General features: G+C 40.6%; 1 protein-coding gene across 7 annotated transcripts; it reads left to right on the top strand.

Moving 5' to 3' along the window:
- The first annotated feature begins 9,979 nt into the window (after positions 1-9,979).
- On the top strand, positions 9,980-118,829 carry ALG14 (ALG14 UDP-N-acetylglucosaminyltransferase subunit). 7 transcript variants are annotated; one of them, XM_081225587.1, is made up of 5 exons: positions 9,980-10,224; positions 13,676-13,827; positions 51,986-52,117; positions 113,899-113,981; positions 118,618-118,829. In XM_081225587.1, the coding sequence occupies exons 1-5, from the start codon at positions 10,089-10,091 to the stop codon at positions 118,652-118,654; spliced, it is 540 nt and encodes a 179-aa protein (XP_081081713.1). In that variant the 5' UTR covers positions 9,980-10,088; the 3' UTR covers positions 118,655-118,829. The 7 variants fall into 7 exon arrangements, with proteins under 7 accessions (XP_081081713.1, XP_081081714.1, XP_081081708.1 ...); XM_081225588.1 differs by lacking the exon at positions 118,618-118,829 and adding an exon at positions 117,241-117,262; XM_081225582.1 differs by lacking the exon at positions 118,618-118,829 and adding an exon at positions 116,395-116,569.
- The last annotated feature ends 25,350 nt before the right edge of the window (positions 118,830-144,179 follow it).

Genomic DNA, 144,179 nt, shown 5'->3' on the forward strand with positions numbered 1-144,179 from the left:
AGATTTCAGTGAATTAAGGAGTGAAAATGGACAAAGAAAAACATGACAGCAAGCATGGACTAGTCTTTAAGAACACTGACTTTTTAGGAAAGAAGAGATAAGATGGCAACTAGTTATAACTAGTTCCACTGGCATGTGGACTAGGATGAGAACCAGCCTCCGGGAGCAGAGTTGGGGTATTGGGTCCTAGAGACTAGGGTGGTCCACAGTTCTAGCTGCCCAGCATATACATAATGTGCATCGTGAACAAGTGCTAATTCAACCAAGCTCTCAGAAACTCTTTGGGTCAGTATATTATAGAGGTAACCAGTATGCATAGGACAGTGTTATTCTAGGGCAAGGCCTGTGTTAATCCATACCTGACTTCTGTAGTGCTGGGAGGGCCATGCTTCTTCCATATGCTGAGAGGAGCCTACATATGCTTGGAGTTCACCAAAAACAGGCTGCCTGGCTACACGTTCAGGATGACTGCCCCTCAACATCAGAAAAATAACTTTGTTCTGTGCACACCAGAAGGTTTCAGTTCCACGAAATAGCCCAGTTGCTTAAAAATAGACTGGGAGTGGAAAAACACTCTGGCAAAGGGATGAAAGGTGTGGTTAAAGGCTGGAGTGCCATTTTAATGTGGTTGGGCTGTGTCTGACTGGTAGTTTAAAGGAGTTATGCTGAGCCAGGCTGACTGAGGGAGGGTTTTATTGATTGTGCTTTTATTTTTTAATGGGAGAGACTTGAACTTTATAGCCTAAGGACAAAGATACAATGAGAGTCAATAGTTAAAGATTCAGGAGAGAAGGCATAATTGATGGAGGAAACTGACCATAAAGTTTTTGTTTAGTTCATAGCATCTTTTCAGAAAGGGAAATTTCGAGATTCTTTTAAATTTCTAAGTTAAGACACAGTTATTCCACAGTTCCCTAGGTAAACATTAATAAAGTATTACAAAGTGTTAAGACTTTCTCAGGTTCATTTAAGTTATCTTTTAACTTATTCCAAAACAAATACAACCAGCAAAGATCCCACTGGAGCACTGGTGTGGAGAAGGGAATCTTAAGTTTGGGAAATAGCTAAGTAATTTGAAATTTCTCTCCAAAAAAGGTTTTTCAGTAAATTATCAACCCTGTTTGTAACAAATTCAGAAGGGATTCACAATGAATAGGGCACCTAATATAGATGAAAGATGAACAGTATATTAAATAAATCATGGAAAAGCAGAGAAGAAACCAGGTTAAAGGGCACAGCAAGAGCTACATATCCGCTGTTGTAAACTATATTCATATAATATTTAAACAAAATTTCCGAGAGAAAATAACACTAAGCTTTAGGTGGCACATCTGTAAATTTCATTCTTCTTATCCCCTTCTTCTTAATGTAACATATTTTCAGCATTAATTACCTTCCCTAAGTAACATCACTATATTCCCTGAAGCCACTAGCTGGCCACAGTACATCCATAGGAAGTCAAATCAGAGCACCAGCAGTGTAGACTTAGCATGGTTAAGGCCTTAATTTCCTCACCTACAAAATGGGGATAATAATAGTACTTAAGTTCATAGGATGGTTCTGAGAGGTAGTTGAGAAACTATATAAATGCCTACTAAATGGTAGACTGCATGTTTGATTATGTATATAAATTTTTTTTTCATATACAGTTAAGGAATAATGTATAGTCAGATAAGAGTGAAGACATAATTTGTGTGTTTCTATCAAGGACAAAAAGCTCTATGGAAGCAGAAAAGAACTTGAGAAAAACAGAGAAAAAAGGGCAGATGTACAATGAAAGAGAAAAGATGGACTTGATGGAGGTGTTGGGCAGAGGCTTTGGCGGGGAGGGAGGGTTGGGATGAGGAGAAAATTAATTCAACAGATTTCAAAGACAAGCAGTGTTATGTACAGAAATAGAACTGTTTATTTATAAGTCTAAAACTGAAAATATGATAACTTTGAAAATTAAAGAAGCTACTTTTATTGTGTTTGTCATTAGTAAATGGTATAAGTTGGTATGATACTTACCATGATAGTTTGGGAATGTAGATTTAAATAAGATTTTAATGTCTTGTTAAATTTGGAACTGATAAGGCATTTTGGGTGCACAAGGCTAGGGCGAGGGATTTATAAACATATCTGGAAAGGTTTATCTGAGATAAATGGACATAAAGTGAAAGAACAAAATTAGCATGTCTAGTAATTTCACTGTAAATTCATCTTAAACAAGGCTTGAATCAAGATATATATATATATTTATATGTATCAAGATATATATATATATTTATATGTATATGTATATATTTATATAAACTATATGGAGGGAGAGAAAGAGAGAGAGGCATACATATGTTTATCTATCTATCTATCTATCTATCTATCTAATCTAGTATCCTTTTTTTAATGTGCTTGGAGAAAAAGCTAGAAAACAGAAGAGCAATTCTTGACTGGCATGTGAAAAAGCCACTTTTCAAAATCCTCTCCCTCCTATTTAGTTCTAATTTCATAAATGAAAAGTTGGGCATAGTAAACGATACTATATTTCTATCTTTCTTTCTTTAATATATAGCACAAAAGCTGGTGTAAATATACAATAAATACATTTAATGATACTGTAGGGAGCTTTTCTGAATCCTGACTACCGAGTCCTAGCTTTGTGACTCAGAGCAAATGATGTGATCTCTCTGTCATTTGCAAAATGGGGATCATCATAATGCCTACCACATGGGGGTGTTGTGAGCATTAGATAAGTTAAATCATGTTCTCAGTGCTTAGCATATAGTAAGCACACAGTAAAATGCCAGTTAAGGATTATATAATGGCCTTCAAGGGTTAGCATTCAAGGAGTCCTAGGAAGTGGCTTCATCCAGGAAAAGGTCTTGACTTAAATATATATAAAGTATACTTGGGGATTCCCTGGGGGCGCAGTGGTTGAGAGTCCGCCTGCCGATGCAGGGGACATGGGTTCCTGCCCCAGTCCGGGAAGATCCCGCATGCCGCGGAGCGGCTGGGCCCGTGAACCATGGCCGCTGAGCCTGCGCGTCCGGAGCCTGTGCTCCGCAACGGGGGAGGCCACAACAGTGAGAGGCCCGCGTACTGCAACAAAACAAAACAAAACAAAAAGTATACTTGACAAGGAAAAAAATGTCTTGGCTATGATTCAGATATTTGGGTTCTACTGGCACAATTTCTGTCACCCATCCTACCCAACCTTCCAGAAGATCTTTAATGTTAAAGCATACAACCATCAGTCCTGGTGGCCACAGTTCTGTCTCTGGCCCAGACTAAGAACTCCCTTCCAGATTTATCCTACCTTATCATGGATGCTGATCAAAGTGGATCTCCCTGGCTCTTGCAGAAAAGCTTCATTTTTCTTTACCACCCTCATTAGGACTGAAGATTGTTGAACTCTGGTGGGAACAGCCTAGCTGCCAGGCTTCCTAGCAGCCCACCGTCCCAGGCAGCCCACGAGAGCGTGAGAAGGTGACTTTTCTTTAGGAGGCTCTGGTAAGAGGTACACAGTTCATATAGCCAGGATCACTGTTAAATCACTGCTTGGGTGTTAACTGTCAACTGCCTTACCACTGTCCCTGCCCTGACCCCGGGTGCAGCACATAACAGGTACTAGTAGAACTGAACTGAGAGCCTGCCCTCACCCCTGTTTACTTCAATCCCCAGAAGCCTCCCAGATGAGCCAGTATCATCCTGATTCTGGCCTCTGTAGTTACTTGTAAATCCCCAAATCTGGCCCAACTCGCATTCCTCACCACCTTTCACTTTCACTGCACCTCTGGACCTCCTGATCTGTATCTGCAAACTTCCTCTATATCTTCAACTTCTTTCTGAATGTCTTCTCCACTTTGCTGCATAAGCTGAACCCTTGCTCTCCCACATTTCCTCAATATGTTTCTCAAATAGTGGCCATTTGATTCCCACACCCACACGGGAGGTGGGGAAAGTACCCCTCTTGACCCCTATCACTGCTTCCAAGTCATTTGTAGCTTTCTCCTTCTTCCCAAAACTCTAGCTCCTTTGAAGTTCTGGTCATGCAGTTGTACCACCCTGTATCAGCGTCCCCAACAGGATACAGATGGCCCACGTGCAGTAGGTTAATTTGAGGATGGTTTAATAAAGGGACTGCAGCTGACCCTTGAACAACTCAGGGGTTAGAGGTGCCAACCTTCTGTGCAGTGGAAAATCCTAGCATCATTTATAGTCGGCCCTCCATATCCATGGTTCCTCCATATCTGTGGTTCCATCCACGGTTCCTGCATCCACAGATTCAACCAACCACAGATCATGTAGTCCTGAAATATTTACTATTGAAAAAACTTCATGTATAAGTGGATGCCCAGAGTTCAACCTCCTGGGATTCAAGGGTCAACTGTATTTACAAAGGTGTGAACGAGGTAGGGAAGGCACAAGGGATCATACAGTGACTCAGGGTTAGTAACAATGGAACTGTTACCACCCTTAGCCTGAGGGAACAAGGAAAGGGAGCTGTGGGACCCAGAAGGAGAGAGATGTGTAGAGAAGGCCACATTGAAAAGCAGAAATCTTCAGTTCAGGGGCACAGCCTCTCTCCATCCAATTTGCTGAGGAGCTCCCTTGGCCAGACCCAACCAGAACCAGAGAGCAAGGAAACCTGTTGATTTAATCCACGTTTGAGCTCCCATGGCACTGAGTGGGGTGGAGAAACGTGGATCTGGAAGGACAAACGGAACATATCTAGCTTATAATCAATGCTCTTTTTGGTTGCTGTCATCTTTCAACCTCTTACTCTTTGAAGACTTGAGTTCCTAGCTCATTTTCTTCCTCTCTACCCCTTAGTGACCCCCAATGATCTTTTTCATCCATTCCTATTGTCATACCCTAAATACTACCACCAGCAATAACACAATATTTACTTCAAGCATCCCACTCTCTGATCACCACCTCTTATATCTATAGTTCACTGACTCTAGTTTTTAATTGCAATTTTTCAACTTTCTTTAGGCCTCCAGTCCACTGGCCTTATACTCTTCCATGATTCATCCACTGTCCCACCTCCACTCCCCTGTCTTCACTTTCCACTATGTCAAGAGGAAATTCCATGGACCTCACTCCCTTGAAAAGAACCTTCTCTCTTATGTAGTCACCTGTCAAAAATCTAACTGTGGTTAAAGCCAACTGTCTGCCTTTTCCAGTGGGGGGAAAAGACATAAAATCATGCCGACTGGTTTCTCTCTATATTTGGGCATCCCAATCTGCCCAGAAATCCTAGGCTGATCCTGGTGAGTATGCCAATTACTCTTCAAGGTGATTATTTCATACATTCTTTCTTCTTGAGCTTCTAATACTCTTCTGCACCCCCAGTCTCCACACCCTTATCTATTCACTGCCAATTCTACAAACCTCCCAGGACCTGCATCCATATCCCTGCCCTCCATTCTGTTACCGTGGAATAAGGGTCCCTCCTATCAAAGCCCAACTGCTCCCCTTGTGCTCAAGATTCCAACCCTTTTCATTTTGAAGATAAATGTGCTGTCCTCACTCCTTTGCTCACCTAAATCAATTTCCCTTTATTGGATCTTTTTTTTTTTTTTTTTTTAATTTTGCGGTACGCGGGCCTCTCACTGCTGTGGCCTCTCCCATCGCGGAGCACAGGCTCTGGAACCGCAGCCTCAGCGGCCATGGCTCATGGGCCCAGCCGCTCCGCGGCATGTGGGATCCTCCCGGACCGGGGCACGAACCTGTGTCCCCTGCATCGGCAGGCGGACTCTCAACCACTGCGCCACCAGGGAAGCCCCTATTGGATCATTTTTAACATCATATAAATATGTCAGTTAACTGCCATCTTAAAAAAAAAAAACGTTTCCTTGATTACAAATTCTCCCATATTTCCCATCCAATTTTTCCATTCCCCTCCAAAGAAAAACTTGAAATGACTGTCTACAGACACTGCTTCTCTTCATCTCCCATTCTCTCCTCTGCCCATTTCTATCTGCCTTTCACAACCACCCTTCCATGGAAATGCTGCTCCTGTTTAGATCCCCAGTGACTAATTTGTTCCCAAGTCACCTAATGCCACCTATCAGCAGCACATGACATAGCTAACTGCACTCCCATTCTTGAATCATTTTCCTCCTGTGGTTTTTGTGGACACCATTATCTCCTGATTCTCCTCCTATCTTCCTGGCGTTTTCTTCTCCATCTTCTTTGCTGGCCCAGTCTTCTTGACTAGACCTCTAAATATTAATGACCCCAGACTCTTCTCTATCCTAAGCTATCCAATACATTAGCTATTGGCTAATGCCAGTGTGTTTAAATTTAAAATAATTTAAATGAAATAAAATTAAAATTCAGTTCCTCCACAGCACTAGCCACATTTCAAGTGCTCAGCAGGCCATGTGTCTAGTGGACAACATGGACACAAAACATTTCCATCATTGCAGAAACTTCTGCCAGACAGGACTGACCTAAATTCCCTCCCCAGGTGATCTCACCCAGTCCCATGGTTTTAAATACCATCTATATGCTGAATTCTAAATTTATACCTCTAGCTCTAACCCACACTTCAGATTTATACATAAACTGCCTATTTGACACAACTACTTGGATGTTTAACAGGTTATTCAAACTAACATCCAACACAAAACACTTCATTTTCATCATCTCCTCTCCTTTCTCTGCTCACAAAAACTTGTTTCTCTTCCTGTTTGTCTAGTGTGAGCAAATGACACCATCCAGCCAGTTTTGAAGCCAAAAATCTAAGAGCCACTTGATTCCCAATATCTAAGCCATCAACGCGTCTTAGTGACTCTATCCATAAAATATATCTCAAATCTGCCCTCTTCTACCTTCCACTGTCATCTTCCTTGTCCAAGGTTTTTGTCTGGACTACTACTGTCATACAAGATCCCCTGCACCTAAATCTAGCACATAGCAGGTGCTCATAAAATATGTTGACTAAATTAACAAGTACAATTCCATTCAATAGTGCAAAATAATCTTAATTTAAAAAATATTCATGAATAATACTTGTCACAGAAACTTTAGAAAATTGATTTAAGAAGATAATAAAAATCACTTCCCAGGCAGACTTTACTTATGATTGGTATGGCTCAATACTATTATTCAGTTTATCAATTATTAATACATTTTCATGCTTTTCACACAGTATAATTTACCTCTGTGCATTTGTTATCTGCATTGTCAGTGCAACTTACCTCCCCAAGAGAAATTTTAGTTGCTTCGTCCTGTTCAGTCCTGCCTTTTCTGATTAATCCAGTACATATTATTCACCTCTTAATTATATTCCGTGCCTGTCACAGCCCAGGACTCAGCTCACCCAGCAATTTGTGGGTGAATAAAACACTCCTGATTTACTGTGTTCAGGAGTTCCCAACTTTGTTCCTGTCTCCACCTGCCACCCAGCTCCTCCCTGCAGTCCTCAACTTCCTTGTCAGGAACACTGAACAGTTTGACCCTAGACTTAATTCAAAATAACTCAACCAATAACTCCAAACAATGTCTGCTATTCCACCCTCTTTGATTCTCTGCATTTACTGGCAGCCACTAAAATGCTTGATCCCTCCCCATTCATTCCATCTACAAGGAAGTGCGGTCAAACTGGTATTTCGTACAGACACAGGTAATGACAGTAGTGAGGGGATGGGTACTAGGGAATGCAGGGGTATCTTTGGGGGCCTAGAGACTAACATTATTAATATGCCAAACATCTGCATTGCCTGTGTCAGTTTACAACACCAGCTCAGATGCATTACCTTCGCAGCAATCCAAACACTATTATTTGCCTACCCAGCAATGACCTTTCCTCCACCCTCCTCCAACATCCTCCTCTCCAAGAGAATGCCTGTTTTGTTCAGTACCCACCCTCCACCAAACAGCCAGGTACCACAGGTGAGTTGTATGTCATCCTTCATCCTACCTCAGCCAGATTTGTGGTCTCCTTCCTTTTATGAAGGGGCAAGTGATATAAATTTGGCCAAAAGGAGTGAAAGTCTGCTGTGGGAGGTTCTGGAAAAGGTTTCCTCACTCTTAAAAATAAGACCCAAGGACAAGATAACCTCTTGAAATCTGGAGACTGCCCTGCCTGGATGTTAATTTCTGAGACAACTAATGTCTTCTTCTAAAAGTATGATGGGAGAGAGTCTTAGGCTGAAGCCATTGCTGGGAATGGCAGAGTGGGTAGATGAAATAAAACTACATCTTTTGTAATATTCTTAAGCTGTTTTTCATACTGCGCCAGAGGCCCTACCTCTGGACTTCCAACTACATATTTGTAAGCCCAGGGGATTCTGATTCCATCAAAATCTGAGAAGCATTGACTTCTAAGCCCACAATTATAAAATTTCTCCACCACTTACTAACACTATGCAGGATCTTAGTTCCCCGACCAGGGATGGAACCTGTGCCCCCTGCAGTGGAAGCGCAGAGTCCTAACCATTGGACTGCCAGGGAATTCCCCACTAGCTAAACGTAGGCAAATTATTTAACTTTTATAGAATCCTTTTCTTTACCTGTAAAGAGGGGAATAATATTCACCCTATAACCTTATTGTGAGGATATAGGGTTAAGAGGATTTGATAGAATACAGGAAGTATGTGAGGTCCATTAGCCAGAAAATGATGCTACGAAGTACCTAAATGTCTCTCAAACTTGCCTGCCGATAGAAATAGACACATTGGTTAGAGGAGCTGATCTCAGTCCTCTCCCCTGGAGATTCTGATTCAGGAGCTCCCTATTGTACCCTGAGAGGCTGCATTTTTAAAAAAAATAAATTTAGTTATTTTATTTTTGGCTGCATTGGGTCTTCATTGCTGTGTGCGGACTACTCTTCATTGCAGTGGGCGGGCTTCTCATTGCGGTGGCTTCTCTTGTTGCGGAGCACGGGCTCTAGGAGCCCGGGCTTCAGTAGTTGTGGCACGTGGGCTCAGTAGTTGTGGCTCGCGGGCTTAGTTGCTCCACGGCACGTGGGATCTTCCCGAACCAGGGCTCAAACCCATGTCCCCTGCATGGGCAGGCGGCTTCTTAACCACTGCACCAGCAGGGAAGCCCAAGGCTGCATTTTTAAAAACACATTCTAGGATCTAAGCAAGTTTGAAAATCAAGGAAGTTTGAATTTGGCAAAGGAATACATGGCGTAAACTGCTATGCAGCAGCAGTTAGGGTTTCCAGTTTCTAAATCTACATCTGCCACTGTTTCACTTGAGAAAGCTGTTTCACCTTTCTGGACTTGTTTACTCATCTGTATACTTGTCCTATCTAACCTACAGGTCCATTGGGGACTGAAGGCAAATTACACTTGGGGTGAAGAGGCTTCTCTAATCTCAGCCTTTTTATATTGCTACAATGTGGATTAAGTAAACATAAAAATAAGCAAAATTGGGACTGGGGGAGGTGTTGCCTTTGCGGTAAAATTAACTGAATAGGACGATTCTTTCTCTATCTCACTACCTTGAGCCACTGAACTTCCACTGCTCTCAGGAACATGGTGTAACTTGAGGTGATCACCCTCAGCTAGCTACTCTGGTCACAATGAGATCTGTGAAAAAGACTAGAAAAATTAAAAATATGAGTGCTGGGAAAGAGGAGATTTGGATGAGAACCCGAAATTCAATTTTTTGAACCAAGTTACCTTTCACTGGCAAGCACTTTCAGTAGCTGTGCATGTGCACCAGAAACACTTCCCTTGGCACCAAAAAAAAAAAAAAAAAAAAAAAAAGGCGACGTATGCCACTGGTCTCAGGTGGAATTCACAAAGTTGGTTAATTTGGAACACCTGCTAACTTGGGAGGTCCTTTTTAGGGCGCCCAGCTGGCCTCACCTCCTCACGAACCGAAACCAAAAGTCCTCCAGCGCTTTTATCCGCGAATTTCAGTTTACGCATGGGCTGTACGTGCGTAGAATCCCGCGCGGTACCCAGCGGGGTGGTCTGAGGCCAGGCTTCCGCCTCTGGCCCTGAACTCCTCCCACCGCCAACAAGCCCCGCCCACCAAGAGGCTCACACTTCGAGTTTGGGTCTCCGCAGCGCCCGTAGTTTTGAACTTTCACCGCTCCTGCGGCCGGCGCCGGGGGGTAGCACGCATGCGTCTTGTCTTCGAATGGGTGTCACCCTTATCCTCGCGGCGGCGGCAGGAGCCGTGGCCGTGCTGCTGGCAGTGCGGCTATGGGTAGTGCTGCGTCCCCGCGCCGCTGTGCCCCGGCGGTCTCTCAGCCTCTTGGTGGTGGCTGGGTCCGGTGAGTATCCGGGCGGTGACTGGCGGGCTCGGGTCGGGTACTACAAACCCCAGAGTCCACCGCGGCGCTGTTCGCAGGGCCCCTAGCACTTTGTGCAGCGTTGCATGCTGAGATTTGTAGTTTCTCTGCGGGACTGGAGCGGGTCAACCCAGGCTGGGCAAAATGCTGGTCTGTTGTTGATGTGGCCCAGGCCGCGTCTTTAATGACAAATGAGTTACTTACACTTGTCTGTAATTAAGCGTCTCTGTAGCGTATATTTTTCTAACAAATTATTAGTGAACAGAGAGGACACAGAAGCGCGTGATGCTAACATGCAATTTGCCTGAATAAAAACTTCTGTTTTGCATTATTAATCTAGGCATTTGGGATTTAATTTAGGAATTACGAATACTACATGATAAGCGAGACAAAGCGAATTGTCACATTTATAAATATACATGTACAAAATCCACGAGGATAGAAACAGTTACCTACTAACGGGAGAACAATACACACTTCAGGATATTGTGCCGGGGGGTGAACAACAACCTGTGCAATCAGGTAATACAATCCAAACGGAGTCGGCCAGCTCTGTAGGCGTACCTCTTTAAATGGACAGCTCTGACAGAGCGATACATATGCATGCTGTGTACATTCAGAAATGCCAGGAGATTGCATCCGGATAGCATAATATTTATAAGTATTAGCAAATGGTCTAAACTTATGTTCACGTGTAATTCATTACTTTATTCACTTAATGTATTTGGAGCCATAGGGGAGGTCAGGCACTAAGCTAAGCCCTGGAAATAACAAAACTGACGAATACGACTTGCCGTGGAGTGCTGACTATGTCCCAAGCAGTGTGAAAGCTGTGAGGACACAGCAGTGAATGAAATGGAGAATAGAAAACGAAAAGCAGAATGGGTACTTGCCACAATAAGTGCTATAACCTGGGAGGTTAAGACTGCTATGGAAGTTCATGCTGGGCGCCACTTTTTCTGAACTTGAGACATGAAGCTTCCTGGAAGTCGTGATGTCTAAACTGAGACTTGAAAGATGACCAAGAAGTAGCCAGACAAGGGGGAGCTGGGGCTTTGAGGGCTGGGAGGATGTGAAAAGAAGGCCATAGCACTTGGGATGACCAGAGGTGCGAGGGCACTATTGTACTGAGTTGGATATAGGGAGGCAAGCCCCATGCAGATCGCGGAAGGGTATTTTAAACCCTGCTCTACAGAGCTGTTGGCACTACTCCACTGCTTCCTACCATGCAGAGGTTAGGACCACGTGCCTCTAAATGAACATAACACCAGAGTTGAATCACATCTCTGCCACTTACTAATTTGGTGATCTTGTGCAAATTAGTTAACCTCACTGAGCCTTCTGTTTACGGTTTGAAAAAGGTGGGTTAGGAAGAGGCGAGGAGAAAGAAAGTTGCATTTTCGTCAGAACTGTCAGGTAAAGCCTCCCTGAGGAGATGACAGATACCCAACAGCAAGGAGGCCAGAGTGGCTGGAGTAGACTGAGTAAGGGGAGAAGAAGCAGATGAGGTCCAAGAGGTAACAATAAGGGTCAGATTACAAAAAGGCTTTTATTCCATATGAGAAGGGGAGCCCTTGGAGGGTTTTGAGCAGAGATAAATAATTTGATCAACTCTTTTTAAGAAGATCAGTCTAGAGGCTGTGTTGAGAGTAGACTCAAGTGGACACTTGAATGGACAAGTGCAGAGGGGGGAACAGACCAGGAAGCTTTGCTCATAATCCACGTGAGAGTGATGTGGTTTGGAGCAGGGTGCTAGCAAAAGAGGTGGTGAGAAATGATTGGATTCTGGATATACTTTAAGATAGAACTGAGAAGATTTCATTCCCAAAGGATAAGTCTTAATAAAAAAGTAAAATGCAAGACGAAGCTCTTATTATTTATTTATTCAGTAACAAAGTTAATTTTTCAAAGAATGTATTCAGTGAGGGTTTCCTTTTAAGGAAAAAAGAAAAGACTGTTAAAGCAGGTAAAATGAAGTTTTAATTGCAGTGGAAGATGTATATATTCGGATTTATCCGTAATTGTTTGCAAGTACCTACTTTGCAAACCACCACACTTTTTCAAAGTTAAAAACAAAAATGGTAAAATGAGTATAAGATGTGTAAATTACTTGCCCTACATAAGAAGATGGCTGATAAGTTATAAAGTTAAAGCATGATTCTAATTCCTGTTATACTTACTCTCTGATGACTTTATTTCTATATCTAATTCCTTCTGGGATCTAGAGAGTAATCTTTCCCTTTCTACTATAAGAAAATATGTGCATTTGGAGAAAACACATAATTTGTTTGATTATCCTGTATGTTCACTGTATCACGTTTGAAAGCTTTCTTGCAACAGTAAGGGAGGTAAGTGGGGGGAGCTTTGTAGTGTGACCAGAGATAAGGAAGAGGTAACAAATGAGATGAACACAGAGAATGTTAAAGACATCAACCTGGCTGAGGCCAGGGGCTTGTGCAGTTAAATTAAATAGGTATGATAGGGCCCATTCTTAAGGAGTTTGGTTGCTTTGCTTAATTGGTATATAGTTAATGTAATAGGTAAATGTTCTTTTGGGTTTTTACCCCGAAGGAAACCTCAGTGACCACAGTTGGTTTTTAAATTCATGGTTTTAAAGTTAAAGAATGAAAATTTTGGAGATTGTACGATTTCAGAAATTGAACACACAGTTGTTGGGTGAAGCTGGTAAATATTTGAGACCTCTGTTAGGTCTAAGACCTCTTCTGGGAGCTGTTGAACAGAAGTCTTCCTTAGGAAGATCTGAGCCCTGGGAGTCAGTGCTCATGACTCCCTGATGTTACTTCACAACACAGAAACCTTCAGCAACTGTCTTCCCATTTTCCAGCCTACTTTCCTGACCTTACTTCACTCTCCTCTTTCTTCCCAGTGTTCCCACCATGCCTTGATCACCCATCCCAGATCTTACCTTCTCCTGTTCTAATAATCCCACCCCCACCCAGTGGCCTCCCTACTCATATCTGTCCATTAGCTGCATGTTTCAAGTCATTTCAGCCTTTACCAGGGATCTCCCCTATGCTTAGGACATTGTTTTTCCATAACCTTTTGCTTGTTCCCTCCCCCAAACCCCATTTTAATTTTTCTTGCTGTCTTGCGCCACTCTTTGTATGTCTGTGTGTCTTGTCCCTTCCCCACCAGACTTCTTGATAACAGGATCTGTGTCTTATACTTCTTTGTACCTTCCTCAGGTAGTACAGTAGCACAACCTACTGCTGGTTCTGATTTTATTTTTATACATTTATTATCCTCTTCCCCCATATAAAGGTAGTATTTATACAAGGGCATAGATGATCATTTCCAAATATTCCTTCTGTGTTTTGAGAAATACACAAAACATAGTATTAGTATAATGTAGTCAGATGGATATGTCCATTACCGGTTTCTTACTCTCAAGCCTTCCAATATTTTTTTCCAGGTGGGCATACCACTGAGATGCTGAGGCTGCTTGAGAGCTTGTCCGATGCTTACTCTCCTAGACATTATATCATTGCTGACACTGATGAAATGAGTGCCCATAAAATAAATTCTTTTGAAGTAAATCGAGCTGATAGAAACCCCAGTGCTATGGTAAGTGGTAATTTCTATGTCTAAGAAAAGTTACAAGTTATGTATTGAATTTAATTTTCTCTAGAAACAATCTCATGACCCTTCAGTGCCCTGCTCACACAATGCAGTCAACTGTTTATTGCTGATGAAATATAGTTCTTTTACTACCCAAATATAAAAACTTCTTTAAAATAAATCTTCAAATAAAAATGGTTGCTTGATTTCTTATATTCTCTTCTATTATTTAAATAGAGAAAATTGTTTCTCTGTAATTCCAACTGTGAAAATTGTTTTATTTATTCTTACATAAAGCATCCAGTTCACGTGCTTATTGGTTCTTCGTTAAAGTTCTTTATCAACGTATTACGTGTATTGATAATTTGATTTATCTATTACTACTTCTTATTCTTCCAATCATATCTGTATTTGCCTTTAAAATTACTTCCCTGCTCCTGGTTGCTCACTTCATTTTAGCATTATAGCAGAATTTGGGGTAAATTGAAAAAAGTGGAACTACTTAATCAGGAAGGAAACTAGAGCTGTTTCTTGTTAGATCGTCTCCATCCATCCCTCTCTCTGGTACCTGCCCGGCCACAGGGCTCCAACAGGTAGTTCAGGAGTGGACAGGCGACCCAGCTCAGGCCACTCAAAGTGTTCCTCAAGGCTTTTTGGACTTGGGGGCCCAGAAAATGAAAGTAGTCTTTCTTCAGGGGTTCAACTCTGTAAAAGAGAAAACTTGGAAGCTGCCAGCAGTCATGTTTTCACCTGCTGGCTAAAGACAGACTGCAGCTAGAGAAAAGAATGAAGTTCATCCACAGGAAGAACAAGATGGGAAACCAGATGGTGACTCCTGCCTTCATTGACTCCAGAGCTGCTTCCATATGGGCCCTGTCTTGGTGGTTCTTACGTTTCTTGGAAATCAGGATCCACTAATATAACTCATCCTCCACTGACCTTTTTATAGTTAGTTAAAGCCTGCTTTAGTTACGTTTTGTTCGCTTGTAAACATGATCGCTCAATAACGCACTACTAAATTGTGTTCTTGGAAAATCCACATCAAACAATCTTGGAATGCGCCGATGACTATTCAGCCATAGTGAAATAAATGGTATGTTTTTTCTTTGTGGGAGATGAGCCAAAATGCTTCATTTCTGTTTCAGGAGTCAATACTGTTATTAGTTTCCTAGGGCTACTATAACAAAGTACTACACACAGGGTAGCTTGAAACAAGAGAAATTTATTCTTTAATGGTTCCAAAGGCTAGAAGTCCAAAATTAAGGTGTCAGCAGGGCCATGTTCTCTCTGGAGGCTCTGGGGTGAATCCTTCCTCACCTCTCCCTAGCTTCTGATGGTGGCCAGCAGTCCTTGGCATTTTCTGGCTTGTGTCAGCATTACTCTCGTCTCTCCCTCCATTGTCACAGGACCATTCCTGTGTCTGTCTTCACAGGCCCTTCTTTTTTTTTTTTTTTTTTTTTGCGGTACGCGGGCCTCTCACTGTTGTGGCCTCTCCCGTTGCGGAGCACAGGCTCCGGACGCGCAGGCCCAGCGGCCATAGCTCATGGGCCCAGCCGCTCCGCGGCATACGGGATCTTCCCGGACCGGGGCACGAACCCGTGTCCCCTGCATCGGCAGGCGGACTCTCAACCACTGCGCCACCAGGGAAGCCCCACAGGCCCTTCTTATAAGGACACCAGTCATTGGATTTAGGGCCCACCCTATTCCAGTACGACCTCATCTTAACTTGATTACATCTACAAGACCCTATTTCCAAATAAGGTCACTTTCATGGGTTCCAGGTGGACATGACTTTTTGGAGGACACTCTTCATCCCTATACAAATATACACTGGACTATTTCAGGAAAAGCCTCCTGTTTGACATAAAGCAAAACAAACTTTCCTTTTGGCAAATGTGAAAGGAGAAAATAGTAGAGACTATTGAGTATGCCAATAATTGATCCTTTCAGTAATGGGTGAAACAGATAATAGTAGCTTCATTTTACAAATGAGATAAATGAGGCTCAGAGACAAAAAAAAAACTCAGCCAAGGCCCTGGCAGATATGTGGGACTTACCTAAATGTGTCTTCTCCAAAGCCTGCGCTTTTGCTGCACAGCCCACTCTGCCTCTTGTGTATTCTTTTACAATTCAAAACACTCATTGTGAACAGAATGCCTTGAGAATTCTTATCCAAGGCATCAAAGACTTAAAGTGTCATTTAATCTCTTATCTTAGAGTATATATTAGAATTGGAGAGTTTATAGAAAATGATGGTAATTTTCTCACAAGAATAATGTAAAAAAGTCTTATAATTTAGCAGTGGCATACACTACTAGAAAAAAATATAAAGATCAAAGGATTACAAATTTCTTATTGTTTTTCAACATACAGAGTGGGTATCTTTGTTTTTACCTAATTATTAGTATGCACGTTCTTTTCCTCTTTCTGAAATTGTACCCAATTTGGAGGCTCCAGTTTTAATTATTTCCCTCCAGGTCCATCACTGTATGTACCGTTTATTTGCTGAATTGTGTCAGGATTTAGTGAAACATTTAGAAGATTGTTATGTACTGTGGATCATGATGCTTTAGAACCCAGTAAGTTGGGTTTGATGCACTTTAATAAGAAAGCCAAAGATTTCAATTTTATAAGTGCCATTATTTTTTTCTCGTTATCGAAGTAACATCACAGTATAGGACTAAGCATCTCTGTTCGACCTCCTTCCTTTGTCGGTTACTTTCCTGCTGGGGCAGTGCAACACCCCTGTTAGAGAAAAAACACTATCTCGTTCCTGAAATGGTCTGCTCATGCGTGAATATAAAGCTGGGGAGAGTTTCTGCAGAGATGCAGAAGAGAGCCATTGAGGGCAGTAGAAGCAACATGACTGTTGTCCTTTGTGTCAACCACCCCTATGAGCCACACTAGGCGGACAGGAGGCAGGGCAGAGAGACACCTTCTGACCAAGCCTTATAAAGGGAGGAATACACTTCTCGTCTCTCTCTACACTTCAGCTAAGGGGACTTGTACCCGCAGCCTCCCTGACAGCTATCTTTTGTACCTCTGTGGAGCTCACCAGATTGGGGAGAGGAAGGGTCTGACTGAAGAAATCAATAGCGATCAATACATTTCCTGCAGAGCCCATGTCAGCCAAGAATACTGAATGCTCTAGACCTGCAGTGTCTAGTAGAGGAGCCACCAGTACTGGCCCAGCACCATTTATTGAATAGTCCTTTGCCCACCGATCCGCGGTGCTTCCACTGTTAGTTCAAGTTTCCATGTATGTATAGGTCTGTATCTGAGTGGAAGCCCCCTCTTTGTGAACTTTTCAAAGCTAATTTAAAAACTTATGTGGAGGGCTTCCCTGGTGGCTCAGTGGTTGAGAGTCTGCCTGCCGAGGCAGGGGACGCGGGTTCGTGCCCCGGTCCGGGAGGATCCCACGTGCCGCGCAGCAACTGGGCCCGTGAGCCGTGGCCGCTGAGCCTGCGCGTCCGGAGCCTGTGCTCCGCAACGGGAGAGGCCACAACAGTGAGAGGCCCACGTACAACAGGAAAAAAAAAAATGTTCACAAAGAACTCTGTTGGGATTTTGGTTTGAATTGAATTGAATCTGTCCATCAGTTTCAGGAGAACTTACATCTCTTTGATGATGTCTTCCTATCTGGAAACATCACCTTTCTCTCCGTTACAGAATTTAGATCTCCTTTAATGCTTTTCAGTAACATTTCTAATTTTCTTCATAAGAGTCTGGCATATCTTTCGTTGTGTTTATTTCTAGGTACCTTGTATTCTTTTATTATTGTTGTAAGTGGTATAACTTTTAATAATATTTCCTGTGTTGCAATATATAGAAATACAATTGATTTTTATAAAGTGATCTTATAAGAACCACCTGGCTACACTCTAATCCTAATTTGTACACTTTTGTGTTATTAATGAAGATAATCTTATCATCTACAAGTAGTAATAATTGTGATTCTTTCTTTGTAATCCTTACATCTTTTAGTTCTTTTTTCTCATTTTGTTATTAGAACTTCCGGAACGGTAATGAATAGGAGCCGTGTAGTGGTCATCTTTGCATTCTTTTTGCTTTAAAAAATGTGTTGTGTTTTATTTTAAATAATATTTAGTTGTTGATTTTTATCAAATGTCTCTTCTGCATCTGAGATGATCTTCTAGTTTTTCCAACTTTTTCTGTTTATATGGACAATTACATGGTTATGAACTAGTCTTGAATTCCTGGAATAAACCCAGTTTGTTCATGGTGCACTGTATTTTAATGCATTGCTGGTTTTGATTTGCAAACATATCATTTAGGAATTTTTGGTTTATGTTCATGACGGAGATTGCCGTGTATTTTTCCTTTCTCATGCTGTTCTTTATTTAGTTTTGGTATCAAGGTTACACTAGTCTCATTATGTGAGTTGTAGGGTATACACAACTTTTTGCTCTTTGGGGGAATTTGTATAAGTACGGAATTAATTTTTTTAAGTTTCTTTTTCTTACAATATTATTAACTGCAGTCACCATGCTGTATTGCATCCCTATGACTTCTTTATTTTATAACTGCAAGCTCGCAGCTTTTGACCCCTTCACCTATTTCCCTCACCCCCAATGCCCCACCTCTGGTAACCACCAAATCTGTTCTCTATATCTGTGAGCTTGGGTTTTTTGTTTTCTGGTTTTTTAGATTCCACATATAAGTAAGATCATATTGTATTTATCTTTCTCTGTCTGACTTATTTCACTTAGCATAATGCCCTCAAGGTCCATCAAGGTAGTCACAAAGGGCAAGATTTCCTTCTTTTTTAAGGCTGAATAATATTCTATTGTGTGCATGTGTGTGTATGTATGTATCAATCACGTTACATTCAGTATTTATCCATTCATCCATTGGTAGACACTTAGGTTGTTTTCATGTCTTGCCTATTGTAAATAATGCTTCAATGAACTTGGGGTAGTGTATATCTTTTTGAGTTAGTGTTTTCATTTTCTTTGGATAAGCATCCAGAAGTGGAATTGCTGGATTATATAGTAGTTCTATTTTTAATTTTTTGAGGAACCTCCATACTGTTTTCCATAGTGACCACACCAACAGTGTACAAGGGTTCCCTTTTCTCCACATCCTTGTGTGTGTATGTGTACCACATCTTCTTTATCCATTCATCTGTTGATGGACACTTAGGTTGCCTCCATATCTTGGCAATTGTAAATAATGCTGCTATGAACATTGGGGTGCATGTATCTTTTTGACTTAGTGTTTTTGTTTTTTTCAGATATACACCTAGGAGTGGAATTGCTGGGTCATATAGTAGTTCTATTTTTAGGTTTTTGGGAAACCTCCTACTGTTTTCCACAGTAGCTGCACCAATGTACTTTTCCACCAACAGTGTAGGAGGGTTCTTTTTTCTCCACATCCTCACCAACAAATGTTATTTGTGTTCTTTTTGATGATAGCCATTCTGACAGGTGTGAGGGGATATCTCATTGTGGTTTTGATTTGCATTTCCCTCACGATTAATGATGTTGAGCATCTTTTGATGTGCCTGTTGGCCATCTGATGTCTTCTTTGGAAAAATGTCTATTCAGGCCTTCTGCCCATTTTTTAATCAGGTTGTTGGATTTTTTTTTTTTTGATGTTTTTTGTTGTTGGTAGCATGGTCATTTTAAGATTATGAGCTGTTTATATATTTTAGATATTAACCCCTTATTAATCATATCATTTGCAAATATTTTCTCCCATTCAGTAGGTTGTCTTTTCATTTTGTTGATGGTTTCTTTTGATGTGCAAAAGCTTTTAAGTTTAATTAGGTTCCATTAGTTTATTTTTGCTTTTGTTTCCATTGCTTTAGGAGACAGATCCAAAAAAATAGTGCTACAATTTATGTTGGAGTCTTCTGCCTATGTTTTCTTCCAGGAGTTTTATGGTTTCCGGTCTTACATTTAGGTTTTTAATCCGTTTTGAGTTTATTTTTTCTACATGGTGTTAGAGAATGTGCTAATTTCATTCTTTTACATGTAGCTGTCCAGTTTTCCCAGTGCCACTTACTTAAGATACTGTCTTTTCTCCATTGTGTGTTCTTGCCTCCTTTGTCCTAGATTAATTGACCATAAGTGCATGGGTTTATTTCTGGGACCTCTGTTCTGTTCCATGGATCTGTGTGTCTGTTTTTGTGCCAGTACCATACTCTTTTGATTACTGTAGCTTCGTGGTGTTGTCTGAAGTCAGGAAGCATGATTCCCCCAGCTGTGTTCTTTTTTCTCAAGATTTTTTTGGCTATTTGGAGTCTCTTGTGTTACCATACAAGTTTTAAAATTATTTGTTCTAGTTCTGTGAAAAATGCCTTTGGTATTTTGATAGATATTACATTGAACCTGTAGATTGCCTTGGGTAGCATGGTCATTTTAAGATTATTCTTCCAGTCTATGAACATGGTATATCTTTCCATCTGTTTGTGTCATCTTCAATTTCTTTCATCAGTGTCTTACAGTTTTCCAAGTACAGCTCTTTTACCTCCTTAGGTAGATTTATTCCTAGGTATTTTATTCTTTTTGTTGCAATTGTAAATGAGATTGTTTCCTTAATTTCTCTTTCTGATAGTTCATTGTTAGTGTATAGAAATGCAGCAGATTTTTGTATATTAATTTTGTATCCTGTAATTTTACCAGGTTCATTGATGAGCTCTAGTAGATTTTTGGTGGTGTCTTTAGGATTTTTTAATGTATCATGTCATCTACAAACAGTGACAGTTTTATGTCTTCCTTTCCTGCTTGGATTCCTTTTATTTCTTTTTCTTCTCTGGCTGTGGATAGGATTTCCAATACTATGTTGAATAAAAGTGGTGAGAGGGGACATTCTTGTCTTGTTCCTAATCTTAAAAGAAATGCTTTCAGCTTTTCACCATTGAGTATGATCTTAGCTGTGGACTTGTCATATATGGCCTTTATTATATTGAAGTATGTTCTCTCTGTGCCCACTTTCTGGAGAGTTTTTATTGTAAATGGATGTTGAAGTTGATGAAAAGGTTTTTTCTGCATCTGTTGAGATGATTGTATGGTTTTTTGTGTTTTTTTGTGTTTTTTTTTTTTTTTGCCGTATGCGGGCCTCTCACTGCTGTGGCCTCTCCCGTTGCGGAGCACAGGCTCCGGATGTGCAGTCTCAGCGGCCATGGCTCACGGGCCCAGCCTCTCCGCGGCATGCGGGATCTTCCCAGACCGGGGCACGAACCCGTGTCCCCTGAATCAGCAGGCAGACTCTTAACCACTGCGCCACCAGGGAAGCCCGATTGTATGGTTTTTATGCTTCAGTTTGTTAATGTGGTGTATCACATTTATTTATTTGCAGATATTGAAAAATCCTTTCATCCCTGGGATAAATTCCACTTGATTGTGGGGTATGATCCTTTTAATGTACTGTTGAAGTCGGTTTGCTAGTATTTTGTTGAGGATTTTTGCATCTATGTTCATCAGTGATATTGACCTGTAATTTTCTTTTTTGTAATATCTATGTCTGGTTTTGGTGTCAGGGTGACGCTGACTTCATAGAATGAGTTTGGATGTGTTCCTTTCTCTGCAGTTTTTTGGAATAGTTTGAGAAGGATAGGTGTTGACTCTTCTCTGAATGTTCAGTGGAATTCACCCGTGAAGGCTTCTGGTCCTGGACTTTTGTTTGTTGGGAGGTATTTTTGTTATTGATCCAATTTAATTACTGGTAATTGGTCTGTTCATATTTGTATTTCTTCCTGATTCAGTCTTGATAGATTATGTATTTTTAGGAATTTGTCCATTTCTTCTAGGTTGTCCATTTTACTGGTAGATAGTTGTTCATAGTAGTCTCTTATGATCCTTTGTATTTCTGTGGAGTCAGCTGTAACTTCTTTTTTGTTTCTGATTTTATTGATTTGGGCCCACTTTCTTTTTTTCTTCATGAGTCTGGCTAAAGGTTTATCAATTTTGTTTATCTTTTCAAAAAACCCCCTCTTAGTTTCATTGATCTTTTCTATTGTCTTTTAGTCTCTATTTCATTTACTTCTGCTCTGATCTTTATGATTTCCTTTTTCTACTATCTTTGGGTTTTGTTTTTCTTTTTCTAGCTCCCTTAGGTATAAGGTTAGATTTTTTTATTTGAAATTTTTCTTGTTTGCTGAGGTAAGCTTGTATTGCTGTAAATGTCCCTCTTAGAACTGTTTTTGCTGCATCCCATAGATTTTGGATCATTGTTTTCATTTTCATTTGTCTCCAGGTATTTTTTTAATTTCCTCTTTGATTTCTTCAGTGATCCATTGGTTGTTTCATAGCATAATGTTTAGCCTCCATGTGTCTGTGTGTTTTGCAGTTTTTTTCTTGTAGTTGATTTTTAGTCTCATAGCATTGTGGTCAGAAAAGATGCTTGATATGGTTCCAGTTTTCTTAAATTTACCAAGGCTTGTTTTGTAGTGAACCATGTAATACATCCTGGAAAATGTTTCATGTACACTTGAAAAGAATGTGTATTCTGCTCCTCTTGGATGGAATGTTCTATATATAACTATTAAGTCCATTAGGTCTGTTGTGTCATTTAAGGCTAGTGTTTCCTTATTGATCTTCTGTCTGGATGATCTGTTCATTGATGTGAATGAGGGGTTAAAGTCCCTTACTGTTATTGTTACTGTTGATTTCTCCCTTTGTGTCTGTTAATATTTGCTTTATGTATTTAGGTGTGCCTATGTTGGGTGCATATGTACTTACAATTATTATATCTTCTTTTTTTGGGTTGCTCCCTTGATCATTATGTCATGCCCTTCTTTGTCTCTTGTAACAGTCTGTATTTTAAAATCTATTTTGTCTGCTATAAGTATTGCTACCCCAGCTTTCTTTTGATTTCCATTTGCATGGAATACCTTTTTCCATCCCCTCAGTTTCAGTCTGTGTGTGTCTTTAGATCTGAAGTGAGTCTCTTGTAGGCAGCGTATATATGGGTCTTGTTTTTGTATCCATTTAGGCAGTCTGTGTCTTTGATTGGCGCATTTAGTCCATTTACATTTAAAGTAATTATTGATATGTATGTTCTTATTGCCATTTTGTTCATTGTTTTGGGGTTCTTTTTGTAGGTCTTTCTTGTTCCTTTCTTCTTCTTTTGTCCTCTTGTGATTTGATGATTATCTCTAGTATTAGTTTTGGATTCTTTTTTCTTTTGTATGTGATATATATGATTATGATTGTGATACGACTGTTTTAAGTTGCTGATCTCTTAATTTCAAATGCATTTTAACAACTCTGCATTTGTACTCTCCTCCCCTCATGATTACTGTTTTTGATATCGTATTTTACAAATAATTGTTTTGTGTATCCCTTAACTGCTTATTGTGGATATAGATGGTTTTACTACTTTTGTCTTTTAACCTTCCTGCTAGATTTGTGCATAGATAATTTCCTACCTTTACTGTATGTTTGTTTTTACTGATGAGCTTTTTCCATTCATATTTTCATGTTTCTAGTTGTGACCTTTTCTTTTTTGCCTAGAGAAGTTCCTTTAACATTTCTTGTATAGCTGGTTTGGTGGTGCATTTTAACAATATTAATTTTTCTAATCCATGAGCACAGAATATCTTTCCATTTATTAGTGTCTTCTATAATTTGTTTCATCAGTGTCTTATAGTTTTCAGTGTGCAAGTCTTTCACCTCCTTGGCTAAATTTATTCCTAGGTATTGAATTCTTTTTGATGCAGTTGTAAATGGTATTGTTTTCTTAATTTCTCTTTCTCATAATTTGTTTAAATTGTGTAGAAATGCAACAGGTTTTGCCTGTTGAATACAACAGGTTTTTGCCTGTTGATTTTGTATCCTCCAACTTTACTGAATGTGTCTGTTAGTTCTAACAGTTTTTTGGTGTAGTGTTTAGGGTTTTCTATGTATAATATCATGTCATTTACAAATAGTGACAATTTACTTCTTCCTTTACAATATTAAGTTCTGTATAACTTGTTTATAACACCACCTGGCCCTGATGTGTTCTTTTTGTTATGGTTATAGGACTTTGCAGGATTTCTGTTTCTTTTTAAAACAGTATAACTTAAGATATTTTTCTAGGAACATATTTAATTTTGGTAACCTTGCAAACATATCAGCATTAATATTTTCAAAATATTCTCTTGCTATTTTTTGTAATCTGTGCTGTAGTGTTTGTGTGGTGTGTCTTTTTCCATCTCTTTTGACTTTTGTTTGTCATTATGTTTTAACTGTGTCTTTTATAAATGACATAAAGCACAATTTTAAAATTCAAAACTGAGAATCATTGTCTTTTAACAAGCATGTTTGGTATCTGTACATTTATTTTGATTACTAATATATTAGATTTATTTCTACTATTTTATTTGATTATTTCTATTTACCATACTTTTCTTCTAATTTTTTTTCCTTTTCTGTCTTCTTTTTGGATTAATTGAGCTTTCATTGTCCTCCCTTTTCCCCTTCTCCTAGAATGGAAATTATTCTCTTAGCCATTTTCCTTAAACTGTTAACATGGATATCTACCTTAAAGTCAAAAACTTAATATCTCCAGCCTCCTTCTGAAAAAAAAAATGCTTTTAGAATGTTTTAATTGTGAGGACCTCCTCCCATCGTATTATTTTATTGTTTAGTGTTTTGGTTCTACCTTGTTTTTATTCCACTTAAATTACTTATTACTATTATTGTTTTATGCAGTTAGTAATTATTTAGATTTATGTAGTATTTTCTTTCCTTACCCTTACTACTTCTTTCTTTTGGATCCAATGTCTTTTTTCCAGAAATATATATTTTATTAGTTCTTTCATGGAAGGTCTGTAAGTGATTTATTCTTTCCATGTTTTTTGTTTGCCTGAAAGTATGTTTTTGTTTTGCCCTCCTTTGACTGCATTCTAGTTTAAATTTAGAATTCTAGTTTAGAATTCTAGTTTGAATTTTTTCCTTCGTAATTGTGAATTTAACATTTATTCATTTTTTTAAAACAAGTATTTATTGAATTCCCACTGGTTCTAGTGATACAGTAGTGAATAGAATACAAATATCTCTGCCCTTGTGGTGACTATATTCCAATGGGGGGATAATAAGCAAGATAATTAAGTAAAATGTATAATATGTTAATGATAAACGTTGAGAGGAATAGAGTAGGGAAAGAGAATGGAGAGTATTGGGGAGTTGAAGGGAGGTTTCAGTTTTGGGTAGAGTGGCTGGGAAAGGTGACATTTGAACAAAGACTTGAAGAAGGTGAGCTGTAAAGCAAACTGAGGGAAGAGAATTCTTGAAGAGGAAGCAATAACTGCAAGGAAGGGCCCTGAGGTGGGGCTGTGCCTGGCATGTTTATAGAATAGCAAGGAGATCAGTGTGGCCAAAGCAAAGTAAGAGAGAGAAAGCTGAGTAGGTTATGAGGCAATGGAGGTCAAAGTGAGGATAATGGGGTCAGATTTTTTAAGACCTTTTGGTCCATTTTTAGTCTTCGATTTTTTCCCCATGAGTGATGTGGGGAACCATTGGGAGGGTATAGGTAGGGGAGTGATAATGATCTGACTTATATTTTAATAGGATCATTTTGGCTGCTGAATAAACTCAAAGGGAGAAGGGCAGAGCAAGGAAAGGAGTTTGGGAGCTATTGCAGTAATTCAGGTGAGAGACCAACATGGCTTGGACCAGGATAGCAACAGTGGATGTGTTGGGAAGTAGTGAGATTCTGGACATATTTTGAAGGAAGAGCTAATAGGACTTCCTGACAGATAAGGTGTGAGGTGTAGGGGGAAAAATGAGGAGTGAAGAACGACATCCAGATTTTTGGCCTAAGCTACCAGGAGAATGGAGTTGCCATTCATTTACATGAGGAAGATTATATGAGGGAGCAGGCGGGCTAATGTGGGATGTCTGTAACCATATAAACAAGGATGTTGACTGTGCAGTTGGATATATGAGTCTGAAGTTGAGGAGGGAGGCTGGTCTGGAATATGAATTTTGGAGTCATCTGTGTTTAAATGGTAGTACTTAAAACAGGAAACTGTGAGATCACCCAGGGATTGAATGTAGTTAGGAAATAGAAGACGACTGAGAACTGATCCCAAAGCACTCTAGCTTTCAGGTATAGGGGAGCTGTTACTGTCATGGAAATATCGACTGCCAATTTATTGTTCCTCTGTATGCCTCTCCTCCAGAACTGGGGGCGGGGGGAGGGAGCACTCAAACTCCAGCTCTAGGTTTCTGGCATCATTGTCTTCCTCCCAAACCTCAGTGTTACAGGCTGTCTGCTGCCTTTTCATTTTCTTCTTGTTTCTGGCAAGTAGGGATTTCCCTTCTTTTCAGTTCAGTAAAATAGTATTTCCATATATATCTTACAGAATTTTAATCCATTTATAGAAGGAGGGTTTGGGTGTTGGTTTAAGTCAGAGTTTTATCATATCCTCTGTTTAGATGCCTATTCTGCACTATTTGTGTAAATAGCACCCCCCTACCCACCCAATTTTCCTCACTTATTTATTTATTTATTTATTAAAATTTTTAAAATTCATTTTTGGTTGTGTTGGGTCTTCATTGCTGCACGCGGACTTTCTCTAGTTGTGGTGAGTGGGCACTACTCTTCGTTGCAGCACGTGGGCTTCTCATTGCAGTGGCTTCTCTTGTTGCGGAGCATGGGCCCTAGAGTGCATGGGCTTCGGTAGTTGCAGCACGTGGGCTCAGTAGTTGTGGCTTGCGGGCTCTAGAGCAAAGCCTCAGTAGTTGTGGTGCACGGGCTTAGTTGCTCCATGGCATGTGGGATCTTCCTGGACCAGGGATTGAACCCATGTCCCCTGCATTAGCAGACAGATTCTTAACCACTGCACCACCACGGAAGTCCCACCTCACTTTTTAAAATCTGGTGTAACTGTACCAACTGCAGTTTCCTAGCTGTAGATAATACTCCTGTGGTTAAAGGCCTTGACCATCTCTTTATAGTTAGATTTTTTTTCAGACCTCTAAAGTAAACCCAGAAACTCTGTACCACTTTAAAGCATTATCAGTAATTGAACTCTGTGCCTGGGCAAGGTGTCTCATCCATATCTCTCAGAGCACTTTAGGAATAAAAGTACATCAGTTCCCATTTTGTTCTGTTAGAAAGCCAAAACCTACATTTTCAGCACAAGCCTGCTCTTCCAAAAACATAAAGAAGACCTTCCCAGAAGTCAGAAGATACAAATGACCCATTGTTAATCACTTGGAGTCGCCCAAGTAGCATAGGAATTTTCTACTGTTTGGTTAATAACTTATTCTGATATGGAATTAGTTAATTTCTAAATGTTTTTGCTAGTTTGTAGAAAAATATTTAAATGATCATATTTGTCTATTTGTGCTAGATATAAATATACAGCATATTTCAAAACTAAATATTAAATTAATGTAATCTTATTAATTGAATGGTAGAGATGACCTACTTTTGTAGCAGAAACTTCATTCACATTCCTCCTAATTCCTTTGATTCAGTGTATTCTTTTAATTATATTTAAAATCTTTAGGTACATAATTCATCTTATTTGTTACACAAGAGTGAAGAGAAATAGTTATTCCTGGTGCACTTTCTAACTCCTCTATCGTCTATGTGTCTCTAAGTAGTTTAACTAGTTTTTTAAGAGAAACAGGCATCTCTGGGGAGAAACATTTCCATCCCACTCAAATAAAGCAAGTGAGATTAGAAAGATGAGGGGCAGAAAGCTAAGCGAAACAAAAAACAAGCGAATGTTTAGCTGTGAAATTACCTATATGAAGAAAAATCTTGAAATGCTGTCTAAAGAAAATGTAATTTCCCCTGGGATTAGCTCTAAAGTAAAGAGTAGCTAAAGTAATATCTTTCAGAAAAATTGGATAGTAACCTTTCCAAATAGAACCAATTACCAGAGCTATATTAACTGACAGTAAGTGAAAAATCTCACCAGAGCTTTCTTCCTGGAAAGCAGTAGTCCGCTTGTTGGCCTGTGTTTCAGCAGGGACGTCCACCCCTTCGACACATGGGGGGAAATGAGGCTCAGGGCATTGCACTGTAGATTCTGGTTCATCCTTTATTTGCTTCTCTGTCTGCACCTCATTTGTTAACCACCTCACCTGACAACCCTTACTCCTGGTGACTTCTGTTAGAGCATGAGTTGGCATCTTCAGATCATATCACTAAAGAAAAGAGTTCAGTGACATTCAAATAAAACATTTTTAAAATGCACATAGGGCTTCCCTGGTGGCGCAGTGGTTGGGAGTCTGCCTGCCGATGCAGGGGAGGCGGGTTTGTGCCCCGGGCTGGGAAGATCCCACATGCCGCGGAGCGGCTGGGCCCGTGAGCCATGGCCGTTGAGCCTGCGCGTCCAGAGCCTGTGCTCCGCAATGGGAGAGGCCACAACAGTGAGAGGCCCATGTACCGCAAAAAAAAAAAAATGCACATAAAAATCAGAGTGGGCTTTTTTCATATATAAAACAATAGAAGTTGTGAAAACTGATTTAAAGGGTTAAAAATTAGAGCCAGCATTCTTTACTTCTGGGTCACTTAACTAGAGTTCTCACTCCTCTATAATTAAGCTTATAATGTTTCACCAAGAAAGATTATTTATTTGTTTATTTAGTAAAAAAATATTAAATGAGTACCAGTTCTGTACAGATACTACGTTTATGTGGATATTTCAGCAAATCTTTATTGAATATGCCCGAGAATATCTGCCTCAGGACAGTAAGTGATTATTTTTGTTTTGTTATGCTTTTCTTTCCAAAATTTTTTTATTTGTTTCTTAATTGAAAAACTGTAGACAGCAAAGAAGCATATAAAGTAAAAAATGGGAGTTTCCTATAACCACTCCAACCCTCTGTGGAGGGAAACACTGTACCAGCTTGAGTCATACCCTGCTGGTATCACTTTTTTTCTCCTGCCGTATATACATGTACTTATAACAAAATATTATGACATTACATGTACATATATACACATAACTACATAAACAGCATTGAGGGAGCAGAGTATGGCTAATTTATAAATCACACCCTATATATTGCTTTCAGCTTTTTTGCATTTAACTTTATACCTTCATAGTTTTCCATGTTGGTACTTGTAGGTCTACCTTGTACTTTTTTTTTTTTTTTTTTTTTTTTTGCAGTACACGGGCCTCTCACTGCCGTGGCCTCTCCCGTCGCAGAACACAGGCTCCGGACGTGCAGGCCCAGCGGCCATGGCTCACAGGCCCAGCCGCTCCACGGCATGTGGGATCCTCCCGGACCGGGGCGCGAACCCACGCCCCCTGCATCGGCAGGTGGACCCCCAACCACTGTGCCACCAGGGAATCCCTACCTTGTACTTTTTAATGATTGGATAGTAGACTGTAGTATTGATGTACCTTTTCCATATTGCTGTTTTCACTTTTTCACTGAATACTGCAGTAAACATTTTTGTACTTATGTTATATACAGTCTGCAAGTATTCTTACAACTTTACAAATTTTCTACAAATGTGGGTGTGACGTTGATTAGAAGAAAAATTAAAAACGAAAAGCCTAAATTAAGTACCTTGCTGACATGAAAGGGCATGTCACCCCATTGGCACAATAGCATTCTGGTAATATGTTGATTGAATTCCTGTTTTGAGGTAAATGCAATAAACGTGAAAAAGTATCACGTGGAGTAGACCCTAGTGTAATAGATATCCCAAACTCTTGTTGTTATGGTCACTAGATAAAACCTTCCATGTGCTCTATTCATATTTTTCAGTAATTTGCTTGGGCCAGCAATACTGAATGCATGTTATATGCAAACCCTACATGTGCTGCAGTTGCTTTGGTCTCTAGTCTTCTTCTGGGCATCACATTCATATTCATGACTGCCCTCATTTATCGTCCTAAAACACTGCATTGCACAAATAACCTGTTATTCTAACATTTTAAATGATTTCCTTAATATGAAAAAGTGTGTTTGGAGCCAAAAGCCAATCTCCATTTGAGGCATTCTCTCTCCCTAGAATCAGAACCAAAAACAAGAATACCTGGCATTAATCATCGATTTTTTGATTCGACCCTCCACCTAAGATGAAATAAGAGGTACAAATATTGAAAAAGAAGAAATAAAGTCACATATTCTATAAAGTATATCTCAAAACAAAAAATTCAACTTAAAAACCATCAAATAAGAAGAGTTCAGGAAGGTGTCGTGTGAACGGAATGTGCAAAGATTAGTAATGTTCTTATATGCCAGTAACTATAAGAAAAGATCATGAGAAAAGATCCCTTAAATATTAAACACTGGGAGAGAGGGCAGACAGCAGAAGCAAGAAGAACTACAGTACTGCAGGCTGTGGAACAAAAATCACATTCACAGAAAGATAGACAAGATGAAAAGGTAGAGGGCTATGTACCAGATGAAGGAACAAGGTAAAACCCAAGAAAAACAACTACATGAAACGGAGATAGGCAACATTCCAGAAAAAGAATTCAGAATAATGATAATGAAGATGATCCAGGACCTCAGAAAAAGATTGGAGGCAAAGATCGAGAAGGTGCAAGAAATATTTAAGAAAGATCTAGAAGAATTAAAGAACAAACAAACAGGGATGAACAATACAATAACTGAAATGAAAACTACACTAGAAGAAATCAATAGCAGAATAACTGAGGCAGAAGAACGGATAAGTGACCTGGAAGACAGAATGGTGGAATTCACTGCTGAGGAACAGAATAAAGAAAAAACAATGAAAAGAAATGAAGACAGCCTAAGAGACCTCTGGGACAACATTAAATGCAACAACATTCACATTATAGGGGCTCCAGAAGGAGAAGAAAGAGAGAAAGGATGCGAGAAAATATTTGAAGAGATTATAGTCAAAAACTTCCCTAACATGGGAAAGCAAATAGCTACCGAGGCCCAGGAAATGCAGAGAGTCCCATACAGGATAAATCCAAGGAGAACCACGCCGAGACACATAGTAATCAAATTGGCAAAAACTAAAGACAAAGAAAAATTATTGAAAGCAGCAAGGGAAAAACGACAAATAACATACAAGGGAACTCCCATAAGGTTAACAGCTGATTTCTCAACAGATACTCTACAAGCCAGAAGGGAGTGGCATGATATACTTAAAATGATGAAAGGGAAGAACCTACAACCAAGATTACTCTACCCAGCAAGGATCTCATTCAGATTCGATGGAGAAATCAAAAGCTTTACAAACAAGCAAAAGCTAAGAGAATTCAGCACCACCAAACCAGCTCTACAACAAAGACTGAAGGAACTTCTCTAAGTGGGAAACACAAGAGAAGAAAAGGACCTACAAAAACAAACCCAAACAATTAAGAAAATGATAATAGGAACATACATATTGATAATTACCTTAAACGTGAATGGATTAAATGCTCCAACCAAAAAACACAGGCTCGCTGAAGGAATACAAAAACAAGACACATATATATGGTATCTACAAGAGACCCACTTCAGACCTAGGGACACATACAGACTGAAAGTGAGGGGATGGAAAAAGATATTCCATGCAAATGGAAATCAAAAGAAAGCTGGGGTAGCAATACTCATCTGATAAAATAGACTTTAAAATAAAGAATGTTATAAGAGACAAGGAAGGATACTATGTAATGATCCAGGGATCAATCCAAGAAGATATAACAATTATAAATATATATGCACCCAACATAGGAGCACCTCAATACATAAGACAACTGCTAACAGCTCTAAAAGAGGAAATCGACAGTAACACAATAATAGTGGGGGAATTTAACACCTCACTTACAGCAATGGGTAGATCATCCAAACATAAAATTAATAAGGAAACAGAAGCTTTAAATGACACAATAGACCAGATAGATTTAATTGATATTTATAGGACATTCCATCCAAAATCAGCAGATTACACTTTCTTCTCAAGTGCGCATGGAACATTCTCCAGGATAGATCACATTTTGGGTCACAAATCAAGCCTCAGTAAATTTAAGAAAATTGAAATCATATCAGGCATCTTTTCTGACCACAAGGCTATGAGATTAAAAATGAATTACAGGGGAAAAAAACATAAAAAACACAAACACATGGAGGCTAAACAATACATTACTAAATAACCAAGAGATCACTGAAGAAATCAAAGAGGAAAAAAAAATACCTAGAGACAAATGACAATGAAAACACAATGATCCAAGACCAATGGGATGCAGCAAAAGCAGTTCTAAGAGGGAAGTTTATAGCTATACAAGCCTACCTCAAGAAACAAGAAAAATCTCAAATAAACAATCTAACGTTACACCTAAAGGAACTAGAGAAAGAAGAACAAACAAAACCCAAAGTTAGCAGAAGGAAAGAAATCATAAAGATCAGAGCAGAAATAAATGAAATAGAAAGAAAACAATAGCAAAGATCAATAACACTAAAATCTGGTTCTTTGAGAAGATAAACAAATTTGATAAACCTTTAACCAGACTCATCAAGAAAAAGCAGGAGGGCTTCCCTGGTGGCGCAGTGGTTGAGAGTCCGCCTGCCGATGCAGGGGACATGGGTTTGTGCCCCAGTCCGGGAAGATCCCACATGCTGCGGAGGGGCTGGGCCCGTGAGCCATGGCCGCTGAGCCTGCGCGTCCGGAGCCTGTGCTCCACACGGGAGAGGCCACAACAGTGAGAGGCCCACGTACCGCCAAAAAAAAAAAAAAAAGAAAAAGCAGGAGAGGACTCAAATCAATAAAATTAGAAATGAAAAAGGAGAAGTTACAACAGACACCACAGAAATACAAAGCATCCTAAGAGATTACTACAAGCAACTCTACGCCAATAAAATGGACAACCTGGAAGAAATAGACAAATTCTTAGAAAGTTATAACCTTCCAAGACTGAACCAGGAAGAAATAGAAAATATGAACAGACCAATCACAAGTAATGAAATTGAAACCTGTGACTAAAAATCTTCCAACAAACTAAAGTCCAAGACCAGATGGCTTCACAGGTGAATTCATCAAACATTTAGAGAAGAGCTAACACCCATCCTTCTCAAACTCTTCCAAAAAATTGCAGAGGAAGGAAAACTCCCAAACTCATTCTATGAGGCCAACATCATCCTGATACTTAAACCAGACAAAGATACCAGAAACAAAGAAAATTACAGACCCAAATCACTGATGAATATAGCTGCAAAAATCCTCAACAAAATACTAGCAAACAGAATCCAACGACACATTAAAAGGATCATACACCATGATCAAGTGGGATGTATGCCAGAGATGCAAGGATTCTCCAATATATGCAAATCAATAAATGCGATACACCATATTAACAAACTGAAGAATAAACACCATATGATCGTCTCAGTAGATGCAGAAGAAGCTTTTGACAAAATTCATCACCCATTTATGATAAAAACTCTCCAGAAAGTGGGCATAGAGGGAACCTACCTCAACATAACAAAGGCCATGTACGACAAACCCACAGCAAACATCATTCTCAATGGTGAAAAACTGAAAGGAAATCTCTAAGATCAGGAAGAAAACAAGGATGTCCACTGTCACCACTATTATTCAACATAGTTTTGGCAGTCCTAGCCACGGCAATCAGAGAAGAAAAAAAAATAAAAGGAACTCAAATTGGAAAAGAAGAAGTAAAACTGTCACTCTTTGCAGATGACATGATACTATACATAGAGAATCCTACAGATGCCACCAGAAAACTACTAGAGTGAATCAATGAATTTGGTAAAGTTGCAAGATACAAAATTAATGCACAGAAATCTCTTGCATTCCTATACACTAATGATGAAAAATCTGAAAGAGAAATTAAGGAAACATTCCCATTTACCATTGCAACAAAAAGAAAATACCTAGGAATGAACCTACCTAGGGAGATGAAAGACCTGTATGCAGAAAACTAAGACACTGCTGAAAGAAATTAAAGATGATACCAACAGATGGAGAGATATACCATGTTCTTGGATTGGAAGAATCAATATTGTGAAAATGACTATACTACCTAAAGCAATCTACAGATTCAGTGCAATCCCTATCAAATTACCAATGGCATTTTTTACAGAACTAGAACAAAAAATCTTAAAATTTGTATGGAGACACAAAAGACCCCAAATAGCCAAAGCAGTCTTGAGGGAAAAAAACAGAGCTGGAGGAACCAGGCTCCCTGACTTCAGACTATACTACAAAGCGACAGTAATCAAGACAATATGGTACTGGCACAAAAACAGAAATATACATCAATGGAACAGGATATAAAGCCCAGAGATAAACCCACGCACATATGGTCAACTAATCTATGACAAAGGAGGTGAAGATATACAGTGGAGAAAAGACAGTCTCTTCAATAAGCGGTGCTGGGAAAACTGGACAGGTACATATAAAAGAATGAAATTAGAACACTCCCTAACACCATACACAAAAATAAACTCAAAATGGATTAGAGACCTAAATGTAAGACCGGACACTATAAAGCTCTTAGAGGAAAACATAGGAAGAACACTCTTTGACATAAATCGCAGCAAGATCTTTTTTGATCCACCTCCTAGAGTAATGGAAGTAAAAATAAACAAATGGGACCTAATGAAACTTCAAAGCTTTTGCACAGCAAAGGAAACCATAAACAAGATGAAAAGACAGCCCTCAGAATGGGAGAAAATATTTGCAAATGAATCATCAGACAAAGGATTAATCTCCAAAATATATAAACAGCTCATGCAGCTCAATATTAAAAAAACAAACAACCCAATCCAAAAATGGGCAGAAGACCTAAATAGACATTTCTCCAAAGAAGACATACAGATGGCCAAGAAGCACATGAAAAGCTGCTCAACATCACTAATTAATAGAGAAATGCAAATCAAAAGTACAATGAGGTATCACCTCACACCAGTTAGAATGGGCTTCATCAGAAAATTTACAAACAACAAATGCTGGAGAGGGTTTGGAGAAAGGGGAACCATTTGGCACTGTTGGTGGGAATGTAAATTGATAGAGCCACTATGGAGAACAGTATGGAGGTTCCTTAAAAAACTAAAAATAGAATTACCATATGATCCAGCAATCCCAGTACTGGGCATATACCCAGAGAAAACCATAATTCAAAAAGACACATGTACCCCAATGTTCATTACAGCAGTATTTACAATAGCCAGGTCATGGAAGCAACCTAAATGTCCATCAACAGACTAATGGATAAAGAAGAAGTGGTACATATATACAATGGAATATTACTCAGCCATAAAAAGGAACTAAATTGGGTCATTTGTAGAGACGTGGATGCATCTCGAGATGGTCATACAGAGTGAAGTAAGTCAGAAAGAGAAAAGCAAATATCGTATATTAACGCATGTATGTGGAACCTAGAAAAATGGTACAGTTGAACTGGTTTGCCAAGCAGAAATTGAGATACAGATGCAGAGAACAAACGTGTGGACACCAAGGGGGTAAAGCGGCGGGGGTGGGGTGGGGGTGTGATGAATTGGGAGATTGGGATTGACACATATACACTTATGTGTATAAAATGGATGACTAATAAGAAAAAAAAATGAGGAAAAACAGGGAGCTGTTGGAAGGTTTTGCTCAGAGGAGCAGCCTGACTGCTCTTTTAAATGGATCACTCTGGTTGTTGTGTTTCAAATAGACTAGGGTTCGAGGGTGAAACCAAGGAGACCAGTTTGGAGCTGGTTGAAGCAATCCAAGCAAGAGGTAGTGTAGCTTACACCACTAGGGATAAGGAATAGGGGGAAATGGTTGGATTCTGGATTATTTTTGAAAGTAGAGTTAACAGAATTTCCTGACAGATTGGATATGAGATGCGAAGAAAAGAGAGAAATCAAGCAGAACTTTGGAGTTGCCATCATTGACCCTGGGAAATCTGTCAGTGGAGCATCCTACTCTCCAAGTGTCTTTACAAATAATATTTTATACCATCCAAGGGACTCAACAGCCTCTGCGTTGGCTGGAGGAACCTGGATCCAACCTGGGATTCAAAGGGTGTGCCCAGGCCCTCCCTTTGCTAGTTTAAAACCATTTCCTAAGTCCTGTGAACTTGTACTCTGTCTCCCTTTTTTCTCTCCCCTCTCTTGCTCTCCCTCTCTTCCCGTCTTCCAACCCCAAAAGGTCCTTCAAGCTCCAGAAACATCCTAGAAAATCCTTCCAGGTGTTGAAGGACTTCTGTTATTGGCCTCTGCTGCCTCCTCAGCGCATGTCGCTGTCATTCCCTCGTGCTGCCACCAGGTGGCAGTGCACTGCTAAACATTGCACTGTTGGGACCTGCATTACTTCTCAGTAGAGGGGTGGGGAGGGCTGAACTTCAGAATGGGCTGATACATCACAGACAAATCTGGCTTGGGGAAGATGAGGAGAGATTGTCTCCAATTCTTTTTTTAGAAACATCATATATCCTTGCTAGGGATGATTTTCCTTTCTTGAGTTTGAAAAGGCTCTATATGGCTTTCTAGCAGTCTTTCCATGTAGAGAGTGTTTTTATTTAAAGACTTTATTCATCAAACACCTTGCTGAGGTTGTAGTACTGGTGTATTTGTTTTATATGCTCTTCTTTGTTCGAGACAGGTAGAACAGCTCCCTAGAAGGCTTCCCAAAAGTAAAATCCTTCTTGAAAATCAAAAGTGGGTATTGATTGAGTAGTTTCTGTATGCAGAATTTGGACTATGTTTTATGAAGAAGTAAGGAAAGGAAGTGCCCTTTATCTGAAGTTTTTTGTTGCAATTGGAGAGACAAAAGCATGAACACTGGAAACCTTAGGAATTAATTAATAAAAGTGTTACTGGGCAGTGCTAGTGACTAAAAAATAATAAAGGCACCAGGTACCTCTGGAGCCTGGAGTGCATGGTGGGGCTGAAAAGAAGCCTTTTGGTTGAAGTCTGCCTATAGACCAGTTAGGTTCCCAGCCCCTCTGCCCTACGCTGATAGAAAACCCAAGATTTACCCACTGGAAAAGTTGAATAAAGAGGTTTTGGCTTTAGGAACAACAAGCCAAATTATGAATGGGATAAGACATTGCTCTGAAAACCCAGGGTTCAAGGAATGTAAATAACTACGCCTGTCTCCTCAACACACACCACTAAGGTCCCCTTTCCAATCACTTCATGTATTTCCCCCAGGTAGGAGATGAAAGATTAGCTTTGAAGAAGATGCTTTGCTCAGGAGAAGAGAACTATAGATTCCAACACTTGGGATTTCCCCCAATGAAGTGGTCAAGTCCTGACTACTTTTATCCTTTACTTGACAAGTTCTACCCAGCACACAGAGCTTCTGTCTTCCTTTTAGTGCCTCATTCTTTAATAGGAACCAGGGTTTCTCAGACTCGGTACTGTTGACTTTTTGGGCCAGATAAATCTGGTTGGAAAGCTGTCCTCTGCACTGTGGGATGTTTAGCAGCATCCCTGGCCTCTACCACTAGAGGCCAGTAGCACCCATCCCTTTCCCACCCCTCCCAAAAATGTGACGGGTGACCAAAAATGTCTCCCGTCCTTGCCAAATGTCCCTGGGGGGAGAAATCTCCCCCTCTTTCTTGAGAACTACTGGTTTGAACCGGCATCCACAGACCACCAGCCACTGGAGGAAAGTCCCATTCATAAGAGAAAGCAAAACAGGGAAAGGAACTTTGAGAAAAGGAATGTGGGGGGCTGGGGGGATGGGTATTAAAGGAAAGCAGTATCCTCAGAGAAATGAGAGGACGTTGTGTCTTAAAAAAAAAAAAATGAGATCTATTCCTTTTAAATCCTCACAGAATAAGAAAGACCTTTGGCTATTAAAATTGTAACTGTAGGAATAAAAAAAAACTGGAAGATTATATTCAAGAGCTCTGTTGTAAATCAGAACAAAAGATAAAAACAATAGAGGAAAGGTAAGAAAATTAAATAATTAAACTGGATGTTGGCGTTGCACTGTCTAAAAAGAACAAGGACATGGGAAAATTTTTTTAAAAACAAGTGAAGACCCAAGCAGAGTTCCCAGCACTGGAAGGACATAACCTTCAAACTAAAGGACTATCCCCAGCCTAGTTAAACTGTAGTCACAATAAGATATATCATCATACTATTTCAGAACTAGTGATAAAGAGAAAAATGCCAAAAACATCCAGAAAGAAAAAGGAAAGGAGTCACATTGGGGGTTCTAATGACATTCAGAATGACAGTGGAGAAATGTCCTCAAACAGATTCCCCATATACCCTTTCACAGAGGAAGTGCTCCACCAAAACAAGGGAAACCCAAGAAGGAGGAAGACTCCAGTCCCAGAATCTGGGCGCCGGCCCAAGAGAGCAAGGGGATTTCTCAGGATGGCAGTGAAGGGAGTTCCAGTGTGAAGACAACCATGTTTAACAGGCCTAGAGAGAGAAAAGACAGTGCTGCTTTGAATGCAGAGGAGGGAGCACTCTCTGGGCTGGAGAGTTCCAAAAGGGTAGCCGAATATGAAGAGCAAACATGGGAAAAAGGGCTTCCCTGGTGGCGCAGTGGTTGAGAGTCCGCCTGCCGATGCAGGGGACACGGGTTTGAGGCCCGGTCCGGGAGGATCCCACATCAGCTGGGCCTGTGAGCCATGGCCGCTGATCCTGTGCGTCCGGAGCCTGTGCTCCGCAACAGGAGAGGCCACAACAGTGAGAGGCCCGCGTACCGCAAAAAAAAAAAAAGGGAAAAAGTAAGGAAGGTGGAAAGTGCAGGACTTGCTCAGACAGATGGAGGGAGTGTTGGACAAGAACATGATAGGAGATTGGGAAAGCAGTTGTTTAAATTACAAGACGAGAAATTATTTCAATTGTAGAAACCTGAGACCATCTTAGAGTGTTTTCAGTTGCAGAAAGGATTTAAGTGATCTGACTGTTTTTTAAGAGAGGGTATAGGGATCATTTTGAGTTATGAATAATGGTTCATTTTTGGTTTTGTTTGAACATTTTCTGTGTTTTCTAAGTTATAATTAGAAAACAATGCAAGTTTTTTGGGGTTTTTTGTTTTGTTTTTTTGAAGACACAAAGCTGAGAAGAGATAAAAGCCCCAGTGGAAGTAATAATTTTCTAAATAACCCACATATCATCAGCACTAATATTTTGGGACTAGTATAATTGTATTTTGGAAGCATATTAGTTTTTCTTTTACTTTAATAAATAAGGATCTTTTGGTTTCATCTTTTAGCCCATATGTATGTATGATTCAGTGACAGTTTCGTGATTGCAGGATTTATCTATCAATACTTCTGAAATTAGCATGATGTGCTTCCATTTAACAACACCTGCTATTTTCCACCAGGTGGGCTGCTAACTTCACACAGTAAACTAAGACTGTGTTTAACTGCTGAGACTTCTACATCTAATGCTAATGCATTTGGTATCTCTCTTTCATAACTCCCAAGCAATTCTAAAAGAAATAAGTTTGTGAACTATGTAATTGCAGTTGTGGGGTTTTGTTTGTTTCTAAATTGTGTATTATAACTTATAGTTTAACATTTTTACCTTTTTAGAGTGTGACTAATGTATATATGCACTTTTCCTCTTTATAATGGACCTTAACTATATTCAGTTATAGGTAAAAGTAAAAAAAAAATCTCTAATTTGGAAGATGATCATTCTAGATGCGTGAAAAATAGAAAGTATTTGAAATTTATTGCACATAGAGATCCTGTGATGTGGCTGTTTCAGTGAATAAATGATTATTTTCAGATAGATGTTATATATGGTTCTAAAGTATTTTAAGTAGCTTAATCTCTTAAATTCCTTCTCAAATCTTAGTTTTCCCATCCTCCATCTCTACAACAAAGGCATGTTAGGTTAAACTTTATTTGAATCAGATCTGAATTGATGGTATTGAAATAACTGTGAATAATGTCTTGCAGTTATTTCAGCTTTAAGGTAATTTGACCATTTTCCCTGTGCCAGTGAAATTTGTATGGGATTCTTACAACATGCAGAGCTAGTAACATTTTACAATATGGTGCTATTGTTTCTCTTTTAAAGCTAATTAAAGACATTCTAATAACCAATGTTTGAATTTAAACATTTCCATAAATAACATATTTTAAAAATGCATACTTATATTATGGGCCCAAACATACAATAATTTCTTTTTTGTTGTTGTCACAAAATCAGGATGTGGCCTGTTTCCTTTTATCCTTCCTTTTGCACAAATGGAGATTTTTTTGGTCTCTTTTAGCCTTTAAGCTCCAGGAAATAATTCTGGAGCCAGTAGTTACAATCCTGCCAGGGACAACATAGTTCTGAGCGCTACAAGTAGTGGGGATGTTTGGTGGTGGTTTTAGTCAGGACTGACCAATGAGCTGAGCGCTAGAAGGAAGCAAAAGTGGAATAGCGGGTGCAGAGGGTGTTCACTTGTCCTTCAAGGATGTGAAAGATGCTCGAGTCATGGTAGAGGGTGAAGTGCCATGAAGTGACCTATGATGAAGGAACCATGGGTTCCAGGCTGGGTCCTGCTGATAACCAGCTCTATCACCTGGGCGAGTTAGCCTCTCTGGACCTAAGTTTCTCACTGTGAAACAAGGAGGCCTGGCTGAGATCAGGGATCCTCAACTAGCGTCCTTGATCCCACAACTGGCTGTCAAGTCTGACTTGTCAAAGACAAGTGAGGCCACTGCTCCAGGTCAGGCCATCCTGGGACCTGTCAGCGCCTGCCTGGAATCTAGATTTCCCAACACTGCCTTTTCTGAGGTTCCCAGTTGTCTTGCTCTGTCTGCCCACCTGCCAGGTGAATTCATTTCCCAAGTTCCCAGTACAAACCCCTGTCTATCCCATTTCAACCTGACAATTACCTGTACATATTCTCTAACACGGATATATCTTGTACTTAGAGAGTGTTTTACTGACTCACAAAATTATGCTCAAAACTGAACCACAATGAATAACGATACGCTCTCAGTCTGTTTCCCCTTTTACCATTCACTCCCCTAAAAACCTGAGAGACACCCCAAGCTCCCCAGCCCCCTTAATCCCTGCTCCCCGCTGTTTGCCCTCTCAAGTCCTTCAGCTTAGTGTTGTAAGTATCCTTTAGGCCAGCGGTCCCCAACCTTTCTGGCACCAGCTTCGTGGAAGACACTTTTTCCGCGGGGGGGGCGGGTGGGGGCAGATGGCTCAGGCGGTAATGCGAGCGACGGGGAGCAGCCCACTCACCTCCTGCTGTGCGGCCCGGTTCCTAACAGGCCACAGACCACAGACCAGCACCGGTCCGTGGCCCGGGGGTTGGGGACCCCTGCTTCAGGCCTTCAACGTCATTCTCTTGGCGTGTTTCAGTGACCTCTCAAATGATTTTCCTCCTCTGGTTGGGCTGCCACCCGTCTGTCCATGCTCTTCACAACCGCCAGAGTGGTATTTCTTTTTTCTTTCTTTTTTTTTTTTTTGTGGTACGCGGGCCTCTCACTGTTGTGGCCTCTCCCGTTGCGGAGCACAGGCTCCGGACGCGCAGGCTCAGCGGCCATGGCTCATGGGCCCAGCCGCTCCGCGGCATGTGGGATCTTCCCGGACCGGGGCACGAACCCGCGTTCTCTGCATCGGCAGGCGGACTCTCAACCACTGTGCCACCAGGGAAGCCCCAGAGTGGTATTTCTTGAAAGCAGATCTGATTACAGTACTCTCCTTTTTTAACATCCTTCAGTAACTCCTCTTTGCCTCTAGATTTGAGTACATACTCTTCAGCATGGCTTTGAAGGCCCTACCTCTCCAGCTCCATTTTCTGCTGCCCTGTCCTCTTTACACGCCAAAATATAGTTCCCCAGATATTCCATGCCATTTCATGTCTCTCTGCTGTGAACACGCCAGAAGAACCTTTTTTCCTCCTCTGCTATACCTGGTAAATGTCATATTCTTCCAAGTTAGATAAAGTATCTCTTCTATAAAGCCTGACTGGGTTTATCAAAGTGTAATTCATCATTTCTTACTTGGTGCTAACATTATATTTAATAATGATGTCTCTTATCGTATCAGTCTCTCTGATTGCAATTATTAGTTGTCCTGTGTTGTCCTACCAGACTGCAGTGAGTTCTTTATAAACGTCTTATTTATCCTTGTGCTCCTAGCCCAGTTCCTGTCACCTGGTAGGTGCTCTTGGGAGTATATCTGTGCTCACAAGGAAGAATACAGTTCTAATAGCCAGCGCTGTAAACACTTGTTGCATCTATGATTTTAATATCTTTTCCTTTTTAAGAAGAGGAAAGCAGTCTCTAAATTCATACCATTTTTAGGGACTTCCCTGGTGGTCCAGGGGTTAAGACTCCATGCTCCCAATTGCAGGGGGCCTGGGTTCAATCCCTGGTCCGGGAACTAGATCCCCATGCCGCAACTAAGAGCCCATGTGCCGCAACTAAAGATCCTGCACATGGCAATCCCACGTGCCACAACTAAGACCCGGTGCAGCCAGATAAGTAAATAATATTTTAAAAATAAATAAATAAATTCATACCATTTTAAAGCTAAGAGGAAGGGTATTTCAACTGCAAGTGACATAAAACTAAACTCAAAACTGGCTTGAACAATAAAGAGCATTTTTTTTTTGCGTGGTACGCGGGCCTCTCCTATTGCGGAGCACAGGCTCCGGACGTGCAGGCTCAGTGGCCATGGCTCACGGGCCCAGCCGCTCCGCGGCATGTGGGATCTTCCCGGACCGGGGCACGAACCTGTGTCCCCTGCATTGGCAGGCGGACTCTCAACCACTGTGCCACCAGGGAAGCCCAAGAGCATTTTTTGACTTAACGAAATGGGAAAAATTCAGTGTTGTTTCTGGCAAGACTTGGTCCAGCTGCCCAGGGAGGCCACCAAGGATAGTGGTGTGTCTGCTCTATCCTCTGCAGCATCCTCCCATCAGGCTCCCCAGTGCTGCCTCCAGCAGCTCCAGGCTCTTCCCTCAGGGCAGCAAAAAGCATTAGTGCCTCCTGGCTTCATATCTTTGCACTAAAGGTCTAAGGAAGAAGAAGCTCTCTTACAGCATGTAGAAGAGGGAGAGGTGAAGCTTCTTTTTTCCAGAAGTCCCAGAAAATGTCTCCTGCCTGATGGCCTCCAACTGGGTTATATTCACATCTTTCAGCTAATCATCGTAGCCAGAGATGAGTGTTGTTCCATGGTGCTTAAGCCATTCCAGGGCTACTCTTGGAGCTACAGGTTAGGGGTTAAGGAGACAGGGGCTGAAGTCCCACCCAAACCATCTGGCTGAGAATGTGAGCAAGAGTGAGTTACCCAAAGGAAAAATTGGATTATTTCTGGCAAAAGAAAGGGGCAAAAAAGGCTGGAAAGAGGAATACTAATATTCATTATGAAGGACTTTAGAAATCTTTTGCGCCAGACTCCCCTAAGTGTTTCAAGAACAAACTTCTTTTTTATTTCCCTGAAGCCTGAGACCTCCAGGCAAGGAAGAGCTTCTCAAGGTAAAGTGAGGAGTGGCCCCAAGTCGTGAGTCAGGCCTGGAACAGCGGTCTTTAAATTCATACCATTTTAAAGGTAAAAGGAAGCCTGTCTCTGACAAGACAGGCTTTGAGAACCAGTAGTGGGGTCATGATGGCTAGTTGAGGATCTCTGATCTCAGCCAGGCCTCCTTGCTTCACAGTGAGAGACTTGAGGTCCAGAGAGGCTAACTCGCCCAAGGTGACAGAGCTGGTTATCAGCAGGACCCAGCCTGGAACCCACGGCTCGTTCATCCCAAGACACTTCATGGTACCTCGTCATCACCTACCTTGAAGTGAGCAGCTACCAAGTTCTTGAAGGACATGCATATAAAAACCTTTTTTGGGTGGTAGATTATGGTCATCTTGATTTCAGAATGATTGGGTGAATCATCCAACATGCTTTTACTATATATTGTACTTTTCATTATTTTAAAAACGGTTATGAAGGAAAATTGAAACCATTTTTGGTTGAATGAAATTTTACCATTTTCATTTTGTCTTGTTTCCAAGATTCTGCAATAGCATGGCATTCAGTAAATAATAAATGTATTGTATGTTTCAGTGTGTGGTAACAGCAGAGAATGACTTCATAGACCACTTGACCTGCTCTGTTGTGGTTTATGATGCCATTTGGATTCCTTGGTGGAATTATTTCCATCTGAATCACTATAAACTTCTATTTAGTTTGTCACAAATCTAAGGCCAGATATGTTTGTGGTTTTCAGCAGTGATGTAATTCTGAAAGATACTGTGAAAGTTACAAGTTGTCATATACTATTAGCATTTAACTCAGTGTTTCACATAATTCCAGACAAACTAGAAGCCTGAAAAAAATCCATTTCTCCACATTATTTTTTTTTACTCTTAGGCAGTCTACCTTTGCTGTCTGTCTTGCCACTGTGGGTTTGGTTATGCATCAATCAAGTACGTGTGGGGAACACTGGGAGGCTCTGTGGGCATCCACAGTAATGTAGGACATGGTCCCTGCCACTTCTTAATTAGGAAGCTTGTATAGATGGATAGAAAGGATGTTTCATTAACTACATGGTGGAGAGAGAAAGAGTCTTTCTTCTCTTTTATATGACTGCCAATTGTGTGAAACAGACTGGATCACGTTGCAAGATACGCACATACTGCAGGGTATACACATTGACCTGCACAGAAAGCAAGGACTCAACTAAAGCATACTTTCCCAGTCGGCTGCCAGGCAGGAGCAACAGCAAAACAGCAGAACTTGGCAGAAGGGACTTGGGGGCCTAAGGTTCAACAGAAAAGTCTGAAGATTTCTAAGCCCCTGTATTTTTTTTTCTGATTTTTTTTTTCCCCAGAGAGCCTCGCGGGCAGAGGAGGGAGTCATTGGTGACAGTGGTAGGTGGGGGAGTGGTGCCAAATCTATAGCGCAGAGCAGGGCGCAAAGCACAGAGAGGTAGGAGGAGGCCAGCGGCCCAATTCCCATAAGGCAGGTAGAGACACAGCACACTCAGGGGCTTGAAGGCTGTAGATATATAGGGCTGGTGAGTTACAAAACAGAGAAGGGAGAGGAAATAGGTCAGGATGGGTGGTTGGCTATCACAGAAACCACAGGCGGCCGGGAGCACAGCTCCAGAGGAAGCTGGCTCAGCTCACTACTGTGTGTTGGAGGGGGCAGGCTTCTCAGCAGGGAGGCACAGGGACCAAGAACAGCCTTCATGAAGGTGAGTCAGCAGCCTATTTCAGGACGCGTGGAAAGCCTGGGTTCAGGTCCTGGCTCTACCACTTGCTGGCTCTGTCCCCGTGGGAAGGTTCAGATGCCTCACCTGTGAAGTGAGAAGGTTCGATTAATTGGTCTCTTACATTCCTGAGATGTTATGAGATAAGGAGTTAGTATCTTCCCCAGCACAGACCACAGACTGAGCTTCTAGAAACTGTAATGACAGTCATTTATCTATTCAGCGAGTAGTGATGAGCACCCATGATGTGTGAAACAGCATTCTGCGCATCAGGATCACAGCGGGCAGCGAGATGACGTCCTTTCCTCTCACGGAGCTTACGTTCTGGGGAGAGAGGCAGACAGCAGTCAGACAAACTATAAATGAGCAAGTTAATTTGAGTTACCAATAAATTGCTGTGAAGATGGTAAAATAAGACAGTGCGGTGGAGGGCAACCATGTTTTGGGGGTAGGGGATGGTCGGGGAGAACTGCATCCTCTCTGAGGAGATAATGGTCAAGCGAGACCTGACTTGCAGGAAGGAGCTTCCTATGAGACAGTCTGGGAGCAGGGCAGACAGCTCAGAATGAGCAGAAAAGGCCCTCAGGAAGGAATGAGTCTGACACATTCAAACAGCAGAAAGAAGACCCGTGTGGTTGGAGGGAGTGAGCAGGGAGCGGCTAGAGACATAAGCCAGCGCCAGACTACATGGGACCTTGAAGGCAGTTGTAAGAAACCTGGATCTTATCCCAAGTACAGTGGTGAGCCTTTGGAGGGTTTTAAACGGGAGAAAGAAAGATCTGCTGGACATTATAAAAAGATCGCTCTGGAGATTCTGTAAAGAATAAAATGAAGGGGAGCAAGAGAAGAAGCAGAGACGACTTGAGAGGCAGTTGTAATAGTCACAGTGAGAGGTGGTGATGGCTTGGACCATGAGAGTAGCGGGGATGTTGGGAATAGGTGGGTAGGTAGGAATGTGTGTAGAGGTTTTGGAAGAAGGAAACATGGGGGGAGTTTTTGTAGACATACTGTTTTTATTAGTCTGTACCTCTGCCTTGAGGAAACTGCCCCTGACCCTCTTTTATGTCCTATTAATGGGATGCAGGACACAAAGGATGCTTCATCCATCATTTTACCCCCTGACCCCCATCACCAGACCCAAAATTTGGTTTCAGAGTGGCCCCCACCAACCCTCGTCCCTGCCAGTCCCAACATAGGTCTTCATGATCATCACATCTATTCAGGAAACCTGTTTATGATAGGTTCTACTGTTCATTTGTCAATTTCTGGCTTGGGAACACAGGAATAGCATGTTTTGGTGGCAAATATGATAGTTCAGTTTTGAGTTGTTACAGAAAAGCCTAGTGAATAGAGGAATACCAAAACAAGTATGTTTTTCTTACCCCAGTAGAATGGATTATTGAGGGCCAGTTTAGCAGCCCACAGTATTTCTAAAAGGAAGAGCTTTCCCTGTGTCTCTATAAGAATCCAGGAAAAGACTGACCCTGCTTGGGTCATGTGGCCACTCTGAAACCAAATGTTGGGTCTGGAGATGGGGCTCGGGGGTAAAATGATGGATGAAGTATCCTTTGTGTCCTGCATCCCATTAACAGCACATAGAAGAGGATCAGGGACAGTTTCCTCAAGGCAGAGGTACAGACTAATAAAAACAGTATGTCTATAAAGGTGCCTTCACTTGGATGTCTCTAGATGCCACAACCCCTAGGAATGCCTGGTCATAGCCGAGCCTAAATTGTAGCTCTCTGAAACTCTCTCCCATTCCTTTGTCTTCAAAGGAACTTTAGTGAAGACCAAAATACAAGCATTCTATTGATAATTTTTCTTCATTGACTTCTTTATATATTTGATTATTTTCTAAAACTATATAAAGTAATAAAAACTCTCTTAAGATTTTGTCATGGCCTGGTTCTCAGTATTTCTTCTAGGTGATACAGGACATCAGATACCCCAGCACCAACTTCTGTGTATCAGGCATAGCTATTCTGAGGGCTCTGTCCCTATCAAGATGACCCCAGGTTTCCATCCACTTGACTGCACCCCTGCATAGCAGGTTTAATACAGAACCAGTGGGTATAGAATTTTTCAAGAAGTTTTAGGTGTACAGTGGAAGGCTCTGGTCGCTTTAACCTAGCAGACTCCCTTTCCCTTTGCGCTCAGACCTCAAAGCCTCAGGACAGTCTTCTCTCATGGACTTATTTTCTGGGGACAGGACCCACAAGGGCTGAGAAGTTCCTTGAGGCCCTCTAGGCTGTGTATCTAGGACACATTGATGGGGAGGGGGCGTTTGTCTTTGGTTCCTTCTCATCGCCTCTTAGGGTTTGGTGCCTCCTGACTCTGGCTGTTTATAAACTCTCAATACCCTGCTTTGCTCTGGCATTTTCCCTCTTGCCCCAGGAATTCCATCCATTCAGTTCAACCCATTTATTGAGTGGACCTTACAAATAAGGCCCCAGGTTAAGCACTGTGAAATTACCTCCTTTGTGTCCTTTCTGCATTCCCAGTCTAAGAACATCTCAGGTAGGTGACAGGAAGACTGAGTTATTTTATATTAATATGCAAAAACATATTGAATCATTTATTCAATAAATATGTATTGCACACCAACTGTAAACCAAATACTCTTACAAGCACTGAGATTGCAACGATCAGAGTTCCTGGCGTCCTCAGGTAAGTTATATTCTCGTGGAGGTATCAGTAAATAAACATATAATATGCCAGTAGAGGAAATAGAGTAATTTTAAAACAAAAAGCAAGCCTGGTGATGCAGGAGAGAGGAGTGTGCGTACAGGTGGGAAGAGCAGGGTTATTTAGAAAGGTCAGTCGGGAAAGGTGCCTCTGAGAACTGATCAGGTGGGGGGAATGGGTGGGAAGAGGCTTGGATTTGGAGAGAAATCTCTTTCTTGGTAGGATTTCCAGTTCCCTGAACTTATTATCAAAACGTCATAATGTGGCGAAGACTTAGATGGGGTTTGGAGGTATAGGCCTCTCTAGCGTAGAGCCATAAGCCAGAGAGGGGTAACATATGGACCCTGCCCCCCATCCCCGCTCTCCTGCCAGTCAGGGTCATGGTTCTGACCCCTTGCCTGGCTCGATCCTCACCACCTGCATTTCCCCACGCTGGTCACCAACTCTCTGTTTTCCTGTTTATCTCACTGGTAGGACTTCCAGCTTGGCTTTCTTCCCAGCTACCACTTAGACTCTTGTCCTTGATGGTAATGTAGATTCTTGCATCACCTTGCCTTGGGCTATTCTGAGTAAATTTCCTTCCCTATCACTAGGAAGAACCTACTCCTTGCCCACCCTGTGGGTAACCATATACTTTATCATTTAAATTGGGATACTTCTGAGAGCAGAAGGGAGTACTATTAATAATTATGCCAGGACTACAGGCATAAACTGGGACCATCCTGTGCAAACTGAGTGGTGGGTCACTGTATGCATGAGGTCATTGGCTCAGTTAGCTCCAGCCCACAAGTGGAACCAAGACTCCCCTCCCCAGCCTAGCATCTGATCTGAAGGCTGAGGTTGGGCTCCTTCCATGGTGCAGCCAGAAGTCAGAAGACAGGTCATCACTCTTCAGTCACTACCTTGTTTGCTCAACCTCAGGCCTGTTTTTCTAGTCTCCATCTAGGAGGACCCTCAGGTTGCAACCCAGAACATGCCTCCACTAGTTTCTGTCCTTCTGGGACTGGACTGGAGACTTCCAGAACCCACTTTCTCTGCTTCCTCAGGCTGCTCCCCGGGACGAGATGTAGTCTTTTCTTCCATGTCCAAGTCTAAGAGAGCTGTCTCCAGACCCTTGTGTAGGCCCTACCAGGCTTTTGTGTTTGCCTCTCTGGAGCTCAGATGGAGTCAGGGGAGCTGGGCTTCCAGAGCCAGAGTCAGGCTGACCACCCCTTCCAGCCCCTCAGGACACTAAAAATACCCAAAAATACAGTTCATTGCTTCTTTACATAGCTATAAGCAAAGAAGATGTGGTGTGTATATATATACAATGGAATGCTACTCAGCCATAAAAAAGAATGAAATAATGCCCTTTGCAGCAACATAGATGGACCTAGAGATTATTATACTAAGTGAAGTAAGTTAGAAAGAGACAAATACCATATGATATCACTTATATATGGAATCTAAAATATGACATAAATGAACGTATCTACGAAAAAGGCTCACAGATATAGAGAACAGACTTGTGGTTGCCAAGGGGGAGGGGGAGGGGAGAGGGATGGATTGGGAGTTTGGGATTAGCTGATTCAAACTGTTATATATAGAATGGATAAACAAGGCCCTACTGTATAGCACAGGGAGCTACATTCAGTATCCTGTGATAAACCGTAATGGAAAATTATATGAAAGAGAATATGTATAACTGAATCACTTTGCTCTACAGCAGAAATTAACACAACATTGTAAATCAACTAAACTTCAATAAAATAAAATTTTTAAAAAAGTTATATGCTCACAGCTTTAAAAGATTCAAGGGACATGGTAGACACCCATGGTTTTTTAAAGAAAATATTACAGATATTAAGATCAGGCCTCAAATTTTTGAAGTAACATTGAAAAAACCTTTATAATGAGACCCTACTGGGCTATTTTTACTATAATAATACTGACATCTTATTGGGTTCAAATGTATTTTGTAGTACAGGTCCACAATCTCTGATCTGAAATCCTAGAAAGCTAGGAAAACTGAGGGAGAAAAAAATGTTCCAAGTTTGTCACAAGTTTATTTGACAGTAAAACCTGGTTTGAGTTGGCATGAGGAGTATAGTCTTTATCCCACTTAGTGTGAATGGTCGTGTTTTGCTATAGAAATGTTAATATGTTTGGTTACTTCTCCAAACTTCAGCGGTGGATATTATGTAATATATGGTATATGTCCTGTATTACCTGTTCGAAACACTTCTGATCCAAAAGGTTTCTGATTAGGCATTTTGGCTCTATAGTGCTGAAACCAAGCAAGGCCTCATGTACCCACAGCGCAGAAAGCCAAACTCTGACAGCCCAGAGTTTGCAGCAAAGTAAGGGTTTATTGCAAGGGGCCAAGCAAGAGTGTGGGAGACAAGCCTCAGATCCATTCCCACTTGGTCTTTGAGTTAGGGATTTTTTTTTTTTAAAGGGATGAACAAAGGCTGGGATTAATTGTCTTGTGACATTTCTTAATCATAGTTTTGGGAGTCAGGATGTTCTGGTTTATGAGGCTCAGACCAGGTGGTCCGTGGCTCAGGGGTCTGTTAGCTCATCTTGCCCTGGAGAAACAACCTGGGTTTGTATGTTAATGATGATATATATAATAGCAATTTTAGTGCATTAATGATGTTATGGACAACAGCAATTTTAGTCAACTGACTCTGGTGGATAAGTGTTCAGTTAGCACAGGATAGAGGTCAGAGGGGACAAGAAAGGGAATAATGATTTGGATAGAGAGATTAATCATAAGCTCAGTAAGGAAACTCAGTTTTAGGGGGGCTCAGTTTCAGTACTGTTTTACCCATTACATGTTTTTAAATTAATAATCTCCACAAATTAGGCAAGCACAAACTTCCAACAAGATTCCTTACAAGTTTGCCCCCTTTTGGATACTGCCCCTTGTGTGGTCTATAGTTGGGAACTATTCAGTATTATTTTCTAGTTGAACATTTAATACCTTAATCCTTTGGAAGAAAAAAACCCATTGATATAATAAATAAATAAAAACCATTGATATAAATAAATTATTCATTTATTATAAATAAATAAAAATAATGAATAACATATTGAGTCCAGATCTTTCTTTCCCCACTGGTGTAGTATGGGAGGAAGAGGGACTATCCATCATATGTGAAACAGAGTGGTCACATGGGCAGCCCGTTTTAGTTTTTATAGGAGCTACACAGATGCCCTCCTGGAGCATAACAGAAGCCTCCACACACAATCTCACACCTTTTTCTAAATTTGAAAAAACTTAGGACCAGTAGTTTTGTGTCTTCCACTAGTTTAGGAAAAGGTTTTTCTGTTCTTTTCTCTAGGAGCATATTGTTCCTCAAGGCCAAAGGTGGGGGGATGGGGAGAGGAATGTATTAGGTATTTAGTCCTTTACTCTCTGACTTAACGTTTGTGGTAGCCAGGCTGCAAGAAACTCCCAGTGATTCTCACCTTCTGGTATTCAGTTCCCTGTGTAATCCCTTCCACATCATATAGTTTGTGGCAAACAGTTCCAGATTTTCTTCATGCAAATACTGATATGTGTACCAATGTGTATACAAACACACACAGCTGTGTGATTTGTTAATACACACTGGATCATATTAAACATACTGTCCTGCAATGTGTATATTCACTTTAACAACTTATCTGGCCACATCTTCCATATCTGTTCATATAAATCTATGTTATTTGTTCACGTGTCTCCATATATTTTATTGTATGGACTTCTCCAATCCCTGTTGGAGGATATTTGGGCTGTTTCCAATTTCCACAAATACAAACAGTGATAAAGTAGATAGCATGTGGGTAAGTCTGTGGGATGTATTTCTGGTAGCAGTAATGCTGGATCAAAAATAGACACACGTAAAATTCTGATAGGTATTCCTAAATTGCCCTCCCAAAAAGTTGTTCTAATGTATTTGCCCAGGGAATGTAAATGTCTATTTCCCTACATCCTCAAAGACGCTGAGTATCCACAATCTCTACCAATTAGATAGGTGAAAAATGACTCATTGCTTTCTTTTGTGTTTAATTGTTAACGATCTTTTCAAATGTTTATTGGCTGTTTGTGTTTCTTCTGTTTGGAATTGTCTGTCCATCTCCTTTGCCCATCTTGATACTTGGTTACTTATACTGATTTGTAAGGACTCTTTGTATATAAGTATGTTAAGGTCTTTGCCTGAAACATATTTTATAGAAAATTTCCCCCAGCTTATTGTCAACACTGACTTTAACATTTTGAATCATATTCAGGAACTTTTTGTCATAACCCAGTGATGTGTGTTGTATAAAGCACGAAAAAGGCTTTATAACTTAGTTTAAAAATATTTCCAATGAAAATTAAAATTGAGAGAGCATTTCCTGTTTGTACAAATGTTAACTGTTACTATGTTTAACTTCAGTATCACTGGCCCAGTTGATTTGCATTTTCACTATTTCCTTCTAGTTACCCGAATACTATATTCACCGCATTCCCAGAAGCCGGGAGGTCCAGCAGTCCTGGCTGTCCACGGTACTCACCACCTTGTATTCTATGTGGCTCTCCTTCCCCCTGACTCACCGAGTGAAGCCAGATGTGGTACGTATGTGAGAGAAGGCCACTCTCCTGTGGATCCTTCATTAGTAACAGGACATATTGTTTTCTTGAACAGCTACCATTCATCAGTGTGCCAGATACTATACCAGACCTTTTACTAACGTGTGCTAAAATTTATCTCAATGCACTTTGCTCAGAGAGGTGGGAAATTTGTCTTCCCTTTCTAGCTATAACTTGAACTCTAAATTTGCCCTTTTCTCCCCTCTGTCTCATGGCAATAAGGACTAACCGAGCACTATCTTTCACCAATTTGTGCTGCTAGCCACCTGTGGTTTCTGAGCCAACGTCATGTGCTTACTTGTCAGCCAGAGAAGAGCCAGGTTTTTTTATTCTTTTCAGTACTCTTCTTATTTTGTCAAAACTTTGTTACCAATACTCTGTAATGGCCTGTATGGGAAAAGAATCCAAAATAGAGTGGATATGTGTATTTGTATAGCTGATGCACTTTGCTATACACCTGAAACTAACACAACTAACACAACATTGTAAATCAATTATACCCCAATAAAATTTTTTTTACGTTAGCAATCTAGTAGGCACAAAAAAACAAAAACAAAAACAAAAAGCTCTGTTACCAGAAAATGATATGCAGTTGGCAGAATGTCATACACACTCAAGTTTTTATAGGAAAGTTATACAGAAAATAGAAATGTGAAGGCTTTAGTGCACTGTATTAAACCTTACCTTCCTTATCTATAAAAGTCTTAAGTTCTCTGTGGTCTTTAGGATGAAGCTCTATTACTAAATGCTAAATGCACTTCAGTAGGCAATGCAGATCAGCAGATATGTTATCACAATAGTGTACACAGTACTTAAATAATACTCTCTCATTCCTGTTTAAGGCAGAATCCATTAATCTGCATAGCCTTAAAGAAACTTTATTTGCTTTCCGTGTACATGAGTTCTGGCACAGTGGATGTTATTCTCATGAATAATTGAACGAAAATGCATTTAGCTACGATGATTTTGAAAGATCTCTATCAGTTTGGTCATTGCCTTTCACCAGCTGTATTGCAATTCAGGTCCCTGCCTTGGATGAGAGTTTTAAAATCTGAATTGTCTACGTGAGTACTTTAGATTTTTTTAAAAGCTATAATTTACAAACAGTGAAATGCATAGATCTTAAGTATATAGTTTGACCACATCTCTATCAAGATATAGAACATTTCCATCACCCCACCTGCCCCTTCCCAAGCAGCCACTTTCTGGTGATTTCTATCACCATAGATTAATTTTGCTTATATTTATTTTTAAATTTTTGACAGGATAAGTTTATCTCACAGTCTCCAACCACATTTTAAGAGTGTGGAACTCAGATGTTTTCCTAAAAGATCATTACCACTCTTAAAGATTTAATTATTTCTGAAACTTAAGAGACAAAATGGAAGGAAGAAAAAAGGTCTTCACATTTTAAGCTGGAAATTTGGGGTTTACATTTACTAAATCACTGGGGGCATGACTACTGTCAATGGCAGCAGCCAGGTTGAATGTGGTGACTTTAGGACTCTAAGGTGTGAAGGTGAGAAGGAAGTAGTGACATGATGGCTGATGTCTGCTGTGGACATGGAGGAGCTCTGGTGACTGCCTGGCCTAAGTATTTTGATACCCTTGTAGTAGGAAGAGTAACTGATGGGGCATTAGGACACTTGGTCCCAGGCTCACTTTGGCTCTTACTTTATTTTAGTTCCCTTCTGGGCATCATTCTCTACCTTAAAACAAAAGGATTGGACCAGATGTCCTCTCAGTTTCCTTCAAACTTAGTCTAAAATTTTATGAGTACCATAAATTTGCCTATAAAGAGTGAAAGGGAAAAAAAGACTATTATGTTTCTAAAGGAATAAAAAGGGAAAAGGGGGGAAATGTGAAATACTTATTTCTGTTTTAAACTGAGTTTTCAAAATTATTTCAAACCTGAACATTATCCAGTCAGTTGCTTTGATGTGGCTGGCTTCACAAAATGAACTCCCACTTAATGAAATTCCCTTGTACACACACACAAAGTTAATGGTTAAGAACAACATGCAGATCTCTCCTGTATTCATCCTTGGCTTTCTTTTTTTAAAATTGTAAATGGCACTAATTTTATTTTTCTTTTTGAATATTTTTGCCTTTTTAAAATTGAAGTATAGTTATTTATAGTGTTGTGTTAGTTTCAGGTATACAGCAAAGTGATTCAGTTATACATATATACATATATATATATATATATATATATATATATATATATATATATATTCTTTTTCAGATTCTTTTCCATTATAGGTTATTACAAGATATTGAATATAGTTCCCTGTGCTATACAGTAGGACCTTGTTGTTTATCTATTTTATATATAGTAGTTTGTATCTGTTAACCCCAAACTAATTTATCCTTCCCCCGCTTCCCCTTTGTAACCATAAGATTGTTTTCTATGTCTGTGAGTCTGCTTCTATTTTGTAAATAAATTCATTTGTATCATTTTTTTAGATTCCACAAATAAGTGATATCATGTGGTATTTGTCTTTCTCTGTCTGACTGACTTCACTTAGTATGTGATAATCTCTAGTGCTATTCATGATGCTGCAAATGGCATTATTTCATTCTTTTTTATGGCTGAGCAATATTCTGTTGTATATATATGCCACATCTTTATCCATTCATCTGTTGATGGACACTTACATTGCTTCCATGTCTTGGCTATCATATGTAGTACTGCTATGAACATTGGGGTGCATGTATCTTTTCAAATTAAAGTTTTCGTCTTTTCTGGATATATGCCCAGGAGTGGAATTGCTGGATCACATGCCAACTCTATTTTTAGGTTTTTAAGGAACCTCCATACTGTTTTCCCACCAACAGTGTAGGAGGGTTCCCTTTTCTCCACACCCTCTCCAGCATTTATTATTTGTAGACTTTTTGATGATGGCCATTCTGACTAGTGTGAGTTTTGATTTGCATTTCTCTAGTAATTAGCAGTGTTGAGCATCTTTTCATGTACCTGTTGGCCATCTGTATGTCTTCCTTGGAGGACTGTCTCTTTAGATCTGCCAATTTTTTTTGACTGGGTTGTTTGTTTTTTTGTATATGAGCTGTTTGTATATTTTTGAAATTAAGCCCTTGTCGGTCGCATCGTTTGTGAATACTTTCTCCCAGTATGTAGATTGTCTTTTTGTTTTGTTTACGGTTTCCTTTGCTGTGCAAAAGCTTATAAGTTTAATTGGGTCCCATTTGTTTATTTTTGCTTTTATTTCTATTGCCTTGGGAGACTGACCTAAGAAAACATTGCTACAATTTATGTCAGAGAATGTTTTCCCTATGTTATTTTCTAGGAGCTTTATGGTATCATGTCTTATATTTAAGTCTTTAAGCCATTTTGAGTTTATGTTTGTGTATGGTATGAGGGTGTGTTCTAACTTCATTGATTTACCTGCGGCTGTCCAGCTTTCCGAATACCACTTGCTGTAGTGACTGTCTTTTCTCCATTGTATGTTCTTGCCTCCTTTGTCAAAAATTAATTGACCATAGGTGCCTGCGTTTATTTCTGGGGGCTCTATTCTGTTCCATTGATCCATATGTCTTTTTTTGTGCATCCTTAGCTTTCTTATGATTTTCATCAAAATTTCTTCTTTACTTCTTAAAAAAAAAAAGAAAACCCCATTTTTAGAAACTATAGTAGCATCAGACTTTAAATTACTTGAGTTGTCTGAACAACCAGGTGACTTTCTGCTTCTCTTTAACTGTATGCACCTGGGCCGGTAAGTCTGCTCTCCATTCAACTGTCTCTGTGCCTCACTTTGTCATCTATAAAATATAAAGTCATTTTCCTTGTTGTTTCAGAGCAAATGCTGAATAATAGAACATTTCAATATTTTTAAATGGAAATTCCATCCAGTATGTACTAGCTAACGTTTATTGAGCACACTTACATGTACCAGACCTAGTCCTAAGTACTGGCATTCATGCTGTATGAGGTGGGTAGTACTGTTATGCACATTTAATGGAGGAGGGAAGTGAGGCTTTGTGAGACAGGAAGTTACTTGCCCAGAGTGTATGCACAATCAGTAAATAACAGAGCTAGGTCTAGCATCCAGGTCTTTCTGATTCCAAGGCCCAAGGCCTTAACCACTGGACTGTATGCCACCATTTCTGGCTCACCATGGAAGATGTGTTCATTCATTCAGGCCAATTAAGAATCAGTTAATAAATTACTTTTAAAATAAATTACATTAAACATCACTCCCTCTAAATAAGAGTATAAAATTTAAATAGATCCCAAAGATCAAATTAAGTATCTGCTTTAGTAGATTTAACAAAGCCCGATCTAATTGAATAATAATAATAGTATATATTTCAAAATTAAGTGTCATGTATATTTGTCAAAATAGAATTTTTTTTTTTTTTGCAGTACACGGGCCTCCATATTATAGATTACAAGGAGTTGAAGAAATAGTACACAGTGTTCCATGTACCCTTCACCCAGCTTCCACTAGTGTTGGTCTTATATAACCATAGTGCATTTGATATTAGTACAATACTGTCAACTAGACTACAAACCTTATTCAGTTTTCACTGTATTTCATATGTGTTCACGTGTGGTTGTGTTTGTGTATAGTTCTATGCTGTTTTATCCATGTATCAAGATACATAACTGTTCCATCACTGCAAAGGAACTCCCCTGTGCTATCCCCAGTCCCTGTTCCATGGCAGCCACTAATCTGTTTTCCATCACTATAATTTGTCATTTCAAGAATGTTCTATAAATGGAATCATACACTGTGGAACTTTTTGAGATTGACTCCTTTCATTGAGCATAATGCCCTTGAGATCCATTCAGTTTTTTACATGTATCAATAATTCCTTTTTATTGCTAAATAGGATTTCATTGTATGGATGTACTACAGTTTGTTTAACCATTCATACATTGAGGGACATTTGAATTGTTTTCACTTTTTTGCTGCTATGAATAAAACTACTGTGAACATACATGTACGTGTTTTTGTATAGACATAAGTTTTTATTTATCTGGGTAAATGCCCAAGAATAAGTTTGCTGGGTCTGATAGAAAGTTCAAGTTTACTTTTATAAGAAACGCCAAACTATGTTCCATAGTGGCTGTACCATTTTTACATCTCACTAGCAATGTCTGAGAGATCTAGTTTCTCTGCATTCTCTCTAGCATTTGGTATTATCTTTTACGTGTGTAGGGATATACCATTGTGTTTTTAATGTTTATTTCCCTAATGGCTAATGAGGTTGAACATCTTGTCATGTACTTATTTGTCGTTAATATCTCTTCTTCACTGAAATGTCTGTTCATGTCTTTTGCCCATTTTCTAATTGGTTTGTTTTACTTTTGAGTTTTGAGAGTTCTTTGTATATTTTAGATGTAAGACTTTTGTCTAATACGTGGTTTACAAATATTTTCTCTCAGTCCATAGCTTGTCTTTTCATCTTCCTAACAGGGTCTTTCACAAAACAAAGATTTTTACTTTTGATGAGGTCTAATTATCAGATTTTCTTTCATGAATCGTACTTTTGTTGTCACATCTAACAACTCTTCATCTAGTCCTAGATCCCAAAGATTTCCTCATGTTTTCCCGTAATAGTTTTATAGTTTTATGTTTTACATTTAAATGTATGAATCATTTTGAATCAATTTTTATATCAGGTGTGAGGTTTAGATGAAGGCTCATTTTGCCTATGGATGCCCAGCACAGCGTGTTAAAAAACAAATAAACAAACCTTTCCTTCCTCCACTGAATTGCTTTTCCCCTTTGTTAAAAATCAGTTGGAATTTTTTTTTTTAAAGGAGTTATTAGTTGGGTGTATTTGTGTTTATCTATTCCTGGAATCTCTGTTGCATTCATCTCTGAGTCTTTTCCTCTGCTAATAGCACATTGCTGTGTTTGCTATAGCTGTATACAGTAAATCTTAACTTCTGGTAGAGTGATTTCTCCCACTTTATTTTTCTTTTTCAAAATTGTCTTAGATATTCTAGTTCCTTTGCCCTTCCATAAAAATTTTAGAATAAGCTTGTCTATGTATACAACAGAATTCTGCTGGGATTTTGATAGGACTCACATTATATGTATAAATCAGTTTTGGGGAAATTGACATCTTTACTATATTGAGTCTTCCAATCCGTGGACATGGTATGCTTCTCCATTTATTTAGATCTCCTTTTATTTCATTTATCCAAGTTTTGTAATTTTCAGCATCAAGACCATGTACATGTTTTTTAAATTAATATCTTGGTATTTCACTTTTTTGGAATAATTGTAAGTTATAAATGGTATTGTGTTTTTAATTTTGGTTTCTACATGTTTGTTGCTAACATATCAAAATACAATTGAGCTTTTTTTATCTCATATCCTGAGATCTTGCTTTTTTAAATAGATTTTCTAGACAATCATATGTCCTGCAAATAGAAAAAATTTTATTTCTTCTCTTCCAACCAGTATATAATTTGTTTCCTTTTCTTAGCTTATTGCACTGGCTAGGACTTCTAGTGTTATGTTTAATATGAATGATGAGAGCAGACAATTTTGTCTCTTTTCCAATTTTAGGGAAAAAGCTTTCATTCTTTTACCACTAAGTATGATGTCACCTGTAGGTTTTTTATAGATGCTCTTTGTCGAATTGAAGAACTTTCCCTTCTCTATTTGTCAGGGTTCTCCAGAAAAACTGAACCAAAATCAATAGGATAGGATTTTACTCAGCCTTTTTGTTCTGTTCAAGTGTTCGGTTGATTGGATGAGGACCGTCCACATTAGGGAGGACAATGTGCTTTACTCAGTCTACTGATTCAAATGTTAATCTTATCCCAAAATACCCTCACAGACATATGTTTCACCAAATGTCTGGGCACCCCATGGTCCATTCAAGTTGACACATAAAATTAACCATCACAACCTCTATTCCTAGTTTACTGAGAATGTTTTTATTAATGACAATAGAAAAATTAATGTGTTAATGACAAAATGAATTTTGTTACAAGTTTTTTTTGCATTGATTGATACAATCATAATTTTTTGTTGATACAGTACATTACATTGAGTGATTTTCAAATATTGAAACAGGCTTGCATTCCCTGAATAAATCCTACCTGATCATGTTGTATAACATTTTTATATATAGATGGATTTCATTTGCTAATAATTTGTGTGAATCTTTATGATGATATTCATGAGGGATATTTGTCTTTGGCTTTTTGTTTTGTACTTTTTTTTTTTTTTTTTTTTGCGGTACGCGGGCTTCTCACTGTTGTGGCCTCTCCCGTTGCGGAGCACAGGCTCTGGACGCGCAGGCTCAGCGGCCATGGCTCACACGCCCAGCCGCTCCGCGGCATGTGGGATCTTCCCAGACCGGGGCATGAACCCGTGTCCCCTGCATCGGCAGGTGGACTCTCAACCACTGCGCCACCAGGGAAGCCCTGTTTTGTACTATTTTTGTCTGATTTTGGTATTGAAATTAAACTGGCCTTATAAAATGACATATCCTCTTTGTTTTCTGGAAGAGACTGTTTAGAATTTATGTTAATGCTTTTTTAAATGTTTGGTAAAATTCTCCACTGAAACCATCTAGTCCTGGAGATTTCTTTTTCAGAAGTGTTTAGCTACAGATTACATTTCTTTAATAGACATAGGATTATTCAGATTCTCTGTCTCATATTGGGTGAATTTTAGTAGTTTGTGGTTTTCAAGGGATTATTCCATTTCATCTAAATTGTCAAGTTTATGTGCACAGAATTGTAATGTTCCCAATTGTCCTCTTTTACAGCTTTAGGATCTGTGGTTATAGCCTTGGTTTCATTCTTGATATTGGCAAGTTCTGTTTTCTCTCTTTTTATATTTGTCAGTCTTGCTAGAGACTTACCAATTTTATTGATGTTTTCAAAGAGTCAGCTTTTTGTTTCATTTATTTTCTCTTATCTTTACTATTTCCTTTCTTGTGGTTGCTTTGGGTTCATTTTGCCCTTCTTTTTCTAGTTTCTTAAGGTAGGGGCTTAGATTATTGATTGAAGACCTTTCCTCTTTTCTAATGTAAGCATTTAGTGTTATAAATTTCTCTTTCATCACTGCTATAGCATCATCCTACAAATGTAGGTATGTTATATTTTCATTTGGTTCTAAGTATTTTTTATGTCCTTTGATACTTCTTCTTTGACCCATGGATTATTTAGAGTGCTTTAATTTCTAAGTATTTGGAGACTTTTTTCCTATTATCTTTTTGTTATTGATTTCTAGTTTGATTCCATGATGGTCAGAGAACATACTCTTTTTTTTTTTTTTTTTTTTTTTTTTTTTGTGGTACGCGGGCCTCCCACCGCTGCGGCCTCTCCCGTTGCAGAGCACAGGCTCCGGATGCGCAGGCCCAGCGGCCATGGCCCACGGGCCCAGCCGCTCCGCGGCATGTGGGATCCTCCCGGACCGGGGCACGAACCTGCGCCCCCTGCATCAACAGGCGGACTCCCAACCACTGCGCCACCAGGGAAGCCCCATACTCTTTTTTTAATGTATGTTAAGGTAATGTTTTTTTTTTTTTTTTTTTTTTGTGGTACCCGGGCCTCTCACTGTCGTGGCCTCTCCCGTCACGGAGCACAGGCTCTGGACGCGCAGGCTCAGCGGCCATGGCTCACGGGCCCAGCCGCTCCGCGGCATGTGGGATCTTCCCAGACCGGGGCACGAACCCGTGTCCCCTGCATCGGCAGGCGGACTCTCAACCACTGCGCCACCAGGGAAGCCCTGTTAAGGTAATGTTTTATGATCCAGGATACAGTCTATCTTGGTGAATATATCGTCCATGGGTGCTTTAAAAGAATGTGTATTCTGCTGTGTGGTGTGTTCTGTAATTGCCCATTAGATCCTGTTACTGAGCCCTTCTATATCTTTGCTGATTTTCCATCTAATAGGTCTACAGATAACTGTGAGAGACATGGAACATTTCGTTAGCCCTTCTAAAACCATGTCTAAATGGTCTCATTGATCTTGGCCATTCATAATTCGTTCTATGCCCTTTTTCCCCTAGTGTAATGTATGTATTGATCCCACAGTCATATGAATTTTAAGTAGTCCTTGTAGTTCACTGTTTTGTCTCTCGAAACCCAAATATTTCTTCTCTATTGTGTCTTTTTAGTTTCTCCTAAAAGTAGGAGTCTTTGAATCATTCTTTGAATAAGTGGGCTGATCTCATACTCTCTTGAAAATATACTCCTGAGAAGAAATTTGTTTGTTTCAAAGTGAGGAAGAGAACGTTGAATTTGTTAGGTTGCTGATCATTAAACTAAAGTAGAGGAATGCTTATGTTGAGGGGGAAAGATCTGTAAAGTTCTTGAGGGTAAAGGCCATGTATTTGTGTGTTTCCCATGGTCCCTTCCTAGAAAAGTGCCTTCCACATATTTGTGGAATGACTTAAAAATAAATGAATGAATACTGAATGATGTGAGTCATCCCCAAAACAAAGACACCCGCTCCCTAAACTGGTATTCTTCTCAGGCTTTATTAAGAGTCTGAAAAACCAGAAGGCTTTCCCAAGTCTGAAGTGTTTGATTACTGGCTTCCTTCCAACCTGGCTGTTGTTAAATGAAATACTCAGAGAAAGAACTCTGCATGTAAAAATGAAACCTAATTTAATTTTTAATCAAGTAAAAAAATAAATGTCAGATTCTACATGTATAACCAACTGGAAAGAAATGGACCATTTCATCTTAATACTCTGCCTTTTTGCCTGAAGCTGAAGCTGATTTAATTCACTATGACAAATTTAGATGTATTTATTACATGTACACTCGTGCTTTGTATGAAAGAAAGCCATTATTTTACTTAGTCATTTTTTTCCCATGTTCTATATCCAGTTTGAGCTGTGAAATGCCTAAGTTCATAGCAGTAGCAAGTTGATGACATGGATAATGGGTTATTGTCCATAACTGGGATAGTATGATTTTTTCTTTTAATTAGGTATTTTCTGGGGTGAGCCACAACTGGGTTGAACTGGGATTACCACTGTTTGCATAGTATATAAAAATTTTATTGCCCTGTTGATTGACATGTGTTTCAAACATTAAGAAGAGTCAATTAACTTCTTGTTGATACACCAGAACCCTTACAGGAACTTTGTTTTTCCCCTTAATTGCTGTTGGTTTGATTCTCTTTATGTAATGACCTTCATCTGGTATTATATTTTTTGGTGATCAAAACCTTTATAGCATGTTCAAAGGAAACTTAGCTAGACAAAGAAAAGGTCAGCCGGCCCAAGATGCCTATCTATAAATGGAGTTAAGTGAGAATAAGATTTTTCAAGCCAAGTCAAATAAGAAACAATTAGATCGCAATCATCTACTGCTTCTTGTTTTCCAAGATTAATGAAATCATACTTGGGAGCCATTTGTTTAAGCTTGTTCAGTTCCTGTTCCTCTGTTGACCAGTCCTCTGTAACACATTAAAATAATACCAGTGTTACTTTTTCCCAGTTTGTATTTCCCCTCCTTACATGTACTGTAAATTTAGCAGCTTTCATAAAGATACAGAAGAACCAGCTCTGTACTGTACGTTCATTTAGTAAGTCTGGTGAAGGTCAGAGTCCACTGTGAGGAGTGATTTTATGTGAAAATCCTCCCACATATCTGGTTTCTTATGACTGACAAACTGCATTTCCCAGCTGCATGGTGAAATTGCCAGCTGTGCCACTGACACATTGGCTGGGTGACAACCTGTAGCTACTTCCATCCACAAATGAGATATTTAATTTAAATGTTATGGTTTCTGTTTCACATTTTGAATGACCTTAGAACAAAATCTGTGTCAAAATTAGGCTGTATATTATCAGTTAGAGATGGCTTTGAATTATTTTTCTTTTTCTCCACTTTGGGGGAATTCTCCGAAGCTTGAAAATGATTTTTTCTTTCTTTTCTGAGTTGATCCTTTTTCCTCTTGGCAAACATTACGTTTTTCCTCTCTGCAGAAGCCAGTGTGGCTTTGCCTACCGTTTTTCTCTTGTTTCGCTTTGCCTGCATCACTCTCTGAGTTGTCACTGTTTCAGCCCATTACAGGCACATATGAGATCTGGACCTGGTGGGGCCTCTTCCTTTCAAGGTGAAATCTAGTGTGTTTTCCTAAGAATAACAACATGGCTACAGTGAAAACAGAAATAAAAGTGAAGGAAAAGAAATTCATTTGTGAAAGGATAAGAATAAGGGAAGCAAGCATGATGGAAACAAAGCTGTTTCCCAAGAAAGGACTGATATGTAATCAGAGACAATGAACTCAGAGGGACCTGGCCTTGTACAAAAAGGTGATGGAGGCACCAGTGGCTAAGTGAGAACAGAAGGTGGGATCAAAAGAAAGGAAATCTTTGAAATGATCTTCAATTTTAATGATTCCTAGAAGCAGCCAGTTTCACAGCCTTACAGTGCCTATTTTAAAGTTTCATGTGAATCAGCATAGCTCTATTTTTATAGTATCTGAAAATCACTAAAGTGCTGTTTTTGTTTAGAATTTTAAAAATCTCCCTTTGGTCCGAAGGAGAAAAGCAAAGAAAGGAGCACAATTAGAACACAAATAATTGAGTATGGAATGTGAGAGCTTAGGAAGGGCTGCTGCAGTCCAAGTCAAGTGGAGTCATTAAAGATTTGGAGATGTCTGGAACTCGAGTTGGTGTGGAAGAAGTAGCTTGGGGAGTTTTTTGTTTTTGTTTGTTTACTATTTTTATTTAAAATTAACATGTCAAGATTATGTTAATTTTACAAATAGATTGAAAATTTTTAAACCTGGTCTCTGAAATATTTTATAAAGTCAGCTGTAAGACACATCCTAGACAAATCTAAGACACTACTAGATTTCAAATATGAAGATAAACTCATCAAGGCCTTCAATAATTAAATAATCATTAAATGATTAATAATTATTAAATAATTTACATAAGCAAAATAATTAGACTGAGGCATCAGACATTTTAAAAGCAATCTAAAAAGTAGAGGAACAATGGAGCAATATGTTTTTCAAAACTCAGTGAGAGAAAGTGTAAACCAGTGATTTTATATTCAGCTAAAGTGTCCTTCAAAGACCAAGGCAATGAGAAAACAATATTCAACACATAAAAACTTAAGGAATTCTGCATTCATCAACCTTTCCTAAGGAAATTACTAATGAATGACATCAACCAACCAAAAGATGATTGGGAAAACTTCAGTAAAAAGACAGATGGTCAGCCGCAGAGCACAGGGAGATCAGCTCGGTGCTTTGTGACCGCCTGGAGGGGTGGGATGGGGAGGGTGGGAGGGAGGGAGATGCATGAGGGAAGGGATGTGGGAACAGATGTATATGTATGACTGATTCACTTTGTTATAAAGCAGAAACTAATAAAAAAATATATATTAAAAAAGACATATGGTCAACATTTTAAATTCTATAAATGTACATGTAAGAATAAAGCAAATGTGGAATGAAGGTGATACGCTAATGCACAAAGGTTATGTATTGTGATAAATTTGAAATAATGCAACTGAAATATGAGAGAGAAAGAAAAGGAAAGAGAGAAATGAAAAAGCTTATTGTTGTACGGGCAATAGATGGTCAGTAAAAGATACTGAAAATAACTGATAAACCTGACAGTAAAGAATAAAATAATAAAACAGAAGCCTAAACCAGATTTTAAAAAACAATATAGAGAAAGAAAATTGCAGAGAAATATAACTCATAAATGTCAATTCAAAATCACTAAGTAAAATATTTGCATACAGAATCCAACACCACATTAAAGAAAATAATACACCATAATCAAGTGGAGTTTATTGCAGGAATATGAGGTTGTTTTAATGTTAGTTAATCCATTAACATCATATGCCATACTAATAAGTACAGGAAAAAAAGGTCATATAGCTATATTAACAGATACTTAGCAAGTCTGACAAAATTCAACACCCTTTCTGATCAAAATATTCAAGAAAATTGGACATGAGTAACATGAGAAATACTTAGCATGATAATATATAATAATATTTTATATATGTGTATATATATATAAGAAGAAATGCTTATTTAATTTCCAATTAAATATGGAAAATGCTTATTTAATTGGAAAACACTAGAGGCATTTGCTTGGGGAGTTTTTGAAATTGAATGCAGACTGTGAACTCCTTGAGGAAAGGTAAGATATGTTAACTCATCTTGGCAATCCTAGCACTTATTAAAGTGCTCGGGGGCATGTAGGACTTCAATAAATATTGAAGGAGAGAAGTTGGGTAGGAGGAATATAGGAAGGAAAGAGAGAAGCTGTTAAAACTTAGTGATGACTGCTTAGCACTTTTAAGGGGGTGGAAAAAATAGAATAGGGGAAAAAGCATTGCATAACTGCTCCTTGGCTAAGCTTTGCACCAACTGAATTAATCCCTGGAATTCATCTAAGGATTTTCTTGATAACACGTTTCTGAAGTGTTAAATATTGTCTTTGTCGAAGCAATCAAAAGGAATGGCAAAAATTTCTCTTTCATCTCAAGCAGAATACAGTTGCTTTACTTTTTTTATTGAGATGAAATTCACATAACATAAAATTAACCATTTTAAAGTGTACAGTTCAGTAGCATTTAGTACATTCACAATGTTGGGCACCACCTGTATTAGATTCCAAAACATTTTCATCAACAGTTGTTTTACTTTAATGCCTGAGTATCATGAAACCACTTAGTTTTTTACTTTATTTTATTTTTTATTTTTTTATTTTTATTTTTTGCGGTACGCGGGCCTCTCACTGTTGTGGCCTCTCCCGTTGCGGAGCACAGGCTCCAGACGCGCAGGCTCAGCGGCCATGGCTCACGGGCCCAGCCGCTCCGCGGCATGTGGGATCTTCCCGGACCGGGGCACGAACCCGTGTCCCCTGCATCGGCAGGCGGACTCTCAACCATTGCGCCACCAGGGAAGCCCCTTTTTACTTTATTTAAAAAAGAAGATTGAAACCTAGTCAGTGTTTTCTAACAGCCTCTGGAGACTAAATGCCATCTTCTTCATAGTCTGTCTTTTAAATTTCTCATTTCCCTCCCCACAAATCATTGGGTAAAACTTACCTTTTTAGGCTGGCATTTCCTCTTTGGTAGTTTGTTTTTTGGTAATTTCCTTTTCTCCTGGCCTCCTGGTATAATTCTTACTTTTTGTAGCGTGAATACAGCGAAGCCTCCTGGTCATGGATTTCTTTTTTCTAGTGCTAAACATATTGGAAATTCAATCAGCTCCAGAAAGCTTATCACTTCTCTACATGGAGCCTGAGATTTGAGTTTCCACTTACACCAGGACAGCATTCTATAGGAGATGTAAGTCAGGTGCTTCTCATCTTCCATGGATCCTTGCCACAGGATAAAAAGGGCAAACTCTGATTTTCTCTAAGACACACGGACAAATAATTATAAAAATATTCTTCAAAAGGACCTTATAATCAGGGATGAGGAAACTGTGATTACTCTAGATTTACTAAAGGAAGGAATAAACACCTTACAAATTTCAAACATTGTTGCAGCTTACAGAAAAAGACATTTTAGCATTATTGTTTAGAGGAGTGAAAATGGTCCAATTAGAAACAGGTTAGAGAGCTTGAGAGCTCTCTTAAAAATAGCAAAACATTCCCTGCTGATAAGACCTTTGAATTACAGAAAGAACATGTCATGACTGATCATTCCTTTTAAGAAATGTGAACAACAGATTTATAAGTTTCGTATGTATATGATGTCAAAATTTCCATATTCTGCCGTAAAGAATGAAATCTGCAGTGGGATCAGCTGTAGAATTGCAAAGGGCAGCAAATTCCATTTGTTAGCAGAATACCGTCTTGCATTCTTGGTCTTCCTGAAATCATACTTAAGCCATTTATACAAATCTTTGACAAAGCAATTTAAAAAAATGTTTATAGCTGACAGTTTGTGTAAACAGGTTTGCGCTTATGGGCTAAATAATTACTTTTCTCTAAAGACAGGTGTGTCATGCTCAAATCAGTTGTGTCCACATCTTCAAAGCTCCAGATGCTATTTTTCAAAAGATTTGCTTACACAATACAGTATTTTGTAGATAAGTCTCATTAGTGGAGGCAGTGCCCAGAGCTCAGGGGACTTAGTCTGTTGCTGTTTTATTATTCCCAAGCCAACTTTCTTGTTTCAGCTTTTCAAGAAGCCATGATTCATCTCTGTGAAGTCACACAGGGAGAAAAAAAATCCCTCCCTGCTCAATACGAAGGGAGAAGAGAATTGGGGTGGGGTCGAGGCTGGGAGTGGGTGGGAGTATGGATTTCCCTCCTTCTGTGGGAACTAGGTGAGGCTTGTGTGTGGCAAACTTCCAGTCTTCAGGTCATGAAGAAGAGTTCCTCATTTTTGTTATATAGGTTTCATCAATAATTCATTCTGAGTATTTGCTTTACATTTTTTCTGAAAATTTCCACAGTATTGTTTTCTCTGTCTTGCATCCACTATACCTTGATCGTGGTAGGGGAGGAAATATGCCATACTGGGAATAAGGATGTTTTTGGTTTTACTCTCAGCTTTGTGAATAATTAGGCATGTGACTCGAAGCTAATCACTTAGCCTGTCTGAGCTTAGCCTCTCCTCCAATCAAACGGGAGTAATAGGAAGGCACAGTAGGCAGAGCACAGATGTCAGATCCACTTGCTTTTGAACAGGCCACTCCCTCTGCCGGGAAGGTGATTGATTCCCTACCATTCAAAACCACTAACTCCTCCTCACCTGGTGTCTGAATGACTGGCACTCGTTGGAGCTCCTGCACCTCATAATATCTTAGATATAGTGGATGCCCAAAACATATTTTTTTTAATTATGATGATGACTTAGCTCTGAGAGTATTTCTGGGGTTCCTCATAGTTTATTTAAGGAACACCTATCACCAATACACACACATTCGAAAGCTTGGCTATCCTTCTACTGTCCCGCCCTATACAGCAGCCTTCTCTCTTCTGTCTCTTTTCATACTTTGACCTTTCTTTCTCTTTCTTCCTCTTTCTCACTCACACCTCTGCCCTCCCATTGGGATTCATGTTGATGGCCCCGGGGTTTGGCCCATTATCTTCCACTTTTCTCCAGCTGCCTTGATCAACTTCTGCTGCAGAAATTCTTCTCCCCTTAGGTCTCTTAGGAGATAGAACTTTTTTTTTTTTTTTTTTTTTTTTGGCTGTGCTGTGCAGCATGTGGGATCTTAGTTCCCTGACCAGGGATCGAACCCGTGCCCCCTGCATTGGGAGCATGGAGTCCTAACCACTGGACCACCAGGGAAGCCCCGGATAGAACTACATTTTAAGTTTTCATAAGTCTCCCAGTTTTTTGTCCCTGAATTAGCACACTCACCTTTGTTTTAAGGGCTCTCTTACTACTGACTATAGGAAACAGATGGGTATTGACAAAAGTTGTAAGCATTATCAGAGTTAGGTGTGTAAGAGCTTATGCATTACTGATAGACTTTATTCAAATAAAATGGCTAAGGTCTTTCTCAGTGCCTTTTCTTTGTCTACTTCAGTGAGCACTTTTTACAATATTTAAGACGAGGCCTCCTGCATTCTCTTTTTTTATCAGCTAATTCTAAAGCAAATTGATGATCTTGGATCACATTTAGATACAAACATGTTTTGTCTGATTCACATAGCTGGTTGGCATTGGTACCACAAGGTTGTTTCAGGTATTTCATGTTGCACAAAAATCCATATTTCTGGCTCTTTTTGAAAAGTTGGAAGGGCAGGTGACTGCAGGTCAGGTATCACCTAGAGCTGAGTAGTGACTGCTCTGTCTGGGGTACATGCTCTCTTACCTCTGGTTGTTTCATTTATATAGATTCCCTGAGCGGATTATGTTTGTGTTCAGCTTTCATGCCTTTCCCAGCAACAATAATGGGTGGTAGCAGTGCGAAAGGGTGGTTTGTAGGCCTCATACACATGGGGGGCTAAATGCAGGCCATGCACATGAAGGCGGTGGGCTCACTGCACAGTAGCAAGACAGACCTGCCACCCCTGAACCCTTACTTCTTAAAGTCCTAGAGCTGCCACTGCTCTTGTGGCAGAACTATTTATTAGATTATTTATATCCTGGTGGATTTCTATATACAGCAATCAATGCGTGTCTCATATTACCCCTCCTCTTTTTTTTTTTTTTTGCGGTACGCGGGCCTCTCACTGTTGTAGCCTCTCCCGTTGCGGAGCACAGGCTCCGGACGCGCAGGCTCAGCGGCCATGGCTCACGGGCCCAGCCGCTCCGCGGCATGTGGGATCTTCCCAGACCAGGGCACGAACCCGTGTCCCCTGCACCGGCAGGCGGACTCTCAACCACTGCGCCACCAGGGAAGCCTCCCCCTCCTCTTTTTATTAGAACAGTCATATTAAGTCATTCCCTGGTGGGGAATCCACTTGTACTCTTAGAATCATAAACTTACACAGATAATACCTTAGCAATCATTTAATCCCACATCCTCTTTATAAAGTTTAGATAATAAAGCCAAGAGGGGGCATGCCTTGTCTTGAGTCTTAGAACTAATAACAAAACATGGATGAAAAACCCCATTCTTCTCACTCCCAGCTCCAGGCTCAGCTCTAGACCACACTACAAATGAAACAGATTTCTTTCCTCTCTAAGAGCAACCAAGTGTATACTCTGTACATGAAACAAAGGAAATGGGCTTGAGCAGCATGTATAGCAAGGTTCAGAATCTAGGTCTGCCATTCTAATATTTGGGCAAGCTTAAGTGAGCTATTTGATCTCCATAAACTTCCTTTTCCTCATCTGTAGAACAGAGACCATGAAACCTACTTCACAGTCTTATGTGAATATAACTAGTATGTACACAAGGGGCCTCCATGGTAGGTTCCTAGGTCCTCCTCACCCCTTTATCATCAGGTTCAATATTCTCTTCCAAAAATTGAGAGGCTAATAAGGAGTTAATAAATATTTTAAAACTTAAGCCAAGGAATGTCTCCACAGTGCCCAGTTGGGATGATGTGGTATGTCTAACTGTTTTCATGTTAATTTTCATGCCACAGTGAGCCCCTTCAGGCATGAAAACAACCAAGGATTATTTTCTTCTCTGTTCTTTCCTTCTCGGCCCTCTTGTGTTTTCGTCACATACTCCAGCCTTTCTAAAAGCAGTCTGTCAGGTTCTCTCTCCTGCTGGGCCACCGTTCAACAACATCCTTCTGAATCTGCTCCTCTCAAGAAGGAGCTTGTGGGCATGGGCCTGATTCTCAGTTACACAATTCATATCCTCAATTTCTGGAAGCTTCTTCTGAGCTGTGTCTTGGACTATCAGTCCATCCAGATCTTTCCCGCCTGTGAACTCCTCAGACTAACATTTCACTGTCACTGGTCATCTCACTTCCATTCATTTTCTCCTTCCCCAACTTACATTATGAGCACTTTAAGGGCCAAAAACAGTCTTCTGGCTGTATTATTATCTGCTAGGGAGCTTAGCCATGTGTGGGTGCTTAGGGAGGTCTTTGATGAATAACTGGATTGTAAGGAACTGGAAGACACCATGACAAATATTAGCAGCTCCTGATCCCAGCTGTCCCCAGAGTGCTGCACTGTCTTCCTTCTCTGCCGGTTAAATATCTCCTCCTCGGCTACCACCCTCTTTTCCTTCTTAGGCCCCACTCAGAGGTGAATGACATTCAGGGGACCCTTGAACTGCCTCCTGGATCCCCTTTATTCCTGTGCCTCTCTCCCTCCCCACTAGCCAGGTGTGCCCCTTCCCCTTAGTTATCAAAGAGCATGGGAACTTGGACCTCCCCTCTTCTAAGAGCACTGTGGCAAGTCTAAAACTGTGCAAAGCTCTCTTCAGATTGAAAAGGATTGGGAAGCATAACCAAGCCTGAGGAACTCGGGTCTTCCTCTGCTGTCATTCCGCCAAAATACCCACTTGATTCTTAAGGAAAATGTTATTCATTGAATTATTTTTTAAGAGGACCTGAAACTATCAATGCAGAATTGCCTTCTGATGCCACTTCTTAGGATCATAAAACCTAGATATCAGAGCAAGATTTTTTTACTGGTTATAATCTGAATCTCTATCCTTTGAAGTCATTTATTCCTGAATTTGTTATTATTTTATAAACTTGTTATTATTTACAAATAAAAAATTATCTGTAAATAAATTTACAAATAATTGTAATTTGTCTATAAATAATTGTAAATAAATAAATTATTTACAGTGGTGTTATTATTTTACATTGAATAACTGCTGTGAGCTGAGACCTGAGCTGGGCACTGTGGAAGATAGAGGTGACCATGAGAAGTGGGTGGCATTCATGCTCAGAAGAGTATATAATTTAGGAAGCAGGCACTGCCCCAAGTCCAGGATTAGGAAGGAGGGATCATGTGAACTGGGAACTGAACTGACGGCCTCAAGGTTCAAGACAGAAACACCAGTGTGATTATTTGGAGGTGTTTTAAATCCCAGGCCCTCTTTTGGTGGTGAGAGCACGTTAATGAGCCATTCTCCCGTCGTTCACAAACTACACAGTGAAGAATATGGCATAAGGCTTCAGGATGTCTGACAGAATAGTTCCAGAAGGCGGGAGCAGCAAATGTACTTCAAAGAACCCAGAACAAATAGCCCTTTAGGTCAGTGTTTAAATCAATAACAGATCGGGCACTACAAGAGGAAGCCTGTTTCCCAGCCAAACAGTGAACAATGCTAAAAGCCCCGCTCCCACAGTCTCTGGAGAGTAATTAGAACTTGTTCAGTAATCAGCCAATTTGGATTTCTGAGAATGATTCTAAACACAAAATGATAAAAGTTGGGTAAAGTAAACTAAATTGTTTCATAATCGAGTTTCATAATTTAGAGAATCATAAAGTTAGAAATGTTGGAGGGTTTTTTGTTTTGTTTTTTGTTATTTTTAAGGAAAAGTGATTTAAAGGCAATGCTATTAAAATTAAAATAATTCTAAAAATATATGCTGAAGTGTTTTATCTTACTGGGGACCAGACAACAGTAAAATATCCAAGTTGGAGTCTAGTCCTCATTAGACCAATAAATTAGTTTTGGAACTCTGAAGTAGTTGTTTGATTTCTTTTGTCTACAGAGCCAGTGCAGGTTTGGTGGATTGTTTGTTTTAATTGTTGGCAAAACGCTGTAAACATCCGGGTTCTGGTTGCTGTATTTTTATTATAATGCACAGGAAACTTCCATCAGAAGCAGTAGAGGGTTAGGATAAATTGTAAATTAACAATTGTTTTTGGTCAAGTTCAAATATGGCCTGTTACTTATCCTGCATTGGAAAAATGAGATAATTCTGTGATTACAAATATGTGGCAACTAATATCTTTGATGAGAGGGAAAGATTCTCCTGGATTGTTTTTTGTTTTATTTTGTCGTTTAATCAACAGCGCAGACACAGAGTCGGACGATATCTTACCAAATTATACTTTTTCCTATGATGTCACTTTTGATCTTTAAGGTTCCTTCCAGCTTTGAGTCTTTGATTCACTGATTCTAATTTGATATACTAGGAAATTCCACCAAAGCAGGGCTGCCTAGAACAGGCCCTGTTGGCCCTGGAGTATAGATGTTCTCAAGGGGAAACCCAGTGTATGATGATGTAGTGTGTGACTGATCTGCAGAGGATTGCCTGATTAGAGGTACCTCAGAACTTGCCCTAACACTGTCAGCATAGCCTTGGTGACCACCAAATCTGGCATTTGTATTTTTTTAGTAACAAATGTGGAGAACTCATTATTACTTAATAAGCAGCAAAATCTTACTGGGCTCTACAATAATAACTTGGTAGCTTTCTCTAATAAGACAAAACAACTGGAAAATAGTTCATATAAGTTTAATTCCAACTATACTTCTCACCAACTTGGATGGTATAGTATTTCCCTAAACTAGAGATTTTGGATTACCATGACATTCACCAAAAGATCCAAACCATGTTTACATGGAAGTTCATATGATGAAATAATAATTAAAATTCACTTTTTTTTAACTTTTTATTTTATATTGGAGTATAGCCGATTAACAATGTTGTGATAGTTTCAGGTGCACAGCAAAGGGACTCAGCCGTAAATATACACGTATCCATTCTCCCCCAAGCTTTTTTATCACTTTTACTCATTAGAAGTGAAGACTAAAATGATGATCAAATTTAGTTTTTGAATTTCAATAATAAGGAATAATAAAGAATCTTAATCCTGTTTTATATGGAAGTAATTGGAATCTTTAGGTTTCTAGGCTCATTTATTTATTTATTTATTTATTTTGTGGTATGCAGGCCTCTCACTGTTGTGGCCTCTCCTGTTGCGGAGCGCAGGCTCTGGACGCGCAGGCCCAGCGGCCATGGCTCACGGGCCTAGACGCTCCGCAGCATGTGGGATCTTCCCGGACGGGGGCACAAACCCGTGTCCCCTGCATCGGCAGGCGGACTCTCAACCACTTCGCCACCAGGGAAGCCCTAGGCTAATTTAGATCCACCCACCATTCCTCATTCTTTTCTTTTCTTTTTTTTGAATGTTTGAATTTTATTTTATTTATTTTTTTATACGCCTCATTCTTTCCTGAGTTGGCTTTCTGATCATAGTGTGGCCAGAGAAGCACACAGTATTCTAAGTATATGATAAGAACAATTCCTCTGACTTTATTCAATTTCTTTGTTTATATAATGAAGCGCGTTGCTTGTTTATGTTTCTGCTAGGCCCTGTTGGAATTTTCTCTTCCAAATTTGTAGAACTTTTCACTAAATATGGAATGATATGGTGATATTTTTTTCCCTTCCAGTCAATAAGAACTTTCTTTTCTTTGTAGAACTTAGGAATGGCAAAAAGAACTAACTCATTCTTGTGGTATTTTCTAAATCCATAATACACAAATGAGTAGTCACATGGCTGATAGAAATATCAGTATACTGTAGCTTGTTGTTTCTTTCTCTCACTTTTTTTTAAAGTAGATTTTATTTTTTAGAGCAGTTTTAGGTTTACAGCAAAATTCAGCAGAGGGCACAGAGATTTCCCATGTACCCTCTGCCCCCACAGATGCATAGCCTCCCCCATCATCACCGTCCCTCACCAGAGTGGTACATTTGTTACAATTGATGAACCTACATCGACACCTCATTATCACCCAAAGTCTTGATATTTATATTATTGTTCACTCTTGGTGTTACACATTATATATTTTACAAATATATAATGACATGTATCTGCCATTATATTATCATGAAGAGTAGTTTCACTGCCTTAAACATACTCTGTGCTTTGCTTATTCATTCCTCACTGCCCCAACTCCTGACAATCACTGAATTTTTTTTTTTACTATCTTTATAGTTTTGCTTTTTCCAGAATGTCATATAGTTGCAATCATACAGTATGTAGCCTTTTCAGATTGACTTCTTTCAGGTGTTAATATGCAGTTAAGGTTCTTCCATGTCTTTCCATGGCTTGATAACTCATTTCTTTTTAGTGCTGAATAATATTCCATTGTCTGGTTGTACCACAGTTTAGTTATCCATTCACCTGCTGAAGGATATCTTGGTTGCTTTCAAGTTTTGGCAATTGTGAATAAAGCTGCTATAAACATCTGTGTACAGGTTTTTGCATATAAATAAGTTTTTAATCCCTTGGGTAAATTCCAAGAAGCACAATTACTGGGTCATATGGTAAGAGTATGTTTAATTATCTGAGAAACTGCCAAACTGCCTTCCAAAGCGGCTGTACCATTTTGCATTCCCACCAACAATGAATGAGAATCCCTGTTGTCCACATCTTCATCAGCATTTGATGTTGTCAGCGTTCTGGATTTTGGCCATTCTTATGGGTTTGTACTGGTCTCTCATTTTAATTTGCATTTCTCTAATGACATATGATGTGGAGCATCTTTTCTCATGCTTATTTGCTATTTGTATGTCTTCTTTGATGAAGTGTCTGTAAAGATCTTTGGCCCGTTTCTTAGTTGGTTTATTCATTTTCTCATTGTTGAGTTTTAAAAGTTCTTTGTATATTTTGGATAACAGTCCTTTATCAGGTATATCTTTTGCAAATATTTTTTCCCAGTCTGTGGCTTGTCTTCATTTTCTTGATAATGTCTTTTAAAGAATAGAAGTTTTTTATTTTAATGAAGTCCAACTTTTCAATTGTTTCTTTCATGGATTGTGCCTTTGGTATTATATCTAAAAAGTCATTGCCAAACCAAAAGTCATATAGATTTTCTGTGTTATGTTCTAGGAATTTCATGGTTTTGCATTTTATGTTTAGGTCTGTGATCCATTTTGAGTTAGTTTTTGTGAAGGGTGTAAGATCTGTGTCTAGATTCTCTCCTTTTTTTTTTTTTTTTTTTGCATGTAAATGTCCAGTTGTTCCAGCATCATTTGTTGAAAAGACTATTTTTGTTCCATTGTGTTGCCTTCACTCTGTTGTCAAATATCAGTATTTATGTGGCTCTATTTCTGGCTCTCTATTCTGTTCTTTTGACATACTTGTCTATTCTTTCACCAATACCACACTGTCTTGATACTATAGCTTTACTGTAAGTACAAAGTCAGTACGTACTTACTGAAGTCAGGTAGTGTCAGTCCACTATCTTTGTTCTTCTTCAATATTATGTTGTCTGTTCTGTGTCTTTTACCTCTCCATATAAACTTTAAAATTGGTTTATTGATATCCACAAAATATTGATAATTTGTTGGGAATTTGACTAAGATTGTACTGAACCTATAGATCAAGTTGGGAAGAGCTGACATCTTGGTAATACTGAGTCTTCCTATCCATGAACATGGAATATATATTTCATTCTTCTTTGATTCTGTTTTTCTGAGTTTTATAGTTTTCCTCATATAGATCTTATACATATTTTGTTAGATTTATATCTAAGTATTTCATTGTTTGGGGTGCTATTGTAAATGGTTATGTGTTTTTAATTTAAAATTCCAATTGTTCAATAGAAAAGTGATTGGCTTTTGCGTATCAACCTTATATCCTATAACCTTGCTATAATCACTTATTAGTTCTAGGAATTTTTTGGTCAGTTCTTTCAGATCATGCCATCTGCCCACAAAGACAGTTTTATTTCTTCCTTCCCAATTAGTACACCTTTTATTTCCTTTTCTTATCCTGTTACATTAGCTAGGACTTTATAGTATAATGTTGAAAAGGAGTGATGAAAGGCGACATCCCTGCCTTGTTCCTGATCTTAGTGGAAAAGCTCCTAGTTTCTCACCATTAAGTATAATGTTAGCTGTAGGTTTTTTGTAGATATTTTTTATCAAATTGAGGAAGTTCCTCCTCTATTCCTAGTTTACTAAGAGTTTTTTTTTTAATCATGAATGGATTTGGATTTTATCAAATGCTTCTTTTCTCCATCCATTAATATGATCATGTGATTTTTCTTCTTTAGCCTGTTGTGATAGATTACATGAACTGATTTTCAAATGTCGAACCAGACTTTCATACATGGAATAAATCCCACTTGATTGTGGTGTATAATTATTTTCAAACACTGTTGGATTCAATTTGCTAATATTTTGTTGAGAATTTTTGCATCTGTGTTCGTGAGAGATATTGGTCTATAGTTTTCTTGTAAAGTCTTTGTCTGGTTTTGGAACTAGGGAAATTCTGGCCCCGTGGAATGAGTTAGGGAGTATTCCCTCCAGTTCTATCCTCTGAAAGAGATTGTAGAGAAATTGTATAATTTCTTTAAAATATGGAATGCTTTTTATTTTGCAATCATTTTAAACTTACACAAAAGTTGCAAAAATAGTAGAGAATTCCTGTATATCATTCATCCAGCTTTCACTGGAATTAATATCTTACATAACTATAGTACAGTTATCAAGACCAAGACACTAACACTGGTATAATAAATATTAACTAAATTACAGCCTTTATTTGGATTTCGCGAGTTTCTCCATCATCATACTTTTTCTGTTCAAGATCCAATCCGAGATTCCAATCCTGGTTACTTACCAGGTCTCCATCGTCTCTTCTAATCTCTGACATTTCTCCAGTCTCTCCTAGTCTTTCATAATCTTTACACTTTAGAAGCAAACTGATCAATTATTTTGCATACAGAGACTACAGTTGTATGATTACATAGTGGAATTCATTCTTTCTTTATTTCTGAATGAAAGTTTGAGTTTTCTAAAGAGGACTATATTTCGTGTTTGTGAAAATCCTGGTGTTTACATTTTAGCAAGTTGCAATTATTGTCATATATTACCTTCTTGGGGATCTATAGTTATTTGGAAACTCCTCCTTCACTACAAGGAAATGATGTATCCTCTGTTCTATTTACTAGAGCAGTCTTTCTGTCTCCAGTAATGATATGTGAAGTATCAGGTGAGGAATAACTTTCTTATTGCAGAATATAGTTCCTAAATTAATATTTTTTTTTTAATTTTATAAGTTATCTTTAAAACCCTTATGTAGGCTCCTCAGAAAGTTAAACATAGAATTACCATATGATCCACCAATTTCACTCCTAGGTTTACCCAAAATGATTGAAATCAGGGACTCAAATAGATACTTGTACACCAGTGTTCATAGCACACTAGCCAAAAGGGGAAAACAACTCTAGTGTCCATCAACAGATGAATAGATAACACAATGTGGTATATACATACAATGGAATATTATTCAGCCATAAAAAGGAATGAAATTCTGATACATGCTACAACATCTATACTTGAAAACATTATGCTAAATGAAATAAGCCAGACCAAAAAAAAGACAAATATTGTTTAATTCCAGTTATATGATGTACCTAGAATAGGCAAATTCATAAAGAATAGAATAGAGATTACCAGGGCCTGGGAGGAGGGGATAGTGGGGAGTTACTACTTATTGGGTACAGAGTTTCTGTTTGGTATGATGAAAAGGTTCTAGAGATGGTTAGTTGAGATGGTTGCACACATTATAAATGTTGTTAATAATGCTGAATTGTACACTTAAAAATGGTTAAAAGGGTAAGTTTTGTTATGTGTATTTTACCACAATTTTTAAAAAGCCTCATCCAACTATTGCTCTCCTTCCCACCCTCCACTTATTGGATCATTTAAATCCAATATATATTTTTTTCCATATTTCACAGATTAATTTTTTTCTGAGAAACCTTAAATAGCATTATCATGGTGAAGCTGACATTATAAAAACTGTATTTCATCCATCGTTAGAAGTTTGAAAAAGTTTCATCTCAAATTTATTTGAATGTGAATAAGATAAATTATGACACTAGTATTTGATTAGTTATGAAGATCAATAATATTAGAAGCATAAGCTTAGAGATTCATTTTATCCTATTGTCTTGGGTTTTGTGATTGACATTCACATAAAGTTTAGCCTCTGAATGATCTAACTGCAAAATGTACCACTCACATTCATCAAACCTCCTGACATTTTGCCTCGGATTCTCCAGAAGTAAGAAGGAGCGCAGATACCTGCTTGAATTGTAGGGAATCTAGGGACTAGGGACATGCAGACTAATAAGCTCCAGACTCGTAACACCATTTGCTAGCTTGTTCAGTCTCATGATTGGCAGCACGATCAAGAAGCAGTTCTCAAAAGAAGAGAGGGGCTTCCCTGGTGGCGCAGTGGTTGAGAGTCTGCCTGCCGATGCAGGGGACGCGGGTTTGTGCCCCGGTCCGGGAAGATCCCACATGCCGCGGAGCAGCTGGGCCCGTGAGCCATGGCCGCTGGGCCTGCGCGTCCGGAGCCTGTGCTCCGTGACGGGAGAGGCCACAACAGTGAGAGGCCCGCATACCACATAAAAAAAGAAAAAAAAAAAAAAAACAGAAGAGAATACTGGGCAAAACAAAGATAGATCTGCCATACCAGGTCATTTCATTAATTCATTCAACAAATATCCGTCGAGCAGCTGTTATATGCTAAACACTGTTCCGAGGGCTTGGGGTACATTAACTAACAAAACAGACAAATAACCCAGCTCTCACATAGTTTACCTTTGAGCTGGTCTTTTCAGCAGCAAAAGTGTATTGGGACTTGGGTAGCCAGCAGATGTGACATAAAGTGCTTAAACTTCTGAGGCTAACCTGCCCCCTATTTGTTGGTCAGGTAGTTGAAGTCTTTGCATTCAGGGTGGATAGCAAGCTGGCATTTATGTCAGAGTGATGTTCTTCTGCAGAGTTCTGCTGTAGCTTCCAAAGATTCAGACCAGTGGATGGTGTCACTGTGGTTCAAGAGTCCTTAGCATCTAGAATGAAGAGATGAGCTGGTACTGTTTCAGCCCGAGGGGACAGAATGCTGGTAAGAGCCAGTCAAGTTATTGCAAGTTTCAGTCTCAGACCAAAATGGGATGAAAAATCAGGAGCCTAGATGGAAATATGCACGATGGGGCTCAAGCTGACGTTCACTAGACACACAGGAATGCAGGGACTTTCCACACACACCAGGTCCATGCTTGATGCAGAAATACTAATTCCAGTTTACAGGCCAAGCCCCTGGAAAGGGTGGCACACTTGCCAGTCTTGGTTAGATTGACTTGGGACATTGGCAGACAAGAAATGACTATAGGATGGTGGTAAACAGATGCTATTGGCAAATAAAAATAATTGTTAGTGTTTATTAGCCAAACCCACATTTTCATTGTATCCTCAAAACAAAAACAAACTAGGAAGAAAAAAAAGCTCTTTGAGATCAGAACTCTATTTGCGACTATTAAAAATTCAGATTTAACTTATTTAAACAAAAAAGGAAAAATTTTCAATACTGGAAATACAATGATGATTAAGACAGATCTCCCCTGTTCCCTACCCCATCCTGATCTCACTGTTTGGAGCAGTAACATTTTCCCCTTTTGGGGGGGATATTAGGAAATACAGTTATATATTTCAGCGCTGGAAACCACATACAGTTCTAGGCACCACACTTTTAAAGGGCCACTGACAAATTGGAGCATGTTCAGAGGAAAATGACCCAGATAGTAAGGGAAAATGAAACCAAGTTATATGAGAAACAGTTGGAGGAAGCAGGGAGATTTAGCCAAAAGAAGAGAAGATTAACCAGAGAGTATTACAGAGACCACAGTTTTCAGATTCTGGCAGAGATGCTGCATGGGCTAGGGATTCATCATGCTCTGCCCACTGGAGCCTCCCAGAACGAGGGCCACTGTGGGGGAGATACAGGAAGAACATTGAAAAGAACTTGATAGAAATCAACGCCATGGCAGAAGGAATGGACATCATTGGAGGCAGATACCAAGCCCCATATCTCTGGAATTATTCTAACAGAGGATGTCAGTCAGCACCTGCTCACATCATACTTACTCCATGGGCCTTCCCAGATCCTACTTGGCCAATTATATCTCTTCCCCTTGTTCTTCCTTTGTACTTTTAGCTCTCTGAGGTGCTGCCATGGTTTTCCTTGTACTTTAGTTCCGTTTATATATGTCTCTCTCACTAGTGATTCTCAACCCTTTCAAACTAATGTATTCTTTTTATAACAAATATAACACACCCTTCCCTATCCTGAAATGAAATTCATAGTTAATATAACCCACCTATGCAGCACATAATTCCAAAAATACAATATAATGCTCTAGTTGCAATTAAAGGTAGAAAGGAAAAGAAAGTAATTTGTAATCAAATTACATGTTTTACAGTATCTCCAGGTATGACCACACCAGGAGACACAGTAAAGTAGATATTTGGAATGTGGGAGTAGCACGATTAGGGCAGCTACAGTGCAGACTGGTGTAGGCACATTGCATGGGTAACTTTTCAAAAACTGTGAGTAGGTTTGCTGCCCATGATGTAATATTCTTCTTCTTTTTCTCTTTAATTTTTTTCAATTTATAAGTTATTTTATTTTAAAATATGTAACATAAAGTATATCATTTTCATCATTTTTAAGTGTACAGTTCTATGGCATTAAGTACATTCACATTGTTGTGTAACTGTTACCACCTTCCATCTCCAGAACTTTTTCATCTCCCCCAACTCCTGATGTAATTTTCTTAAGTAGTGAACACTCTTGGTAAAAGTCCAAACAAAACAAAGTTCAGTTTCCATGGTAGTGCTGTTCGGAAAAATTCAGTGTATGTATAAAACAGGCAAAAAAATTTTTGTTTTCTTTGTAAAACAGAATTAGGTTCTAAGCTCAGATAATTGTAAATGGATTATCACCTATATGGATAACCAGTGAGATACAAGATAGTGCTTTGTTGTATGAAGCAGACTAAATATTGCAGAATATCTGTATCGCTGGTACCTGTCCACTAAGTGCAAGTAGCACCCCTCAGTCACTGTAACAACCAGAAATGATCTTGTTAGTTCCCTAATATATTACCACCATTGAGAGCCAGACTATACAGTACACGAACTCTGAAAAGGCAAGACCCAGTTTTGTTCTCTTTTAACTTCCTTAGTACTTGGTACAAGAGGCTCTCAGTGTTTATTAAAGTAGAGAGTGTAGTAGAGAGGATGCCCAGATATCCCTCAAGTATCTGTAACTCAGCTTTTCTAAAACTAAACAAGGTATCATCTTCCTCTTCTCTAACCCTGCTCCTCAATCTGTCTTACTTCTTTTATTCTCAGTCTTTACAGTAGTCTTAAAAAGTTAGAAACTATGGATTCATCTCCCTCACTGTGCACATCCAGTGGGTCACAGGTCATCACTTCTGTGTCCAAACAACGGCATCCTCTGTTTCCCCTGCTCCAACCTTCCTTTATATCTTCATCCAGACTATTATAATATCCTTGTTTGCTGGCCTCCATCGTCACCCCCCTTCAAATATACCGTGAACTCTGAACATTCCATCGACATGCCAAGCCCTCCATGTTTGGGTAGTGTAGCTCCCTATACCTAGAGTAACCGTTACCTTTTTCACCTTGAAAAACTCCTCCTCATACATCAAGACCCAGCTTAAATGTCTCCTTCTTGGGTCCCAGACCTGAGACGGAATTACTCACTCTGTGTCTCTGTTCATATCTTTGTTGTGTTATATTCTTGTCTTAACCTTTATTTGTTCACGTGCCTGTGCTTTCTGCCAGACTGAGAGTTCCTTGAATAGAAGTTAATTGCTCAGTCTTTGGAGTCAGTGGCTAGAGTTTGAATCCTACATGACTTGGCGATCCTATGGTCTTGGACAAAGTCCTTAACCTCTGGAAGCCCCAGTTTTCTTATCTGTAAAATGGGGATAATATACTGCTTATAAAGTGTTTAGAACAAAGCTTGAAATGTTAATCATTTTCATTGGCTTTGTATCTGTCCAGCACCTCATAAGAAGCAGAACAGAGAAGGTACTTACCAGCTCTTTTGAATGAAGGAAGGATGGACTGCTGATATTGTCAGATTTGGAGATTTTATTGTTTAGTCGTGTTCAAACGGATGTTATATTTGGCACTTATAGCCAATTTTATCATGCATAAATTTATCCATGGAAAATATTCTTAAAAGAAAAAAGGGGATCTGTTTTCTGCTCTGACTTTTTATAGGTGCATTAAAAATTATTCATTCTGAAACAGTAATGTAAAAACGCTTGGACTTGTAAAGTCCATGCCCAGTGTGGAAAATTATGTGCCTAGAAACTCCTGTTTTCTGGATTTTGACTTGTCTTTTCCAAAACATGAAGTGTGGGGATTGTCACTTTTCTCTTATTCATCTGAACAGATGAAGATCAGCAAGCACCTCTGGCATTGTTGAGCCAAACTCTGTGACTGTCCTACACTTGTCTCATCTTCAGTACAAAATATATATTCTTATTCAGCTTATGACTCAGTTGTTTGCTTTAAAAACTTTTAAGTGCTGTTTGCAGTGTAAAACCAAATCCTAAATTTTAAAAACTTCCATAGCTAATACTCTGCTAAATGTTTTAAAGCCTGACATTTAATCTCCATGAACTGGAGCTCTCTGATTTCACTGTTTGCAGCTAGTAAATGTCACTCTAAACATTGTTGCTTTCACTCACACTTAAGCACTTTCATCTGCAGTGGGTGCAGTGTGTCAGAGAATTCTTTGTGTGCTGCTCTAGTGAGGGGAAAAAAAGACGAAGTCCGGCCTTTAAACAGACTGAAAAAAACTGCTTGGAAGGCAGCGATGACCCTGTTTTTTATATGGTGTTTGTGAACACACAATCCTGAGTTCTACCAGATTCTCTTAAAAAGCAACTATATTAGCTCAGTCAGAACAGGGTCCCCGCTGAGGTCATACGTGGTTGCCCGCCAAGCAGCTCCTCCCTCTTTTGTGACTGGAGGGGGATCGGTGGGGAAAAGGGGTAGAAGATGCGGTCATTCCTTTAATTTCACTTTTGCCTGCAGGAGGAATCTTGTCATCCTCTGGCTCCCCAAACTATTTTCAACCTGGGTGTTTTATTTCTTAGTTCCTGAAGGCTGCTGGCACACAGGACAGCCCTCACTTTTCATCATCTTGACATGAAATGGAAAATCAGTTTGTGGCTGTTTTCATAGCTAGTGATTTACTCTTGTTCTTTTATCTGCCTCCACTTTATGCTCTGTGTTTGGACATAGTTTTATTTCCTGTCTCTATGGCCTTTTGTTCTCCTGGGATTTTTCTGTTCATTCTTCCTTCCCCTGCCTCCTTCCCATCCTCCATTCCCCGAAATCCCTCTGGGCCTCATTCTCCCCTTGGTCCCCAGGCCCTTGCCCTGCCCCTTTTGTGCACATCCTGCTTCATGCTTGGCTGCCTGCCTTTCTCCTCCCTGGTCTGTTACATGCACTGCTGGTGCCACCTGCACTGCTGGTGCCACCTGCACTGCTTCTGTCATCCTCCAGGTCCCTCTTCATGTACCTGAGGGCTCAGTCAGTACAACGGACAACAGGCAGACAGGCTGAACTCGTCCCTAGCACTGCTGTAGACAAACAGATTATCAGCTAAGTTCTTAGGCAGACATGTGTTTTTAAGGTAGTTAATGCCTACACCAGCCTTTGTTTCCAGTTTCCTGGCAGCCATGCTGAAGCATGAATTGAAGCCTGGAAATAGAACACTCTACAAGAAGCACGGAAGTGGGAATTTTAGAAAACCGTGGGCTCTTCTCTCAGACATAGATTCAAGTCTCTGTGGTTTATTAGCTTTGTGGCCTTGGACAAATTCATTCATTCATTTAACAGATATTTATTGAGTGCCTTTTATGTGCCTGTATTTGGCTTTTAGGGAGCCAATTAATAGCCCTCTGTCTTCCCCTCTTATGTTCCCAACCAATTGAGAAATAAGACAGTAGAAATCAAAATATTAGCTTTATCAACTGATGAAAGCCAGATTGGAGGATGTGGCTAATATATGCAGCCACCATGGGCTTCCGTCTCTGCTAAATTAGGCCACAGGCCCACCTCTCTACTGAGCACACAAGCCAGGTATAGAGGATAGATGTTGAAGACAGACAAGCTGAAAAGAAGAGAGTGAAAAAGCCCAGGGGGCCTGGCTGAGCTGCGCATCCTCAGCTGTTCTCCTAACCTGGTCACTGATGGGTAGGCCACTCCTCCCCGCAGGGAAGGACTGAGTGAGAAGACTGAGCAGAAACTTCACTCCTCCTTCCTGGGACCTGGAAACTCCCTTCCCTCCAGGGAAACAGGAAGGTTGAGTATTTGCCCTTAAAACTCTAAGTGGTATACTTAACCATTGATTACCATAGGAGACAAAATAAATATTGCCAGTCTATTTCCTCACCTATAAAATATGAATAATCTTACCCATCTCTTATTGTGGCTGTGGAGACTAAAATGAAATGAGGTACTGTTCACAAAGAATATGAGTACCTGTTAGCTATCATTCTTTGACCAGGACCAGCCTAAAGTAGAATTAGTCATTCAGTGGCTTGATATGTCTTTGTTGCCCTCTATCTTCTCGTTTTGAACCCCAGTTTGGTCATTTTTCCCCTCCTCACTACTGCTTAAAAAAAAAAAAAAAAAAGAAAAGTGGAAAGGAATACTGGTCCTAAAGCTTTTATTTATTTTTTTTTTTTTTTGCGGTACGCGGGCCTCTCACTGTTGTGGCCTCTCCCGTTGCGGAGCGCAGGCTCCGGACGCGCAGGCTTCAGCGGCCATGGCTCACGGGCCTAGCCGCTTCGCGGCATGTGGGATCCTCCTGGACCGGGGCACGAACCCGTGTCCCCTGCATCGGCAGGCGGACTCTCAACCACTGCGCCACCAGGGAAGCCCCGGGAAGAACTTTTAATTCAGGGTATTTGGACTTTATTTTGAGGGCAGCAGGAAGCCACTGATGATAAATGCTAATGGGGTCAGATTTGTATTTTAGGAGAAAGCCATGTAGCAGAACTACAAGAGTGAAATGGAGGAGAGGGCGGGGCATGCAAAGCAGGGAGGAGATGAACCAGGTGAGAGGGGAGTTGGCCCACACCAAATAGTGGAGATCAACAGCAGCGCCCAGATTTAAGAGGCTTTAGGGTTTGTGAATTATATCTCAATAAAACTATTATTTAAAATGAAAAAAATGAAAAAAAAAAGAGGCTTTAGGAGTAGAATTGGCAGGGTTTGGGTGAGAAGGGGGAAAGAGAGAAATGTATCTGGTAAGAGGGCTGTTTTCTAAAGTTAAAATAATAAGAATTCAAATGGCAGTGCTGCCAGAGGCCCTTCCCCAGCAGGATTAGAGGGTTAACATGGGGAATCCAGCCTGAGAGAGTCAGAGCCAAAAGAGAGATTAACTTGGCCAGTAAGAGGGGCTGGACCAGTCCCCCAGGAGAGAGCAGAGGAGGAGCCCTCTGGCAGGTTAAAGCTGCAGGGTATGGCATAACAGATTTGCCTTCCACTAACGGGAAAGAGAGAGGAGGAAAAAGGAAGGCAGAAAAAGAAATAAGCCAATGTGTTGGGGGCTTTGGGGGGCCACTGTCAAGAATGCCATGATGTTACAGATTCTCCTGCCTCGTGCATAGTTATGTCAACCATTCACATAATAAGGCACATGAAGCCTTATTTCAGTTTTTCCAAAAAACAGGTCTAACAAAAGTACTTAGGTGGATACTAAGCTAGATGTTTTTTTGTATTGTGAACTATATTTTCTTTGGGTTTTTTTCATTGCATTCTTTTATTGCATGGGATGGAGAGAATTCAATCCCTGGGACAGGCTCTCTCCTTGTAGTCTGTTTTTATAGGATGTTATAGAACTTTTCAGTTTTAAAACAAGGATCTGAAAACAGTAAACAAGAAAAGATCAGTGAATACTTTTGCTAGGTGGAAGGGGAAGGAAAGGAGAATGACTTTATGGCTTTAGAACAGTCCATGATGTTCCTCTCTCACCCTTTTATATCCATAGATTGTATTAATTGGACATAGCACTCTGTGCCCCTCATAACAGAGCAGTATTGGGCATATCCACGGTGAACATATATTTTAGTTTTGTAAGTGATTACATAAAGCAATGGAAAACTATTTTCTCTATCTGTTTAAAGGACTAAAGCTTTTCCCGCCATTTCCTAGTTTTTAAAGACTCAGTATTGGAGCGGGGAATTTTAACTAATGACATACTATAAAAGGGTTTTGTTCAATATTTGTAGAGGCAATGTTTAAAACCATTGTTTCTTCTGAGGTATTTTGTTATGTTAAACTGACCAAAACTAGAGAGACCCAGCAGTGAATCAACAATTTCTGCCAGCTCCCCTAAGACTTTTGTTGTGTACTGGTTTTGTGCAAAGTGCTTGACAGGGGCTGAATGCAGTGCCACATTTCTAGATTGTGGGCTCCCTGATGGCTTACTCAGCTTCCCAGGCCCAAGTGCTGAGAAAAATGCCAAGCATCATTATAATACCTGTTGACCGTAAACAGATAGACTGCCAGTTACTTCTCCAGCAAAAATGAGTTTACTTGGGATCAGCAAAGAATTGCAATCTGAAGGTCTGTAACCATGGTCAACTATGCGCAGATCCCTGCTGCCAGGCCACAAGGAGAGGGGAACTCTGTTAAAGAGGGGAAAAGGAAGCTGGAAGGGCGATAGTAAACAGAGTCCATCGGAGGAGTTCGAAGAATAGTGGCTTTTCATTGGCTGAGTTGTGAGCTTATTGACTGATTGATTGATTGATTGATTGATTGCATTGCACGGGCTTCTCATTGCAGAGGCTTGTCTTTGTTGCGGAGTATGGGCTCTAGGCGTGCAGGCTTCAGTAGTTGTGGCTCATGGGCTCTAGAGCACAGGCTCAGTAGTTGTGGCGCACGGGTTTACTTGCTCCACAGCATGTGGGATCTTCCCGGACCAGGCTCGAACCTGTGTCTCCTGCACCGGCAGGCCAGATTCCCAACCACTGCGCCACCAGGGAAGTCCCGGGACATAACTATTGAATTCATGAATAAATTTCCTAATAGGGTCATACAGATGAGACCACCCAGAATGATGGGTTAGTGGTGGTTATTAGAATTACAACATGGATTTTAAACATACTTGATTATAATTAACATCAAATTTAAAGTTAGCATCTATAACATGTGTGAGTGCCTGGCTCCAGTTCCCCTCCAGAATTCCCATTGCCAACATTTCCCCGGACCAGAGGGAGCCTAGTCTTGTTTCCGCACCCAGCTCTCTGTTTCAAAGACTCAAACCGCAGTGGGCCAGGCGGGGGAGGCTGAATGGGGTTAGACAGCCAGTGGGGGTAGGAGTCATGAGCAACAATGAACGAGTGGCATTAAGGGCTGCACGGCGCTTACTCTCCGTGGAAACGCTCTGTCACAGTCAGGAAGTGTGATTTAATCCTGGTGAAGATAATTCCATTTTATACCCTGAATGGACTGTCCCTCTAACAGAATTTTATTTTCAGTCTTGCCCTGGGAAGCCCTACCAGTAATAATTCGGTGTACATTATTTGCCCTGTTAGCTGAACTGTACAAAATAGGGGGTTAATTCATCTGCCATCCCACCTCCTTTTCCCTTAAAAGGCTCTTAAAAGAGGACCTGAGAACCTGCTGCCCCAACAGAAGATGCTTGGACTGTGGCCCAGCAGTGCCCTCGGCAGGATTTGTGGGAGGAGAGAAGACTGCAGTTCAGTCAAAAGAGCCACTGTTGGGCTTCCCTGGTGGCGCAGTGGTTGAGAGTCCGCCTGCCGATGCAGGGGACATGGGTTCGTGCCCCGGTCTGGGAGGATCCCACATGCCGCGGAGCGGCTGGGCCCGTGAGCCATGGCTGCTGAGCCTGCGCGTCCGGAGCCTGTGCTCTGCAAGGGGAGAGGCCACAACAGTGAGAGGCCCGCCTACCGCAAAAAAAAAAAAAAAAAAAAAAAGAGCCACTGTTGATCTTGAAAGAACATCAGCCATACAGATGACACAAGGATTCTGTTCCCCCTTCAACTCTAAGACCCCTCTTTTGGTCTTTGTTGTGAAGCAGCCTTAGGCAGAGAGACTAAGAAAAATAATAGCAGCAAATATGCATAAGGGACTTGCTGAGTTCTAAGTGCTTGTCAAACTCTGTTTCACTTAATCCTCACTATAATGCTATGTGGAAAGCACTACTTGAATCCTCATTTTACAGATGAGGGAACTGAGGCACCGAGAGGTGAAATAACTAGCCCAAGGTCACACAGGTAGGAAGCAGTGGAGCCAGGATTCACTCCCCGGTGGTCTGGCTCCAGGGTCCATCCTCTCATCACTGCCCTTTCCCTGGACTGTCAATGACTCAGATACCCCATCTTGTTTACCATAAGACAGAAGCTTGTTTCAAGAAACGGGGGGGCTCCACATTTGAATTAGAAAACCTGCAGGTTTCGTATTCTCTCCATAGTGGTTAAGAATCTCTTAACAAAATTTGGCTTTTGGTCAAGCAAGATGTTTCCCAGATCACCTGCTGGATTAAAACCTGTTGCCCTGCCCCTAAGATGAGTCTGGTAGAGGACTCACTCCGGTGCTACTGACAGACTGAGCCCCACCACTGAGGCCCTGCTTGTCCAGCCCTCCCCTCCCCAAAGACCCAGACTGTGACGCAGAGAAGCGTGAGCAAACCATTCTCCACGTCTGCAGAGATGCTCCTTCAGCACCAGTGGGATGGGGCGCCTTGACAGCTAGGGTGACTTTGAGTGGCAGAGGATATGCTGCCTTGCCACCTCCCTACCAATGTCCCTTTCTGCCCTCAGGTGCCTTCCTTCCCTGTAACCTGTCCTTATTCTCGCCATGTTGTCAACTAATCATTTTTAAAGAATTAACAGATAATTAAGGAGCTAACTTCTAGTCTTTAAGATAGGACACCTCCCAGGGATGCTGGCTCTCTAAGAGGCAGTCCCTAAATCTAGACAACAGAGGGAAGGAGGGGCGTCGTGGCAGAGCTCCTTAATTCCTGGCAGCTCTCACTGCTGTTAGGAACCTCAGACTCACTGAAAAGCTCTTCCAGATGAGTTCAGCTGGGCTGCTTGTCCCCAAAGTGGTTTTGAGCAGGAAGAGAGAGAGAATGGCCTTTGATGGCTTACCAGTCCCCACGTTTCCTCCGCCACTGCTTTCTCCCTCAGCACACACAGACCCCTTTGCAGGAATGTAGACAAGGTGCCACTTATGAAGAGAGCCAGCCCCCTTCCTGTAGTGGTGGGCAGAGGTTTCCAAGTGCTAATTTGTACTGAAACACCTGGCAGTTTGTTTAAAATGAATATTCCTGCGCCCCAGACCCAGAGATTCTGATTTGGAGAGAATCTGCGTTTCTATTTATTTGTTTGTTTGTTTGTTTGTTTTTAATTGAAGTATAGTTGATTCACAGTGTTGTGCCCATCTCTGCTCTACAACAAAGTGACTTAGTTTTACACATATATACCTTCCTTTTTAAAATATTCTTTTCCATCATGGTTTATCCCAGGAGATTGGATATAGTTCCCTATGCTATACAGTAGGACCTTGTTGTTTATCCATTCTAAATGTAATAGTTTGCAACTACCAATCCCAGATTTCCAGTCCATCCCCCTCCCTCCCCCAAGAATCTGCATTTTTGACAAGTATCCCTGGGTGAATGGGATGTGAAGGCCTGCAAAATACTAACATGGAGTCACTTCTCTACCTGCTGGTTTCAAGGGGTCCTCTCTGAATAGAACTGGGACGAACCTACCACTTCTCTCAGTTCCTATCAATGCTCCTATCTTCTAAGAGTATAATAAGAGAGAGTCGTTAGTACAGCCAAACACACCTAGCAAAACTCAGCTAAGCTTGAAGGCAATAAAAACCTCCAAGAGACCCCCTGATTTTGACAGGCAGTGTCATTCTACTTCTGCAAGTTACCAATGGAGTCAGGTGCACCAATGCTAAGATCTTGATAAATGCGTGGTGGACGATGAAAGGGAAACACCTTTTGAATGCCTGAATGCACAGAGTGAAGCACATGTTCTATGGAAAACCCTGCCCGTTCATTCTAGGTGTGGAATCCAAGCTCGGCTCCAGAGTACCATGTTCTTTAACCACAACGAGGTACAGCTCCTTAAGGCATCTCACTCTGTTGAATTCTGTCTTCTTGCCTCCATTTCGTTGTCTGTCTTTGAGCATCTATGTCTACCTCTCTTTTCTACACACACAACCAGAAACTCACAAACAAGTGTTTTTATGTATCCTTTTGATTTAGAATTAAGGAATTAGATACTCCTCTATAAAAAAATTTGTAAGCCTTTTTTAATACTGCAAACATAATCTGTACATAAAGAAATTATCTAAGGAAAACTGCTGACTAGTTTTCAGTTCAGGAAGATAACAATTTTATTCATAGGTAGATGTAAAAAAAAAAATTAGGGAAGGATCACGAATAAAATATCACTTATCTGCCTAAGAGAGGGCCTTGACAGAAGTCAGGAGTTACATAATTGCTTTGAATTCGAGCCAGTTCTTCCTGTTTAGAAAGGATACTCCCTTTTCTTTTGAAAATGTTAACCATTTGCCTCCATTTTATCTGCTGAAAAGAATCCATCTTAGTCCAGTGGCATGTTATAGTCTGCCACTAATTTCTTTATTAAAGCTATAAAATATTAATAACAATTGCCAGAATTTTGCCTTCAGTTAAACTCCCTGTGTCACATCTGCCCTGGAGCCTACCTTGCCTTCAGCCCACTTCCAACTAATGCTTGTCCTGACTGGCAGGTGCAGGACCAGGATGGGGGACAGGAGAGGCCCAGGCTTGTTTTCTAAACCTAGTTTGAGTCTCAGCTGTGTGATCTTTCATACATCACTTAATTGCTCTGGTCTTGAGTCCCCTTGTCTAAAAAATGAGGATAAAGACATTCACCTCAAAGGGCTGTTGTAAGGTTTAAGAAGGCTAATTACGCAGGATGCCACACTTATGCTCTGGGCCTGGCAAGTAGTATGTGCCCTGTGAATGTCAAGGTCTCTCCCTTCTCAAGCTCAAGGGCAAGGACTGAACTAAGTGACTCCTGAGACTGCATCTAGTGTTAGCAATCAGGGCTTCTGCGAGAGCTGCAGAGTGTACAGTGTGGGGAAAACAAAAGGAAAAAATACTGGATTACTAGGATTCAAAGACCTCCGTGAAAACATTTCAGAGTGTTGAAAATACAGTGAAAACACAAAAAGACCAAGAAGTCAGGAAGTCGTCACCTTGACCATTTGGCCCAGAGAACAGGAAAACTAAAAGATTCAGTTTCCTCAACTGAAAGTAGAATCAGCCAGGAAGGTTAGGAAAACAATGTTTGGCTGGCCTGTCGTTGATCTTTAATGATGATGCAAAGTAGGTACAGCTTAACCATTCAGAGAAAAAAAATTTTTTTAAGTTTTAATTTTGTCTATATATCTTTTATGATGGATCATCAGGGCAAGGAAATAAAATGTCACCCCAGTGTGGACACTGACAACCTCTGAGCTCTTTTGCCTACTCTGCACTTACAGTTGGAGGAGCCATAAACATACATGGAGTGGCCAAACTGTGTGGAGCCCTGAGTCTTGTAGGATCTTGCTAACATGCATTCAGACTACAGGTGGGCACCCCAGAGTTGGTGGAGGGGACACTGGAGTCTGCTGTCTGTGTGTCTCCCACCTACGTAACTTCCACCCCTGTAACTCAGCCCAATCCCAACAAATCAGGATGGTCGCAGAAGGTTGGGAAGTCTAGTTTCCCCATACAAGGGCAAAATAGCCGACCCTTGTTTTGAAATGAACAAGATCAGGCTTACTCACCAGGTCATCAGGCTTGTTTACCGTGTTATGGCCACGGACTTTCATGGCCATCTGGCTGAGAAGGACACTACAGTGGCTCCCCAGATCCAGAGCAGGGGAGCTCAAGAATCCTTCAGTCATTCACCATGTGTGGAAAAAGAGAAAACACCACTCCGGGTAATCAGGCTCCTTCCGTCATTTTTTTACCTAAGCGTCACGTGGAGTGGATCAGGCAGAGCAAAAAATATGACTTGAAGATAAAGAGGCTAAAATGGATGGTTGGGTTAGTCTTATAAGGTACCCTCTGAAGGGTAGGATAGATCATGCCGGGTCAGTGCCACGTCTGTGACAGAGTGAGGGACAAGCCTTCTGCCACATAGTACTCTTAAGAATTTGAAAAATGCCACAAGCATTCTACTTGACTTTTGGATGAATTATAATAATAGCTGGGACTTCCCTGGTGGCGCAGTGGTTAAGAATCCGCCTGCCAATGCAGGGGACATGGGTTCGAGCCCTGGTCTGGGAAGATCCCACATGCTGCGGAGCAGCTAGGCCTGCGAGCCACAACTACTGAGCCCACATGCTAAAACTACTGAAACCCGCATGCCTAGAGCCTGTGCCCTAGCAACAAGAAGAGCCACCACAATAAGAAGCCCACACACCACAATGAAGACCCAACGCAGCTAAAAATAAAGAAATAAAGAATTTAAAATACATATATACATAATAATAATAGCTATCATTTATTGAATTTTTACCATGGGCCAAGCACTATGTTAAATGCTTTACATGTGTTATCTTATTTGATCTCCACAACAATACTAAAAAGTAGATATACTGTCTTCCTTGTATTTATATTTGTTTCTGGTTGGATTACCATTCCCCACCCCTGACATTCTCTACCTTGCCGTTGCTAATTCCCAAGAAGGAGAATACATTAGAACTTACTGCCCACCTCCCCTGAAGGACCATCAGGACCAGTCTCATCTTGCCCTTGTATATATGTCTCTGTTTACCTTATTCAACACAAGAAGTTCAAGCCCCTGAGAGAGAGTGTTACCTGGACCTAACAGCTCTGTTAAATTATAATCTGTCTCAAGCCCACACTCCTCCCCAACCTCCTAAACCCTTTTTGCTGGCCCAGACTTATGGTCGGTTCACAAAATCTACATCATCATCTCTCCTCCATCTTGCTCTAGTTGCTATCTGATTTACCCAGAATACCATACCACTTCATCAGTTACTGGCTTGCTTACAGGTCACCTCCTCCCAGATCTTCTTTGACCTCCATATCTCCCTGTTCCCTTATCCTGCTTTATATTATATAAACGTATACCTATTATTTTTTGTCTTCCCACTGGAATGTAAACTTTGTGAGGGCAGGGACCTTTGTTCACTAGTAGATCCCTTATACCCAGAAACTACCTGGCATATTATCTTTGCTCAGTACCTATTTCTTGAACAAATGAATCCATGAATGAGAAAACTGAGACAAAGAACAGACTGCTCACATTGCTGTTAAGCAGACAGCCCAGATCTGTGTGACTGTAAAGCCCTGGCCCATAAGCACCATGTTGCTCGGCTCCTTGATGGATTATGTGAATGCAGCAGGAGCAAGAATATTCTGGCTGACTGGGAGTAATCAGTGTTGGGGTGTTGGTATAAGGAACTTACCAATTGGGCAAGATCCTACAGGGCCAAAGTTTACTGTTCTTTATTTCATTACATTATATGATTATGTGATTTAAAAGAAAAATATATATTTGGTTATTCAGATGACCAAAATATATTTTTTGTATATATTTGGTCTTCATCCACAGTTCCTGACTCACAGCTCCTAAAACCCTTGGAATTTCCTAAGTGATGAGAGCAATAAAGGTGCCTGTTAAGTTAATGAGGTGACTTTTGGAAAGGACCCAAGAATGGGGACTGGTTGCCAGTGGAGCCAACTGTGTCATTAAAGGGTTGGAACTTCAGTCCCACCCCCAGCCTCTACCTCCGGGGAGGGGAGAGGGCCTGGAGGTTGAATCAGTCACCAATGGCCAATAGTTTAATCAATCATGACTTTGTAATGAAGCCACCATAAAAACCCAAGAGGACGGTGTTGGGAGAGCTTCCAGGTTGGTGAACATGTGGAGACTTAGGGAGAATGGCACACTCTGAGAGGGCATGGAAACTTCACCCCCTTGCCCCATACCTTACCCTATGTATCTCTTTATCTGGCTGTTGGTTTGTATTTTTTAATATCCTTGGTAATAAATCAGTAAGCTAGTGAGTAAATGGGCTTTCCTGAGTTCTGTGAGCCATTCTAGCGTATTAATTGATCTCAAGGAGTGGATCGTGGGAACCTCTGACTTATAGCCAGAAGTACAGGTGGCAGCCAGGGCTTGTGACAGGCATCTGAAGGGGGAGGGCAGTCTTTGGGACTGAGCCATTAACCTGTGGAATCTGATTCTATATCCAGGTAGGTAGGGTCAGAATTGAGTTAAATTGTAGGACAACCAGCTGGTGTCCAGAGCATTGTTTGTTGTGAGGCAGCCTACTTGTGCGTACGCGTACACACATTAGAATTGGGTCCAGTTGTTATCAAATGAAATGCAAGTAACTGATATTCGAGGAGCCAGCAATAAATTCAGCGTCTTTACAACATAAGCCTAGATAAAAACAATTTATAACTTTACTTACCTTTTTGATATGATTTAAAAGAAGATGAAAGCTATGCCTGGGTAAAGAGAAGTAGGGAAGGGGCTAGGTGGACTGTGACATGTTCAAGCAGTGAAGCAACTGATGCCTATGTACCAACATGGAAGGAAGGAGGGGTATACTTGGAAAAGTAGACCTCAAAATGCTATACACACAGTGATGACAACTCTGAAAATTCTGTGTGTTAGCAATAGGATTGTAAGAGACCTTGAAGTTCATAAATAGTTGGTGATTCAAGTGTTTAGGGCTTTATTTGGTTATTTCATGTTGGTCTTGATATTTAGATGTTCCTGTTTAACTGTTACTACTGAGATGATTAAATACACATAAAAAAGAAGAAATACAGTGTACCATAACGTGAGCCAAGCAAACACGTCATCCCATCTGCTCTGCGTCCTGTTCCTTCCTGCTGTCCACCTCCACTGAGCGCTGACATTCAGTGCTGCCTTTCCTCAGGCTGCACCCCCAGCCTTCTGGTCCTCTGACGATATCCTCTACATGTTATAGACCACCTGCCCTCCAACTGCATTTTCTTCCTCACTCTCTTGATTACTCACAGATGCTTCTCTATCCAGTTTTCTATGGCTTTTATCCCACTGCTCTTGCCCTCCTCCTCTCTTGGATGAGGACTTTTGAGTATCCTTTCCCTATGCCAAAACACTCACCCTGGGTGATTTCTGCTGCTTGGTCCTCATCCTTGTTTCACTCTGCCTCTTCCTGTGCTCACCGTGCAGCGCTCTGAGCCCTGCTTGAGGAAATCCTGCGACTGTTCTGACGTGACCTGTTCCTTCTCTAACTCTGCATCTGCTGCTCTCAAAGCCTTTGTTTTTTTCCATACCAGTCAGGTTCTTGGTAACAAACCATAAAAATCCACTCTGGCTGACTGAAACAGAAAAAGAATTTAGGGAAAGATTATTGAGAGCTCTCGGAGTTACTGGGAAAGCTAATGAAATAGGATTAGTAAACATGGAGGGACAAGGTGGGAGCTGAACAGCTAGAACCACAGCACAAATTCCATGGCCTCAGAGCTGCTTTGGGGGAACACTGCTGCCACCACTGATGGATAGTGAACAGTGTAGCTGGCCCTGCTGGTCCTGGATGCCAGACTCTGCCAGTGTCACCTTTGCCACCAGAACAGACTCTCCTCTGGCCTTGCTTCTCTGCACCACCAGCTCCTGATCAGACCTAGGCAGAAACATCTGGCCAAGTCACGGCCCATCCACTAGCTGCAGAGGGAACACAGAAAGGAATATCTCACTTGTGAGATGGGCTCTGCCTGCTGTCACAACTCATACAGCGGGAAAGCACTCTGTTTCCAGACAGGAACAAAAAAAACCAAAACAAAAGGCCACATGGCCCATCCCCAATTCAGGACAGTTGTTTTATTAAACTTTCTACAACTTCCTTAAGTCCTTGAAGCTGTTTCTTCCAACTTCTCACTCAGCAAGAATTCTGGAACATAGTTCAATGCAAAATTAAAACCTTAGGGGTCACAGATTTATATACAAAAATGTTCATAACAGCATGATTTAGAATAGCAAAAAAAGGAGTCAGCCGGAATTTCCAACAATAAAGGAATAGTTAGATGAATTATGAGATATCTATAGGATTAAATATATGCAGTCATTAAAAATCATGAATTTAAAAAATTTTTCACAACACACAAAAATATAACTAAACAAAACTTCAAAAAAAAACTTTACAGTGTTTATATATAAGCTCTCAGATTATATATGTGCATACATGAACATATTTTATAGTGAAATATAAATGTGTATATGAAGATAATACACCAAAACGTTAACAGATTGACGAAATTAGAAGGATTATTATCTTCTTTTTGCTTTTCCGCACTTTTCACATTGAGCTGGAAAGTTGTAAATATTGAAAGAAAAATCTGTTGAGGGCAAACTTCCTGTGCCACCGTTTTTATCCTTTGTCATGTTCTCAGAAGGTACAATTTTTCCCAAACCAATCTCAAACTAAATACTCTGAATTCTTACTCTTTTCTCCTGGTGTCAAAAGAGCTCACTTTTTTTCTATATAATCAGTTCCTCCCTCACCACCAGTTCGTTCCCTCAGTCTTTATGTTCACGTATAGATCATTCGTTCCATTCTGTAAGCCTTTCCCCAGCCCTGCTTAGCTCACCCAGCTCCTATCTGAGCTTTCCCTCCCTCATGCTCATCTTCCCCTCCCCGTATTTTAGCTCAGTGATTCACGGAAGTAGGCATCTCTGGGGTTTCCATTACCCTTCTCTTACCCAAGTCTGAAGATTTTGCCTCTGTCGGATAAGACAAGTGACTTTATGGTTTTCTTATTTTCTAAAATAAGAAGGATGCATTTTGGGGCTTCCCTGGTGGTGCAGTGGTCAAGAATCCGCCTGCCAAAGCAGGGAACATAGGTTCGAGCCCTGGTCCAGGAAGATCCCACATGCTGCAGAGCAGCTAAGCCCATGCGCCACAACTACTGAGCCTGAGCTCTAGAGCCCACAAGCCACAACTACTGAGCCCGTGTACCACAGTGCCTGAAGCCCGCACGCCTAGAGCCTGTGCTCTGCAACAAGAGAAGCTACCACAGTGAGAAGCCCGTGCACTGCAACAAAGCATAGCCGCTGCTCGCTGCAACTAGAGAAAGCCCACACGCAGCAACGAAGACCCAACACAGCCAAAATAAATAAATAAATAAAAATTTTAAAAAGAACGGGGGACCTTCAAAATAGGGGAGGAATAAGACGAGATCACCTTCCTCCCCATAAATACATCAAAAATACATCTAAATGTGGAACAAATCCTACAGAACACCTAGTGAATGCTGGCAGAAGACCTCAGACTTCCCAAAAGGCAAGAAAATCCCCACGTACCTGGGTATGGCAAAAGAAAAAATAGAGACAAAAGAATAGGGACGGGACCTGCACCTCTGGGAGGGAGCTATGAAGGAGGAAAAGTTTCCACACACTAGGAAGCCCCTTCACTGGTGGAGACAGGGAGTGGGTGGGTGGGGAAAGCTTTGGAGCCATGGAGGAGAGCGCATCAACAGGGGTGCAGAGGGCAAAATGGAGAGATTCCCGCACAGAGGATCGGTGCCGATCAGCACTCACCAGCCCGAGAGGCTTGTCTGCTCGCCTGCCGGGACGGGTGGGGGCTGGGAACTGAGGCTCGGGCTTCGGAGGTCGGATCCCAGGGAGGGGACTGGGATTGGCTGCATGAACACAGCCTGAAGGGGGCTAGTGCACCACAGCTAGCCAGGAGGGAGTCCGGGAAAAAGTCTGGACCTGCCTAAGAGGCAAGAGGCCATTGCTTCAGGGTGCGCGAGGAGAGGGGATTCAGAGCACCACCTAAACAAGCTCTAAAGGTGGGCATGAGCCACGGCTCTCAGCACGGACACCAGAGATAGATGGGCATGAGATGCTAAGGCTGCTGCTGCAGCCACCAAGAATCCTGTGTGCAAGCACAGGTCACTATCCACAACCCCCTGCCCCCCACCCCTTCCAGGAGCCTGTGCAGCCTGACACTGCCAGGGTCCCGTGATTCAGGGACTACTTCCCTGGGAGGACACACAGCACGCCTCAGGCTGTTGCAACGTCATGCTGACCTCTGCCGCCGCAGGCTTGCCCCGCATTCCAATTATAACTACCATACCCCTCCCTTCCCCCGGCGTGAGTGAGCCAGAGCCCCCTAATCAGCCGCTCCTTTAACCCCGTCCTGTTTGTATGGGAACAGATGTCTGAGGGCAACCTACATGCAGAGGTGGGGCCAGAACCAAAGCTGAACCCCAGGAGCTGTGCGAACAAAGAAGAGAAAGGGGAATCTGTCTGTGCAGCCTCAGGAGCAGTGGATTAAATCCCCACAATCAACTTGAGGTACCCTGCATCTGTGGAATACCTGAATAGACAACAAAGCAACGCAAAATTGAGGCGGTGGACTTTGGGAGCAACTGTAGACTTGTAGTTTGCTGTCTGCGACTGACTTGTTTCTGACTTTTATGTTTATCTTAGTATAGTTTTTAGTTCTTGTTATCATTGGTCAACTTGTTTATGGGTTTGGTTTCTCTCTTCCTTTTTTTAAAATGTTTTTTACCTTTTTTATTTTAATAATTTTTTAATCTTTTTATTTTAATTATTTTATTTTAAAATTTTTTTTCTTTCTTTTCTTCTCCCTTTTCTTCTGAGCCGTGTGGCTGAGAGGGTCTTGGTGCTCCATCCTGTTGTCAGGCCTGAGCCTCTGAGGTGGGAGAGCTGAGTTCAGGACATTGGACCACCAGAGACTTCCCGGCCCCATGTAATATCAATTGGCGAGAGCTCTCCTAGAGATCTCTCTCTCAACGCTCAGACCCAGCTGCACTCAACGACCAGCAAGCTCCAGTACTGGACACCCCATGCCAAACAACTAGCAAGACAGGAATACAACCCCACCCATTAGCAGAGAGGCTGCCTAAAATCATACTAAGTTCACAGACACCCCAAAACACACCACCGGACACAGCCCTGCCCACCAGAAAGACAAGATCTAGCCCCACCCAACAGAACACAGACACCAGTCCCCTCCACCTGGAAGCCTACACAAGCCACTGAACCAACCTTATCCACTTGGGGCAGATACCAAAAACAATGGTAACTACAGACCTGCAGCCTGTGAAAAGGAGACCCCAAACACAGTATGTTAGGCAAAATGGGAAGACAGACAAATATGTAGCAGATGAAGGAGCAAGGTAAAAACCCACCAGACCAAACAAATGAAGAGGAAGTAGACAGTCTATCTGAAAAAGAATTCAGAGTAATGATAGTAAAGGTATCCAAAATCTTGGAAACAGAATGGAGAAAATACAAGAAACGTTTAACAAGGACCTAGAAGAACTAAAGAGTAAACAAACAATGATGAGCAACACAATAAATGAAATTTAAAAATTCTCTAGAAGGAATCAATAGCAGAATAACTGAAGCAGAAGAACGGATAAGTGACCTGGAAGAGAAAATAGTGTAAATAACTACTGCAGAGCAAAATAAAAGAAAAAGGAATGAAAAGAATTGAGGACAGTCTCAGAGACCTCTGAGACAACATTAAACACACCAACATTGGCATTATAGGGGTCCCAGAAGGAGAAGAGAGAGAGAAAGGACCTGAGAAAATATATGAAGAGATTATAGTCGAAAACTTCCCTAACATAGGAAAGGAAATAGCCACCCAAGTCCAGGAAGCACAGAGAGTACCATACAGGATACACCCAAGGAGAAACACACCGAGACACATAGTAATCAAATTGGCAAAAATTAAAGACAAGGAAAAATTATTAAAACAGCAAGAGAAAAGTGACAAATAACATACAAGGGAACTCCCATAAGGTTAACAGCTGATTTCTCAACAGATACTCTACAAGCCAGAAGGGAGTGGCATGACATATTTAAAGTGATGAAAGGGAAGAACCTACAGCCAAGATTACTCTACCCAGCAAGGATCTCATTCAGATTCGATGGAGAAATCAAAAACTTTACAAACAAGCAAAAGCTAAGAGAATTCAGCACCACCAAACCAGCTCTACAACAAAGGCTGAAGGAACTTCTCTAAGTGGGAAACACAAGAGAAGAAAAGGACCTACAAAAACAAACCCAAACAATTAAGAAAATGATAATAGGAACATACATATTGATAATTACCTTAAACGTGAATGGATTAAATGCTCCAACCAAAAGACACAGGCTCACTGAAAGGATACAAAAACAAGACCCAAATATATGCTGTCCACAAGAGACCTACTTCAGACCTAGGGACACATACAGACTGAAAGTGAGGGGATGGAAAAGGATATTCCATGCAAATGGAAATCAAAAGAAAGCTGGAGTAGCAATACTCATATCAGATAAAATAGACTTTAAAATAAAGAATGTTACAAGAGACAAGGACACTACATAATGATCAAGGGATCAATCCAAGAAGAAGATATAACAATTGTAAATATTTATGCACCCAACATAGGAGCACCTCAATACATAAGGCAAATGCTAACAGCCATAAAAGGGGAAATCAACAGTAACACAATCATAGTAGGGGACTTTAACACCCCACTTTCACCAATGGACAGATCATCCAAAATGAAAATAAATAAGTAACACAAGCTTTAAATGACACATTAAACAAGATATACTTAATTGATATTTATAGGACATTCTATCCAAAAACAACCTAATACACTTTCTTCTCAAGTGCTCATGAAACATTATCCAGGATAGATCACAATCAAGCCTTGGTAAATTTAAGAAAATTTAAATCGTATCAAGTATCTTTTCCAACCACAATGCTATGAGACTAGATATCAATTACAGGGGGAAAAAAACTGTAAAAAATACAAACACATGGAGGGTAGACAATACGCTACTAAATAACCAAGAGATCACTGAAGAAATCAAAGAGGAAATTTTAGAAAAAACTAGAAACAAATGGCAATGAAAACACAATGACCCAAAACCTATGGGATGCAGCAAAAGCGGTTTTAAGAGGCAAGTTTATAGCAGTAGAGTCCTACCTCAAGAAACAGGAAAAATCTCAAACAACCTAACCTTACACCTAAAGAAGTTAGAGAAAGAAGAACAAAATAATGCCACAGTTAGCAGAAGGACAGAAATCATAAAGATCAGATCAGAAATAAAAAGAAATGAAGGAAACAATAGCAAAGATCAATAAAACTAAAATCTGGTTCTTTGAGAAGATAAACAAAATTGATAAACCACTAGCCAGAATCATCAAGAAAAAAGAGAGAAGACTCAAATCAACAGAACTAGAAATGAAAAAGAAGTAACAACTGACCCTGTAGAAATACAACGAATCATGAGGGAGTACTACAAGCCACTATATGCCAATAAAATGGACAACCTGGAAGAAATGGACAAATCCTTAGAAAAGCACAACTTTCAAAGCCTGAACCAGAGAGAAATAGAAAGTATAAAGAGACCAATCACAAGCACTGAAATTGAAACTGTGATTAAAAATCTTCCAACAAACAAAAGTCCAGGACCAGATGGCTTCACAGGTGAATTCAGTGAAACATTTAGAGAAGAGCTAACACCTATCCTTCTCAAACACTTCAAAGATATAGCAGAGGGGGAGGAATACTCCCAAACTCATTCTATGAGACCACCATCTCCCTGATACCAAAACCAGACAAAGATGTCACAAAAAAAGAAAACTACAGGCCAATATCACTGATGAACATAGATGCAAAACTCCTCAACAAAATACTAGCACACAGAATCCAACAGCACATTAATAGGATCATACACCATGATCAAGTGGGGTTTATCCCAGGAATGCAAGGATTCTTCAATATACGCAAATCAATCAATGTGATACACCATATTAACAAATTGAAGGATAAAAACCATATAATCATCTCAATAGATGCAGAAAAAGCTTTCGATAAAATTCAACACTGATTTATGATAAAAACTCTCCAGAAAGTAGGCATAGAGGGAACTTACCCCAACATAATAAAGGCTATATATGACAAACCCACAGCCAATATCATTCTCAATGGTGAAAAACTGAAACCATTTCATCTAAGATCAGGAACAAGACAAGGTTGCCCATTCTCACCGCTGTTATCCATCATAGTTTTGGAAGTTTTAGCCACAGCAGTCAGAGAAGTAAAAGAAATAAAAGGAATCCAAATCGGAAAAGAAGAAGTAAAACTTTCACTGTTTGCAGATGACATGATACTATACATAGAGAATCCTAAAGATGCTACCAGAAGACTACTAGAGCTAATCAATGAATTTGGTAGAGTAGCAGGATACAAAACTAATGGACAGAAATTTCTTGCATTCCTATACACTATTGATGAAGAATCTGAAAGAGAAATTAAGGAAACACTCTCATTTACCATTGCAACAAAAAGAATAAAATACCTAGGAATAAACCTACCTAAGGAGACAAAAGATCTGTATGCAGAAAATTATAAGACACTGATGAAAGAAATTAAAGATGATACAAACAGATGGAGAGATACACCATGTTCTTGGGTTGGAAGTATCAACACTGTGAAAATGACTATACTACCCAAAGTAATCTACAGATTCAATGCAATCACTATCAAACTACCACTGGCATTTTTCACAGAACTAGAACAAAAAATTTCACAATTTGTATGGAAACACAAAAGACCCCAAATAGCCAAAGCCATCTTGAAATGGGGCTGGAGGAATCAGGCTTCCTGACTTCAGATTGTACTACAGTAATCAAGACAGTATGGTACTGGCACAAAAACAGAAATATAGATTAATGGAACAGGATAGAAAGCCCAGAGATAAACGCATGCACATATGGTCACCTTGTTTTTGATAAAGGAGGCAAGAATATACACTGGAGACAAGACAGCCTCTTCATTAAGTGGTGCTGGGAAAACTGGACAGCTACATGTAAAAGAATGAAATTAGAACACTCCCTAACACCATACACAAAAATAAACTCAAAATGGATTAAAGACCTAAACGTAAGGCCAGACACCATAAGACTCTTAGAGGAAAACATAGGAAGAACACTCTATGACATAAATCACAGCAAGATCCTTTTTGACTCATCTCCTAGAGAAATGGAAATTAAAAACAAAAATAAACAAATAGGACCTAATGAAACTTCAAAGCTTTTGCACAGCAAAGGAAACCATAAACAAGACCAAAAGACAACCCTCAGAATGGGGGAAAATATTTGCAAACGAAGCAACTGACAAAGGATTAATCTCCAAAATATACAAGCAACTCATGCAGCGCAATATCAAAAAAACAAACAGCCCAATCCAAAAATGGGCAGAAGATCTAAACAGACATTTCTTCAAAGAAGATATATAGATGGCCAACAAACACATGAAAGGATGCTCAACATCACTAATCATTAGAGAAATGCAAGTCAAAACTGCAATCAGGTATCACCTCACACTGGTCAGAATGGCCATCATCAAAAAATCTACAAGCAATAAATGCTGGAGAGGGTGTGGAGAAAAGGGAAACCTCTTGCACTGTTGGTGGGAATGTAAATTGGTACAGCCACTATGGAGAACAGTATGGAGGTTCCTTAAAAAATTTCAAATAGAACTACCATATGACCCAGCAATCCCACTACTGGGCATATACCCTGAGAAAAGCATAACTCAAAAAGAGTCATGTACCACAATGTGCACTGCAGCACTATTTACAATAGCCAGGACATGGAAGCAACCTAAGTGTCCTTCAACAAATGAATGGATAAAGAAGATGTGGCACATATATACAATGGAATATTACTCAGCCATAAAGGGAAATGAAATTGAGTTATTTGTAGTGAGGTGGATGGACCTAGAGTCTGTCATACAGAGTGAAGTCAGAAAGAGAAAAACAAATACTGTACGCTAACACATAAGTATGGAATCTTAAAAAAAAAAAAAAAGGTTCTGATGAAACTAGGGGCAGGACAGGAAAGATACAGACATAGAGAATGGACTTGAGGACATGGGGAGGGGGAAGGGTAAGCTGGGACGAAGTGAGAGAGTGGCATGGACATATATACACTACCAAATGTAAAATAGATAGCTAGTGGGAAGCAGCTACATAGCACAGGGAGATCAGCTAGGTGCTTTGTGACAACCTAGAGGGGTGGGCTAGGGAGGGTGGGAGGGAGACGCAAAAGGGATGGGATATGGGGATATATGTATACGTATAGCTGTTTCACTTTGTTATACAGTAGAAACTAACACAACATTGTAAAGCAATTGCACTCCAATAAAGATGTTAAAAAAATAAAGGGTATCAATAAAATACAAACAAAGAAAAAGAAAAAAAGGATGCATTGTTAAGCACCTTTCCTGTAAGGCTTCTTTTTAAGCCTTACAGCCGAGCTCTTCTTCCTGTGTCTCCTGACTAGTCCTACATCTCAGTGTTTACTCCCTTCCTCATCTCCCCTTTTACCTGTCTACATAATGGAACCAATATCCTATATATGGAAGTGTTGGTTTTGACAGAACCTGTGACTTCCATAGAGACTGTCTTCCCAAGCCAGTTCAGCTTTGACAGTGGGCTCTCGTTCTCCAGCTTCTTGCATGGCCCTGGAAGCTCAGTAAAACCTTGCCTGCAGCTGGGCTCCTCAGTTTGTTAGCTCTCTCCAGCCTCCTCCTCCACCAGCAAGAGGCTGGTGTCCAAAAGTCTGGTTTTCAGGCCAGTGTCTCAGAGTTGGACTCTGCTTTTCTGTCCAGTCTCTTTAGATTACAGACTAGTTGGACCTCCATCTGGCTTTCAATCTCACCTTCATATGCTTGGATCACCCTCAACTTTATGGTCTCTGACTTTCAAACCAACCAAGGACCCCAAAGGTCTTGGCCCGTATTCTGTGTCTGGGGTTCCTACTAGGCTAAGAATTAAGTTCAGACTACCCTAGTTAAATTTGTCTTTTCGTGCATGCCAATGTCATGTCTCAGCCAACAGGACTTGACCTGTGGTGACCCAAATCTACAGAACAACACTCCTCTTGTAACTCTTCTTGATCCTTGATCTGGCTCATCTATCCTCATAACTTCATGTTTATTTTAGCCTTGACCTCCTTCAGTTTTCTAGACCCATAATTTATATCATCTTTATTACATCTCTTGGATTTCCTGCTCTCAGAGAAGTTTATTGATTTGTTAATTCATCCAACAGGCATGTATGAACACCTACCTGTTGGCATTGCAGACAGTCGGAGCTTAGTCAGAGAGTTAGACAAAATAAAGGGCTGTGTCAGTCAGGATGCTTTTTATTGCTAATGACAGAACTCCTGATTCAAACTGGCCTAAGCAAAAATGGAATATATTCCCTCACATACCTGGCAAGTCTAGGGGTAGATCTGGTTTCCTTCAGGCACAGCTGGATTCATGGATCTTAAATGCTATCTTTGGGACCTGGCCTGTCTTCATCTCTCAGCTCTGCTCTCTTCTGCTTTGTGATGGCTTCATTCTCAAGCCCTCCACATGGTGGCAAGATAGATGTTAACATTGCCAGGCCCACATTCTCCTCGGTGCCAGTACAACAGAAAAGGTACCTCTCTCTCAGTAGCCCCAACAAATGTCCCACTACGTCTTGTGGTTTCTCACTGGATTATATGCTCTTCCCTGAACAGATGACTTTGGCCAGGGAAATTCGATGATCTAACTGGTCAGACGAGTCATATGTCCTCTCCTTATAGTTGAGCATGGAGTCAATTCTATTCAAACATTTAAGTTGAGAGCAAGGGATACAGTGGTTCCCCTGAGGAAAAGGCGATGGATCTGAGATAGTAAAAAATTTTTAAGTTGTCAGTCACAGCCATTATGTTCGTGATAAATGTGTATGATAGAGCTACAAACAGGGTCAAGTCTGGCAAAGCGAACGTTTGACTTCATATATGATAGGCAAAGGATTCCCTCCTCCCTTATCCTTCAATCCTTTTCCTTTCTTCCTTTCAGCAGAATTTAGTGAGTGCCTATTTTGTTCCAGGTGCAAAACATAGATTGTCCTAGAAATTGACCCTGCTTATAAGGAGCTTACAAAGTAGTGAGGTAGAGAGTCAGTAAGAGCAGTGCACCCACGTTTACTGAGAACTTATGTTTTAAGAAATAGAAATATGAAGAGTATTTCTGTTTTTTATAAAATTAAAAAGACAACTTCAACCATTATATTGTTTAAAGTCTTTACCCAGGCTATCTCAGTGAATTCTAGTTTGTTTAGTGCTTGGAATAAGTCTCTCTGGTATGCTCCATGAAATAATAGAAACTCCATAATCCCCAATTTTTAAATTTTTGCCCAGGTTACTGTAAAACTCAGAGTTAAAACCTGTGGTTAATTAAAAGAAGCTTTCCTTTGCCTAAGTTTTCCTTAAGATTTTTTTTTTATATACGTGGTTTAGGGTTTTGTGATTTTTTTGTTTCTGGGACTTTTGTAGTAAGGTACCTCAAAATAGAGTTACAACAGAGATAAACAAAATACCTTTAATTTCCACTTTTACCTTTTGCCTCTGATCTATGGCAGGTTATTAAAGCATCTCCCACCAGTGCCCAGTCACTTCCCCTCCTGTATCCAGACATCTCTATTAATGTATTCACAGCTTGTGTATAGCGGGCTGACCAGACACTGAAAGGAACACATGTGGATATGTACATTTTTTTAAAGGCAACAAACATGAAAATATTTTTGTGACATTCAAGATCCAACATGCAACCTTTATATTATCTTTTAGCTGTAGGTTTTATTTTGTTCTGTACTATGGGAAAAAAATTGAGAAAAGCAACACAGATAATCCAAGGATTAGGGAATACATGAACACAGTGGTTCTCACCTGGAGAGTTGGCAATGCCTGGAGACATTCTTGATCTTCTTGGCTACTGGAATCTTGTGGGTAGAGGCCAGGGATGCTGCTAAACATTCTACGATGCACAGGACTGGCACCACAAGGAAAAATAATCTGGTCCAAAATGTCAATAGTGCCATTATTAGAGAAACCTTGCATTAATAGGATTTTTAGAATTCTAAATCCTGAAAGGATACAGAACAATCTTGTAACTTAGGCTTCAGACAAAACTAGAAACAAATGAGACTCAAAGAATTATCAAATCCTGGAGCTAACAGGAAAGGTCATCTAGTCTGGACTAGATGTGTGATCAGGCAGCTGGCCCAATCTCTCTGTGCCTCAGATTCCTATTCTGCAAAAAGGGATATGAAAGCTTGCCTCAAATGATTGCTGTGAGGATTAACTAAAAGAATACATGTGAAATGTTCAGTACAGTACCTGACCACGATGTGCTGTTAATAAATAGTGGTAGTGAGAGCTGAGGTGGTAATTATGATTACCGTCGTCCAAGGTCACAGAGCTAGTACACAGCTTATTTAACCCCTTCTCCTGACTCCCTGTCCCATTTTCTTTCTTTTATGCTCCATTGAGGGTCTATGAAGAAAGATTATAGGGGCAACTCAGTGGGGATTAAAGAGCACTGGCCTGGAGAGCAGCTTAGTAGCTGGTACTTCAGGAGAAAGTCTGAACAAAACTTCTTCATAGGGCTTCCCTGGTGGCGCAGTGGTTGAGAGTCTGCCTGCCGATGCAGGGGACACGGGTTCGTGCCCCGGTCCGGGAAGATCCCACATGCCATGGAGTGGCTGGGCCCGTGAGCCACGGCCGCTGGGCCTGCGCGTCCGGAGCCTGTGCTCTGCAGCGGGAGAGGCCACAACAGTGAGAGGCCCGTGTACCGCAAAAAAAAAAAAAAAATCTTCATAAAAGACAGGCAGGGGGTTTAACTTGTAGGTGGGAGCTAAGGGAGACTAAAAAGGATTGGTTCCTACCTGAAACAGGCTACTCTCTCTGATTCCAAAGCTCTGTGAATGGTGTTCCAGGTGGTCCTGCCTCCAGGAAGGGTGGGGCTTAGTTCACATGACCTTTACCAAACCGTTATATCCCTCACCTTGTCTCACAGCCCCAACAGACATCTGTTGGGGAAGGTCCCTGCAATGCTGGGATGGTTAGACAATATTTCTGGGGACCCTTTCATCTCTAAGATTCTCTGATGTCTGATAAGTTTTGTGGGCCTTGTGCTGGAGCGATCATGTGACATTGTAGGTAATACCCAGTAGGCGTGTGTAGACAACCACAGATCTCCTGTTTTATGATTTGTGGAGTAAAAAATGCTTTATTGGATTATACTAATTCAGTCAGCATGAGCATATGATTGAGATGTTGTGCAAAATGCTTTTTCTCCTCTGAAAATAATAGTAAATTATCTTACCAGCAATTCTGTGTAATAGCTTTCCCCTCATTTTCTTAAAAAACTTATAAAAATTCTTTGCAGTTACTCTATGAGTTAAATTTTTATTTCTCTTATTAGGTTCACCAACTAAATTGTTTTTAATCAGTGGCTTTCTATAAAAATTAGCAGAAGTCAAAAGCATTAAAACTCTCGGGATCACAAGTGTGGATTAAATTCTCTTGAGGGAGAATCTCATTCATTTAGTAACCTTCTCTCGAATATCCCATGTGTTGGATTGAACTCCTACAGTGATTCTACCTCCAGCAAAAATATTCTACATAATTAGTCATTTGAAGACATTTTCTCCTATATCTTAACATGTCAGTCCTCCAACTATTAATTAGATTACTTTAAAAAATCAACACGAACAAGTCAGTATATGAGAAAACAGTGAATCACAACTGATTTTATCTGTTTTCCATATGTTTGTGTGACATTCAAGATCCACAAAGCAGTCGGAGAAGAGCAACACGCACCCATCCCATGGGTGCTGGCTGAGCACCAGGCACTGTGTGCACATGTCCTGTAGCACAGGGCAGGCCACCCAGGTGCAGAGGAGTGAACTGATTTGTCCCAACTCACACAGTTGGTAAGCAGGAGAGCCGACAACACAGCCCCACCTGGCTTCTAACTGCACGAGTTTGCTACAGATGGGATCTTAACAAGGAATCGCTCAAGACTTAGCATAATAAAAAAAATCCTCCCTAATATTGGACTGTTTTTAATTTAAAATTAGAGCAGTATTCTGTTTTTTTATTTGACCTTCAACTTTTTTTTTTTTTCAAGGTGTTATGTAACGGACCAGGAACATGTGTTCCTATCTGTATATCTGCCCTTCTCCTTGGGATACTAGGAATAAAGAAAGTGATCATTGTCTACGTTGAAAGCATCTGCCGAGTGGAACATTTATCCCTGTCCGGAAAGATTCTGTTTCACCTCTCCGATTACTTCATTGTTCAGTGGCCGACTCTTAAGGAGAAATATCCCAAATCTGTCTACCTCGGGCGAATTGTTTGATGAATGACAACTTACTTCTTTAGAATTTTGCAGTCAAGAATATTTACTATAAATGGGGAACAAAAAACTACATGTTTATTGTAAAAGCTTTTGAGAATCCTGAGAATTATTGGTGGTCAAGAGTAAAGAAATGTATAAGTAACCAAGAGAAGAAACTGAGGTTGCTTTTATAAAACAAACATTAATAAACCATTAAGTGTTTATGCCTCTGTACTCCAAATTTCCGTTCTATATAAAGGTGTTTACCACTACCTGCAAGTTATCTTCTGACTTGTTTTACTAATATTTTACTAAAATTTTCTAGAACTAAATATAGAATTTGTATGATTAGCCACATTTCCTGTTCTACAGCGTTTTTTTGTTTTTTTTTTTTTTACAGTATTCTGCATTATAGAAAGAAAAAGAAAAATATTTCTTAGTTTTTGTTCAGACACAACAGGCTTTATTTCCTGTATGGAAGCAGAGAGGTCCCTAGTGAATCCTTTCAGCATAAAGGAAGCAGTTATATTAAATTGGCTTCATGACAATTTGCACTCCACAGGCTTCCAGAACTGAGCGCATAAACCAGTATCTGTTTTTATTCTTTGGTTCTGTTTTGTGAGTAGCTGGCCTCACTCCAGGATATCTTTTAAAATCTTTTGTTTGTTAAATTAAAAGGTGACTACTGTCATACGAGTAAAGACATGGTTCTGTTTATCAGGGCCGAACTCTCAAAACATTTTTTTTAATGTTCCAGTAAATTCACGATTTTGTGGCTATAACTATCTCTGGCATTTTAAGATGTGTAGGCTCAGGAGAGTATATATTTACTTAACATTTACTTAAGTGCTTGTTGTATGCCAGGTGTTCTTCTAAGCACTTTTCAAATATTAACTCATTTAACTCTAATAACAACTCAATGATGTAGGGACTGTTATTACCCCCATTTTACAGATGACTTTCCAAGCTCATATGACTAGTAAGTGCCAAATCGAGAATTCGAGCCCAAGCTTAAGAGCAGAGCCAGTATCATGGGCATGTGGCCTCTGCGGCCACATAGGGACCCATAGTTAGGAGGGCCCGACACTTGGTTTAATACTCTGCTGTCTCTCTCTTGAATTTCTTAGCATATTGTGAACAAGAGGCTCACACTGTATTTTGCACTGGACCTTGCCGATTATTTAGTTGGCCCTGCTTGAGAATCTGTGCTCCTAAAGAGCCATGTCAACTACAACAGAAGTACAACACCTAATGCAGGGCCTGGCCCAGCAGCTCTGCAATAAACAGGAATTCCATTCCCCTCCCTGCTATTTTAACAAGGCAACAAACAATGAGAAGACCTCTTGTGATGTTTAAGTTGTTGTTTTTTTCCTCTTAAATCTGTCTTATAAGTATGATATAAATCTAATAAAGAAATGGTAAGAAATTAACAAAGAAATTGACTTTGGGTGAAAAGAGGCTTGATCACCCAAGATGACATAAAATGAAAATGCTGAGGCTACCCTAGCCTTTCTTGTTCTTTTAGAAATTCTCTTTCTCTGAATAAAGTAAAGTAGGCTCATCTGTCAGGACATTTTCCCAGGTTTTTGGCTGGAGAAACGCATGGCAGAAGACTCTCAGAATAGTGAAAGCACTTTGCCGTCTGGATTCGGTGGCCAGCGGGGCAGCCAAGCGCTAGTTCACTGTGTTTTGACTTTAAATCTCAGATCTCAGGCACTGGCTCTGTGTCACCTGACGTAAAGGTCTGAAATATCAGGTACCATATTTGTGTGGTTCCACCAGGAGTGGAGATGAAGTAAGCCTCTACTTTTCTAGGGAGAAAGTGATTTTTCTTTTTTTTTAGAGACAGCAGCATGTACATTTTATGCATCTTTGAAAAGTTTTTCTCTGTCACTGTTCCTGAGTGGCACTAGGTGAATAGTTGATGAGTGGACTGTGTTCAGTGCAGTTAATGCCTGTGCTCCAGGGCAGCTGTCCCAGGGCCCCCGCAACTAAGCCTGCTGCATTGGCTCCTGTCGGGCCAGAGCTTACGATGCTTAGGCCATGGAGAATTGTAGAAAAGAAGCCATGATTTTTTCCAGAAACGTATGTCCCAGATGTTTTGCAGAGCCTTAACTTAGACAGTGGTTAGCCTGGAATGTCAGAGAAAGAATCTGTGTGTGTTATATCACTAAAAGTTCAGAAATATCTTCCTGGGTTCGGGCTGCTATGCACACGTTTCAGAGCCCAGCTGAGGCACATGTGATCATGCCTTCTTGCTCAGTTCCAGATTATTTGGTAAACCAATGCCTATTCCCCTGTGTCTTATTGTTATGGCTAATTCAAGTCCTCAGGGTCACACTAGCAAAGGGAGCTGGTTTGAGACTGCAGTAGGGGCTGTATCCCTGCCGTGCATTTCTGCGGCATGAAGAAAGCTAGTGTTCTACCCTCAACTGAAACTGAAGAAATCAGTAGCTAACTTGTCCTTTCCAATTTCTCTTGAGGCACTCTGGAATGCAGCTCTTACTGGAAGAGACTATTCATGAAAAATTAGTTGCATCAGTGTTTAAATGAGAGGCAGGGAAACCACACATCCTGCCCACACCTACTTCCCTGGAAGATTTTATCTACAGTTCAGCTGTCCTAAAGGGTCTCAGCAGCTTGCCAGGTCAAAGCCTAAATGTTTCAGAAGGGACATCCAAAAGCCATCACAGGAAGCTTTCGCCTGGAACGAAGAGTGCTATGAAACCACGTCAACAAGAGGAATGTTGTACACTTTTAAACTGAATAGCAAGAGGTCCTTGCTAGAAGGGAGATGACCCAAGCTTCCCTGTATAAAAGCAACTGGAAACACACTGTTTAATTGCCTTTACCAAGATAGGTTAACGTTGGGAAATGTGCCACCTCTTACTGTGCAGCTCCCTGCATTGAATCTGTGCTTCATATCTCCTAAAAAGCCCCATCTCACCAAAAAGAGTTTGATAGCAATGTATGAAGCTTCTTTTATCCACAGTAATGCCATCGTGAATATTAAAGAAGGTCGTCCTCCATACAGCTCAGTGTTGGGGACCTTGTGTAGTTTCTTCCCCATGATTTCAGCTTTAGCAGACGATGAGCAGACATCCACATTTTGTCATCTGCCATGAGCTTGCTTCTGTAAGCCCCAGCACCCCAGGACTCTAAAATCAAGTGGTCTGTGTTCTTGTTCCCACTCACTTTAAATTTATTTATTTATTTATTTATTTATTTATTTATGGCTGTGTTGGGTCTTCGTTTCTGTGCGAGGGCTCTCTCCAGTTGCGGCGAGTGGGGGCCACTCTTCATCGCCGTGCGCGGGCCTCTCATTATCGCAGCCTCTCTTGTTGCGGAGCACAGGCTCCAGACGTGCAGGCTCAGTAGTTGTGGCTCACGGGCCTAGTTGCTCTGCGGCATGTGAGATCTTCCCAGACCAGGGCTTGAACCCGTGTCCCCTGAATTGGCAAGCAGATTCTCAACCACTGCGCCACCAGGGAAGCCCCCCACTAACTTTAAACGTGGATTTGACGTGCCTCCTCCTTTTCCCTTCAAAGTAGTCACCTGATGCCAGGCTCTGCCATCTCGCACAAACAACAAACTTTGGAATAATTTTTGTTTTTTTACTCTTTCTTTAATCCACATATAATTGGTTGCCTTTTTTTTTTTAAATATCCCCAGAATTTTCCCTTATCTTTTCATCCTCTTCTCTCCTTGTCATCTGATTTCACCCATTGATTCTGCGTTTGGACTAGTTCATATCCAGCCTTCCTTTTTAGTCCCATGGTCACAACTAAGCTAACTCTTTAACATAAATTCCTTGCTTTGTTAGCACATATTTTGAAGAACTGAGGCATAAAGAGATTAAGTAACTTATCTAAGATTTTACAACTAGCAGAGCTGGCATTTGAACCAAGGTACTGTAGCTCCAGCCAGACTTATTTGAACAGCTATGTTAGGTTTAAAATTTTAAAAGTGCTAGAAAGGAAATCAGCAGGGTGCTGTGAAGGCAATACAGTGCTGACTGCTCTAGAGAGGGATATCAGGAAAGGCCTCTCTAAGAGACATTTCAGCTGAGATTTGAGGCAGAGTGCCTGAAATATTTGTCCTCTTCCCACTTCCCCTCCCAACTTACATTTCACCTCTCCCGTAAAACATCCCCTGTTCCCCCATAGCCTGGTTTCAGCAACTTCTTCCCTACCCACTTCTGTGTCCTAGCTGCCCACACCTAAGGTTAGCACGGATTATGTACCATCATATTGCAGTACCTTGTACTTACATAAACACCTGTGAAGGGAAGACACGGATGCTTTTGCTAATGAATTCTTTGTTTGCCTTACTTCAGGGACTGTACCTCATGCTACTTTTGTGCCCTTGCTCCACTCTTGGTCACACCTACCACAGCTCAGGACAGAATGTAGCCATTAAGTAAGTATATAAATTCTTATACTTTCAGACTTTGTCTAGGCCTACTTAGTTCCATTTCATCTGAACCAGTGGTTCTCAAGCTTTTTGGTCTCAAGACCTCATTAAAAATTATTGAAAGACCCCAATGAACCTTTGTTTATGGGGGCTATATTTGTCAATATTTACCACATTAGAAATTAAACCAGAAATTTTTTAAACATAGGAATAGACGGGGACACATTCTATTAACCATCAGAGCAATGACATCATCACACATCCTGTAGCATCTAGAAAACTATAAAATAAGGAGAAGGAAAAAGATAACACCTCAGTATGCCTTAATCACATGACAATAGTTTTCACCTCATGGAGCCCTGAAAAGACCTTGAGGGCCCCCAGGGGTCCCTGGGCCACATTTTGGGAAGTGCTGCTCTTTATGTATAATGACACACCAATGAGTTCATCTCCTCTAGCAGCCTTTAGTCAGTCTGTGCTCTGTGTACTAGTTTTCTATTGCTGTGTAACAAAGTGCAGCAAGCTTAGTGGCTTAAAATAACAGTCATTATCTCACAGCTCCGTAGGTTAGAAACCCATTTAGGGCTTAACTAGTTCTCTACTCAGGGTCTCACAGGCTGTAATCAAGGTGACAGCCAGGACTGGGTTCTGATCTGGAACTCTAGATCTTCCAAACTTGTTCAGGGTGTTGCTGGCTGAATTCAGTTCCTTGCAATTGTAGAGCTCATGGTGACCTGTTTCTTAATGGCCAGCAGGAGAGTCTCTACTGCAGCTTGTCTCTTTTAAGAACTCATGTGACTGGGATCAGGCACACCTACGGTAATCTCTCTCCCTTTTAATTAAATCAGTGTCAACTGACTAGGAACCATAATAACATCCTCAAAATGCCTTTTGCCATATTAATATAACATAGTCAGGAGAGCAATAGCCCATGATATTCATAGGTCCCATTTCTACTTCAGGATAGGGGATCATACGGGGTGTGGGCATCATGGTTAGAATACTGGAGGCCAGCTTCGAATTCAGCCAGTTACAATGTACCTGTTGTTTTTTGTTTTGTTTTGAAAAAAAAAATTTTTTTTAACTTTTACTTAGACCACCAGACTCCTTCATTAGTATCCAAGTTCTCTAACTTTTTTTTAGTACGGGAAATTCATGCCTTCCAAACCTCGTCCCTTTTCTAGCAAGTTATTCTGTGCCTCACTTTGTTTACTTGTCAAATAGGCATAATAATGGTACCTAGTTCTAGAGTTGTGAACACCAAACTAGATGATATATGTACTGCCTTTAGCACAGAGCCTAACACATAGTAAGCCCTCAGTTACCTATGTCTCCAGGCAACCAAGGTGGCTTCCTTGGTATGTAGTGTCCTAAAGGAAGGCTCTCCTTAAACTAAGACCAGCAACCACTCCCACCCTCTAGGATGGCCTTTATCAAACAAAGCAGAAAATAACATATGTTGCCAAGAATGTGGAGAAATTGAAACCCTTATACATTGCTTGTGGGAATGTAGAATGGTTCAGCAGCTGTGGAAAACAGTTCAGCAGTTCCTCAAAGAATTAAAGTTACCATGTGACTCAGCAATTCCACTCCTAGGTATATACCCCAGAGAATTGAAAACATGTTCACACATATCCTGTACCCAAACATTCATTCCAGCATTATTCATAATAGTCAAAAGGTGGGAACAACCCAGATGTCCACCAAACTAATGGATGGATTGACAAAAGTGATATATCTGTACAATGAAATATTATTCAGTCACAAAAAGGATGTGACTAATTCATGACATGCTACAGCACAGACGAATGAACCTTGAAAACATGCTAAGGGAAATAAGCCAATCATAAAAACCCACATATTGTATGATTACATTTATATGAACTGTCCAGAATAGGCAAATCCATTGAGAGAAAGTAGATTCATTGTTGCCAGGTGCTGTGGGAGAGGACAATGAGGGTGACTTTAAATGGATGTGGGGTTTTCTTTTAAGTGAGATGTTCTAGAATTCGATAGTGGTGATGGTTGTACAACTATGAATATACTGAAACCCACTGAGTTGTACACTATAAAAGGGTGTACCTTATGGCATGTGTATTATTTCTCAATGAAAAAAAACTATCATCAGTAGTCAGGGAATCTGCCCTTAGATATTTGTGGGTGTGTATACAGATGAAGAAAGACAAACCAAAAACTAAGCACAGCAGCCAGGAAGCTGCTACAGGGAGTGTTTTTGTTTATTGTGATTCCATCTCTGCCCCGTGACCAGAGACTGAACAAAGACTGAAGGTGCTGGGGACAAAGCGTGGCCACTGGGGAAGAGCTGAGTAAGAACTGGGTGAAAAGAGCCAGTGGGGGGCCTGGAGGGAGAAGATGGCCGTGGCTCACAGTAACTCCCTCTCCCACCTCCTCCCTAAAGGGCCTCAACCCAGACCACGGAGGTGAATTGTATTTTCCGAAGTTGGCCAGCCACATGCTCTGCAGTAGGACCTGGCTGCTTCCTCACGCAGAAGTGGAGTTTGGTTGCTCTCCCTTGGAATTTAAACCGGCCACCAGAATGCAACGAGAGTGGGAAGTGACATTCTAACTCAGACATTCCCCGGGGGATGCCCTCACAGAAGGCAGCCACCAGGCTGTGAGAAGCGCAAGCCCCACGGCGGGGCCAGGTGTAGGTGTTCAGGGTCATGGTCACAGCTGAGCATAGGCTTTGAGTCATCTCAATCCAGGTGCTAGACGTGTGAGGGGAGAAGCCTCCAGATGATTCCAGCCCCGCCATTTGAGTCACTCCCAGCCTTTCTTGTCCTCCCAGCTGAGGCTCAAACACCATGGAGCAGAGAAAACTCCTCCCTTCTGTGCCCAGTGAATTTCTGACCCACAGCGTCCATGAGCAGAATTAAATGGTTGCTGTTTTCTGCCACTAAGTTTTCGGGGAATTCATTTCAAAGCAATAGGTAATTAGAACAATAACCTTTCAGAAGGAGCCAGTCCCTCTAAAGTTTGGTTACTTTGGCTTAATATTAGGAGAGGAGACGATTTCTCCCTCCAAGGCAAAAGGAAGAAAATGTATTTCTACACCATGGATAGGAAAAGGCTTTTTTTTTTTCTCCTTGCTCCTTGGCCTGCATGTAGCAGTGAAATAGAAACCAATGGATTCTTTTAAATCTTTTAACCATATGCAGATGAATAAGCAAATGCTTGGACTTGATTCCTAATCTCTTTTCCTTCCCTGTATAACTGATTTTTTTTCCACTCTAATAAACTTTAGCATTTAAACAGAAGTCATGTGTCACATGTATGATGATTAGCGGCAAGAATGTAGAAAAAGAGATAGCTGCGGAGCACGAAGCCTTAATTAATAGCCAAGCCATTCAACTGAAAATAAGAACAGTGTTTCTGGCAAGGAAATGTGAACTTGGCATCCTTTTTCTTCCCTCAGTCTTTTTAGGAAAATTATTTAAAATTCAATGATTATAAAGAGAACTTTTCAGAGTTTTCAGTTGAGCTCCAGTGATTGAAGTACAGTAATCTTTCAATGACATTGAGTAGGGCCACCCTCCCCATCCCTGGGTCCTTCTGTGAACTGCCAAACCCCAGAATTTGCAAACTGAGACTAGTGCAGAAATCAAACAGAAGAAAAGGCGACAGCAGCAGGAGGGATGGAATCTGGAATGACAGTCTTCTCCTCTTTTGAAAAAAGGGGAAAGAAGTTTCATTCTTCAAAGAAAAGAGAAAGAAAACAAGACTTTTATGGAAATACCATATACAGAGTTGGCAGAAATTCAGCAAGGAATAAAAAGTATCCAAAATGTTGCCTTATTCAGTTCCATCCTGGCAGCCAAATGATAGAGGCTCCATTTTCAAGCTGATTTGCTCTGAACTTTCTGGACCTATGACCATGCAAGGCCTCTAGAAGTGCCTAAGCTTTGGTCCGTTGATTCCCCAGCTGAACAAACTAAAGTCTAAAGCAGCCAGATGGAGAAAGAGCTTAAAATTCATCAAAATCTTATAGAAAACAAAGTGTTTATGGATGAGATGATAAAAGGCCTGAGATTTGATTCAAACTTCATTGCCAGGGTGGGGAAGGAAGGCAGGTTTACAGATGCAACAGGATTAGCCATAGGTGATCTCCCTGGAATTGGGGCGGGGGGGACAGTGGGTACACTGGGCATCATTATACCCAAACTTCATCATATTATATTATTCTCTTTACTTTTGTATGTATTTGAGCATTTCCATAATTAAAAGTTTCAAAAATATAAATCATGTTATCAATCTTCAACTGCTAAAAAGTCAAAGAATGTATTGATTACAGGTAAAATGAAACAAACTAGGTTTTAAAATAAGAACAAGAAAGGAAATTTACAAAGTACTTCTGTTCATATTTAACTCATGAGAAGAAATTCAGTCAGTCTGCAAATCTGATTTCTGAACCAGAATACGTTTTTCTGACTTAGAATATTCAGTCCTGGAGCTTTCACTACACTGCTCTCGAGTACAGAATATCACCTTCTTCTTTATCCATGTAAGGGCTGTGCTTCTCATTGCTCAGTAAATATTTGAGGTATTCCCACCTCAACTTGATGAGGCCTTCACAGGAGGCTCCCGGCACTGACTCCCACTGAAGGTGTCCCCTTTCTCCAAGGACACGCTCCCTGCTCCTATCCAGAAGACGGCAATAGCACAAGTCACCTCTGTGGACTGGGAATATTAAAGTCAGTGCTGACCCTAAAGTCTTTGTGCTGCTGAGGAGATTGCATTATGGAGCAGAGGAAAGGCAGCTGCATGGTAAGAGCCCTGGGTCAGGTTGTGGCTTTGCCACTATGCATGTGTTTAATCACGGTTAATTGTAATATATCTGTGTTTCCTCACCACGTACATAACATGAAGGATTTGGACGAGATCATCTTTGAGATCCCTTCCAACAGCACTGCCACCACAACAATAGTAACAGTAGCTTGCATGATTTATCACATGCTAGCAACAATGCCAGGTACTGCACTAAGCACAGTGCGTGCAGTGACTCATTTAATCCTCAGACCCAGGCAATGGAGTTCCCACACTTTAGAGACCCCTCCACTTGCCACTCCTTCCTTATGGGGCCAGAAGGGTGTGACCACCCGAGCCCACACTCCCTTTCTGGACCAAGCTCTGGCTGCCAAGGACCCCAGAATCCCCTGCCTCAGTGGCCCAGGCCTGCTTCTAGGACTTGCGGGGTCCTCTTCCTCAGGTGTGCCCTCCCAGGTTGGTTTACGGTAGGGAAAAGTAAGGAAGGCTTTTAGGCCCTGCAGGCTGGGGGCAGGACACAAGGCACGAAACTCCTCAGTGGAACCAGGTAGAAAGAGAAGGACAATGTGGGTGGGAGTTATTTAAGCTCTTGGCTGGGGTCCTGTAGATGTTAGGGCTGGGAATAGTGAGATTAGTATTATTATTACCATAGATTTTTACAGAGGATGAAACTGAGACGCAAAATGCTTGAGTGATTGCCTGAGGTCGCACAGCTGGTTAGTGGTGGAGCCAGGGCTCAGAGTGTTGTCCTTGTGATTCCAGGCTCTCTTGCCTTTCATGCTGCCACCCAGCGAAATCTGCAGACCCCGCAGATCCCCAAGGGCCTCATGAGATGCAGAGAAGGTCCTGAAAAGCTATCTTCCACCAACTAAGCTGCTTTTCTACCCCCAACTACATTATTGGTGCCAACTGAGAATGTGGCAGACAGTAGTGGTGGCCAAGCCTCATCCAGAAAAAATTACCATGGGAAGTTGATTCAACAGAAAAATATTTGATGTAAGAGTATGACAGTTAATCCTAGGATTTCACTTTTTGTTCTGAACTTCTGACCCACAGCTGCTAGACCAACCACGGAATATCAAGAAGGTACCTTAACTAGATTTAAACCCTGTTAAACAAGTGTTTGGCCAATCAAATAAGTAGGCCTTTGTTGATTTCCTTTAAACTCTAAAACCAGGAAATGACTTCTAATATGTTATGACCCCCACCTTCCCTCCAAGGACATCCTGAGGCACAGAAATAAAATCTAACCAAACATGCTTTCAATGACTATTTATCATGAAACATCCAGCAAATTATAGGTGATTTGAAAAAGCAAATTTCTGAACAAAGCTATAAAAATATTCTTGCAGTATTTTTAGAAGGCATAATTTGATGTATTTAGTACCAAGTACTCAATTTAGCTATGTGTTAGATATTAAGCACAAATATCTAAAGTTAGTTTTAATAATAGTAACTAACGGTATTGAGTGCTTGTTATGTGCCAGGCACAATCCTTCATCTTTTGCATGAATTCACTCACTCGATCCTCACACAGCCACATGTAGTAGTTAATATTATTATTTCTTCACAGATGAGTAAACCGAGATACAGAAAGAATGGTAAGCTTAGAACTGAGATTATACACAAAGAGGTTTATCAAAGTAGTATTTAAAATAGAAGAAAATTGGAAACAATCTAAATTGGAAAACATTTAGTAAATTATGATATGTCCATAGTGAACAGACTTGTGGTTGCCAAGGGGACGAGGGGAGAGAGAAGGATGGACTGGGAGTTTGAGGTTGGTAGGTGCAAACTATTACATGTAGAATGGATAAACAATAAGGTCCTACTGTATAGCACAGGGAATTATATTGAATATTCTGTGGTAAACCATAATGGAAAAGAATACTTAAAAATAAAGTATACATGTGTATAACTGAGTCATTTTGCTGTGCAGCAGAGATTGGCACAGCGTTGTAAATCAGCTATACTTTGTTAAAAAAATAAATTTAAAAAATTTATATGTCCAGATAATGGACTATTTGTGCAGTCATTAAAAATCATATTCTTGAAGAATATTTAATGGTGTAAAAAATGCTTAAAATGCTATATTAAGTAAATTTTTTTAAATGATGCAAATAAGTGTATATTGCGAGCACAGTTTGAAAATCGATGTAAATATATGCAAAGTTTAAAAAGGGATAAAAACATATAAAAGGTTTAAAATGGCTCTCTCTGAGTTAAGGAATTATGTTTGAAGTTTGTTCTGTAATTTTTAAAAATCTATATTGATTATGTATTACATAATGAAAGAAAATAAGATTTTAAAAAATGACAATTTCTGTGAACCATTAGTTTAAGGAGTAGAAAAAAAGGAAACATAATGTCTTCTAAGAAATATTATACAGCAGTATAACAAATAATAATAGAAATAACTACTTAATAAACACGTGTCTAGGGAATTCCCTAGTGGTCCAGTGGTTAGGACTCTGCACTTTCACTGCCAAGGGCCTGGGTCCAGTCCTTGTTAGGGGAACTAAGGTCACACAAGCCTCGCAGCTCGGCCCTCCCCACCCAGAAAAAAAAACACAGTAAACGTGTGTCTAATACTTACCGTTTTACATGCAGCTTTCACAGCATCTCACTTGATCCCTGCAAAGACACTGAGAGGAAAGTAGTCTTGGCTTCCATTTTTCAAATGATGAAAATAAAGCTCAGAGAGGTTATGACTTTTCCAAGGCTTCACAGATGGTACATGGCCAAGCCAGGTCTGAAATCTTTGGACACTCAGTCACAGTGCAGCATCTGTGAACAGAGGCCCCGTTTGTGGGCAGAGCCAGAAATAGGTTGTACTGACCATGTTCTAACTTCTTCACAGTGAGGTTGAATAAGTATGGCAGCAGATGAAGAGAGCCTCACACCAGTTCATGGGAAGGCCCATGAGGTAGGAATCGGGAGATGTGAGTTCTGATCTTGCCATTAATTAGGTCTGTGGGCAAATCCTTTGACCTGTCTGGACCCCTATTCATCTAGATCAGCGGTCCCCAACCTTTTTGGCACCAGGGACCAGTTTCCTGGAAAATAATTTTTCCACGGACCAGGGTGGGTGGGTGGGGATGGTTTGGGGATGATTCAAGGGCATTACATTTAATGTGCACTTTATTTCTATTATTATTACATTGTAGTATATAATGAAATAATTATACAACTCACCATAATGCAGAGTGGGAGCCCTGAGCTTGTTTTCCTGCAACTAGATGGTCCCTTGTGGGGGTGATGGGAGACAGTGACACCCGAAATGTGTTGCTTCTGTCCAGTCTACTCCGTAATCTTGTTTTGGTTGCTGTCACTGCAGAAAACCCTGCTTCACAAAGATAGGATGTTGGGGGCTTTCCTGGTGGCGCAGTGGTTGGGAGTCCGCCTGCCAGTGCAGGGGACACGGGCTCTGGCCCTGGTCTGGGAGGATCCCACATGCCGCGGAGCGACTGAGCCCGTGCGCCACAACTACTGAGCGTGCTCTCTAGAGCCCACGCACCTAGAGCCCGTGCTCTGCAACGGGAGAGCCCACCACAGTGAGAAGCCTGCGCACCGCAGCAAAGAGTAGTCCCTGCTCACCTCAACTAGAGAGAAGCCCGGGTGCAGCAACAAAGGCCCAACACAGCCAGAAATAAATTTAAAAAAAAATAGGATGTTGGAAATGGAAGCAGGCTTTTCAGTGTTTTTGTGGCAGTCTCAGGATATTCCGCCTTGAACATATGGAGGTTTGAAGTCTCAAACGTACTTTTAAGGCCACCGTCATTTGCGATCTCAAGCAGTCGATCCTCTTCTAGCATGGACAAAGTCGATTCACCCGGCTTATTCACAAATGGGTCGCGGATCCATTCCTTCCCAGTTTGGGGGTCTTTTGTGGTTGGGAAGTAATGCTCAGGCTCTTGAAAGCTGAGATAGGTGATCGTGCACCAGCTGGGAGAAAGAAGGCCCTGGCTCAGTTTCTTTCAAAATCTCTGCTAATGTTTGAAACATGTCAAAAATCCCAGTGTTCACTCATCGCCCCCATAATTCCAGTTTGGCTTTGAATGCAGCCACTTTATCCCCCGACTTGAACACAGTTGTCGTTCTCCTTTGAAATGACAGACTGAGTTCGTTGAGCAGGCTGAATATGTCACACAAGTAAGCAATTTTGTGACCCATTGTGTGTCACTGAAATGTGCTGCCAGTGGTGACTGTTTCTAAAAGAAATCTCTGGAGCGGCTCTCAAAACTCAAAAACTCTGGCCAGTGATCTACGTTTAGAAAGCCATCTCACTTCTGTGTATAAGAGAAGATGTGTGTGCTCCGCGTCCATCTCCTCACAGAGCTACATGAACAGACGTGAATTAAGGGCATGTGCTTTAATGTGGTCGATAATTTTAATCACATCCTGCAAAACGTTGTTAAGTTCAGGTGATATTCTTCGGCTAACCAGCATTTCCCCATGGACGACACAGTGCGTAGACTCACATTCAGAAGCGACCTCTTCGACCTGATTAGTGAAACCAGGAAGCCATCCAGTCGTGGCAGCCGCTCTGTCCCGTGCATATACCGACACAAAATGACCAGTTCAGTTTTCCTGATATGTAATCATTCAAAGACTTGAATAGTTCTGCAGCTGTGGTGTTGGTTGGCAACAAAAGTGCACATAACATATCCTCATGCACAATCTCCTGAAAAATGTATCACACAAAAACAAGCATTGTTGCCTTGTCAACATCAGTAGACTCATCAACCTGGATTGCGTACCACGGTGACTCAATCCTCTCTAACAGTTGTGCCTCAGTATCCTCTGCTATTTCATCAGTTCATCTAGTTATGGTGCTAGCTGAAAGAGGGACACGTCACCTTTTGAACTGCAGCCTCTCCTGAAAGTTCACGACAAATGTCCTTAGCAGCAGGTAGGATCCACTCTTCACCAATAGTAAAGGGCTTCTTAGCTTTAGCAATGCAGTTAGCCACCAAGAATGATGTTCACAGTGCAGACACATTTGAGGAAGTGGTGGCCTTCAATAATTGCTTATCTTCTTCGTGTTCACGTTTTTTTTCTTTTGAAAAACTCCAAAGGCTTGTCTTTTAATGCAGGGTGCTTGGTCTCAATGTGGCAAAGCAGTTTTGAAGATTTCGTGGCTTCGTTGGATAGCCAATCATCACATATTATACAAGGTGGGCTTGGAGAATGTGAATCACCTGTTGCAATGAACCCGTAATTTAAGTAGGACTTGTTTTTCTCTTTTAAACGCAGCTTTCTTTCTGTTGGCAGTCTTAGAGTCTTCTGCTCTCATCATTGGGTCTTTCCCCCTTTTCAAAGAAGCTCTCCAGCGACGTTTGTTTTACTCATTTGGGCTAGGCTTAGCCTGTGGGCTTACCAAAACTGTGGCTGAGACAAGTGCGCAGTGCAGGAAAAAGGTGCGGACGGAAATGGTAAATAAAACAATGGGCGGGCCACGTGTGGACTAAAATGAGTGTCGGTTTCTGACTTAAAGACTGCCACCAGATGCAGCTGTACAACTGAAGTACGTCAACTCACTTGCCACTATAAAGTCTGCCACCAGATGCACTTAATTGTCACTTGCCACTCATTGATAGGGTTTTGATATGAGTCTGCAAGCAATTGATTTATTACGGTCTCTGTGCAGTCAAACCTCTCTGCTAATGATAATCTGTATTTGCAGCCGCTCCCCAGTGCTGGCATCACCACCTCAGCTCCACCTCAGATCATCAGACATTAGATCCTCATAGGGAGCACGCAACCTAGATCCCTCGCGTGCCTGTTCTTCCTCCAGTAGTGGTCCATAGCCCAGGGGTTGGGGACCCCTGATCTAGATACAACACAAATGTAATAGAACTTCCTGGGCCCAGGGACTGTCTTGGAGGTCAGTGACTGCCTTGTCACCTGCCAAAATACCCTAAGTATGATTCCAAAGGCTTTGAATGACAATGTTGATTTCTGCTGAAGATGAGGGGGAGGAGGGTTGCAACACACATCAACAGCAAAACATCCTTACAGTTTCCTTTAAATACTTCTTTTTTCTGCCAAATTCCCTCTTCCTCTACCAGCCTCCCAAATTCTCTTTTTCTGTTTCCTTTACCCTTTAAAACGCACACACACACACCTTTTTGCCCCTTTCTTTCTAGAGCCATACTCTTCAAGATTTCTCCCTATTCCAAGTGCCTACTACTTGCCAGGACTATTCTTGGTGCTGGAGGATATAGCAGCAGACCTTATTGATACATTCTATCCCTTTAGTAGATGGAGTAATCTAACTTGGTCTCAGCTTCTTAAATTTGCATCCAGCCAAAGGCAGCTGGTGGGGGACTAGGGAATATTTAATTACAAATAATTTATTTTAATGTTAACGTATAAAATGAGAAGTAAGCACTTGCTCTCAAAGGACTCCAAGCTCAGTTTTTATTTAAAAGAATTCTATGATTCAATGAAATTAAATTCATAATAGTGTCTGATAATTTTAACAAGCATGTTTTAGGTACTCACGGTGCCCCTAGCACTTAGCACTTACATTGAACCCTCACAACCATGAACAATAGGTACTATTATAATTCCCCTTTCCTTGATGAAGAAACTGAGGGACATTCGTTGACTTACCTGAAGTCAATGGGCAGCAGCTTGAGGATTCAGACCCAGATGTGCCTGACTTGAGATGCTGTGCTTTTAGCCTCTGTGCTTACTGCACCATCTCACCCCTTCTCATCTTCTCTTACCCAAAGTGTGGCATCGTTGAGAATATTGATGGGCATTAGAATCTATATGCCTGTTCCATTTTTGCCATGTTTTCTGTCCTAGTCCATTCGAGCGGCTATGAAAAAATATCATAGACTGGGTGGCTTATAAACAACATACACTTATTTCTCACATTCCAAGAGGCTAGGAAGTCCAAAATCAAGGTGCCTGAAGATTTGGTGTCTGGTGTGAGCTATTTCCTGGTTCGTGTTCTGGATATAACCTCACGTAGTGGAAGGGACAAGAGAGCTCTCTGGGGTCTCTTTTATTAGGGCACTCATCCCATTCACAGGGCTCCAGCCTCATGACCTAGTCACCTCTTAAAGGCCTTTTTTGGATGGAAAAAGGTTATTCAGGATACTGGTTATGGAAGTAATTTGTCCGCTTCTCAACATGCTTCCAAGTCATGGGCTTAATAAAGCTACTCCAGGCCCCTACAGTGGAGTCTCTTTTGTTTTTCTCTTTGGTTTTCTCTTTATGTACCCATGTTTCAAATTATTACTACAACTTCCCATATGTTACAATTTTTTTTTGAATGCAGTCTTCTTAGAAGACTGCCTCTCTGGAGATCAATGAGAACCCCTGGAGGAATTCATAAAGAACCAAGATAGGTTTTTATTTCTGTCCTAAAAACAATGGGGTAAGTGGCAACACGTCTTTGGTGGGCTGCCAACATATTCTTCTTATCAACGTAGACTAGAGTGATCTGGTTTGAGCAACAGAAGTCACTGAATTCTTACAAGCATCAGGGATTTTTGTGGAGGTTCTAACTTGATGTTAATCAAGACAATTCCCATTCAGTGTCAGGGTTTTTATGGATTTGTTGCTGCTTCTATTGTCTAACAATAGTTTAGAGGTGAATGTCCACACAAAGTATCAAAGTGTCACCATGTGAGTCCTGGCTTACAGAGGATAGTGAATGTGTAGATTTAAGGCAACATGTGTTAAAAGGTGTATTCAAGTTTTTGTTTTGTTTTCTTTTCTTTTGCGGTATGCGGGCCTCTCACTGTTGTGGCCTCTCCCGTTGCGGAGCACAGGCTCCGGACGCGCAGGCTCAGCGGCCATGGCTCACGGGCCTAGCCACTCCGCGGCATGTGGGATCTTCCCGGACCGGGGCACGAACCCGTGTCCCCTGCATCGGCAGGCAGACTCCCAACCACTGTGCCACCAGCGAAGCCCTGTATTCAAGTTTTGAGAAAGAAACAAGTTAGTACAATGGAAGGGTTTCCTTACTTTTCACTCTACTGTTCCAGAGAGGGGGTACAATGGTCTAAAACCCAGATTTGTCTAACCAAACCTGTAAACATTATTTTTTTTTCATAAGTTTACTGGATAATAAATGGGAATTGATCTACACCATACACAAATTATGCATTAAATATTTTGGAAAACTAAGGATTTAGCTTACCACTATTACTTATGTAATATATCTGATAATCATACATCCAATATTTTTTTAATATTTATTTTATTCATTTTATTTATTTATTAGGTTGCACCAGGTCTTAGTCGTGGCAGTTGGGCCCCTTAGTTGTGGTATGTGAACTCTTAGTTGCGGCATGCTTGTGGGATCTAGTTCCCTGACCAGGGATCAAACCCGAGACCCCTGCATTGGGAGCGTGGAGTACTAACAACTGTGCCACCAGGGAAGTCCCATACATCCAATATTTTTCAATAATTTTTCTTCAATGACTAAGCCAGGGATCTTTAAACTGGGGTCCATGGAAACGTTTGCAAATTTTGAGATTTATCTATGCATTCTCTGGAAAGAGAGGCCATAGCTTTCTTTAGATTTTTCTGTAACGCTTCCGTTACACCCCCAAAAAAGGCAACAAAACTTATACTTAAGATTTTGAGGCTTTTTAAGGACTTATTTATTTATTTTAAAATCTTTTCTTCAATTTGAGACTTGAAATTTAATGGAAAAACAAACAACCTATCTCGTTTCCCTCTGTGCCTATTCAATCATCCCACTCCTCTGAAAATGAATGGGGTGTGTGTGTGTGTAAAGCCTTCTCTGAAGGCAGCAGGATGCAAGAAAGAAGACAGAAAAAAAGAAGAGTAATGGAAATTTTTTTAAAGAAAATAATTTTTTTCCAGAAACCTGCCTTGAATTTTTAAATTTCTCTCCAGAGTCTTTTGGCTATTGTTATCGTTATTTAGTAGTCACTGTGAATTCTTTTGTGGATGACTGTAAATTACTATATTCTATTTTAGCTAAAGGAGCCGACACAGCAAATTTATGTTCTGTTATAAATTAAGTGATGTGATGACATATGCTTAGTGGTTAGGCCGACATGCAAAATAAATCAGATATAATCATTTGAATATAAGTTTGAGATATAAAATAAACCATTTTGGGGTCAAAACAAAAGACCGTAGGAGTAACAGTTTGCCAAAGCACAAATATACTAATTCTGCTTGCAGTCAGCAAAAGAAAAATTATTTCAATTGGATATTTTATTTGTCTTCTTCTGTGAGTACCATACAGAGAAGTTAATAGCTCAGATGTAGAAACATGGAATTTAGAGATAGAAGGTTTATAAGTGGGCACCTTCACTTTTCTTTTTTTTTAAACAAGTGAGGACATAGGACCAAAGACACTCCAAAACACAGAGCCAGCCAGTCATAAAGTTAGTCCTGTGTTCTAACTCCTAGGCCTACTTTCCACTGAATCTCAAGTGAGAACAATTGACTTGACTTAGCATACAATGCCATTAAAGAATATGCAGTAAAAACACAATTACATAGCTGGAACTCAGATAGGAACTACAGTAGTGAAAGCTAAAAAGACACTCCTGCCTATCACTGAATAACTGATAACAAGAACACAGCAAAGGGCTAAGTGTGAACTTTGTCATTCTGGTTCTCAGGCCAGAAACCGATTTCTAAAACTGACTTCATTAAAATCAGTTTCTTCATTTAAAGTTATACTGTGGAGGAGATAAAATTAGGGAAGTGAAGGACAATCACTTTATAGAGTATAGATTTCTGTGTATTTGAATTTCCTCCCTGATCAGGTAATTATCTCTTACTTGCATAATTTAAGTACAAAAAAAGAAAAAAGAATTCTTTACCCTGAGGTTTTGCTTCCCAGTGGTTTTCTACGGCTCACACTGGTATATCGCAGAGGGAAGGCATCATTCGTTTTGTCTAGTGAGTCTCACCTCCCTCACAAGGTGTAAGGGTCTGAGCCAGAGCCTGGCTAGTGGTTGCTGTGTGCACGATGTATCAGGCACTCGGCTGGCACCCTGCACACCTCAGCGCATTTACTCTTCGGGGCAACCTTGTAAGAGAGCTGCTACTATCCCTCTTTTCTATGTGAGGAAACTGAACTCAAAGAGGTTGGGAAACTTGCCTAAAGTCCCACAGCTCATAGGCAGCAGAGCTGAGATTCAAACCTACATAGGTGTGATTCCAAAACTCACTCGAAACACTCTTGGGTGAGATTACACTTTATTCGCCTTTGTTTTCCCGACAGGTGCTAGCACATTGCTCGACAGATAGTAGGGACTCGATAAATGCTGTCCAAAAGAATGAACAGGGAATACCCATACCCTGGTGGTCCAGTGGTTAGGACTCCACGCTTCTATCACAGGGGGCACGGGTTTGATCCCTGGTCGGGGAAATAAGATCCCACAAGATGCGTGGTGTAGCCAAAAAAACAAAACAAACAAAAAAACCTGAAAAGAATGAACAAATGATAGATTTAAGCATAAGACTTTAAAAAATGTTATTGTCTACATTTCAGTTATGTTTTGTTCACGTTTTGGGGGGTAAAAACCCACCTAAAACTTAGCAACGCAGTAATCGATCAAGTTTCTTTGTCATCTGACAGGCCCTCTAGCAGAGTGGGCTTGGCTTTTTTCCCCCCCTTTGGTCCCGCTAATCAATCAGTCAATCAATTAATTAATTTTTGGCTTGATGGGGTTTTTCTTAATTGAGGTATAGTTGATTTACAATGTTGTGTTAGTTTCACGTGTACAGCAAAGCGATTCAGTTATACATACATGCATATATAAGTGTATATATTCTTTTTCAGATTCCTTTCCATTCTAGGTTATTACAAGATATTGAATCTAGTTCCCTGTAGCAGAGTGGTTTAATGCTGCGGTCTGGGGCCAGGCTGCCTGCATTTACCTCATGTCTCTGCCTTTCCCCTCTGGGCAAGTTACAGAGCTACTCTGTGCCTCATTTGTTTCATTTGTAAGGTGGGGATTATAGTTGTGATTTCTTTAGAGGGTTGTTTTGAAGATGAAGTGAGGTAATAGATGTAAAGCACATTGCAGCACAATGAACACTCAATGAAAAGTTTTACTAACTCAAATTCATTTCTTCGTGGCCCTTGTAAAACCCATGCTACCCTTTTGCAGTCAGGCATTTTCACAAAGTACTCTGTACCACAGACCCAGGGTTATCTCTGGGTTCTTCTCCCAGAGGTTCCTGAGTGTGGACTGTGTTGACATCCCATTATTAGTATCTCCTGCTGCCTGGGCTGCAGTCAAAGTTTTTCAAGTGGCCTTGGATACCCCCGGGGTTTGCTGCACCTCAGTGCACCTCAGAGCATGATACAGGAACTGAAATGGCAGAAACCGAAAGCAAAATTTTAAAGTTCAGCCAAGAAACCGTTGGCTGTTTGTCCCTTTGCTGTGTATTTTTTAAAAAGTGGGGCGGGGGAGTTAAATGGAAAACCTATAAAACCTGTAAAGTCTTGCATGTTGTATTTCAAGGTTGTTTTGGTTTAATTTTCTAAATATCAGGACAGAGTTTTCGCTCCTTTCATTCAGCAGACATCTGTTGAGTGCTTACTGTGGTGTGCTCTGATTCCCCATATACATCTGGTGGCCATCCACCCTGGATTTTCTAGAACAATCCCAATTTTAAATGTCTTTGGCATCTTTTCATGGAAATAAATTAACAAGGCATGGGGGGAAAGCCTTTGTCGGACCCTCTGGCCAGAGTTTTGTTTCGTATTTACTTTCAGCTGGGTTTTTGCTTGCCCCAAGCTTAGGAGCTATCTAGAAACAAAGTCTCCACAAAGCCTGCAGGGCTGCTTGTGCCAGGGGACGAGGTACCAGCCTGTATCCTCTGTTTCCCCTTTGGAGGAAGAGACTTAAATATGAAAGGTTTTCATCTGTAATTCTGGTTGTTTCTTTGGGGCTGGCAATACTGGAAACTAACTTTGTATATTTCATATTCTTGTAATGTTTGCTTTTTTCCCTTTTACAGTGAGATGTATCACTGTAATAAGTAGAAAAGAAAGTTTTTTAAACTATTGACTTATTGCCACAAATAAAATGGACGTTCTCTTTCTAAGCAACCCAGTAGTAAAGAGCAGTGCACGCCAGGAAGCCAAAAGCTATATACTCTGTGGGGACAGGGACCCTCTGCTGTTCCCACCTTCGTATTCCCACAGAGCAACACTCGATAAATATCTGCAAAGTAATTACAAAGGCCTCTTTAGTGTACCTTGAAACATCTTTACTTTCCCAAATAGGATGACCAAACATTGTAGCTCACCTTAAACATGCCAAAAATTATGTATTATACACATATGTATGTAAAGTCTGGATTTACACACAGACTGTTGTTTACTTGATGAAAGGATTCCCCAGGTCCTATAGATGGCAAACCTCAGTAAGTTTAAAGTGTAATTTGATTTACTTCATTTTTTCTATGAGATAGCGGAGTAAATTAAAAGAACTTTGGTAAAACGGAAGCCCTGACATTTGAATCCTGCTTCTACCTCTGACCTATTGTATGTCCTTGGGCAAGTTTTTGTTTGTTGACTTTACCTCTCCGTGCCTCAGTTATCTCTTCCGTAAAAATGAGAATGCTTGGAGATGTTAAAGGTACCCATTAAAGCACCTGGTGCCCTGCCAGGAGCATAGTTATAAACGGTAGCTGCTATTATTGTTGTTGTTTTATTAAAGCTTTTCAGAACATCCAGTGCATGCATTGAAGTATAATTACAGGGATAACCAGGAGTCCTGAAACAGATCGTGGAGGCTCATGCTTAACTGATTTGAAAAAGTAAAGCCTTTCGTGCTTAATCCCAGGTGAGTAATATAAGTGCTCAGACTCACAGCATTTCATGCTTGGCGTTGTAAGAGTACAGAAGCTTCCTTCACTTCCTTGTTTATGTGAGGGGAGGGGGGAGGGGGGAGGGAATCCCACCCTCCTCCAGGCCTTCCCGGCTGCCCTGCCCTTCTGAGGCTCAGCAGGGGTGAGGGTGGGGCTGGGCAGGGGGGCAGCAATTAAATTCAGGAGCAAGGACTGGTAAACTGAGATGTTGGAATTGCAGCCTAGCCAGGGGAATTATTAAAGGTTCAATTCAACAAAAATACCTAAACTTCAATATAAACCTTTCAGTCTGATAAATAAACCAAGAGCTGCACCATAAGGGGAGGTAGGAAGTCTCCTCCCAATGGCCCCCTCCTCTCTGAGGCATGAAAGACGCCGGACGGGCTGACAGGCCTGCACACTGAAGGCCTGGGTATCCCTGCCATGGTGCCAAACAAGGAGGATCTGCTCCAGGTTCATGGTTCCAGGACCCTCTGAGCTTCAAGAAGTAATGACAGGAAAATAAAAGGAAGAAGAGGGGAGGGAGGCAACAGACGAGTGGCTTCTTGCTCCAGCATCTGGTCTCCAGCCGTCAGGTTATACAGGCACCAACCAAGCTGAGCCTGTGGGGTGGCCTTCCCTGTTGTCTGGGAGCACAGTAGCTCTGGTTCTTTGCTAACACCCTTTGCAAGTCAGCAAGTGAGCAGACTTTCTCCTCGTGCCACACCTGCCATGATGTCCTTCTAGAATCGACGAGGGTCCACTGGTAAGTGGATAAGGGTCCACGGGCTGCTGGGCACTCCCACCCTGACCCCACAAAAGAATGGGTCTCCATGTCCCCTCTTGTCCATGTTGTGAGTGTGTAATTTCATTACAGTTCAAAGATCAGAGAGATAGGATGGCCTTCAAGGGAGGAGACCCAGAAAACAGGCCCCTTCTTCCAGAACACATGGTTAAAATAGAATAGCCTTATCCTTTACATGTATGCACACACACACAAAGTTACCGTACATGGAGATTATATAGTAAGAGTTTACTGAGATGTGTGAGACTACAACTTGTACTTCTTTGAATCCTTTATAATTCCTGATACAGTGCTATATCCATAGTAGATGTTCAATCAATATTTGTTAAATAAATGAATACATGCCTGTTGAAATAAGGAGCTCCGGGTTGATTAGGGTGGGTTTCAGGGAGAAGGTAGTAAGTTACCTAGATCATTATGCGGCATTGACCACAATGTTGGGTATAGTAAACTTTTCAATGTTATTGTCAGAGCTACACAACCTGTAGTGTTATGTAAACATTAAGAAACAATACCAATTCCCTTCCAGCTCTTTCTTATAAGATGTAATGGGGGGCAGGGAGACAGCTTTTGAGTGATCTTTTTTGCTGTTGAAGGCAAGGAAGTTATTTCCTGAGATACGGATGTACAGCAATCCTCTTTTCAGTCCTGTTTTTCTCCTCTGCTTACAAGCTTCCTAATAAGAACCATGTCATGAAATCCGCAGTGGTGAACAACAAGGGTCGGGTGATCTCACTTGAAAAACCACCCATCACAAGAATAACACATCACTTAGTTCTGTTGAAGATGGACACGTAGGGCAGGCTCCTTGGTGATAATCTTCACTGTACCTGATTCTAGGAAGAGAGACAAATTGTTTATTAAAACTCAGGTGACTATATCTTTTCTGATGCAGACATGATGGATTACGGTGTAATGATTATAGTGTATTCTCCAGTGCTTTTGCAAATAATTTATTATGCCTTTGTAGAAAGTTTGATGTTTTCAGCATATTTTGAAAATAACGTGTCTTCCTCTACCAGAGCAGGAACAGCCTCTGAGTGAAGGCAGGGGCATGAGAAAGATGCCATTTCTGCATGGGTGGCTTGCTATTCTCAGCACATCTTGGTGTAAATTAAGGCAATACTGGCTGCTTGTGATGGTTAATTCTATGTGTCAACTTCGCTGGGCCATGGTGTCCAGATATGGGGTCAAATATTCTGGGTGTTTCTGCGAGGGCATTTTTGGATGAGATTAACATTTAAGTTGGTTGCTTCCGTGTAAAGCAGATTGCCCTCTGTGATATGGACGAGGCTCATCTAATCCGTTGAAGCCCTGACTAGAACAAAGATCTGACCTTCCCCAAGCAAGAGTGAACCCCTGAGCAGATGGTCTTTGGACTTGAACTGCAGCGTTGGCCCTTCCTAGGTCTCAGCCTGCTGGCCCACCCAGCAGATTTTGAACTTGCCATCTACCACAATCACATGAGCCAGCTCCTTAAAATAAATCTCTCTGTAAATAGATAGATACACACATCCTACTGATTCTATTTTTCTGGAGAACCCTGATGAATACAGTGCTATAACAAACAATCCTGCACATTTCAGTGGCTGCACACAGTAGAATTGATGTCTTGCTCAGGGAGCTGCCCAATACCAGGGCTCCTTGTCAGGGGCCAGTTTTCCACTATGTGGTGATTCAGAGACCCAGGTTTCTTTCATCCTATGATCCACTTTCCTCCAGGCTTGAGTCTATGTCCAGCCAGCAGAAAGGAAAGTGAGAGTAGAGAAGGCACATCTTGTTAACCACCTTGGCCAGATGAGACATACATCATTTCCACTCATTTTCCACTGCTGGACATTAGTCACATGACTCCATCAAGAAGGATGATGGGGTTGAGAAATGTGGTCCTTGACTGGGAAGCTACTTCCTGACAACAACTCTCTACTATAGAAAAGGAAGCAAGAATTTGGGAGCTACCACAGTCATCTTCGTGAACACTCATTTTCTTATATGTATTTTTAAGAAGATTTACTACACCTCAACTCTAATTCCTTTTGTGTTTTCTTTGGTGAATTTGTTTCCTTCTGAGATGACACAGAGCCTCTTGTGTCAATTTTCTGAGTGATTGACCTCACATCATTATACTTTTCACAGATTTAAAAATCTCACAAGGAAAGCAAGGTTAAGTAACAACAGAAAGCAGAACATATTACATGTGCAATGAGCAGGATGGAAGGTAAATACAGTGGGTGTTCAGAGGAAGGAAAGACTCTTGGGCTGTTATGTTCAGAGAGAGCATTTATGGAAGATGTGTACTTGAACTGAGACATTAAGTATGAGTGGAATTTCTTTTTTTTTTTTTTTTTTTTTTTGGCTGCGATGGGTCTTCGTTGCTGCGCGTGGGCTTTCTCTAGTTGCGGCGAGCGGGGGCTACTCTTCGTTGCAGTGCGTGGGCTTCTCATTGTGGTGGCTTCTCTTGTTGCGGAGCACGGGCTCCAGGGGTGCGGGCTTCAGTAGTTGTGGCTTGGGGGCTCTAGCTGAGGCATGCAAGCTCAGTAGTTATGGTGCACAGGCTTAGTTGCTCCGCAACATGTGGGAATCTTCCCAGACCAGGGATTGAACCTGTGTCCCCTGCATTGGCAGGCAGATTCTTTACCACTGCGCCACCAGGGAAGTCCCGAATGGGCAGAGGGAATGGGGAGGACACTCCAAAGAGGATGAATAGGAGGCTTGAGTAAGAAAACAGAGACAGAAATGAGAAAGTAATTTTTTGAGGAACAGTCAGAAAAACAACTTGACTAGAGAGAATACCAGGGAGAATATTGACTTTTTAAAAAAAGCAAATTAAATCTGGATTGTGTTTGAATTGAATCAAAGTAGTATATAAATAATGGAGATCCTCAGAATATTTTTGCATACAAAAAATAATATTTTAGAAGAACAATGTAGTGGAAATGTGCAGGATGGTATGGAGAGGAGTGCACAGAAGTAACAGACCAGAATCTTCATGACCCCTGATTGTACAATCTGTGGTTGTCTTTTATTAGTCAGAACATTTTTAGTTGCATGTGAAAGAAGTGCAACTTAAACTGGCTTAAGCAAACAGAGGATTTCTTGGTTTGTGTAAAAGAGAAATCTTGGCTACATCTGTTTTAAGCATGGCTGGAATCCAGGAGCATAAAGTGTACCATTAGAGTTCAGTCTTTCCATCCCTCATGAGCAACATGGCATTGGCAGCTCCAGCCTCATGTCCTCACAGCTTGGCGAGCCCAGCAGAGACAATCTTCCTAGACAGTGCCTGTGGGCCATCCCGGGGCAGATGCTACTCGTCCAGGTTTGGGACATATGTGCATCCCTGAACCAGTACTATGGCCAGAGTGGGGGACTGCTCTGGCCAGTGCTGGACCTTGTGCCCCCAGAGTGGGAAGATATGTGTATTTGGGGGAGGCCAACCAGTCCCATCTGAAACAAACAAATGGGTCTACCAGGAGAAAGCTGCTATTATCAAAAGGAGAAAAGAGGCGTATACTTCACTACCACCTCTAATTTTTTGCATTAGTTTTCTCCTTTTCCTAAGTATGTTTTAAGTTCCAACTTATACAAACATTTAAGTGTTTCTACATTGGCTGGATTCTGTTTTACTAGTGTCTTCCATCTCATCTCTCTATATCACCTATGCTAGTACTGAGCTGACCGGGGCACGAACCTGTGTCCCCTGCATCGGCAGGCGGAGTCTCAACCACTGCGCCACCAGGGAAGCCCGGGAACACGAACTTTTAAGATTGGGCAGAGGAAAGAAAGCCAGAAGAGGAGATGGAATTTTTTAACACAGTTAAAAAGGGGTAGAATATGTTTATGTACTTTGCTTTTATTCCTTTTTTTTTCCTGGCTGATCAATGAAGAAAGAAAGAAAAGCAGTAGAAGAAATCAAGACTCTACCTGGGATGGTAATGGAAGGGTATCCCAAGGACCTAATCAGTCATTCTCAGGATGCAAACTACCCCTAGAAACACAGCAGGTCAGTAGTGAGACGTTCCCCATCGCATTCCAGGGCACGGGGGAGATGCTCAGCAAAGTGGCCTGGCAAACCCTGAGAAAAAACTGTTAAACAACCTTGCTGCCTATGCTCCTCTTTCACCCAAACAGAGATCTGAGGAAAACCCAAACAAATGCAGAGAAATATAGACAAACTAGCCACTTGTCAACATCAGAAGAGGCAGAGATGTGTGCAGAGTCAGCCACAGGTGGACAGAAATCAAAATCTGTAGAACATAGACAACACAGTGAGGAAGAGACAAAGATACATGAACATAGCAAAGGGGCATGTTTCTTGAACTGTGCGACCTCTTCCTCAAGTTCGTATCTCTCTCAGATACAACATCAGTGTCGCTTTATGGATAACGTCCTGTGGGAAACTCAGTTATTCCCTTTATATTTCAGGATGTGTAAGTATACAATTACGTATTTATGCCAGAGTCACAAACTCCCCATCCAAGACCCACCATAACAGTTTAAGTTAACAGAGCTGCTGATACTCTATACAATATGCAGGATATGTGTGGATGTGTATGTTTAGTAATCACATCACATCCCTCAAACAAACTCAGCTATCTTGGATTTAGTCCCCGCGTTTTACAGTTTTTTTGACATTTTTGATAATAAGACTGCAGCACTGTTTGCAACTCTCTACCTCTTAACCAAAGACTCAATTTAAAAAGAACATGCTGAGCACCCACTCTCTGAGGTTCTGCAGGGCCCACACAGATGTAGGTAGTAGTGCCCTGGTAAACCAGCACTCCAGAAAAGATGCCCTGATTTATAGCATTTGCCAATTTTTATAGTTGAAACACTCCCACTGTGGCTGATTTCAAGCCACCAAAGGTTTTACAACTAGCTCACAAAAATCCTGACTATTTAGCTGTCCTGGGACAAACATTTAATAATGAGTTGCAGGACTTCCCTGGCAGTCCAGTGGTTAAGACTCCACACTTGCTTCCACTGCAGAGGGCACAGGTTTAATCCCTGGTCAGGGAACTAAGATCCTGCATGCCACGTGGTACAGCCAAAAAAAAGCAAAAAGAATGAGTTGCCACATGGAGGAAATCTGAGGTACCCCAGATGACAACCAGTACCAACCATCAGCTATATGTATGAAACCTTGTTGGTCCTTCCAGCCCAGCTGACTCTCCAGCCAAGTGTGTCCAGGTGAGACCAGCACATGAACCTCCTAGCCAAACCAAAGAAGCATGAGAAATTATGCGTTATTGTTTTAAGCCACTAAGTTTTGAGATACTTTGTTATACAGCAATCGCTACCTAATACACATAAAGTACAGATTGCATGGGAAGGGTCAGTCTATAGCGAAGCAAGAGCCTTTTTTTAGCCTTCCCATCCCTTTTTTTCCCATCCTCAGCCCTATTCACAAGTTATCTGGGAAGTTTCAATCTCTTTCTTTGCTACACCAATACTTCCTGGACACCTAGTGCTGAACATAAGCATCGGCAACTCCAATGCTCTAGCCCCTTGGAATATGCTGCCAATCATATTTTTAATCAGACTAGGGGCTGCACAAAGCAAAGATTCGTATTTACAAACAGTGGTCTTAGGAAAATGTGTTTTACTGAAAATCAAGACTGATAATTCCATGAAGTGAGGGGAATTGGAACCCCCATGATCAAGGCCACCCAAAGGCAGACAGAACATTTAATAACACCCTCCTCCTCTGTTTTATTGTCTCCCCTGGATACTGACATTTCTTATCTGTCCCACCATCAGTAACGGACTTTGACCAACTGTAACTGATGTGTTAAATATTGACTTGGTACAGTAGCGAGGATCCAGGATCCATTTCTTCCAGGACATTCCATTCCCATAGTGAGTATTTTGGGGAACGGGTGCCGCTGTTTCTGCACACTTTTGCATAGTGGGCTCCTCTAAGGGATTTTCTCCTACTGAAGATTTCCAAAGACAAGGTCTGTCACTTTGGCCTGTGTACTATCATCATGTGTGAAACGCTGGTGACTCCAAAGTGTCAGGAACCAGGATGATGAAAAGCAACACCTCAAAAATTCAGTTTTCTAAAGAAAAACAAGAAAATGATGATCACAAAAGTCAAGATAGGGTTTCCTCCCAGGAGAAGGGAGCGGGTTAATGATCAGGGAGGGACACAGAGAGAATGCTTCAGGTAATGCTCCATTTCTTACCTGAGTGCTTGGGTCACATGGCATTTGCTTCATAACAATTTTTTAAAGTATTCACATAATTTTTTTATTGAAGTATAATTGATTTACAATATTGTGTTAATTTCAGGTGGATAGCAAAGTGATTCAGTTTATATATATATATGTATTCTTTTTCAGATTCTTTTCCATTGTAGGTTATTACAAGATATTGAATATAATTCCCTGTGCTATAGAGTAGGATCTTGTTTATCTATTTTATATATAGTAGTGTGTATCTGTTAATCCCAAACTCCTAACTTATACCTCCTGCTCTTCCCTTTTGGTTGGTTTTCTTTTTTTTTAATTTTTAAAATTTTATTTATTTTTTATACAGCAGGTTCTTATTAGTTATCTGTTTTATACATATTAGTGTATATATGTCAATCCCAATCTCCCAATTCATCCCATCACCACCCCCGCCCCACTTTCCCCCCTTGGTGTCCATATGTTTGTTCTCTACATCTGTGTTTCTATTTCTGCCTTGCAAACCGGTTCTTCTGTACCATTTTTCTAGATTCCACATATATGCGTTAATATACAATATTTGTTTTTCTCTTTCTGACTTACTTCACTCTGTATGACAGACTCTAGGTCCATCCACCTCTCTACAGATAGCTCAACGTCGTTTCTTTTTATGGCTGAGTAATATTCCATTGTATATATGTGCCATATTTTCTTTATCCATTCATCTGTCGATGGACACCTAGGTTACTTCCATGTCCTGGATATTGCAAATAGGGCTGCAATGAACATTCTGGTACATGACTCTTTTTGAATAATGGTTTTCTCAGGGTGTATGCCTGGTAATGGGATTGCTGGGTCGTATGGTAGTTCTATTTTTAGTTTTTTAAGGAACCTCCATACTGTTCTCCATAGTGACTGTATCAATTTACATTCCCACCAACAGTGCAGGAGGGTTCCATTTTCACCACACCCTTTCCAGCATTTATTGTTTGTAGATTTTTTGATGATGGCCATTTTGAACTGTATGAGGTGATACCTCATTGTAGTTTTGATTTGCATTTCTCTAATGATTAGTAATGTTGAGCATCCTTTCATGTGTTTGTTGGCCATCTATATTATCTTCTTTGGAGAAAAGTCTATTTAGGTGTTCTGCCCATTTTTGGATTGGATTGTTTTTTTGATATTGAGCTGCATGAGCTGCTTGTTTATTTTAGAAATTAATCCTTTGTCAGTTGCTTCGTTTGCAAATATTTTCTCCCATTCTGAGGGTTGCGTTTTCGTCTTGTTTATGGTTTCCTTTGCTGTTCAAAAGCTTTTAAGTTTCATTAGGTCCTATTTGTTTATTTTTGTTTTTATTTCCATTTCTCCAGGAGGTGGGTCAAAAAGTATCTTGCTGTGATTTATGTCACAGAGTGTTCTGCCTAGTTTTCCTCTAAGGGTTTTATAGTGTCTGGCCTTACATTTAGGTCTTTAATCCATTTTGAGTTTATTTTTGTGTATGGTGTTAGGGAGTGTTCTAATATCATTCTTTTACATGTAGCTGTCCAGTTTTCCCAGCACCACTTATTGAAGAGGCTGTCTTTTCTCCAGTGTATATTCTTGCCTCCCTTATCAAAGATAAGGTGACCATATGTGTGTGGGTTTATCTCTGGAATTTCTATCCTTTTCCATTGATCTGTATTTCTGTTTTTGTGCCAGTACCAAACTGTCTTGATTACTGTAATATTTTTAGTTAAGGAACCTCCATACTGTTCTCCATAGTGGCTGTATCAATTTACATTACCACCAACAGTGCAAGAAAGTTTCCTTTTCTCCACACCCTCTCCAGCATTTGTTGTTTGTAGATTTTCTGATGATGTTCATTCTAACCAGTGTGAGGTGATACCTCATTGTCGTTTTGATTTGCATTTCTCTAATAATTAGTGATGTTGAGCAGCTTTTCATGTGCTTCTTGGCCATCTGTATGTCTTCTTTGGAGAGATGTCTATTTAGGTCTTCTGCCTATTTTTGGATTGGGTTGTTTGTTTTTTTAGTATTGAGCTGCATGAGCTGCTTATATATTTGGAAGATTAACCCTTTGTCCCTTGATTCATTTGCAAATATTTTCTCCCATTCTGAGCTTGTCTTTTCATCTTGTTTATGGTTTCCTTTGCTGTGCAAAAGCTTTGAAGTTTCATTAGGTCCCATTTGTTTATTTTTGTTTTTATTTCCATTACTCTAAAGATGGGTCAAAAAAGATCTTGCTGTCATTTATGTCAAAGTGTGTTCTTCCTATATTTTCCTCTAAGAGTTTTATAGTGTCTGGCCTTACATTTAGGTCTTTAATCCATTCTGAGTTTATTTTTGTGTATGGTTTTAGGGAGTGTTCTAATTTCATTCTTTTACATGTAGCTGTCCAGTTTTCCCAGCACCACTTATTTATTTATTATTTTTTTTGAGGCCTTTGGATAGAGCACTTTTTAAAAGAAATTTCTAGGAGTAATTTTTTTTTTACATCTTTATTGGAGTATAATTGCTTTACAATGGTGTGCTAGTTTCTGCTTTATAACAAAGTGAATCAGTTATATATATACATATGTTCCCATATCTCTTCCCTCTTGTGTCTCCCTCCCTCCCACCCTCCTTATCCCACCCCTCTAGGTGGTCACAAAGCACCGAGCTGATCTCCCTGTGCTATGCAGCTCCAGCACCACTTATTGAAGAGACTGTCTTTTCTCCATTGTATATCCTTCCCTCCTTTGTCATAGATTAGTTGACTATAGGTGGTGGGCTTATCTCTGGGCTTTCTATCTTGTTCCATTGATCTGTTTCTGTTTTTGTGCCAGTACCATATTGTCTTGATTCCTGTAGCTTTGTAGTGTAGTCTGAAGTCAAGCAGTCTGATTCTTCCAGCTCCATTTTTTTCCCCTCAAAACTGCTTGGGATATTTGGGGTCTTTCGTGTCTCCATACAAATTGTAAGATTTTTTGTTCTACTTCCATAAAAAATGCCACTGGTAATTTTTTTTTTTTTTTCAGTATGTGGGCCTCTCACTGTTGTGGCCTCTCCCGTTTCAGAGCACAGGCTCCAGATGCACAGGCTCAACAGCCATGGCTCACGGGCCCAGCCGCTCCGCAGCACATGGGATTTTCCCGGACCGGGGCCTGAACCCGTGTCCCCTGCATTGGCAGGTGGACTCTCAACCACTGTGCCACCAGGGAAGCCCGCCATTGGTAATTTGATAGGGATTGCATTGAATCTGTAGATTGCTTTGGGTAGTGTAGTCATTTTCACATTATTGATTCTTCCAATCTAAGAACATGCTTTCTCTCTTCATCTGTTTGTGTCATCTTTGATTACTTTCATCAGGGTCTTAGAGTTTTCTGAGTACAAGGTATTCCTGAGTACAAGGTACAAGGTATTCCTAGGTATTTTATTCTTTTTGTTGCAGTGGTGAATGGGATTGTTTCCTTAATTTCTCTTTCTGATCTTCCGTTGTTACTGTATAGGAATGAAAGAGATTTCTGTACATTAATTTTGTATCCTGCAACCTTACTACATTCATTGATTAGTTCTAGTAGTTTTCTGGTGGCATCCTTAGGATTCTCTATGTATAGTATCATGTCATCTGCAAACAGTGACAGTTTTACTTCTTTTTTTCCAATTTGGATTCCTTTAATTTATTTTTCTTTTCTGATTGCTGTGGCTAGGACTTCCAAAACTATGCTGAATAATAATGGTGAGAGTGGACATCCTTGTCTTGTTCCTGATCATAGAGGAAATGCTTTCAGTTTTTCACCATTGAGAATGATGTTTGCAGAGGGTTTGTCGTATATGTAGCCTTTTTGTTTTTGTTTTTGTTTTTGTTTTTGCGGTACGCGGGCCTCTCACTGTTGTGGCCTCTCCCATTGTGGAGCACAGGCTCCGGACGTGCAGGCTCAGCGGCCATGGCTCCCGGGCCCAGCCACTCCGCGGCATGCGGGATCCTCCCGAACCGGGGCATGAACCCACGTCCCCTGCATCAGCAGGCGGACTCGCAACCAGTGCACCACCAGGGAAGCCCCAGTGTGGCCTTTATTATGTTGAGGTAGTTTCCCTCTATGCCCACTTTCTGGAAAATTTTTATCATAAATGGGTGTTGAATTTTGTCAAAAGCTTTTTCTGCACTACTGAGATGATCATATGGTTTTTATTTTTCAGTTTGTTAATATGGTGTATCACATTGATTGATTTGCATATATTGAAGAATCCTTGCATCCCTGGAATAAATTCCACTTGATCCTGGTGTATGATCCTTTTAATGTGTTGTTGGATTCTGTTTGCTAGTATTTTGTTGAAGACTTTTGCATCTATATCCATCAGTGATATTGGTCTGTAATTTTCTTTTTTTGTAGTATCTTTGTCTGGTTTTGGTATCAGGGTGATGGTGGCCTCATAGAATGAGTTTGGGAGTGTTCCACGCTCTACAGTTTTTTGGAAGAGTTTGAGAAGGATAGGTGTTAGCTCTTCTTTCAATGTTTGATAGAATTCACCTGTGAAAGCATCTGGCCCTGGACTTTTGTTTGTTGGAAGATTTTTAATCACAGTTTCAATTTTATTACTTGTGATTGGTCTGTTCATATTTTCTATTTCTTCCTGGTTCAGTCTTGGAAGGTTATACCTTTCTAAGAATTTGTCCATTTCTTCCAGGTTGTCCATTTTATTGGCGTAGAGTTGCTTGTAGTAGTCTCTTGTGTGCTTTTTATTTCTGTGGTGTCCATTGTAACTTCTCCTTTTTCATTTCTAATTTTATTGATTTGGGTCCTCTCCTGCTTTTTCTTGATGAGTCTGGCTAAAGGTTTATCAATTTTCTTTATCTTCTCAAAGAACCGGGTTTTAGTTTTATTAATCTTTGCTATTGATTTCTTTGTTTCTATTTCATTTATTTCTGCTCTGATCTTTATGATTTCTTTCCTTCTACTACTTTTGGGTTTTGTTTGTTCATTTTCCTTTGTCTAGTTCCTTTAGGTGTAAGGTTACTTTGTTTATTTGAGGTCTTTCTTGTTTCTTGAGGTAGGATTGTGCTGCTCTAAACTTCTCTCTTAGAACTGCTTTTGCTGCATCCCATAGGTTTTCAAATGTCATGTTTTCGTTGTCATTTGTCTCTATGTATTTTTTGATCTCCTCTTTGATTTCTTCAGTGATCTCTTGGTTATTTAGTAATGTATTGTTTAGACTCCATGTCTTTGTGGTTTTTACTTTTTTTCCCCTGTAATTGATTTCTAATCTCATAGCATTGTTGTTGGAAAAGATGCTTGATATGATTTCAATTTTCTTAAATTTACCGAGGCTTGATTTTTGACCCAAGATGTGATGTAACTTGGAGAATGTTCTGTGTGCACATGAGAAGAAAGTGTAATCTGTTTTTTTGGGGTGAAATGTCTTATAAATGTCAGTTAAATTTTTCTGTCTATTGTGTCATTTAAAGCTTGTGTTTCCTTATTAATTTTCTGTCTGGATGATCTGTCCATTGGTGTAAGTAAGGTATTAAAGTCTCCCACTATTATTGTGTTACTGTCAATTTCCTCTTCTATAGCTGTTAGCAGTTGCCTTATGTATTGAGGTGATCCTATGTTGGGTGCATATATATTTATAATTGTTATATCTTCTTCT

The sequence above is a fragment of the Mesoplodon bidens genome (genome assembly GCF_964165515.1).
Source record: "Mesoplodon bidens genome assembly, chromosome: 2".
NCBI classification, from domain to species: Eukaryota; Metazoa; Chordata; class Mammalia; order Artiodactyla; family Ziphiidae; genus Mesoplodon; species Mesoplodon bidens.

What these genes read in the sequence shown, in the direction of transcription:
- ALG14 (XM_081225582.1), top strand. Translation starts at nt 10,089, where the DNA reads ATGGGTGTCACCCTTATCCTCGCGGCGGCGGCAGGAGCCGTGGCCGTG. An exon ending in ATAGAAACCCCAGTGCTATG is followed by an intron (nt 13,828 to 51,985) that starts GTAAGTGGTAAT and finishes ATTTCCTTCTAG; the next exon opens with TTACCCGAATACTATATTCA. An exon ending in GGACAGAATGTAGCCATTAA is followed by an intron (nt 113,982 to 116,394) that starts GTAAGTATATAA and finishes TCCTCCCTAAAG; the next exon opens with GGCCTCAACCCAGACCACGG.